Raw genomic sequence first — 143391 nt, forward strand, 5'->3', positions numbered from 1 at the left:
TGTTTACAAAAATGCCTCAACAGGGCTCCTCTGTACAGTCGTCATCGTATTAAACCTGCCCTATATTAGCTTGTGACTGGCTCGACACGGATCAGGTCAGCTGGGAACCAGTTTAAATGGGAAGGGGACCAGACCCATCTGTAGGTGCAAATAAAACATGGTTCACCGGCCACTGGACCTCCCCACCTCTAAACAGACTTTACCGTGTACAATGAGTTTATCTTCATCAGTAGAAGTATTTAGCCATAGTTTCAGTATCAGCTTAAGAGGAAAAAGGTGGGGAATTTCAGGTCCAGTCATGTAATTGTGAAAAAAAACCAGCATGGTCAGTAATTACAAGTATTTATCTGTCACCTTTATCTTAGGTGTTACTGTTCCCTGCATGCCTGTGTGAGTGAGAAGTTGTTTGATGAAAAGGTGAGGCTCTTACAAATTTGCAGTACCAGTCTGTGCAGAAGAGTCACCCAACCAGCCAGAGGTGTCACCTCGCAGGAATGTTGCTGTGAGAGGTGGCAGTCGATTGGCTGATCCTACTCCTGCAGAGTGAGTTACCCTGCGACTGACACCACACCTTACAAACCGGAGTGTGAAGACTGTCCGCAGCAGCACAGGTGAGGGTGGGGGTGTTGGGTGTTTAAACATGAGGACCTATTTAACCACCGTAAATACTTTATTTCTCTTGTTCTTTTCCTTCTACAGTGAATTTCCAGCCAAGTAAACATGTCTTTCTTAAAGAAATTCTTTAAGGATGTTATCCATGACAGAGACCCTGACGATGGCACTGTCACAGTGAGTATCAGATCACCTTGGACCAACTCGTCATGAGGAGAATACAACTGTTTTGTTTGCTATCTGCAGTTTCATTTACGTATATTTTTTTTAAGCCAGTTTTAAGTTTTGCACTTTTGCACTGATTGTTGTCACCTCATCCTCCTCTCCCCCTTTGTCCCTGTCAGTCTCATCTGAAATTAGTGAAAAAATGATGAAATTTAGGATGATTTGTAGCTTTGCAATTAGCTGGCCAAACCGTGGTCAATAAAACATCTGTTTTTCTGCTGATTGCTCTAGGTGAAGGGTAAGGAGAAGCCCAAGTATTATGGAACAGTCACCCCTTATCCAAACTTCAGTGCCAGCAGTGATGCTTCAGTTCTTCAGGCTGCCATTGAAAGTAAAGGTGTGTGCACTCACTTAGGTTATCTTAAGAATGACCTCATGCCTGTGAGGTTGGGTTGTGTCCGAATTTGAATGTACTCAGGAGATTTTTTTGAAGTCTTCTGTCAATCACCCTCCTGACCCAGAGGCTGTGCTGTAATGCTTAAAAGAAAATAAAGTACAACGTGTCTCTCACAGAAGTGGACAAGGATGTGATTGTCGCAGTCCTGGTGAAGAGAAGCAATGAGCAAAGACAGAAGATCAAAGTAGTTTATGAAGCGTCCAGCGGGGAGGTGAGTGAGTCATTTCTCATGCAGACAGTTTCAAGTATGGTCAGACAACAATAGATCAGCAACAAGCTGAACACAAGCCAAAACAGCCAGTTTGGAAAAATATTGAAACATGAAATGTCCAGCAAACCTCTGGCCTTAATGCTGTGTTCTGAGCTTTTAGAGATTTGCAACACAAATGAGATCAGATGTTACGATGGCAACAAGTCATTCAATCCAGTTCCACTGTATTAGCATTAAAGCTGCTACTGCAATTCCCTCACATCAACTCACTGTGTTTGCATTATATAAGCTGTTTATTTAAGTTATTTAAGTGTGACTTTATTTTACACTCAATACACTTAATGGTCACTTGGTCTGGTATGACCACTATTATGGCCACATCTAGGTGTGCAACTGACATTACTAGTCTGTGTTTGTGCCACTGTTAAACTATTTTTCATATGTCATAGGCATACATTTCACTGTTTTGAATGAAGTCTAAAACAAAGACATTTAACCGGTTAAACATGTAACTGGTTGCCTGTGTAAAATTTCTCACTGTGGCTGATGTTACAATGAAATGTGTCGTTGCAGAGGCTGGATAAGGCCCTGAAGTCGGCTCTCAGGTCAGATTTAGAGGACGTCTCTCTGGCTCTGCTCATGACGCCCGCTGAGTTTGATGCCTGCATGCTTAGGAAGGCCACAAAGGTAAACAGCAGTATAAGTTATCAGAGGAGTTTATTTCCAAATGTCAGTCTCCATGTTACCCTTCATTTCACCTTTGCTTGTCCTGCCAGCAGGGAATCCCTGTCTGATTTGGCCTGTTCAAGGGTTCTTTTAGGATTCTTGAGCATTTTTTACATGCAGAGATTTTTGCTGCTGGGTCTTCTTTTGGTAAAGAATGAGACCAAGTAAAAAACTGTTGAACTACTGCACACAGTCCCAGCCCGAAGCTGAATTTAGACCCGACAGTAAGCTGGAGCTTACCATTATTTATCAATAGCAGTCACACATATTTAGACATGGAAGCTGCTTTTCCTGGCACAGTTTGATCTGTTGGCCACTGAGCAGCTGCACTATAGCAGACAGTGGTGGCAGTGTCTTGCTCACCTTAACGGCAATAATGACAAAGAGGCAAATGGTACAAATAGATTTTAGGTCTATACTAATATTTTTAATTCCTGTATAACACTTAAAGTTTGCATGTATGTATCAAGAACCCTATAAAACTTTCACCCTTAAATGACATAACGTTCAGCCCCTGTTACAATAGCATTTGTCCTATTCCAACAGGGTCTGGGCACAAATGAAGAAGTCCTGGTGGAGATTTTGGCAACAAGATCAAACCGAGAGATTGAAGAGATCAAGAGGGTCTTTAAAGAAGGTTTGGCCTGATTCAGTGTACTCTTCTGTTGGTGTACACGCTGAGCTCTGAGTTCCTGAAAGGTTTCCACATTATATGTGACATTTTAGGCATTTAGCTGACATTCTTTAGTGTCTCCAGTGCACACAGCAGTAGAATAACATTGAATTCCTAGACAGTGCAGCACTGTAATCACCCAGCCATGATGACTGCAAGCTTCTAAATAACAGTTATAACAGTTATGTTATTGTAAAGACATCTTTGCGCTGAAATGCTTTTCATTCCTCAGAGTACGGAACAGAGCTGGAGGACATTATCAAGGATGACACCAGCGGTGACTTCACCACGGCCCTCCTGGCCATGTTGAAAGCTAACAAAGATGAGAGCACTGATGTTGACATTGATCTGGCCCGAAGGGATGCAGAGGTAAAATCAAGAGAACTAGCATTTGAAGAATAATATTTTTCAAATTGATATAAAAAAAAATATAAAACTAAAAATATTTTTTTGCCCAAAGCATTTGTTCCTAAAGAAAACTCAAATCTGCAGAGTTTCAGTTTAACTAAATGCCTTCCTAAAACACTGGCCACTGTAGTTCTTAGCAAATGTTTCTCAGACAAGAATAAACAATGAATTTGCAAGGGACTACTTCCTGAGGTGGATTAATACACATCTGCAAATGAGTATTTCCAGCAGCAGGGCGGTAAGGAAGGGCAGGAAGATGTCACCCACTGTAACAGTGTGGCTCTTTGATGTGGTTTTAATAGCTTTTTGGACAGCAACAGTGCGACACTGAAGAGGATGTATCTGGCTTTGGATACACAGACAGTACTTGCTAGTAGGATCAATTATTGACAACAATAAAAACATAGAATATCACCAGGCTTATCCTTGAATGTAAAAGTCTTAAAGAGAACAAAACTAAATGGTCCCGGTCTGTTGCTGTTTTGAACTTCCAGACTCTGTTTGAGGCAGGCGAGAACACCGCAGGGATCAATGTTTCTGCCTTCATCGACATCCTGACCACCCGGAGCGGGCCGCAGCTCTCTAAGAGTGAGTGCTTGAAGTGTGTGAATGCTTCAGCTGTTAGGTTTGGCTCTTCAGTGGCTCCAAAACAATCATTACAAAGTGAAGACACACACACACACCTGGACAAACAGGTGGAACCACAGTCTTCCAGGTAACAGGTGAAACACACCCAGTAGTGTGTGAACAAATCAGAACAAAGTCAGCCTGATTTGTCGGATAATTTAGTCAACATCACCCATGTAGTTCGTTATAGCTCATTTTAAGGAGAATGAAAAACAGATGTACCCTGGATGAGGTAATAGATTCTTTTCAGATGTCTTTAGATTTATGAAGTGAAGGCTTATTCAAGCACACACACTCTTTCAGCATGGCAATGCTCCATTAACAAGATTATTTCTTTATGCCACCTTGTTAACATGAAAAGTGGAACGAAGCAAAAGCAATCTATATAAATGAAACGTCGAACAAGAAGCCCCGGTTTATGCTTTAGTCAGGTGCACATGTTTTCTGTTTAGAGGCCTCTAACTGCCAGATTGTTATCAGTCATTTCTTTGGAGTTCAGCTCAGTGTTTATTTGATCACTTGGTGCACTAACTTCTTCAACTTTCTGCTCTCTGTCCAATAAGTAGCCCATTCACCCATAAATACTGAGTTGTTTGTCTGTTCAGCATTCCAGCAATACGCCTGCGTCAGTGACGTCACATTACCTAAAGCCCTGGACATGGAGCTCAGGGGAGATATTGAAGACTGTCTCATTGGCATTGGTAAGGAGGATTTCATCTTTTTTTGCAGTTTAATCAGATTTTGTGAGCAATTGGGTCTTACATGAGTTTAGGTTATTGCGCATGAGAGATTTCTGTATTTTGCTTTTCTCACTGGTTTTTAAGTGGCCAGGGTGATTTCATACATCACCAGTCAGGATTTAGCTATACATAATATATTTAACAGTTGTAGGTTGTAGGTTGTTTATATCTGGTTTAACAAAAAGGATCTTACAGGTCTATCTCTGTAGGGATCCTTCCCACAATGTTGTCTGACTCTTGGAACAGCAATTTGAACCTGTCAGTGGCAAAAACAAGTACTTTCACTTAACATACTTCGCTCAGGCGCAGTTGCCCCAAAGGACTACGTTGCAGCTCATCTTGCAACTGCTGGCTAAAGGCGATCTACTGGACCAATTCCAAAACTCTGTGTGCTTACCAATCATAATTTTAAACCTACATTTTTGGGAATTGTATACCTTCAGTGTTACTGTTTTTGTGTCTCTTTTATGTTTAGTGAAATGTGCTTGGAACACACCAGCTTTCTTCGCTGAGAAGCTCCATCTGGCTATGAAGGTGTGTAATTTAACCTTAACTTAGGCCTTAATGTTTTTTAGGTAATTACGTCATTTTACCTACTCAGTGACCTGGTCATGGATGTCTTAATAACTGTATTTAGGTGTTTCTTTCAAATGCCTGCTTGGGAATTATTTTGAAATGGTGCAAATCAGTTGCCATAATGTGCTGCATTCACATGCAAATAATATGTGAAAATGGCCTTTACTAATCAGAAATTAGCTTGTAAATGAACCCTGTTTTGCAGCTGACTCTCAAATGCCAACCATACACAGATGTAGTGAGCAATGGTGCATACATTTACTGATATCATACACATACTGACGTGTGTAGTAAACCTGCAGAGTGAGGCGATTTGCATGCATTCAGTGCTCGGGCCTCTGCTCCGTTGTCACAGGGCCACGGCACATGTGAGGACACGTTGATCAGGGTGCTGGTGAGCCGCTCTGAGGTGGACCTGAAGAGGATCATGGAGGAATACAGGGCCATGTATGATGTTAGCCTACAGGAGGACATACTGGTAAAAACCGTATCATGTATTTGAATTTCCCTTAATGAATGCCTTCATGTTCTGTTCTTCACTCAGCCAGTAGAGAAACAAATGACACTGTAGTATCAGAGTATTTCAGCTGACCACATCTTTGTCTGCTTCACAGAGAGACACAAAGGGGCATTATGAGGCGGTCCTGCTTGGACTGTGTGGACCTTGCTGAAACTGAGGCCAATTTGTTCACTGGCTGCCACTGAAAATCTCACATCCTTCAAAATAATTACAAATGAGGTCAATCTGTCTTATTGGGTTGATGTTAACCCACCAACAATAGCATCATCATCTCGAGTCCTCTTTTTGATATTTTTTAAGACATTGCTAGAGGTAATAAAGGCGTTTTCATGTTGTCTGTATCACTTAATTTCCTTTTGGGAGTAAATTTTAGTCAGATGTTTATATATGAGAAACAAATGAACACTCATCCTGTGATGTGCTGTATGTATTGAGTTCATGTTGGTGCGGTCATGTTTCTTCACTTTGTCTGTATTAAAGATTTAATATAATACACATACATAAAATCAGAGTGATAAAAGACCTCCTGTAAAACTATGTGAGAAATAAAAACATATTGAGCAATCTTGAAATGTGCTGTGACTTTGATGTTAGATTTCCATGGCTACGAGGCTACTTTTATTTCTGTTGTTGGATGTTTTTCTTGTTGCTTTCACAAGAAGGGATTTTATTGTTTTATTCAAACAATAGATACTTTGGAAGCCCATTTCCACCATATGAGAATGATGGGAGTGATAAAAATTGCAATACTTGTAAGTCAGAGACACTAAGTCAAAATTTTGACCTATGAAGACACAATGATGGGACACTAAATCTAAATTTATATTTTTAAAAATTATTTATCTATCTATATTAGTCAAAAATACTAGAAGAAATATTAGAAACTAGGATGGAATTTTGACAAAATTATCAGACAGCAAGTCAAAATTTATGGGATACTGAAGCAAAAAACATCTGTTGTTTGTGTCATTCCTAACATGTGATAATTTTTTCTGGTAGAAACTGGGTTCAGTTTCAAAGATTCAAAGTATTTATTGTCATATGTACATTAGGGAAACATGTTTCCATGCACAATGAAATTCTTTTATTGCTGTCTGCAATGAATGCCTAACAATTCAAGTATAGATAGTAAAAAAAAAAAAAAGACAAAATAAATAAAAGGCAATAAGGGCCATTTAGAATGAAAACTGTGCAAAATAGTGCAAAAAGTGTGCAATTACAAATGTGCAACTTAGGGATGTGTAACATCTGAGGTAGTCCGTGGTTTGGTTCTAGACTCCTGTTATCTGTTATCTGTTGTCTCATGTCTTATATAAGCATATGGACAGAAAACTTTTCAGAAACTTTTCAGAAAATACACAAGTGCAGCTGGTTCAGGGAGGAGGCTGTCTGTGTTCAGACTGTAGTGAAACTCACATGACGCAGTAAAACACGTAGCCTGGTCACGTCATCGTCGTCATCACAGCGCTGAACTGCGCAGGAGCGACCCTCGTGAATACACACACACGTGACGTGGACTGTTTACCGTGTCCGGAAGTGCTGTGGCTTTTTGGCCAGCTTGAATGTTTTATCCTCTAATTACGGACTCTAGCTGTTATTGTGGGCAACTCATCTTAAAAGGCGTTAATTATCTCGCTGTAACCAAGCGGCTTTATGCGCTTGTTTGCGGTGCACTGCACACAGAGGACGTGTCGCTGCTGGAAACTGGATAAAATCTAAATTAACCGGCATGCCAGATGGCTAGCTAGATAGCTAGCTAACAGGCTAAGAGTGCTTATTGTAGGTCTATGTACTGTGTGTTTTACAGATTCTGTTTATAAAGTCTAAATGGAAGAATGAGTAAGAGGCAGAAGACGCTTTATCACATACTTCACCGGTAACTGGGCGCCGGGTTAATGTCACTGTTGAAGTAACAGTAATGTTAAGGGTATTGGGGACATGACCTGGTCGAGTTCGGTTGCTTGAAAATGGAAGAAAAATACAGCAGCAACGTACTTTCTGGGGGGAAACTGGGCATGGTCGAAGTGCCCAATTCAAGGTATGTGTCTGTTATTTAATTTCATGCAACTGCTGTGAGTTATTGCCTGTATTTTCTTGCCATTAAGTCCGTTAAGTCAGATCGCTATAGCTGTAGTCCATACGTGACAGTTTGTTCATTTAGGTCCACAGCATCACCTGAAACGATAGATAGATAGATAGATAGATAGATATTAAGACATTCTGGTGTAACAATAGTAAAGAAGTAAAAGTGACCACCACCATGAAAACAAACAAATGAATAAGCAGAATAAAAATACAAAGTGTAATATACACCATAAACAGTACTTGCAAACCAAATGTAATGTGCAACTACTGATGCATCTGCTGATTGTTCGTAGCACTCTATGATTGGATCAGTTTCTCACTCAAAGTGTCCATCACAATCATCCAGTGTGCAAGCAGACGTCTTTAAGTTGCTTGTTGTGTTCAAAAGAAGCAAATTCTCACATTTGAGAAGCTGGAATCAGTGAATGTTGATGAATGATTTTAATGGTTAAAATCTTGTATGACATATTTTTCTGTGTCCTTTTCCTCTTCAGGTTAACCAGATACATTGTTTTACTGGTTGTCACGAAGATTCTCAAGGCTCTTGGGATCTTTGAATCATATGATATTCTAAAAGTTGTTCACATTGTCCAGTTCATCTTCATACTAAAATTAGGGTAAGTATGTCATCCGTTTTATTGATTTATTGTTATTTCCGTATATGTTATTGGACTTATGGATGGTGAAACCACGCTGACAGCGATCCCTCTGCTTTTCCAGGAGTGCTGTTATCCTGCTTCTCTTTCAAAAGCCTTTCTCCTCCGGAAAAGTCATTTCAAAAAGACAGGTTTGTTGGATTTCTTCCTCTTCAACTTCAAACCTAACATTACATACCATCAGGCACACATCCTGTAAATGCTTATGTCTTTTTCCCACCTGCAAATGCTGTTCTGTTGTTTGTAGTTTTTGAATAGAGTAAAAGACGAGTTCCCATGAAGGACGTTACATTAATGCACCTTTAAAGCCACACTGTTGACATGTCATGATGATTGATCTGTTTTCTTTGTAGTGGATAAAGTTATTGAAGCATGCTGTGTTCAGCTGTGTTATCTCCCTCCTGGGCTTCTTCGGCCTCACTCTCTGTGGACCTCTGAGGTAAAATACCACCATAAATGGGTGTTGTGTTTATCATAGATATTAACATTAATACTGTATACGTGTGCATGTGAGCATTTTGTGTGGTTCCAACTGTGTGTCTTTGTGTGTGCACACGTAGTCTTGCAGTACTAGCAGTGTTGCATTCAGGGTGTGATTAAAATCTGACATGTGTCTTTTCCAGGACATTGTTGCTTTTTGAGCACAGCGACGTGGTGGTCATTGCTCTCCTCGGAGTCCTGTTCACAAGCTCAGGAGGGGGGCCGTCCAAGGTAGCAGGCAGCAAATTCACTGATTTTAAATCAGAAAAAGAAATGTATATATACCCATATATTTGCCACTACCTTACTTGCTGGTTTATTGGAGTATCAGCTAGGTTGTAGTTCAATTTAAAGGAACAGTTCACCCAAAAACATTAGAAACATTGGAAAACAAAACATCAGAAAAGTTGTGTCATTTGCTGTCATTTGGACCTGTTGGTAAAAGTATATTCAATAATGATCAAAGTCACCAATTATTACATGAGAAAACCTGCCACCAGTGTCTGTTTTTATCTGTTATGACATTCACAATAACCTGATGACTTTACACATTTTACTTATGGCGTTTTCATTAAATTGCACCCACTGGCCATTTTTCTGTAGGTGACCACTTGCTCATTCAGCAATGTTCACTAGATAATCCCAGTTTGGTGCAGCACATGCCTTGTTTTTACTGTTTTGACAGTTATTCCTACATCATTAATACTAACATTGTTGTTATCAAGGTAATTAATGAGATCTGGAGACACGATGGCATTGCTTAAAAGAAGTCAAACTGCCAAAGTAAAATAGGAGTGAAAGAACTAAATAAAGTGGAAATTATTACCTGAACTGTCTGTCATTCTACATACATTCATCTTAATAGCAGGCAAAGACTCCTAATGTTGAAAAATGCACGACACAAGATTATTGTGACCCTTTTTAAATAAGTTGACTGTGTATTATGCCTCAAATTAATATCTTATTGTTGTGGAAGCATGCAATATGAATGTTGGCTTGTCTTTGACTTTGCGCAGACCAGAGGAGCTGCTTTATTCATCATCGCTGTGATCTGCCTCCTCCTCTTTGACAACGATGATCTCATGGCAAAGATGGCGGAGCACCGTATCCTTTGCGCCTCATGAAGGGCAGCAGTCACGGCTGTGTCTTCGCTGTTATAGACCTGATGTGTTTGTATTGTGTTTGCCTTGACTTGTCTTCTAATCAGCTGAGGGACATCATGACAGTGCGCTTACCCATTTCCTCTACACTGCCATTGCATTTTTAGGGGTAGCAGATCACAAAGTAAGCAACGCCTGTGTCAAACATTAAATTGTATGCTTACTGCTGCCCACAGAGGCCTGGTTAAGTACTGGTTTAGCTTGCTAAATAAATGTCTTCCCTCTGCCTTACTGTTCTTCTCATCAGGGTGGCGTAGTGCTGCTGGTGGCCTCCCTGTGCCTGAAGGTGGGGTTCCACACGGCCTCCAGAAAACTGTCAGTGGAAATTGGTGGTGCAAAACGCCTCTATGCCCTTGACAACCTAGTTTCTGCCATGGTGCTGTTGCCCTGGGTCATTGTGCTCTCAGCAACCACAGATGTAAGTGCACGGGACCATGTGGCAAAATGAGATTTCCTAACATGCATGTAGCACTTTTTGTCCATTTGGAGAACTGGGTGGCATCATGAAGCTCACACAGGTCTGGAGAAATGCAAGTTAGAAAACTACAAAGACATATAAGTTAGCCAGAAAAAAAACAAAACAAAACAAATGATGATGATCTGATTTCATTGCCCCATACTGTGGACATTCCTCACTAGAGGCTGATTTGTCATGAGTTTTATAACCTGGAGACCAACTCTCTCTTAATGCAGAAGAAATAGAGGGAGATTAGTCATCAAATTTTCTGAGCATATTTATGCTCCCCAGAGCCTGAAGCACCTCAATCTGTGAGCTTCTAATGATCTTCTCTATCCCCTTTTTTCAAGCCTTCAAACCTTAATTTGATCTCATTTTTGAGGTTGTCGTTGGTGCGGTTACTGGATTGCATTGTAGTCTGTTCTTTAGAGTTTGTTCACCACCTCATTCAAACATAAGATTTCCTAAATCACTTGCACTGTACTGTATGTATAGCCATATACACAACATGTATGTGTATGCATCTTCTTTAGTTCCGTACCTTCACACTGTGAATTAATTGAAACTATGTCAGTTTACATTCAGAAGTTGAGAAAGTCGTAATTTTCGTCTTCATCTGTCACTCAGATCATTTATTTGACCTCCTCACTAACAGTTTTTTATCACTGTGTCTCCACACCAGAGTAAAGTAGAATCATGGTCATCCCTCATCCTGCCGTTCGGGATGATTATCTTCTCAGTAATGATCCTGGAGTTCTACGTTGAGGCCATCTGCAGCGCTAAGATGGAGACACCGAGGTGCGCCCGCTATGGCGCCATCTCCCTCTTCCTCAGCGCCCTGCTGCTGGCCAACTTCTGGACTCACCCACTGACCGACCAGCTGCGCTCCATGAGCAAACCGCCCCAGCAGGTCAGCACAGAGCACGTGCTCTCTGGAGGAGTGCTCGTCAGCGCCATCTTCTTCATCATGTGTAAGTGTCAGCTGTGGGATTGAGCAGGAGTTTTGCAACTGAGTCGAAATTCGATAAATTCACAAGTGTCGAAATTTTGTGGCAGCATTTCATGCTTAGACCATGATTTGCGATGACACTTTCCCCTCCTCTCATCTTCCCCTGCAGCGTCCAGTATTCTTTCATCCCCGTCAAAGAAAGGTCAGAAGGGGACCTTAGTGGGCTATTCACCTGAAGGGACCCCACTGTACAACTTCATGGGTGATGCCCTGCAGCACACATCGCAGTCCCTCCCTCGGTTCATCAAAGATTCCCTAAAACAGATCCTGGAGGAAAACGACTCCAGACAGATCTTCTACTTCCTGTGTCTCAACCTGGTATGTGCAGTGTAAGAAAGAGAAGAAGTCCCCAAGACTGTTAGGTGGAAGATCAAGGATATAATGGGATGCTAAAATAATTGAGCTTTCTAAATAAACAACAAAAAAATTAACAGAGCTCTGCTATTTATATTTGGTTGTTTCTGACAACAAATATGAGACGTTTCAGAAAAGCTCTCTGGCAGTACGGAGCTGTGACATGGGGACGTCAAATATATAATAAATATAACAGGAGGAGGTGTGAATATAAAAACAACTTTGCTTTCAGAAAACATTAATGACTCGGACGTTTTCAGACCTTTGACTTTAAATGTTGCTAGTTTGAGTTCACGTAAGGGATGTTGCTCTGCATGTTTCAGGCTTTCACCTTCGTTGAGCTGTTTTATGGCGTTTGGACCAACAGTCTCGGACTGATCTCCGACGGCTTCCACATGCTGTTTGACTGCTCAGCTTTAGTCCTCGGCCTGTTTGCCGCCCTCATGACTCGCTGGAAGGCAACCAGAATCTTTTCCTACGGGTAACATTCATCAAGATCAGGGCTGTGCTCTGAGATACTGGAAACATTAAAAAGCATTTCAAAGTCAACTGGATTTTTAAAAACTGTTTTTTGCAGGTATGGTCGTGTTGAAATACTTTCTGGATTCATCAACGGCCTGTTCCTGATGGTCATCGCTTTCTTTGTCTTTGTTGAGTCAGTCACCCGTGTGTTGGATCCTCCTAATATAAACACAGACATGCTGACTGTGAGTAAACTTCATCTGACAATAATGGAAAGGCTTGTTACTGAATATGCGTTTGCTCTAACCTGTTGATGTGCTTTAGTTTTAAGTTTATTTGTTATGTGCTCATCATGTTTTTGTTTTTGCCATTTACTATTAAGAATGTGCCAATATACACCCCTCACCAGATATTTGTATTTTCCTACCTACCCACCCACATTTCGCCTTAACGTACAGGTTTTGTTGAAAGTAATTTGTTCCTTAAACCTGAGAAAACACTGGTAGAGTTGACATTGTTTAGCTGTTATTTTGTCACTCAGTAAACAAGGAAGCGGAAAATGTGTGTTCACAGTTGACAGCTGATGAGTTTGTGGTAAAAGAGTGGAATATAATGGTGATCAATTAAAGCATGATCATGCAATAGTTAGCTTTCAAACAGATTTTTCAGAACTGTGTGTCGTCCTCGTCTCCTGCAGCCGGTGTCTGTCGGAGGCTTGCTGGTCAACCTGGTGGGTATCTGCGCTTTCAGTCACGCTCACTCCCATGGCGGCAAAAGCTGCTCATCACACGACCACGGTCACTCGCACCACGGCCACTCCCACAGCGAGCACAGCCACGGGGGTCACGGCCACTCTCATGGAGGGCACGGACACAGCGGACATGGACACGGTGGACACGGGCACTCCCATGGCTCAGGGGGCGGGGGCGGGGGCATGAACGCCAACATGAGAGGTCTGTATTTAGCTCAGTGTACTAAAAGAACTGTGTGGAAAGGAAGTTGCAGCCAGATAAATTCCTCATGTATTTTTTTTTCCTCCAGGTGTTTTCCTCCACGTCCTGGCCGACACGTTGGGCAGCGTCGGCGTGATCATCTCCACCATCCTCATCCGTCAGTTCGGATGGTTGATCGCTGACCCTATCTGCTCGCTCTTCATCGCCTCACTCATTTTTCTCAGCGTCATCCCTCTGATGAAGGACTCCTGCGAGGTTCTTCTTCTACGAACTCCCCCAGAAAATGAGAAGGACCTGAACAGTGCGCTGGAAAAGGTGAGGCGACACATTTAAAGCAGTTTATTTGAACTAATTATGGTTTTGCTGCCCATCAAACTAACTATAATAAGGGAGTATGTAGACGTTTTGGCACATCTGTTTTCACATCTGGAGGTATATGTTCTTTGAGTATTATTGAGAATTTTTACATTTGTCTATATGCTGTAAATTTCCCATATTCTTGAAAAAAAATCTCTTTCTTAAGCATTATCATTTGCCCTGGCAACAGGACAAAGGTTAAATGGTTTTCCTGCTATCCTGAACAGTTATCCTAATTTCCCGAGTGCTGTTTCAGATCGAGAAGATTGAAGGAGTTTTGTCGTACAGAGACCCCCATTTCTGGAGGCATTCAGCCAGCATGATCGCAGGGACCATCCACCTCCAGATCATGTCAGATGTGGTGGAGCAGAGGATCATACAGCAGGTAGAATCGGGTGTTACTGATGTGTCACTGCCGACTGCTCATCTCGGGGCTTTACTTGCTGGATGAGGGATTGCCATGAAATTGTGAGCTGCCGTTATTGACAGTTCTGAATTGGTCCATGATCGCGATGTTCCCCTGATTCATAGGTGACGGCCATTTTGAAAGACGCTGGGGTGAATAATCTGTCGGTCCAGGTGGAGAAGGAGGCTTACTTCCAGCACATGTCTGGACTCAGCACCGGATTTCAGGAAGTCCTGGCAATGACGCAGCAGATGGAGTCCATGAAATATCTGAAAGACGGGACTTGTATCATGTAACCACCATCTGTGGGACCAAATTAAACTTTATAGAATCAGTCTCTTTTTCATTGAAATGTACAGTATACAGTATGTATGTGGTTCAAATAAATCTGAATATATTGGTTTTATCTTCTTGTCAGCTGCATTTTGTTTGCTCTGAAATGTTCGGGCTCTAAACAGCATTCAAGTGACTATTAATGGCATTTGTCATTTTCAAGAAAAGGCATTTTTATAGCAATACCTAAAAACTAAAATCTCCTTACACAGACAGACATGTAAATGTTTGAGGAGTTTCTTTATATAGATATACTTCGTTCATACGAGCTTCTCTGCACTGGGTCCAGACAAAATCCAGAATCGAATTTAAAATCCTCCTCACTTACAAAGCCCTCAATCGGGAGGCACCCTCTCTACATTTAAGAGCAGGCTTAAAACCTTCCTTTTTGATAGAGCCTCCAGTTATGGCTGGCTTTGGCCTTGGACCTAGTTATGATGCCTTAGGCTTACACTGCTGAGGGACTTCCTATGATGCACTGAGCTCCTCCTCTCACTGTCCATCTTTATGCTTCATGTCCCTTTAATGCATGTTACTAACTTGGTCCCTTCCCCAGAGCCTTTTGTGCTTTCTTGTCTCTCAGGATCTTGTGTATCGTGGTCACGGTTTGCCTGGCAGCGGTTCTCTGGCTTCCATGGATTGCTGATGCATATCGCCCACTACTGAGGGCTTGTGAGACTCACTGCTACTGTTACTGTTATTAGTCATCATCCATTATTAGTCTGTTACTATTATTCATATGTAATCATGATTTTCATACTATCCATTAGTTTTCGTATTCCTAGTATCATTAACATAGCTACTATTAGCTGTTGCTAGCTTGCCTTTGCCTTTTGGGGATTCTTGAATCCTTAATTTTTCTTGAATAATTGGGTCTCTCTTACTTAAAGAGTGAGGTCTAGATCTGCTCTTTATTAACCGATTGATTGCTTGCTTGATTGATATTGGCCACCAAAAGGCAGCATTGTCACACTGAATGTCTGTTTGTGTAATAGTTCAGAAGTGTTTGTATTTGTATTTCTCAGGTATAACCACAACTGTCGGGGATTGTAGTTCTCACCCCGTATCCCCAACAATGCCTGGATACAATAACTGAAGATTACTGGTGAGTTCTCAGTAAATGTAGTTTTTTATTTTTCTTTAAAATCACTGTCATTATATGTTCTGGGCCATTGTCATTGTTGCTACTCTGCTCTAACTAAGACAAAAATGAAATCAGTCCTTTCTAAATCTGGTAAATCATGCAAAGTTACTGTATTTTCTCTCTAAGTAACATTGAAATCCGTCAGCAGTTCGAATGAAAAGAAAAACAAAAATAATGTTGAATAACCTTCTCGCTTTATTAGAGCAGTGAGCATTAATCTAATGCATATAAATGTGAGGAAAAACACAGTTTAACACATACATTGCAGAGAAGTGCTGACCATGACACAAGTGATATGTGCTGCTCCATGAAAACAGAACTACAAGAAAAGTTTCCTTTTACCTACAACCTACTCATTCAGATTGACACGTACAGTAGGAGTCAGGAGTCTGAAATGTGCAAAAAACAGAGTTCACGCCTACTACACAGCTGCTGTCCTCTCGCCCTCTACTCGATCTCATTGGAGGATCCCACGGTGGACGTGATCTCCATTTCTACAAGGCAATCAAAAAGACATCAGGACACTGCTACAGACCAAGGAGTATTTTTTTACATGCTCAGTAAATATCTCAAATAGATTGTTAACCTGAGCAAGGTCCACCTTCCAAGATAATGTCATCTATGGCGATGTCACTCCTAACTGACGAACCTCTGGTCGCTTCAAACACAATCTGCAGCAGTGACACAAAGAGAGACACAGTTACTTGAAGGTCTTGAAAATATATTTTCACATTATCAGCTTCTTACTGTGAGCGACAGGCAGTGATGGAGGAAGTTCTTTCTTTTACTTGACTGAGTGTATCAATACAACTGTGTCAAAATATGCCATTACACATAAGCATTTTACTCTTGCAGCTCCTCAACGTGGAGCTTTTTAAACTATTTTATATACAACTAGCTAGTTTGGTTCAGTTGTTCCCAAACTGGGGGTCAAGCCCTTCCAAAGGGTCACAAGATAAGCCCGTGGGGTCATGACATGATTAATGAGAAATGAAAGAAGATAAAAACAGTCTGCGCAAATCTGCATTCATATTTTGCACTTTTCTCTAATCTTTGCTTTTTGGGGACAGCATTGGATGATTTGAACGCTTAAAGAAGCGACCTAAAATACACACAAACTTTTCGGAATGGGTCACAAGCCTAAAAGGTTGTGAACCACAGGTTTAATCTTTAATAATGCAATGCATTTTATAAGCTTGTTGTGTGCTTGCTTTTATATGTCAGGTAAATGTAGTGGATTATTAAGTACAATATTTCTCTCAGAAATGCTGTGGGGTAGATGTTTAACAGAGTACAAGGTACAAGTAGTCCGGCTCACAATTCTACTTAAGTACTGCATTAAGTAATTGTACTTTCCACCACTGGCAACATGAGCACAACTCTTTTTGAGATTCTTTTGAGAGGTTATGGAGTATAAATAGATGCGTGTGTAACACATTGTAAAGTAACTGATTAGCCAATTAACGAAAAAAGAATCAATAATCATTCAATAATTAATCAGTTAAGTCATCTAAAAATATTCTGTTTCCAGTTTCATTAAAACAAATCTTTGCTGCTTTTTGTTTGTTTTATATAATTCTATTATATAAAACTTCTCGAAAATTTTCTAACATTTTATGGACCAAAGACAATCAAAAATCACACATAGACCAATCAGTAGGGAGAGTAATGATTAGTTGCAGCCCAACATGAGTTATTCCTTAAAAAGTGTAAAATGTATAAACCAGTTGTCATGATTGTCTTCAACATGACCCCCATAAAACAGCTGGGGGACATTTCCTTGGACTCTTGCCTGATGCTGGCTGTCACTCTGGTATTCCACTGTGGCCCTCAGCCAGGCGATGCTCTGCTCGCCACTCCGTTGCCACAGCAACACGTCCTCTCCATCCTTGCCGAGGTGAACGCTGAGCTGGCCCGTGCCTGACCCGTACATGTGGTAGTAGAAGCGCAGACACTGGGGCCCCCTGGAGCCCCTCAGGGGGCGGGAAAGCAGCCGGACACTCTGACCGGGCATCATGGGCGACGCCTCCATGTGCAGGTAGTATCCTGTCAATCACAAGTCAGCAGTTTGTCTGATTACATATGTTTGCTCATGCTGGGCACTGTGATCTCCTTTTCAGCACTGTGGACAATTCTCTCCTTGACGGAGGAAGGAGAGTTGAAGCAGGGAGTCCTCACCGAGTCCCGTGGTGTGGTCTCCCCTTGGGCCGGTGTACGAGGTCGGGGTGGGCCCTCTTCTCCTCTCCCAGTCGGCACCATCGCTCTGCTTGTCCTGAGTGTAACTGCACAGGCCTGCTTCGAAGTCACAGTGTCCTGGGAGAGACGAGGACAACTCACCTGCAACAGGAGAATGTAAGACACTTAATGTTTGGTGACACCTAACTGTGACAGTACATTTGACCACGTGGTGTCCGTCTGAACGAAACATTTGAAACAACTCCTGTTTTTAAAACAACTTTTTTAAAGTTAGATGAAGTGGAGGTTCATATGAGTGCTTTTTAGATTTACATCAAAATAACAACTTTAAGTCTAACAAATCAGTTGAACAAGTCTTTACCTGCTGTCAGCTCACAGTCTCCGAGGCTCAAACTGATGTCATCCAAAGCCACAGAGCCGCAGTCCCAGAAGCTCCTGCAGGTGCTGACGAAGACCACCTGAACAGCAAAAGTACACAGGCAGCATAGGGGTCCTCATCAGCTTCACCATCCCAGAGGAAGGAGGAATTAATCATTCTGAGTAGAACCAAAAGGCCAAACACTTTGCTGTGGCTGTTGTTCACTTTCTGCTCGTGAGGAAGAAACAAAATCATTATTCAAATGCTGAGTGCTTTTAAATGACTGAGTATGTGAAGTGAGGAACAAAAGGCCAGTGTGAGGAAAGCCTGCGAGCACTTTGGCGTCCAGATGACTTTTAATTCCCGTCACGCAGAACACACGATGATGACACCGTGTCCTCTAACAGCCACTGGTTAGTGAATGAAAGAAATCAGAATCAGAAGTGAAGCTAAACTATTTGTCATGTGTCTCTTCATTTGTTATTTCATCTGTTTTCTGTACTGCATTCTTTTCATTTCCTGCTTCCTTCCATCTTCTTTTTACTGTCGATCCATCCCTGTGGTTATTAAGGTTTTTACTCGCTTGCTCATTCTTTAAATACTTTAAAGTCTCTTCTAAAATATTTCCTCCCCTTTGGCTCCCTCCCTTTTTCTTTCCTTCTCTCACCAATTACTTCCTTCCTTTCCTTCCTTCCACTCTTTTCCCTCCTTCCCACTGTTTCTCCTTCCCGCTCCATTTATTTATCCCCATGTTTATTTTTTCACATATCTTATAGTTCTCTAAAATGATGTCTGATGTGGTATTTCCACTTCCTCTCCTCTTGCCTTGGCAGGCTGTGATGTCTGGAAGGTGACGTCCGTTGAGATCCAGATTCCTCTGGACTTCTCCCCCTGAGTCCAGATCTTCTCCTGACTGCTGCTCTGCTGCTGCTGCAGATACACTTCCAGAGCCTGGTCCGTCTGGTTGAAACCTGCAGTTGCCAGAGTTATTTCTGCTTGGTGAGTCAGTGCAATAAATCACAGCACAGGATTCCCACATAGATACCACCACACGTGCTGGGAGTTTTTGGGTGCCACTCACCCCTCAAAGAGAAGTAAAATCTCAGGCAGTACTTCATGTTGCCAGGCAGGGTTGGACCAGTCAGGCGGCTAACATAACCAGAACGAGGGCTCAGCAGGGAGTGAGCCAACAGGAAGGATCCTGGAAGGAGAACACAGCCTTTATTTTCTTGCGAAAATCTCTTGTGAATCTGCTTGTTATGAATGTTGGCATCTCCGCCTGATCTTGATTTCAACATTCAGCTGTTTTTCAGCCTCAAACCCTGCTTTGTTTTTATCACATCCTCATCCGTCGGTTTCACTGTTTTTCAAGCTGCGTCAATTTTCGGCCTCAAGGGATCCAAAGAAATCAGAACAAGCTGACAGATTTGGAGTTTTGACCAAATCACTTGTTTATAAAGTAGTAATATGTTAGCAAAAGCTGAACACATCAACAGAGCAACATTATTTTTTGTTTTAGGGTTTGTTTGCTGAACCAGAGAGTAAATGTGCCATACAACCAAAACAATAAGCTAAAGTAGACTTAAAAGCTCTGCAGAGCTACAAAAATGTCAAATAGTTTCCCCCTTTTTAAATACAAGAAATGTTCAAAGATCCATTGTCAGCTGTTTTATCCCACCTGTCCCTGTGGTGTGGTCTCCGTTCCTAAATATGTTGGGCTTCACAGATACTCTCTTCCATGCGCCCATCTCCTGTTTCTGGGTGTAGAGGCAAAAACCTGACTCAAAGTCACAGTTGGCGACGGTGGGGTCAAAGGTCAGCTCTGTGGGACAAACAAATGGAATCAGCATGATGTTGTTAATGAAAACTTTAGAGGTTCTGGTTGCAGTACTTCAGATTTATCGGAGAGATCCACATGACATTTCCTCCGAGGATGAATCCTACACTTTTAGCCACCCTCCTGGTTTTTTGGCCTCCTCATTCACCCATTCACACATCATTCATTCAGGAGGAATCTCAGTTGGAGGAGACTATTCTTTCACACGCTGAAGCTGCTTCAGGCAGACACTTCGACATGTTGACTCATAGCTGGGATCAAACCACAGACCTTCCGATTGACAGATGACCCACTCTACCTCTGAGCCACAGCCGCCCAGGTGGTGCAAACTCCGAATATATTTCTATAGCAACTACATGTAAACCTCCAAGGTTTGATCGGTCAAAGATCTCATAGCTATTGCAGCCTATGTAGACTGCTAATACTTAGAAGGCAGAATAAAAGCATTATATCATAAATATGACTGGTTTTAATGTTGGCATTAAACAGAGCCTGTTTAGAATTAGCAGGCAGTGACTGTGGCTGCAGCTCACCAGTGTCTGTGCTGCAAAACTCTGGAGAAAAGGAAATGTCATCAACTGCAACACGCCCGCCTCTAGGACTGTTAAAGGCCACTTCAAAGACCACCTGAAGAGGCAGACAGACACATGGAGACACTCGTAAGCATAGCTGCATGCTGTCATGTGTGCAGAGAATGCATACCTTCACACTGAAGTCAAATGTATGCACAACATTAAGTACAGTTTTGTGGTATGCGAAGTACAACAGTGAAAAAAAATTCAAACTTAAAGTGATATTTGATTTTAAAAAGCAGCCACGGTGGCCACAAGAGGCAATTATGGGATGAATTCCCTACATTACCCAAGATTCTCTTGAGTTTTAAAGCTTTAAAGATGTCATCATTAGGTGTAAATTAGTTACAATGTGGTGCAACAGTAGCACGAGCAGAGAGACAGAGTTAATATTGGCATTAGTCACTATTAGTGTGTGTGTATGAAGCTCATATGTTGGTACTGACCTCTACAGAGTATGGTGCCTTCAGGTCCACCTGTACAGGTATCCATTCTCCAAGCATCCTGCTCCAGTCACTCTGGTTTTCTGTCCCAGCCCTCCACAGCTCCTGATACTGACCCAGTCTGTCCCTGGTGAAAACAGAGAACAGGTTCCCTCTCTCCTCGCTCCGCTGGTACTGAAAACTCAGGCAGCCGGACATCGGCACCATCGTCATGGGAGACACCAGCTTGGCCACTTCTTTGAACGTCTTGGCATAGACGGAGTCCACGTACATCAAATGACCTGAGAGTTTAGATATGAATCAGGTTAGGAAATATGGTGTACCCTCAGCGAACTTGAGGCTTGAGAGTTTCAGAATTCACTCATACCCAGGTTCTAATTGCACGTTTGAATTTTAACGATACTAACATAATAATCAAATTTAAAAATCCACAGTGACCTTAGCTATTGAATAAAAACACCTTTTTGTGCTATGGAATTCCCACTCACCTGTCTTGTTGTTGTATGTGTGGTCATTTGGCATATTGTTGTGAAGGCCCCCGCCTCCTCCCACATACCAGTTTACATTGGCGTTCCATTGATTACTGTATCCACAAAGGTGAGACTCCTCAAAATCACAGTCTAGACACAGAAAAAGGAGAAATCAGCATCAGGCCTGCCATTATGTTGTATGTGTGGGTGCAAAAGGCCTTTAACTAAACCAAATATGTTCGTGTGTGTCTATGTGTGAGTTGAATAAGCCTTGCGCAGATGGTCTCTATCTAGAAATGCACATGTGAATTATTTTTCTCTTTTTGCTTTAAAAAAAGACGTGACAGTGATACATGTGTGAAGTAACTGACCCAGGCAGTATCCCGGGCTGATGTGGATCTCAAATATGGCCAAGCTGCTCCCAGTGCTCAGTCCAGGTTTACCTTCGATGACAACCTAATCAACAACACATGTTCATGCTGCAATCAGTGATATGGAGTGACACAGGAATGACATCATAGAAGGCGAGTGAATGTATGGAAGGTCAGACAGAGAGCGCGCATGAAAATGATATTACTTTCAAAGCCCAGCTGAGCAGCAGGTTTGTTGTAAAAGGACTTACAAAAGAAAGGAAGGAAGACGGACTTGTTAAAACATGAGGTCAGGGCTTGTGCATGTGTGTGTTGGGAGGGGCGTAGATACAGAGTGACATTAGCATACATTTAGAGTTGTGCTTGTGTTCACCAGATGAATGTACGGCCAATAGTCACTCATTTGAGCTCCTGAGGGATGTGTCTGGCTCTTTAGCTGCTTGATGTTCCACTTTCTTCTCCTGCTTACGTTAGTTGCTAGCTTTGACTGTTGTTTGGTCCCAGGCAAGTAAAATACAGGCTTATCTGAGCTTTTTTGCTGAAAAAAAGCTGCCGACTGCTGTTGAGCTGATGAGAGCTCTGAAACTGAACTGTACAGTAAATGTGACATAAAAGATAAATCTTTGAGTTAAAGGAGGCCTGCAGTGCCACAGCTTTGTTAATAATTCTCTGTGGGTTTGTTTGTTTTAAAATGTATTGTCAAGGACCATGTTCAAAAACCACACAGCAGCTGCTTTGTACCAGATTTTGCTGCAGCTAGCCTACTTTCCATCCAGTAGATTTTCATTGTTAAAGAAATAGTTCAGTATTTTGGGAAATATACTAATTTGCTCAAATATAATCAATCACAAATGAAAAATGTTTTGATAAGTACTGTATTTCTTTGGAGATATGAGCCGGAGATATGTTGTCACTAATTCTGCTGTACTAGATATTTGATACATTTGATAGATCTATCTTTTCACAACCCTACTTTGTAAACTGTAAGAACTGCCAATCCAAACCTCTAGCTTAAATATCTGACATAACAAATTTCTTAACATAGATCATCTAGATGCAGAGTAGTTACTAGTTAGGTGTACTAGAACTACAACTTTGATGCTGATTTGTGTCAAACTGCATAGTGCAGCTCTAGGGAATTGTAGTTTTTGAAGTTTGTGACGAGAGCTCTTTATAACAGTTGGCCTCATGTGTGTAACTCCTTATGATGCTGAATTATAAGCCTTCAAACATGCACTGGTCAAGGTTCAAAGGTCAGTATTACATAGCAGGAGCCATGTAGAGTCTTCATACTGGTCTATGCTACTCTCCAGCCCGACACCTTTGTAACGATGTATTTGGTTTAGCTCATGCGCACAAGGCATCCCAGGTCTAATTTCAAAGAGCACTTTATGGAATTAAATAAATGAAGTAGCCCAGTATAAGAATTAAATTGAAAATTTCTAATTTATTTGCAGCGTGGAATAATAGGCTAATAGTTATAAAATGAAAAACCTGAAATGAATTATTGATGGTACAAAGGAAATATGGAGAGTACTATGGATAAACAAAAGAGGTGCAGAAATATGAAATATATGAAGGTGACAAAAGCAAAAATTAAAAAATTACTAAATTGTGTAACAGTGGAGGTTTGGACGCAATTCACAGTCTAAAGTCCAGTTTGATGAAATCTATGAAAGTGACAAGTGCAAGGATTAAACGAGAGATGCGATGTGTAGAATCCAGCTTCACAACACCATTTTATGAGATAATGAGCCGGCTAGCTGTTTCCCTCACTTCCAGTCCTAATGCTACGCTAAGCTAACTGCATCCTGCTCAGATTTCAGATAGGTACTGATCTTCTTTTCTAACTCTTGGAATATAACTCTGATATAGTTTTTTTCACCAAGGTCTGAGCTGAAATACGCTTCTCCGCTGAGGGGCCCACACATGGCACAGACCCGACTCACCATCATGCAGGTCACGACCCTGTCAGAGTCAGCTCTGCCTCTGCATAATATAATATAAACATGTGGTGTGCTATTCCCACACAGTGTTTAGATAATGTGTGTGGGTGTCAGTGTGTATGTTTCTCTGCGTGCTATATATTGGCCTCACTTTGGGCCAGTATGGTTAGCATCAACCCATATCTGTCTTCCTTTCAACAATAGCATGAAATGGTTTCTGCACGTCCAGGTGTTTTTTTCTCTTTTTAATTTAAGAGGGTTGAAAAGTCAGCTATTATAAGAACTAAGTGCAACACTGGGCACTTGTAATCTTTGATTGCATTTTAGAAATAGTACATATACTATTAATAGTACGTACAATTGTTTTTTGCTGTATCTTGAACTTCTTTTAGAAAAGCGAGAATTGCAGTTTTGACCAATCAGGAGAATTAGTTATTCATTTCAAATTACTTTGGACGTCTTTATCCTCATAAAGGGGTCTGTGTGCTGAGGACATGATGGTTTGGAGACCACCACAAAAGCTCAGGTTTCTTGTAAAATGATAACCTTATTCTCAAAACATGTTTTTGTTGGCCACCTGAACTTTTCTTTTGCACCATCATCAAGCAAATTTGCAATTGTACAGGATAGACATCGAAATCTAATGGGCAGTTAGCCGTGAAATTGAATTAGCACATGCAAAGCTTCTCAGTGGATGAACATTGTTTATTTTCTATTTGTGTGTCATGTATTTGTGCATCATGTATCTGGCTTTTGATTTTGTATGGCCGCTACCTTGGCCAGGCCGCCCTTGTAAAAGAGATTTCTGATCTCAATGGGACTTCCTGGTTAAATAAAGGTAAAATAAAAACACAGACACTGAATGACCTCCCTTCTAGTGCTTCCATCAGGAAAAACTTCACACTTGTAAATCCCCAAAGAAGATAAAATAAACATAAACAAACTCCAGGAAACATTAGAGGAACCTTTGACTTTACTTTGTCTTTGTTTTTTAACTCAAGGAAGTCTCCTTTTCCAAACAACATCAGACGGTATTTTACCCGGTAAGGCTCAGTGTTGTTCTGCAGGTCCATGCTTGAGATGACCCAGCTGTCAGAGGGCGCCTGGCTGCTCCACAGCGGCCTGTCAAAGCTCTTTCCCTCCATGCGCTGCAGGACCTCCAGGCTTCCTGACCCAGTGATCTGATAGACGAGCCTCAGGCAGCTCCATTCGTCCTGCTCCAGAGTCGGGCTCAGCAGGACCCCCGTGATCTCTCTCTGTGGTCCAGCATCTGCACCGATCTCATCATCCTGGTTAATGGCTGCATCCACTGCAACAAAACGGCCTGAAACAAAAAGGTATGAAAGATTTAGGAAAAAACGTTATAAACATTGCTGATGTGAAGAAAAACACAGTGATTTGAAGGACTATTCTGCAGGAACAAAATGTGGTCAGCATGTGAGATGTTTGATGCAGATGCTGCAGATGATGCATGTTTCAGCCCATTTCCTACAAATAATAAATACTGGTACACCAAAGCTTTTAGTTTCCAGTCATTTTCACTGACATTTAGTAGTATACATGTAACATATTCGCCAATAGAGTCTCATCTTTTCTGTCATTGTGGTAATTTTGTAAAAGAAGAAAATAATTGAGGTTTACTGCACAGCAAAGAGTAGAACTGAAGCCATCCAAATATCATTTTTTCCAATTACGTTTAAAGCAATCTGGCTGTCCAATAAAACAATAAACCTTCTAAACATTTCCAGCACAAATCAAGGTGGAAAATGTTTTTTTTTTCCGTCAGTGTCTGCATTGTTATAGAGTGTTGACATCATTTAACAGTAGGTTATTAACTATTTGCAGCTGCACGGTGGTGCAGTGGTTAGCACTAAAGGTTCAAATCTGCCGGCAGTTTGAACTTGGAGTTTGAAACTTGTTTGCAATGGTTCCCTCTGGGTACTCCAAAGACATGCATGCTAGGTTAACTGGTGACTCTCCATAACTGTGTGTTCGAGCGTGAAACTGTCTGAAACTGTGTCTGTCTCTGTGTGTCAGCCCTGTGGTTGGCTGGCGACCAGTCCAGCGTGTACCCTGCCTCTTGCCCAATGTCAGCTGGGATTGTCTCCAGTCCGCTGTGATCCTTAAGGATTTATTAGCTATTAATGAGATCAGGCAGTCAGCAAAGAAAAATGAAAATCATTTACCAGACCTAAGATGAGGTGCAAAGAAATTAGACAGCATAAACTAAACCAGGCTGCACCTAGTAGCCACAGGCTGAAACTAAAGTCTCCGTGGATATTTAAGCTGATCATTACATCTTTCTCTTGCCATTGCATTGGATGCAATTGAATTGCTTTGTGATGTGGCAGGTGATGCAAGAAAGACCCGTAACAAAAGAATGGAGAGGTGAAAGATTGGAAATTTAATGGAAATTTCTCCATCTTAGCAGTGATCTTTTCTTCACCTGGATCCTGAGCTAAGATATGAAGCACTGTTGTGAAATGTTCAGTGGAAAACACTTATTTTCTAACCTGAAATAAAATACACAACGCTAAAATTCAAGTAATCAGGTATTATTCATCAGGAATTCAGCTCCCACCATAACAGTAAACCATGGCTTCTTTTCAGCTCCATAACCTGCCAAACACACATGTACCCAAATGCAAACGCTTGCACTTGGGCTGAGCTCATTTCACCTTCAATTCACTCAATTAAAGATATTTGCCAATAACCTGCAATTGTTTGCACATGTTTATATCTACACTTTGAACTCAATGGATGAAAATGTTGGCACACACTCCAACTGACATGTTTTCTTGATTTAAGCAGTGTCAGTGCTGTCTTTAGATTCAGAAAAGAAAGCACATAAAAAGTACCTCATGTATTTGACATTACTTCACTTCTCTTACAGCCTCAGACCACAGAAAGGGAAAAGACGACTGAGAGAGGAGGAGGAGAATAAATGAGCAAAAACTGAGCACACCATTAACGCACCAACTACACTGACCTTTTTAGCAAGCCGTCGGCAATAGCAACAGGGATGGAAACAGGAAAAGAGAAAGTAGTTGACGTATCCCCAGAGGGAAGACTGACAGTAAGACAGGCTGCAACAACAGAGCAATTTTTGGACAAGTAGGAGCAAGGATCCTGGTGGAAAAAAAGTCTCAATAAGGAGTTTTTCAACCAAGGTCTGGCTGCAGATACAGTAGCTACTGCAGCAGCAGGACACTGTCACACTAGGAGGGAGTCTGTCTCACCAATCAAATGATGGGAGATTATTAGGTTATCAGTACACAAACACACAATTTCCAGCAGTTTCTGCAATTTCTGCTGACAACCTCCCTTGGCCAGCTGTTAAGAAATGATTCCTTATAAAACACGAATTGTTTGTTTTACATTTCTGTTTTTTTTTAATTTTGAGTAAGGGTAGTTGAACCTCTTTTACAGGCAGAAATGGGGAATGCATATACATACTAAGTTATAGTCGACTCCTTTTGTTACCACTACACCAATAGCTATAAAGTTAAAGGTAGTTATGATTTTGGTATTACTTTACAGTTTATATGTAAGTTCTGGCTTTTGCCCAGATATGGCTGCTTGATTGGACCAGGATTTGGAGATTTGGAATTGTAAATGTGGGCCGATTTATGCTGAGAATCAAGTCCAGTTAGTGTTCAACCGATTTTGGTCCATCATTCAATATGAGTGTGGCAGAACAGGGCAAATTAAGGTGTCTTAAGTGGGAAATGGTGGACAAGATCAGGTCAAAGGCTAAAGACGCATCGTGACGCTCATCTCTTAAAGCAGGCCCCACTTCATGTCACAATTAATGTGACAGGATCCTGCTGCTAGTGCAACATCCGGGATCAGTCTCTGCATGCATTTGATGTGCATGGACTTTGATCTCCACAAAGAGTCTTCATCGGTATAAATGGTCAGCATACAGCAAATGAGAATGGTAAAAGTTAGCAACAGTTGTGTTATTTCTAAAACAGGGCAATCACATAGAAATGATCTCTGCATTCGCCTGTTGGCTTTGATCACTTTACATAAATAGAGATTAAGAACTCAGATATGGTTGTGTACAGCACTCATCTGTATCAGCTGCAGTACCAACCCAGTCGAGAATGCCTAAATCTGTTATTTCACTAACTCCAGATGTTTAGAGATGGTGGAATCAATGCAGACCAGATGGGCTTCTTTTCACCAGTGTGCTCTGGTGGTAGGGCCAAAACCAGCACCAAAACAACAGCTAAACCTGAAACTGCTACTAAAGGAGCTATGACTAAGTCTATACAAGTACTTCCAAAATAAACATGTTTCTGAAGGACTGAAGTTGCTCTGTGTTATCTATGAAAGTGTCCCAGTACCATCTTTGTGCAGAGTCCAGCTCGTAAAGTCTGCATCTGACGTGTATCCGCAGGTGTCGGACTCAAAGTTGCAGGAGCCAGGCAACAGCTGGCTGTGGGCTCGGATGGTGGCTTTGGGCACATAGAGGGAGAAAAAGAGAGAACGCAGAGAGAGCGAATGGTAAGTATGAATCACTGCAACTGGCATTAACAGAAACATGCCCTCATGCACCAACACAGCCATGACCGTTAAGACCTACTCACCAACAAAAGTCAAGAGGTAGAGTGGAAGCATTGCGGCTTTCTGTGGAAAATGAATCGATCCTCAGAGGAAATAAGGAAAGCAAACGCAGGTCTTGTGTTTGCAGCAACAGTCAGTTAAAAATAGTAGAAGTTGCAACAAAAGTTTGTTTCTGAAGTTTTCTCTTGTCTGTGTCGTCTGAGTGTCTCTCCAGCTCACAGACTGGCAGCACACTGCACGCTCTGAGGGAAGTGTTTGTGTCTGGACAGCAGAGCAGAGCAGGGAGGAGGAGGAGGAGGAAGAGAGAGGTCTGAGAGGGAGAAGGAGGGAGGAGGAGAAAGTAGGTGAATGATGAGCTGGTGGGAGGCCAGTGAAGGAACAGGGGAAAGAGGCGAAAAGGGAAGGTGGGGGAAAGAAGGAGAGGAGGGATGGGTGGTGAGAAAATGTAGGTGATAGATGTGAGGAATGGGAGGACGAAATGAGATGAGGAGGTGGTTATGGAAGAAAAGGGAAGCCTCTCAGAATCAAAGGTGGACATAATGAATAATGTTGTTAAAGTCACAAAATGGTCTCTTACCAACAGTAAATCTTTTAACAATGAGTATAACCTTTTTCTAACCATAACCAAGTAGTTTAGGTTGCCTGAACTTTACCAAACCACGACAAATCAGAAAACAGTCATGTTAGCCATTGTTGTAGTGAACACATTCGCCATTTTGAAAGGCACTGACATAACAAATACTGTCATTTAGGTTTACGAATCTGTTCTAAATGCACCAAATCAATGCCAAAACAGACTCTCTCAAACTTTAACATCATATGGCCCAAAATATTTTGGCCAGGCCTATAAGTTCCAATGATGGAAAATCTTCCTACATCATACAATGACATCTTAGACAATAATGTGCTTTCAACAGTTTGGGGAAGATCCGTTCTTGTTTCAGCATCTTAATACCAACCATGCGCAAATCCAGGTCCATGAAGAACTGGTTTTCTCTGTTTGGTCTGAAGAACTTGACTGACCTGCACAGAGTCCTGTCCTAAGCCCCATCCGACACCTATGGCATGAACTGTTTCAGAATCTGATGGAAAGTCTTTCCTGAGGAGTGGAAGCTGTTATAGCAGCATGTCAATGGTTTGTTCAGCTTGTCTCATGGTTTGCTTGTCAAATGTTGACATACTTTGGATATATATTGTGTATTCTCAACATGTTTTGTGTAATGTAAGCTAAAATTCCACGAAAACATGCTTTTAAGGTCCTATCTGGACGTCATATGGTGCTGCTTCACTGTTTTAGGAGAGGCCTGAATACACAAATGATCTAAACTGTCTAACACATTTACGTTGTCTTCAGCCTTGAACAGCTTGCAGGCATTCTGTACTGGTTGAATATGAATGCTGTCTTAATCTTACATGTGCACCTATCAAAGTATGTGGGTTATTAGAATGCTCCCACAACAAAGACAGACTAACAATTTAAAAAATGTGACTCAAGTTTGGGAACAGGGCTGATTCACTCACTCAGTCCATCCCAAGTACAAAAAAATCTGACTTTTTGATGGAACTTTCCCCTCAGTCTCATTGCAGAGGGAAGGGAAGGAGGGAAGAAAAGACACAGGAGATTAGACTTGGTTGTAACAGAGGGAACACTTTCATCCACATTTGTGATCCATCTGTCAGACCTGGTTTCTCTGCCTCTGTACTTTCTGCAGTTCACTTGTGCATGGTCAGTTCTCTGCCTTTCTCTCGCCTTTATCAGCGTTTTAATGAGGTGCCATGAGATCTCTCAGACCAGATGGTGAGGTGGATTCTCTCCTGATTATATCCAGATAGCATGACCACAGCAAGTATTCTTTCTTCTGGAGACACTCAGGATCTGAATCACCATCTCTAATGGCCTTTTGGAGAACATGACTATAATTCTCAAGTGTAGATGCAAACAATACAAATTGTTTGGTGATGAGCAGCGAACAAGGGGAAGACTGGATTTCTGCACTTATTCAGTTCTAAAGGCTGCGTCTGTGTAAACAACAAGACCTTAATAAATAACTGAAGGGTGCCAGAATGTGTCATGTGCAGTGCGTGCACAAATCAATGCTTGCATGATGATACGGTTATGACATGCTTTCCCCAGTATGTGATTTGCTGCCAGAGGGCTCAGCAGGTTACATCCCCTCTGGCCCCCCAACCTTCCTCTGGGAATACTCCAGACCACCGCCTCAGCCCGAAAACCAAGAACGCACAACTTCGAATAACAATTATGGCAAGATCTTCCACATGAAAATGAAAGTGATTTTTTTTATATGAAAGAGAAAATGTGCATAAAGCTTGATTAGTCATTAAACTGGACCTGCTCTGCTCTCAGGGGTGGGACGCAAACATGGATGGATGTTTATGCAGAACAAACCTGTCTCAGACACTGTGCTTTTGCTCCATCTGCTGGGAGCATTAGAAACAATTACAATAATGATTACTTATAAATCATTAAGCACACCTTCCATATTTAATAAATAAGTAAAAGACTTGAAGCAATATTTATTCAAATAAATACAATCAAAATATCTAATGCAACCATGGAATTGTGAATGAATCCAATTCATTTGTAAAACTCGTTAGTATGACGTGTTTTCATTATACTTCTTTAAATGTTTTTATTTTATAACTCTATGATTATCTGTGCCAAAATTAACAGAGCTCCGCCTAATAGCTATCATTCATCAAAAGCAAAAAATAATAACCTCATGTTGGCACAAGAGGATGTCAGAGCATTGCCAAAGTTGATTCACCCTCGGGGGACCATGAATGTCTGTACAAAATTTGCTGGTAATCCTTCAAATAGACATTGAGATATGATGATTTATTAATGATTTACAAAAGATCATACCGATAAATAATTTTAACAAATGTAACAAATGATGCTTATGAAACTTAATTGATTGTTTGAAAGTAAAAGTCAGCTTGTGACCAGCAGGACAAATCTGGGTGCATAAAGTGAAAGAGCAGCACTTGCCCCCGTTTCATCACCACCACTGATGTGCCCACGAGCAAGGCCATTAACCCCCAACTGGTCCAGTAGACAAGATCAGGGGCTAAAAGATAAGAATATTGTTGGATTGTGGCTTCCAGGTGTGATTGTGGGTGTCAACACCATCCTGCCACCATCCTGCTGAAAAGCTCCAGCAGCAGACTGGCTAAAAGCACAGGCCCTGGGCAGGTGGACATGGAGTCTGACTGTCTCGTGAACATTCAGAATTGAGGCCATGGGTTTTCTGCGTGATACGAGTAGCATGAAACATTTATGTGTGTTAATTCCAGTAATGGGTTCAGTCACTGCCAACTGCATGCTATATAACGGAAGAACATGTAGAGTATACCATCATCCATGTATGCAGAGAGAAAGGGCCACAAATTATTAATGTCTACTCTGGAAATAGAACAGTAATGAATTGGATTCATGGGCATGAAATATAGCCTGCGTGACGTGACTTAATGCAGGCAGCAGAGTAATAACGTTACCTCATATATACTCTGATGACCTGATTTTGCATGTTGCTCTCTATATTTTGCAGCTTTTTGATTGGCCAAGTACATGTGTCATACACACCTCCACAATCAGTCCAAAAGTTCACAAAATGTATTTTACACAATCATACAGGCTGTTTGTGTGGGATCAGAGGCATGTGTCTGCAAAGATGGCAATAACAGATTGGATGCCATGGTTACCACTCCACTCAATCACCATCCTCCGTCACATATTGTTGTCACGGTAACGGCTGCCCTGGTGGAAGGGTGCACGTGATTTAGGTGAGAATGTGTTACAACGGCTCAACATTGTGTAGACACACGCCCTGTTGATCTGCTCTACCAGGCTTTGAGTGACACCAAGACGTGCCCGGATTATCGTGCCAGGAGCCCCACAACCCCCCCCCCTGCTTCACACTCCACTCTGTCAGTGAATAGTTATTGCATTTGCTTTCACACATATCTGCCTAACAACAAGAACATTAGGCCTGGGATGAAAAGGCAAGTACTGTATTCATTACCATAATACCATGACCATGACTTTTTCACCTGTGAATTGAGGTACTCTAATGTGACAACTATTAGCAGGTGAAAATTTAACAAGATGGGCATGCAAACACTTCACTCACTCAAACAAAAATATATGTAGGAATGTGGCATCATTGCAAAAGCTGTTTGACATTTGGCACATTTACAAGAGCTTAAATAATGTGTCACTTTCTGTCCTTAAACTTAAAGTGTGCTTAAACATGCATGAAGTATCATCTTAAGGTTATAACTATCTAGACAACTCAAGCACACTGAGAACTGGCAGAAAAATAATCCTAATCTTACTGACAGGTAAAGCAGGTAAAGTACAGGCGTTACTAATAAAATTAATAATGTCAGGTATTCCAATAAGCTAAAATGGCTCTCTGAAAAATACATATTTAATATTTAGGGCCTGAGCACCAAGCGGTGCGAGGACCCTATTGAAATGTAAGGAAATGCATCCGAAATAACTTGCAAGTTTGAGGGCCTAAACATACACAAAAACTCATGAGACTTTGCACACGCATCAGTCATGGTGAAAAATTACATATTGCAAATGGGTCTTGCAAATGGGCGTGGCAAAATGGCTCCATAGCGCCCCCTAATTTATAGCCCCGGAACTGTGTTTTATGTACATGTACAAAATTTGGTGGGTTCATGTATCTCTTCAAGACGTACAAAAGAGTCTCTTGGAGCGATGACCTAAACCCAACAGGAAGTCGGCCATATTGGATTTTCCGTAAATTTTTGGCGATTTATAGGGGTCATAAATGAGCGAACTAGTCCGAGGGGGTTGAAACGATCGACCTCAAACTTGGTCAGCTGGTAGAAAAGACATTAACAATGAAAAGTTCTTAAAAGTCTCTACAAAACTGTAACGGTGTGGGCGTAGTGAGCTGTCAAACTTCAGTGTCTCGCCATGAAACAGGAAGTTGTTAATAAATAGACTCTACATGATCCAATCAGCACCAAATGTGACATGTTTGATAAGAGTGAAGACGTCTACATGTCAATATTCATTCACAGTCATAGCGCCACCTGGTGGCGACAGGAAATGCTATGTTTTATGCTATAATGTCTCAAGCCAGCCAGTTGACCAGATCCACTTCAAATTTGGTCAGGAAAGCCTCAAGACGTTGATGTTGGTCCATAGTGAAAACTGTGAGTTTTCGTCAAAAGGTGTCGCCTTGGCGAATTTCGATAGAAAATGTTCTTTCACATGAGCATTAAAAGTGCAGTAACTCCACTCTACAAGGTCTTATCTTCACCACATTTATACTGCTTGATGACTGTCCGGCTCTGAAGACATGTACATGCCAATTTTGAACCATAGTCATAGCGCCACCTAGTGGCAGGAGGAAGTGCATGTTTTATTCTCAGACGTCTCTCTCTCAGCAGGTTAACCACAGCCACCTCAAATTCGGCCCAAACATTCCCAAGACGTGGATGATACAAAGTTATGAAGCTCTTGAGGTTTCGCCAAACGCTGTCACCGTGGCGACGCTGTGTTCACCATGAAACAGGAAATTGTTGTATCTTCAGTGTACTTTATCCAATCTGTTCCAAACTAGTCATGATTAATAAGACTCCCGGCCTGAACACATCTACATGACAGTTAGTGACCACAGTCATTGCGCCACCTAGTGACAGCAGGAAGTAAGACTTTTCACGGTGTAGTCAACACTTCATATGCTGAAATATTGGATGCAATTAGTGACTGTTCTCTAACGCCACATAGGGGACACAGGAAGTGACATGTAACTCCTTGATGCACCGAAATACATGAAAACAGGATGGATTACGGTGATGCTGTTTCATGGACATTTAGGATGTTTTAATCGCACAGAGGGTTATATGTTGTTAGTAATGTTCTCAAACCGTGTGACTAAAGGACCTTTGCTTTAAAACTTGTTTACATTTTTACTTAAAGGGGGAAAAAGAAAATGTCGACTGTTAGCTAACGTTAGCTTAGCATGGCTAAAATGTGGCTAGCTGTTAACGGAGCTAACTGACAGGTGTGTGAAAACGATGATTGTGCACAAAATATGGCTACTGTTTCTACGTGCCCAGGCCTCACAGGTGTTTCAGTGATTCGGGAGCATTGTATACCAGAAAGATGAACAGGCAGATAACAGCGACACCACCGACGGACCGTGGGAACAGCTCACCGTGTTGCAGGCAGAGCCACAGCCGCACTTTGCGGGCTGCTGCTGATGGAGTAGGTGGGACGAGGCTCCACTCACGGCCCTACCGACCGGTTTGTGTCTGCACCATTAGCATCAGCAGTGTTGTAAAGGCGCTTTGTGCATCGCTAATCCGCTCTGATGTCACGGTGCAGAAGGAGGGGCTGAGCTCTCCGCTTTAATCCGAGCAAGTTGTCTGGAGGGACAAGCCGAGCCGAGCCGAGCCAAGCCAAGCGAGCAGGCACGGGAGCAGGGGCGATGTGTACTGCAGCGGCCGGACCCGGGCCTCTCCTCCTCTGACATGCAGGTAAATCAGTAAATGTCATGTCCATCAGTCGGTGACGGGAGCCGGGTATATCGTGGGGCAGGAAGGCGGAGTGAAAATGTGTTCAGGTCGATTTCGTTGATGGCGGATCCGACACCTGCGGAGATTTAATCTGGACCCTCAGGAGGGAAGGAGGGACGCGTTTACACAGGTGAAAGTGCTGCACTTCTTTTTTTTTTTACTAATAGATGTCAGGCGTTTTAGGCTCTGGGATACAGCGGAAGACTGTATGTGATTCCCAGGATATGCGTGCATCATATCCAGAATCACATTATGATCTTTTGTGAACTGTATCCTATAAGCGCATTTCAAAAAGGCGGAGTGGAGAACTCATCGCTAATAGATCATGAGCACCAGTCCCAAAAGGGAGGCTTTTGCCCCTTTCAACATAATACAATCGTTCAAGGCCATGGGAAGGGATTAAAAAAGCCATTGAGCCTTCAAAATAAAAGCACTTGCCAGTTTGAAACTTGCTCCTGGATTAATCTTCCAATGGTGTAATCTACATGTAAACACAATGCAAGTAATATGACAAGTGATGCAACCCACCACGGATCATATGGTTGCCGAGTGAGTGTGTCACTGTTTGGTTTGTGTTAGAGTGTGTGTGTGTGAGAGAGGATGAATCATGCTCTCAAGAATAGAAAGATGAGGAGAAGTGAGAACAATTGGATCTGATGGCTGTTTTCATTATCGACCAATCTGCCACTGATTTCTTTAATTAACTGCATGGCCCTTTTATATGTCAGAAGATCGAAAAATGCCCTTCACAGTTTCCCAGAGCCCATGGAGAAGTCCTCAGTTTGCTTGTTTGTTTGACCAAAGATCCAAAACCCAAAGATCAGTTTACATCTATTGTGATATATAATTTAGAGAAAACCAGCAAATCTTTATAATTGACAAGCTAGGACTACGAGAGCAGATAATGTTTGCCATTTTTACATGAAATACATTCACCGATTTTCAAAATTGTTGTTTCATTTACTGTTGATTTACTAATAAATTAGTTGACCAATGAACTAATGATTTTATGACAGAATAAAAGCCGAATTTTAAGATTAGGAGCCTGGGCCTAATGCTATATAGGCCCACCACCTACATAATGTATTTGGCCGCTGATTCCATCGATGTACCCTTCTGATGTTGTCTTTTCCTGATCACTGCACCACCCACTACCTCAGTCTGTTAACACCATCATTTAAAAATATGAAATGATGGTTCAAAATGACACAAGCCTTGCTGTGTTTACTGGGACTCCAGATGCAAAATTGCTTAAAGTTTTCCCAAGTGCAGTTGCTTGATTTTACATAATCCTTCATAGATAAGCAGTAAAACTTCAAAAGCTTCAGCCTGTTCACACAGCTGATGCTTGTTTCTGGCAACTGACATTTGTGTAAATACCCTCATACCCAAAATAACATAGCAGTATTGATATTGCCTACAGTTCTGGGACATTGTGAAGGTAATTTTTCACACCTCAATAGATCAAATTGTCCATCTGCTAATTAGTAAAAAATGTACAGTAATTTGCTTTTCGTCATCATCAAGGTCTAATTTTAGGCATGTCGAGGAGATAAAGGCTAGTGACTAGTTGTAATCGGTTAAGGTCAAGTGCGTATAGCCTACGTGTGTTGTTGTTGGTGTGTGTCTGTCTGTCGGTAAAAGATTGGTCAAGTTAATGGGCTTGTAAATCCCCACCCCATAGCTTTCACTTCAGCCCGACAGATGGATGTGCAGCTCTCGGCTCATGCAGGCCTGAACGTTTCAATGCCGTGCTGCCACAGCCATCTGTGACCGGGGCAACCCTTGCTCCCTGACCCACCCCCTCCGAGTCACCCAGCCATTGCCATACAGCCCTAAACTCTGGGCAGAGAGGGACATTAACCACCCAGGGAGTCTGCCCTTGCTCCTGCTGTGTCCCTCTGTGTTCCCTCCTTAGCAGTAGTGGTTTGTGCTCAGATTACAGGATCAACATTAACCTTTGCCCTCTGTGTCCTCTGCCTGTCCATGTGCCTGATTTTCAATGTCCAGAACTTGTATATCTACACATATATGATGACAACCACATTAGTAAAGCATCTGCTGCCTCTTAATCCAATATGAAAAGTGTTGAATCAACAGGAGCTGCAGTAATTGATGGTTATCATTAGTTTACCAATAAAGATGAAGAATTAAAATTCAAAAGGATCCAGTATTTGCCTGTTTGATTGCACAACTGTTCTTTAAATTACGGGAGACACGTATAAGGTTAACACATAATTTTGCTCCTCAGCCCTGTTTGGCCAGACATTTGTAATAAGATAACATGAAACAGAAAAACAAAAAAACAGTAATAGTTTGGAGTCCAGTCAAAGCTGCTTTACAGACTACGGTAGTTGAACTGTTAAGCACCCATTAAGAACAGAGCTAAATTAAGGAGCAGAAAAACGTCTCATGCATAAAGCGACACATTTATGGATTTTTCTGATCATTAAGGTCAGATGCATAACTTATGAGACCAGCTGCAGTTTATTATTCCTGAAACATCTAGGATTATATCCTGGTGTCCTTTCTCAGCCTGTTGACCACAGACATGGGGAAGCCTGTGATAAGAGATAACTGATGGATACTTTGAAAGCCTCGTCATATTCGATAAATATCAACACTGGAATTCTCACTCGCAGAGGGCATTTATTATTTAGATAGTTGCCCTGTTCATCTCTCTCTGTCACGTCTTATCTGATATCCCTCCTTGTCCTGCTGCCCTGCCTCCTCCTCCTCCTCCTCATCCCTCTCTCTTCCCGTCCTGTGCCATCTGCCAGCTGCTGGACGGATGAACGTGGTGCAGATTAAAGTGCACCGCACACCCAGATGAATCTCAGAGGATTTAGGTATTTGCCATTAGCAATATAGGGACAGGGAGTCCCCGCCATCATACACAGCATCACTGTAATATTGCATTTTTATGTGTATGTGTCATGTTAGAGTGGGGAGGGGGGCAATTATCCATAATGGCATGTAAACTTTCAAAATGAAGAAAATGCAAACTTGATGGAAGCACTGTGAGTTAAACTCTATGTCACTGATAAATTAGACTAAATATGTTTATTTTACTGCTGCAATAAAGATTCATAATTAAGATGTTTATTGCTATTATTCTCTGGTGATGATGCTCGTCAGCGAGTGAGGCAGATTAAGACGATCAATCAGTCTAGTGGGAGACTGGCTGCAGATGGACGTGGGTGGCCTCCAGTTGGTTGTACGATGTGTCATCCAACCACGTCTAAACGAATAAGGCGTTTACTCCTGTTGTCAATGGCCACGCTCAGTGGGTAGGAGGGAAAGCCTGCCATCCTAGGCTCCTCCTGGCTGCATCCCAAATTTGAGTCTGATTTGAAAAAGTATTTTGTTTATTATCTAGCTTCAAGACAGAAACGTAAACCTCTTCTTGGACCTCTTGTGTATATTTGAATTTTTCTGTTTATCTCCTTTCTTTGTCTCTCCCAGGCTGTGCTATGAGTGGGGTTTTCTTGGAGCCTAGACAAGCATGTTCTGAATGTTGGAGCCAGATCACACCCCAGCCATGAGCCACAAGTATCAGGGAGAGGCATCCGGGGAAGCAGGTGAGGAGCACAGGGTGCCTCGGAGGAGCAGGCAGCCCAATGGGACGTCACCAGGGGAACCTCCTGTACGTCGGTCCTGGAGGCCATGTCAGATGGGCAACCAGGATGGGGAACTGAATCCCCATCATCATCATCATCATCATCACCATCACCCTCCTCACCACCACCCGCCCACAGGTCGTGGACCCCCTCGGCATCGCCGGCGGCCTCCATCAGGGCAGGGGCAGAGCCAAAGCCAGGCTCAGAGTCCCGGTCTGGTCCCAGCGGAAGCTCCTTCTAGGCCGGACGGGGGCGAGAGTCGAGATCCGGATCTTCGTTCCATTCAGCAACCCCGCCCTGCTGTCACGCGTTACCGTCGTCATGGCGATCCTAACCCGAGGCTCAGAGGTCACAGACAGAGGCAACCAATCAGAGAGATGCAGGACTCTTCACCAGGTGCAGATGAGAGACAGGGTCCAGCAGAGGTGAAGGCACAGCTACAGCAGTGCTCAACGGATGAACCTGTCACGGACCAGTCACAGGACAGGGGATCTCCTCACCAGACTCCTGTTGCTGTTGTCGCCCCAACCCACCTCTCATCTAGTCCTGCAACCCATAATATGCAACCTCACCCCCAACAAACTCCTCCTGCTGAGGCAGAGGAGGACCATCAGGAGTGTAAAGTGGAGTGTGAAGAGGAATCAGAGGAAGTTGAGGAGAAGGACGAAGAACAAGAACAGGCAGAGGAAGATGGAAACCACAACTTAACCACTGGTCACTCCAGCTGCAGCCGTGACGACATGCAGACAGTCAATGACGGAGCACAGGATCTTGAAGAGAGGGTGGAGGAGGATCAGGAAGAAGTGATGGATGATGTAGTGGAGGACATCGCAGCTCAGGGAAGCGAAATCACTGATCTCTGCTCTGACACAGAGAGTGCTGCCTCGCTCAGTATGGATGGACCTCTCCACAGCCCACCACCACTCCAGTCACCAACTCCTCCTTCGTCCCCAGACGTTCCACCTTTCCCCCAGCTGGACCACTTCAGTGAGGACACCAGTATGAGCCCTCTGCCTGACTGTGACATGCTACCAGAAGAGGTAGAAGAAGACGAGGAAGATGATGAGGAGGATTGCTCTGAATCATGCTCGCTGTCTCACTGCTCTGAATCTTATCCAAAAACCTATGCAGACTTTTATTCAGAGTCCCACCAAAAATCATACACAGAGCCTGTCTACAAGTCGTGCTCAGAGCCAAAATCCCATCCTAAGTCTTTTCCTGAGCCTCTTAAGACCTCCTACCCCGAGTTACACAGAGAACCTCGCAGGCAGCCCGGTTGGAGGACTGAGCCTTCTGAGGCGAAGCAGGAGTCTCGCCAAGAGCCCTTTAACAGCCATAGACAGGAGAATGTACAAAAAGGGCCTCCATCCTCCCCCACTAAGGGCTCCCGTTACACCCCAAGGCCGAGCAGAGACCGTGGTTCACATCACTCCCCTCTGGACCGCTCCGTTGGCTGCCGACTGCATCACTATGATGGACAGTCTGATGGCGAGGGGGACAGTGCTGATCAAAGTCCTGTTCCCAAAAGTCAAAGGCAGATGCCCATTCAAGCAGAAACCCAGGCCAAGAGCCCCTCGTCTGGGCAGAACAGCTCAGGCGAGGCTGAGGAGGAGCGGAACGAGGCGGGTCTCCAAGGGGAGGAAGGTGTAAAGGGCTCAGGAGATGCCATCAGCCTGGCGATAAAAGACATCAAGGAGGCGATTGAGGAGGTGAAGACTAAGACGGTACGCTCCCCGTACACACCTGACCAGCCTGTGGAACCGATTTGGGTGATGAGGCAGGAGCTCAGTCCCACAGAGGATGTATATCCACTGCAGACTACAGCTGGCCATGTAAGCACGACTTCACTCATCATTAATACTGGTTACTGTTGTTTTTTTTTGAAACCCCAAATTGGGTCACTTGAACACCTCTGATCCCTCTTAGTAATTAAAATAGGTAAAACTAAACGAATTTGTGCTGTTAAGGATTTAATTTTAAAATCTGATTTTCAGCACTTTTGATATTCCGGATAAGTTCTCATAAATTTCTGTGTTGTTAAAAAGAGCTGTATCTTAATTTACGGTGGCACTGCTGATTGCCAGTGCTTGAGGCAGGAATTAATGGAAAACAGTTTGGGAAACACGATTATTTGCTTTTTTTCCCCCCAAGACTGACATGAGGAGATAAATATGAGTTGTGTCTCTGCATTTAGCTTAGCTTAGTTTAGCTTAGCTTAAAGAGGGGGAAACAGCTTGCCTGGCTCAGTCCAAAGTGAAAAGGTATGCATACAAACAGCTCTAAAGCTGCCTTGTATCTTGTGAGTTTATATAACACATGAATAGAAATCATTTTTCGTGTCCATACGATGTATGACACTAAAAATTCTTGATACTTCTATTTATTTACCAAAATGATGAACTATACCATTAAGGTTTAGTGACATTACCCAAAGACTTTGCACTACAGTGTTGCAATAATCAAATTGCATTTCATTGCTTTCAGGAAGCTAACAAACTAAAGATTTACATCCCTGGCTCGCATTTCATTTAGTGTTACTTGGATTTATGCCCGAATCCTGAATCATGTATCATTGGCAGTGTCAGCTGAGTTGGCGTAGATGCACTGCATTTTGTATATCTATATACATATATTACACTTTCTTCCTTCTCTTTTCTCTCGCTTTCCTTCTCTCAGTCTTCTCCTCACTCCCCCTCACAGTCAGTGTCTGAGTCTCCAACCCGCTATGCCTCAGGCCCAGCTCGGGAGCCAGCCAGTCCGCTGAGGGCCGAGTCAGCCAGACCACTTCACACTCAACATTATCACCAACAGCAGCCCCAACACAACCATCACCATCACCACCAAGGCCACCACTCCCATCAGAGGGACACCACAAGGCCGCCTCAGTGTTACACACAGCTGCAACCATACGCAAACATGCCACCTAATCAGCATCAGCAACGTCAACATCAGCATCAACAACAGATTCCACCTCAACAACCACGTCAGCAGCTTCCTGCTCAGCAGCCACGATCACACGTTCAGCCACAGTCGCCTCCACAGCAGCCGTCTGTCCAGGAGGTGAGAGCTCGCAAATAAACCTCCATAAATACGTAGAATATAGAAAAACGATTCTCCCTATAACTTCAGAACGTACCAAAGATCCATCCAAGTATTCCTCAGTATTCAAGTAATCTATTACGGTCGTCTGCATATCTATAGACGCATTGCAAACAGGAACTTCTAATAACCAATTCAGCATACGGTTAATGCTGCCAAATTTATTCCACCAATTTTTCCACCAACATTTCCAGGAACTTTTATTACCAGGAATTTATTTACCTGGGTAAAAGAATTCCTTTCCACCGCAGCTCACAGTTCCGGTACATTTATTCAAATCAGGCTAATGACGTATGGGGGACGTATAGTACTGCTACTGTTGTGGTCTTTCATCTTCTTAAAATCTTGCATACGTTTCTTCAACTTTTCACGAATTTGTTTCGGCGTGTGCCCTACATTTAGCTCCGCCAGCTTTGCAAGTTTGCAGCCACACTGGATCGGAAGTGTGGAACGCTGCAAGTGTGTTCCACCAATCAGGGTTCTTCAGCACACAGCCCCGCCCCTCAAGACTCCCGGGTAATCTGAAAAGTTCCACCTCGCTACTAGGAACTTTTCGGTGGAAAGGTTGGGGTTGAGAGAAAGTTTTTTTTTTCCCTGGATTTTGGTGGAAACGTGCTGAGGTTTTTCAAAATCCCGGGTAAATGAGAAAAGTTCCTGTGGTGGAAAAGGGGCTAATGTTAACAAATACGAGCTGAAGCAAATTAGAAGTTGTAAACCACAGCGTCACAGGCAGAAACCATGTCAACATGAATGATAAATCCTACAAAGACAGGCTGGCGTCTTTTACATGGTGCTCATTTCCCAGTAGCTAAATGGCTGTCAGCAGTAAAAGTCTTGGAGAATTTAAATGAGGTAGGAGAGACCTGCAGTACGTGAGTAGAAATATAAAAGATGTTGATGTACATTTCCTTTTTTGTGCCTTTTCAGATTCGCAGATCTCTCCCTCAGTTTCCAACATTTGTGGATGGTGAGTGGGCTCACATGAAAATCATAGCATCTCCTGAACATATTAGATTTTACCTTTTTTTTTTCTCTATTTCATGTTAATGGCTGCATTTAAAAAAAAATAAATAAATAAATGTACAGATATTGTAGATGTTGGGTATAGTTTTACCAGATTGTTGCCATATCTTCACTTTTTAATCTGTTTGTAGCATGTTTGCCTAACGAGTGCATTTGGTTCACGCAGTCCCGGGACCATGTGACCCTGAAGACCTCATTGACGGCATCATCTTTGCAGCGACCTATCTGGGCTGCACCCATCTGCTTTCAGAGCGGACGCCCACAAAGAGCGCCCGCATGCAGCAGGCACAGGAGGCCATGAGCAGAGTCCGGGTGAGAGCAAACTACAGCTTATCTGATTTCATTTTACGTTCATATCATGAGTCTGAAGTCACTCCTTCGTTCAATCACCCACTATTCCCTATGTAATAGACACTCACAGGTTTACTCTGTGGTGAGCTGTGACCTAAGATTTGGGGCCATCATCAATCATGGTAGTAGAAAACGCCTTACGTTACTTATTTCATTGTTGAATTTAGACACTCAAAGTACATGGCAGAGGGTAACTATAGTGCACTATGCAGTACTGATTTTGGACGCAGCCTCAATTTTTGACAAATTTGTGAAAAATCTCAAAGAACCCTATTTCTAGTTTTTCATTTCAACAAACTTTGCCAAGTCATAGAGTATGTGACTATAACTATATGATATTGATTTATACCTTTTTATATTGTGATGTTTTTTCATATTTCTTATGCCAGCCCAAAAATTACCAAATATATCAGGCTGAATTTGGGGAAATATGTCTGGAATGATGCCCAAGACATCTTGCAATATTTCAATTTGATGGAGAGGTGCAGCCAAAAAAAGGAATTGCTTTAGCATTTCACTAATTCTCAACATCATAAAGCTTCAGTGTGGAGTGGGAACATCATACTGGGGACATCATACTGTCAGACATAAGATAATTTTCACAACCTCAAAGCTTGTTAAAATATGTATTTAATAGTGTTTACAACAGACTCTAAGGAGCTCTAAGATCAAATCCACAGCTCCATGGTTTGGAGATTTTCTAGCACACTTTGACACGTCATCAGTAATGTAACTGAGGCTCGCTTCATATCTAGGTCTTTTAAAGTCAGAAACCCTCAGCAGGCTAAACAGCCTGCGGGCTAAAGTCCCTGGGTTTCTGCACAATGCATCATGCACACATCACTGCTCCTGATCCGCAGCCACACAGGCTTTTCTCCTCAGCTCCTCTGGAGGTTATATAAACTCCTGAGACTACAGACCCCGCTTTCTGTCCCAGTCACAGTGCATGATGTCAAACACGCATGACAAAGAAAAAAAACACTTGGGACTTTGATCACAGGGATTGAACTACATCACTATATATAATTAGTAGAGCGATGTACTATAAATGTGGCATGTATCCAATATGGTTTCATGGAGGTAGTTTCTGTTAACATGAAAGGAAATATCCGCCGATTCATCTGTAAAAAAAAAAAAATCTGATTTGTGCGCCCTGTGTGAATGTAGCTGGAGTCAGTTGAGGGCAGGTGATGTCAGGGAGTGTGTGGGAAAGATGGCTTACAGTGACAGCGTGGCATTCAAACATGAAACTTTGTGAGTGTGCGAGATCACCACTAAGATGATGCCATTTTGGAGAGATGAGCGCAAGAAGTCAGAGGCCCAAAGAGGACAGGGAGCGAAGTCTGCTTTCTGGACGTTTGACTGACAGTTCCAGGACATCGCCTCCGCTAAGGTCTGAGAAACCTACTGGGAAGGAGAACGTTAGAGACACTATAGTAATGAGGGAGATATATAAGTCACTTTATTGTTTTAGAGTGAAAAAGACAGTGGAAGCTCGCTGTCTGACAGGCTGGGTGGCGGTGACCGATACAGAGTACTGATCTGTTACTGGTGCTCTTTTTTTCCCCTAATTACAATGTGTATACTACATATAGTATAGTATAGTATAGTATATGTGGAGCTGAGTAATATTGGTCTTCTATGGATGACTTAATGTGAGGCTACACATCAGTTCTCAACTAGTTCACACCGACATCCTTTTTATGCTTGTGCAAATTATAATGAAATTATATATATAATGGCTTTTTATATCTTTATGTGTCAAGCAGCCCAGAACAGAAAATAGTATTTAATGTACAGTCCCAATTTTTTACCTGTTTAATAAGGTCAGTTTCAGGGTGAACACAGTGGACTACATTCATGAGCATGCTTTGTTTCCTATCGAATGAATCATTTGTCTAATTGTCGCATGTCAGTGTTTCTAATAATTTCAAAACTTCCAGTGTTGTGAATGTATATTTTCTCACAATTAAGATCTTAAAATTTGACTTGCTTTTTTTTCCTTATTTAAAATCCTGATGAACCATTTCTCACGGGACGCTAAGAGTTTAAAAGAAGGCCTATCAATTCACATTTACATATAAAATACATAGACATTGCCATACACATGTATTTTCTAAGCTCAAAAACACAAGGGTAATTACATAAATAGTTGCGTGCATTAAAAAGGTAAAAAGAAATCAAAAAGTATGTCAAAAATATCACTTTTGAAGGAGAACTGACTTCTCAGCAGTCTAAGCTCCTCAGGCGGGACAGTCCAGGATGGCATAGAAAGACGGGCGCGGGTTATTGTACGAGATGTCTGCTTAATATAAAATGAAATGAAACACTGGAGGTGACGTGACTGCCCTTAACAGAGTGATATACGCTGACTTCCACCACAGGTCAGGAGTCACACTAGTGCTCATGATGATGATGTGACGTGCAGCCTACTAGCGCGGTTGAAATGAGAAGCGCTGACGTGTTTGCTCCAGGCTCAGAGAGTTTTTACAAAAAAAGCATGTTTCTGACACCAGTAAATAGATATGAGTTAGCAGTATGTGTCAGCTTTAATAGAGTCTGATTATCACAATTTATATAAGTGAGATTATTTATAGATGGAACATGAGGCGGCTTTCACAACAAACAGGAACTACTCAGTCGCAAGAACTTCAAAATTATTGTTTGCTCATGAAATGTGAAAGATAGCTCAGCGTGTGATTCACTGAAGGATTAGGAACTTAATGTTCTCTTTCTGAGCCTTTATCATGGTGTTTTTTTTCTTAATGCTTATCTGCATTAATCACACTGCTGCCAGTGTCATAACTGTTCAAGGTTACAACAGAACAACCTCTATGCATGAAAGCAATTTTAATAAATAATACTAAAATTGTGAGAGAAAATAAATGTGGGTGTCCACAAACCTGATTAAATGGAAGTGTACAACACATTAGCTGTAGTTTGAATGCAGGTAAAAGCTATGATCCTTTGACTTGACAGATTATATCCCCTTTAATCACATCTCTACTGATGAGGGCAGATTTTAACCCCTGAAACAACACACATGCAGTTTAGAGCAAATGGTGGCAGAAGCCAATGTTTGGAAACACGAACCCTGAGCTGTGGCGAGGCGTCTGCCAGAAACACGTGGGGTCGCTCGTCTTTCTTCAGGGTCGTTTGTGTCACATCGATGAAGAGGAAACTTTTGATAATGTTTCCTGCAAAGGCCCCTGGCAGCCTGCTGTTGTCAGATGTGATAGACGGCAGCATCACTGTCCTCCCACACACACACACACACACACACACACACACACACACACACACACACATGCACACACGTTTAAGGTCCTTTTGTCCCTTAATTTGGCATTTGGAATGGAGACAGTCTACAGTATATGAGGCGATTGGGTTTTTGTGGATCCTCCAAAAACAGCTGTTTTTGCGTACTGATGTCGTGTTTCGTCTCTGTCTGAGTCTCTGCTCTGCTTTCTGACCACCACAGGCTGCTCAAAAGCAGGCAAAGAACAGGAAAAAGGTACGTTTTCTTTTGTGACTGTAGAAGTTTCATGTAAAAGATGACTTACATGTGCAGATATTTGAGATCAAATGCTAATGTTAGAAAAGGAGAACATCTGTGCAGACATGTACAAGTTGCTAATGAATGAATTTAGATTTTTACATACGTCTGCTCTTCATTTCCTTTGTGCACTGCCTGCAGATTGCATGAGACCCGGTTGCTTTGCCTTCATTAGAGTCCTATTTGTAGCCCTCAGATTTGACGGCTCTCGACAGTTGTGACACTGAAGGAGGAGGGCAGAGCTGCTCTCCTTCGCTGCTGTTCCTCAACCTGTTGCATCTTCTGCTCACTGCTCTTGTCGTTTGTCTCTGACCATTCAGAGCCCTGACGGGGAGGCTCCGTCCACTGCTGAAGTTGATCTGTTCATGTCCACGCAGAGGATCAAAGTCCTTAATGCAGACACTCAGGTACAAAAATGATAATATGCTTTCCTTTCTTCAGCAATGAATACCTTAAATCCTTGAGTATGGGAGGGACAATGTAAACACTCAAAGAGAGACAACAGGTTAGATATCTTCAATGTTGTGTCCTTCAAAAAGATCCTTGAGCAACAAATTATCACTGCCATACCCTCCAAACTCTATTCAGCAGGTATGAACAGGAACCCACAGAGAACTGATTGATTCTGAGTAACTGATGTCTTGTGTGGATCACCAGGAGTCTTTAATGGACCTGCCTCTGAGGACAATCTCCTACATAGCTGACATTGGTAACATGGTGGTGCTGATGGCCCGGGGGAAGATGGTGCGGTCTCGCAGCGCACAGGACAACCTGGACCACACAGCTGAGCAGACCACCATGAGCCACGATGACAGACGGCTGTACAGGATGATCTGCCACGTCTTCGAGTCAGAAGATGTGAGTTATTGATCAGTAATCTGTTGTTGTTGTATTATTTTAATCTATTAGCATACATTTGGGTTTACTGCTCACCACTGTGTCGGGTGGAAGAATCTAAAGCCTGTGACATTTAAAGCAACACTCACTGACCTGACATTTGTGGGAGATACCCTGGTCTGTTGTCTTCTAGGAGTTAAATGAAAAGAGTTTCATCTCATCTGTGTGTTCCACTGTTTGTCCTTAACTAGGCTCAGCGCAGAGCTATTCTATCGTTCTGTAGATATAGATTGTTGTCATAACTACTGAAAGAAAGAAAACAAGTGTGTCTTTATGCCCCACTGTACCACTCAGAGGTACCTTTGGAGAAGGAAAGGTGTTGAGACTTTTTGACTAGATTTCAATGCAGTTCTCCTGGAGCACCATCTTGTGGCCATTAGAGGAACTGAGGAACAGATCATGTTGGTGTTTTACAAGCAGGCTCTTATTTTTGTATATATTTTTTATTAAGAGTTTAGCACTCAGAACTGTGTGAGTGTGTTCTGCCAGTATAAGTAAAATAGCTCTCCAACTGTCATCAGATTCTGATTGTTATATTGCTAAATCCTGATAAATGAAATGAAAGTGACATCACCTTTTTTGGTGTCACAGTTGAACCTCACCCACTTAAGAATCAATATGAAGAGCACAGACAGAAAACTGGTCTCACGTTGTAAACCAGCCTTTAAAGATGAAGTCTGTGTAGACAAAGCTACCTTCATTCACGAGCCCCCTTCCTCATCCTCCTCTCCCTCTCAGGCCCAGCTGATAGCTCAGTCGATCGGTCAGTCTTTCAGCGTTGCCTACCAGGAGTTCCTCAGGGCCAACGGCATCGACCCCGAGGACCTGAGCCAGAGGGAGTACAGCGACCTGCTCAACACTCAGGACATGTACAATGACGACCTCATCCACTTCTCCAAGTCAGAGAACTGCAGAGATGTAAGTGAACCAGCAGGTGGCAGCACTGTCACAGGGGTTTTTCATTTACCCCTAGTACCTCCAGTGGATGTGTATTATTACACCAAAGTACTAAACTTCTGATGGGATTTCACTGAAGTTTCCACTTCACATCAGTTCAGGTCATGTTGCTAATTTTGAACATAAGTCAGGCAAGTGTCATTTTTCTGCTCAACTTGCTCTGTCAGTTTGCCTTCCAGTGGTTCAGAGCAGCTGTTTTTTTTTTTTTTTTTTTTAGTCACAGCTGTGCGACATTTTTCCTGAAAAATGTCATGTAAAAGTAAAAACACTGGCTCCAGTACGAAGGTGAATTTGAGACGTCCAACCTGGTCTGCCTCTCTCAGTTTCGCATCAGTGCGGAGTGGCTGCAGCATCACTCTTACTGTTGTATGGACGATCGTGTTACTTCACCAGGGGAGGTTTGATGATTTGAATTTGAGGACAATAATGAAGCCGGACGCGTTCCCTCACAGGTTTACATTGAGAAGCAGAAAGGAGAGATCCTGGGTGTGGTGATAGTGGAGTCAGGCTGGGGGTCCATCCTCCCCACCGTCATCATCGCCAGCATGATGCATGCTGGTCCGGCTGAGAAGTCCGGTCGACTCAACATCGGAGACCAGATCATGACCGTAAACGGGACCAGCCTGGTGGGTTTACCGCTCAGCACCTGCCAGAGCATCATTAAGGTACGCTGCTGCTCTCAGCTCTGTTTTTAGTTAGATTTTACTCATTCATACATAAATGTCCTGACTTTCTGTCATTTTTGTGACTTGTCCAACTGAATCTGAGTTGGTTCTTAGTTGGGAGTGTTGCTTTACCTATTAGTGCCATTAGTGCATGCTTCAACAAAATGTTGAAAATTAACTGCATAATGAGAAAGAAGACAATATTTACGTGTTTTTAGGCCCCATATTTGGTACCAGTAACAATCTCTCTTCATTGTATGATGTGTGTTTTATGTGTCTGTCAGCGGAGGACCAAGGCATTATGTTTCAGGGCGGCCATTCATCCCTTTCTTGAGGACATTTCTTAAAATTTGGAAAAAACGTCCACTCGGACTTGAGGATGACCTGATTACCTAACAACACAACACACTACTGGGCTTAACTCAAGACTTCATACCCTAATCATGACAACATTTCACACAAAGACCTGGATGTAAACTGGAACTTGACTGGTTTGGTGGAGGTGTCTGTCTGATGTCTGTCTCTGTCTCTTTCCTCCTGTAGGGTCTCAAGTCTCAGTCCAGGATCAAGATGAACATCGTCAGGTGTCCTCCTGTCACTATGGTGCTCATCCGCAGGCCGGACCTCAGATACCAGCTGGGCTTCAGCGTCCAGAATGGCATTGTGAGTATCAGGACTGATTTGTTGCTGCTGCCCTCTTTTTAATGATCAAAGAAGAGCTTTTATTTTGTTAAGTGCTCAATAACTCTGAGGAACAGTTGCAGTTTTTACAGTGTCAGAGTTACTGTCAGCGGCACATCCGACGTTATCCTCTTGTGCCACTGCCTTTGAGCCCACTCCCCCTGAGTTTTTAACTTTGTGCGTGCACAGATCTGCAGCCTGATGAGGGGAGGCATTGCAGAGAGAGGAGGCGTCCGCGTAGGTCACCGCATCATCGAGATCAACAGCCAGAGTGTCGTGGCGACGCCTCACGAGAAGATTGTTCAGATTCTGTCTAACGCCATGGGAGAGGTAGGAGGGACTCTGAATGTCTCTTTGAAATCAAGATAATGAATTCCTGGAATAAACATAAAACATGACTGATTTAGAGCTGTAGGAGAGTACGTTTTACAGCACAGTTAATTTTAACTGGTCCGTAATCTGTGACTGGCTTTTATTTGTCCGTGCTGGCCACTCCTCTGCTATTTAATTACTTTCTTTTATGATAATTAACAGTATTAATGGTCCCCAGGAGATGATTTAAAATGAGTTTGGACCCTGGACCAACATCTAGGTTCATGACCTCAGCCTAAAAATTCCCCAGAGGATGAATCCTAATTGTTTTACAGACTATGATCTCTCCTGTAGCGCCATCATTCAACTCAAATTTTTACACATAACATAATATCTGCAGGACGCGTCACTTTCCTGCTCCCTTTAGATGTCCCGACCACATCAACCTTCTCTATCATCACACTCAGGACAACCTTCTAAAATTAACTAAATCACCAGTATGTTTGTTCGGCTTTTAATTCTGGTCGTTTGGTTTCTTTCTGCTCCAGATCCACATGAAGACGATGCCTGCAGCCATGTACCGTCTGCTGACAGCACAGGAGCAACCTGTCTACATCTGAACACACTCTTCTCACCACATCACTCAGTCTATCTTTACTACTGTCCAGCCACTTTCAGTTGTTTTAAATACCTTTCTCCTCTCTGTATCCGGTTTGATATCACTTGACTTGCCTTGCCTTAATCTGTACAGTACACTGTCATGTTAACATGTACATCTACAGTTTGACAGCAGAGGACAGATTATCTCACTAGGCCGAGTGTTGATGTAAAATGTTATGTTTGACCAAAGAGGAATCTTGGATTTTATTGTGCATATTTAGGTGGCAAACAGAGTAAATATTACCTTTGGTTAAATAGCTGTAATATCTGAATGTAATCATGTTGGACCTATACATTGTCAGGGCGACACGGATGATAAAAACCTTTTGAAGTGAGGTGGTCAAGTTAAAGGGGAATGCATGTACAATTCTGCTGAATAAACTCAAGAAAAGGCAGTGGTCAGTAAATTGGTTTGTTTTATTCAACAGGATTTGAACTGAATGAAGTTGGCTGTTAATTCAGAAAATGAATGAGGCTCCAGTTCAAGAGCAACAAGAGATGACTGCACTGAGGTACGCCAGAAACATTTCAAACCCAGCTGTCCCCTTTCACACTTCTTTTCAGTCTATTTGTTTACTCTCTACCTGTATACCCGGCCTTAAATCTCTGAGGACAGAAGTACAACCTGGTGCACCGTGGGGAAAAAAGACAATGTAAAAAAGAGATTTATTTATTTGAATTTCCATGTCTGTTCTGTAACACTTAAGAGATAGCAAACTTAAAAAAAAAAAAAAAAAAAAATCAGACAATTCAAAGAAACTGATCAGCCAACATGATTGCCGTCACCTTGTTCCAGATGCTCCCGTGTATGAAGACTTGACTGTGTTCAGCGTGTATTCAGTATAAAAGCATATATGCAATAACAGTATGATTGTCTGTGGATGCGAGCAGCTCATAAAGACAAACGTAGAAACTGTTTTCTGTGCTGCACCTCTTAAATCATTCCTCACAGTGAAATCTGTCACATTTATCTGGTCCGTCTCTCCCAGCTGACATAAATTCAGGCACCTGCACGACCTCCCTAATTTACAGAAGGGAACTGCATTCACAGATTGATTCATTGTCTTGTGACTTCCACATGTCCATTCATTAGTATGAGGTTCCTGTCTTTTAGTCAGAAGATCCTTCTGTATCTCCTAATTACGATTCAGCATCTCAATAGTTTTTCTTTGGTGAAGTCAGAGTGCTTCTGTATCAATAAGTTGATTCCATCTGTCTAGACAATTATGAACAATGTACTGAACATATCTGTTGTTCGGTCCATTGTTTGCACTCAGTGTTAGAAAGCTGGTCGGTCATAACATCAAAGCTACGAGGCACTTAAATATGCTGCTTCCCAGGATGCACACATATTACACAGTGGAATGTATATAATGGTATGGAGGGCTACAACACTGGTCTGGATTCTGGACACAGTCTACAGAACTGTATGCATGGTTTGGTTTGGAGTGATGCTCTGCCGTACCAGTAAATTCAGAAACCGAGATAAACGTCTGTTTTTCTGAAGAACATATTCCTGCGGATCTTTGAGAAACTCAAACTCACCAATGATCTAAAAGGATGCTCAAAGGCTCTTCGAACCTCTGCACTTTTTTACCTGTTTCCCCAAACCTAAACAAAGATGGAAGCTGGAATGGCTGACTGTGCTGTATGCCACTGCTCAGTTTGTATGAGAGATTTTATATTTGTCTGTACATCTACTTTGTTTTCTGATTTATTCACCCCATTTTAGATTTTCTTCTTTCTACAAAATGAGCAAGGAAATACTGCACCTCTCAATAAATAATTTTTATCGTGCACAAGACGAAATATTTTTTCTTCCAAGTGTTTTAAAGGCTAAAAGCCACCAGGGGCGCCTGTGTCGAGGCTGCCTGAGCTGATCGCGCCCACTCTAGTTAAAGCTTTAAAACCCACTAGAAACGCTGCAGCACGTCCCAGAAGCAGTGTGGCACTCTGCTCTGCTTAAGATATACGCAAGGTCTATTTTTCATGGAAGCCGCAACCCGATTACATCAAGCAGCACAAATCAGATGAGGCGGGCAAGAAGTCAGGCAAACAAACGGCAAACAGAATCCGGTCAATTTTCAGAATAAAAGGCCCCATGCAGACTTTCAATTGTACATTTCACCACCACAGCACTATTGTTTTATAATTGGTGGCAACAGGCCAGACATTAACTGGCCAGAGGGGTTTTAACACTGTGGACGATGAGGTTTATCTTGGATGTGGAAAATACTTTTACTTTCACTTCAAACCGCTGTCTCTAGGCTTCAGCACAACAAAGTAGTAAATACATTTAAACCACACAAAATAAGAAATGTAGCCTGTTGCTCATGTTAGAAGCACGAAAATCACAGGACAATGACCAAATCCACAAAAGGTGAGCAAGTTAGTTAATCAGCCGGCAAAAAGCTCCGTGTCTGAAATGCTTCTGAAACGGTGGGATTTTAAGCTGCTCTGAGGAGCAAAACCAGAACACAACTGGAACGTGACGCAGATGTGACCAGTGGGTTTTCGGGTAAGACTCTTTGTTAACCAAACTTATTTTGTACTTTTGAAGGTATATCCAGAATCAACAACCTCATGGGCATTTCAAACATCGCAGGATATTATGTCTCAGAAAACATGTTTAGCTCTGTGACTCAAATGTAATGGTAGAGCATGGAGTACATGGACAGACAAGAATTGGGGCTAAGTGTTCATGTAATGGGGAATAATAAAACCTGACTTGTAACAAAAACCTTTACAGACACAAAAAGAATATTTACACTGAAATATCAGCTCTGTGAAAATGTGTCAAAAGAAAAATTAGCCTTTTTTTTTTCCGGACATGTGATGGTGAGCGTCTGTGTGTCAGAACAGAAGTGAAAAGTGTCCCTTTCCAGGAATCTGACTACAAACGAAACGTTCTGAGAGTTTACATCAAGGTAAAGTTGTGTGAGCTGTTACCAAGGCAACAAATGCCATCTGCTTGTAGAAATGATGAGGAAGGGATCCAGCCTTGTGCAGGGGATGATGTCACTTCCTGGTTTCCCAGCCTACAGCTCAGTGTCTTTGTATTTCTGAGGATTGTAGTATCCTCTCTTGGTCTGGTCGACCAGCTGTCTGCGGTACTCGTCCTCGTCGTCCTCGTGTCCTCTGGTCTCCGAGTACGGTGGCCTGAAGGGAGTCTGCTGCTCGGGATTGGAGCTGGAACTGAAACACACACACACACACACCAATTCTCCAGCAATTTAGCTTCATTTTTGATAAGACCAAAGCTTGGTCACCTGCAACATCTTAATAAAGAGTCAGCTGATGCTCTCACCCTATTGGCTGAGGACGGTTGAGGTTGGGTTTTGGCATTTTTACTGGGACGGCGTAGATATCTGGATGCTTCTGGGCGATTTCCAACTGTGCAGTGAGCAGAGAGTAGACCCAGATATGTCAGAACTAATACACAATTTAAAAAACACCACAAGTCGTGCCAGCTCTGCTCCACAATCACCCCAAGAGGATAGACGTGTGTGCAGCTTACTGCAGCTCTCTTTACTCAAAGGAGAAGTTGACATTGGTTGGAGTCTACCTTAACAATACCACCCTGCCCATATGTACACTGACACAGTTAACTGCTGCTGAAAGCATTGCTGCTCTCCATGCTGGTCAGTACGAACCTCTTCCTATAGACATGCAAGTCCTAAATTAAAGAGCACCTTGCAGGTTGGAGACCCCGTCCAATCAATGTGTAGGAAAATGATCCAGGAACTACATTTTCATTAAAGATATATTCATATTCCCTACTGTAACTTCTGGAGTCGTTCTTGTGAGAAGACCAGAAGAGATGTAAAAAGCACTTATAAAGCACATTAAATCTTGCATTACCCTTAAAATGAGTCATTTTCACACAAGCTTCAATATAAATGTCTAAAAAAATGAAAACTTGCAGGTTGCTCTTTAAAAAATGTGAACCTACTTTATCCCTTGAGTTCTTAAATGCCTCAAACTGTTTGTGAGGTAGGAAAACACCTCAGCATTACAGGGCTGATTTTTCATGAATGTACATGTCAAAATCTAGATGTCTGAAAGGGATTTTATTTGCAATTCTCTACTAATCCTACGGGTCTGTTCTGTTGCCACAGTCACCACGATAGATCAGGGCAGGGCTACACAACAATGGCCCCTAAGCTGACCCCCCCCCGTACACCACTTCAGGCCCAAATATGCATAAAAACAGCACTGACTCGAGCACTTTCTGCCTCCTGCAGCTCCAGGATCCTCTGAGCTCGGGCCAGGTGGTCCATCTTCTCAAACGCTTTAATCTAGGAGAAAATAAATAAATGTTGATCAATGTTCAACTTTTGATGATGAAGTATAAATAAATATTTCACATCCACATGACATGATTCATATAACAGTGACTGAAACACTTGAGTGTGAACATTTAGTTAAATGAAGGTGGCAGAACGCTGTTATGACAGATGAGTAATTACAGAAAAGGGGGGGGCAAGACAAATGCAGATACATTCAGTTACCTGGTCACCCATTTTCTGTTTCATATTAGAAGCAATAAGGAGGAAGAAAATGAAACGTATTATTTAATAACTGAGTCAAAGCCTCTGCGATATTTTTCTGGCATATCCAACTTTTAGATTTCTTATGTTAAAGACAGTATTTCATAAAGGGTAAAAGTGAGATTTAGAAAGACATAATAGGGATCCGTTGGTCCAAAAATGCAAATAAAGAAATAATGATGCTACTAACCTTGCCCAGGAAGGATTTGTTGGCGGGGTCCTCCTCCCTCCCCGGGCTCTGCTCCTCGGACGGCTGGTTCAGACGGGTGACGCTGGGCTTCAGGGCCACAGGAGGGGGAGCCGGCTTGTTTCCGCCCACGGCGTCGCTGCTTATGGTGCTGCTGGAGTGAGAGTCATAGCTCCGCGATGAGTCAGTCCGAGTCTGAACCCGCACCTGTCACAGGAGAGAGCTGCTCATGACGTTTCGGGCCACCTGAAACCTTTATTCAGAAGCCAGACGGGATTTTTTTTGTTCATTAAAATGATTGTTCAGTCCTGCTGCTTCAGCACTTCTAGATGCATTTTAATGGCCAGCCGAGGGATTCAAACTGGCGACTTATAGCCATGTTCAGAAAAACTATGTGGAGTGTAACAGGAAGTAGAAATGTCCTTACTGGTAAAGGACATTGTAGGACGTGGCTGCTTGTGTTTAGGCAACATTTAACATGTTTATATTCCTCAAAGACAGGAAGTGAAAAAAAGGTAACTTTGCCTTCAGTACAGCGACTCAGCAACTACATTGCTTTGTTATTGAGTCTGTTAATCAGAGGAAATGTATGCAGTAAGTAGTGCCTTCTGAATCGTATTTGTTATCTTCATTATTAATATGACTAGATTTATTATTATTATACATCCTCAATTCATATACATTTTACATATTTTATCCTAGTTTTTCTATGTTGACAATGTGTTGAGTCGTGTTTTTTTTTTTTTAAACATGTTCTTCATCAGGAATCAAAAGATCGTACTGGCACTAGTAATCACAAGTCCATACTTTGAGGAAGTTGACATACTTAGAGCACTTACAGCGGGGGTGATGTTATGGAGAGATTTTGGGAAGAAGGAGGGGGTGGATAGGTGGGTGGGGGTCTCACCTTTGGGGGTTCAGGGACAAAAGAAGGGGGAGGGCTGGGCTCTCTGTTCAGCATCTCTCTGCTCCCTGACCTCCTCATACGAGCCCGGGGTTCAGGGTGAGGTTTCTACACACACACACACACAAATGTTAAAACAGACAGTAAGTAAGTGGCGGTGAGTGTTAGAGAGGTGACTGTTAGAGGGGTGACTGTTAGAGGGGGACGTCTCCTACAGTATTTACACTACAGTTGTAGTTTCATACAGTACCAGCAGGCACTCTCACCTCATCTGGCAGCACAGGCTCTGATGAACGACTGATGGCCGACACCGGCTGGGGCTCGTCTAATGTTTCGTCCAGCTCATTGTCAGTGTAAGCCCCGCCCTCATCTGCTGTGTCTTCGTAGTCGCTGGTCAGACGGCTGTCCATGCTCAGGTAATCTGCACTCATGGCAGATAGGTAGGACATGCGGTCATCATGGAGATCCAGGTCCTCCTCTGTACCGTCCAACTGGGGAGAGGAAGAAACAATTCAAACTCAATACTGGATGTGCCATTACTCATACCACTCAAGATCATAGTTCTTGTAGCCCATTAAACTTTTTACATTAAACCCACGTAATACTCACCTTGCCCTCACACACCCACACAGCTCTGTCCTGCTGCTGCTGAATGGAATCTTTCACGCTGCCATACCACGCGTCATTGGCCGAGTTCAGGTCGATAGTTGCTAATCATGCAAAATAACAAACAAAATAACAGAAGTTGCTGTCAGTGCACCAGTGTGACTCTTTAAGGCCAGTTGTAGGCGCCTGGGAGAAAAAGATGATAAAGTGCTTAGAGTGGTCGAAAAGACTAGAAAGGTGCTATACAAGTAAAGTCCATTTAACAATACATTGACATTCACACACTGATGGTAAGGCTGCCATGCAAGGTGCACACCAGCTCATCAGTTAGAAAATTGCATGGAATAAAAAAAGATGATCTCTGGTTCCGCTTCATCACCTGCTCATTTGCACACTCACATACTGATAGTAACAAGGTAGCACAGTGTGCTGGCCTGACAGGAACCGTTTGGGGTTCAATGCCCAAGGACACTTTGACATGTGGAAAGGAGGTCCACTTCTACCCCCTGAGCAACAGCTTCCCTGTCCATCAGAGTCTGACAGAGGTAAAGGATGACTTTCTTGGTAGAACCTACCAGTGAAAAGGTGTGAGCAGGTCTTCCTCAGCTTGACGGCCTGCTCATACAATTTGCGTGAGCTGCGGCTGGATCCAGGTACGAGGCGGTTCCTCATGGTCTTGACACCTTGCTTGCTGTCGGGGTTCAGGAAGATGACGATGGGATACCACTGGGTGTAGTTCAGAGTGTCGACAGCTTTAGGAGTCACATCCAACAGAGCATGGAGGTCCTGAGGATACATGTGGGTGAATGTTAAATGACGATACAGTATTTTCAGAAAGCGGCATCATTGTCTAATAAACCATACCTGTTCAATAATTTGTCTAATGGTGTTTAGTCTCACCACCCCAGAGGATTTCTCACTTCCTGCATCCTTGGGCTCTGTTTCTGAGAGAGGAAAGAAATTATTTATAGTGCAGAATGAGGAACATATGAAAGGACCTTTCATCCTAAAATACTTGAAATATTCACCATAGCTGTAATATGACAATGTGAAATACAGTGCTGCAGTACAATTATAACAAACCTCAATGAAGAGGTCATGATGTAAGCACTTACTAGCAATGAGAAACTTGTCTGGCATGTCAGTGGCCAATTTTTCATTCACTGTATCAGAAATGGGCCCAAATATCACCACAGGTCTCCTGAAGCCAGCTGAATGAAACATTCAATAGGAAACAAATTCAGTCACAAGTAGTCAGGAAAAACCACAGGACAGCCAAAATATATTTTGTGTGAAACTGCACAGAGGACTGTGAATAACTTTTGGGTACCTTCACGTAACACCACTCTCTCATAGGCAGGGAATCGTGTGGTGATTGGAGCTGTGCTCAGGTCCTCTCTGCTCTTGCGCAAGTCTTTCTTTTTCGCTGCCCTTTGACCTCTCAGCCGCCAGAAGTCTCCTCTGTCGTTGCCTGATGCTGCCCGAGCAGCATTCTGGACATTGGCCATTTGTTCTGCTCTGTGAAGGAAAACAGAAACAAGCTTTGATCAGCATCATGTCTAACAACCAATTCTGGATTACAGATGCACAAATACCAATTAATTTAGCAAATAATCACCACAAACATGACCCTTGCACACACCTGCTCTTGTTGGGGATGATTCCTTTCTCCAGCAGCTGGTTGTCTTTGTCAGAGCGGATTGCAAGCCAGTTGCCCAGTTTGCCATCATAAAGTGTGTCTGTCACTTTGAAGATCTCTCCTCTGGTGAAAGGCAAGCTCTGAGGAGCCTCCTTCTCATACTCAAAATGAGTTCTGATGAAGAAAGAGTCGCCTCTGCCCGATGCTAAAATGTCCTTGTACACTGAAACAGAGAACAAAATAAAAACTCTTGTCATTCTAGGCCTATCCACTCTCAGTGTAAGAAGATAATATCCTCGTACAAGAAAATAAAACTAAATAAAATATTTATAAATCTAAATAAATGACACAATAGTATAGTAAAGTGGATTAGGTGTACCACAAGGCTCAATTCTTGGTTTGCTGCTGCTCTCGAACTACATGGTTTATCTGTAAATTAATTCAGAAACCTAGCATACATTTTTATTGCTGTACAGATGACATCCAACTTGACAATGCAGTCTCTCCCGTTTTCATTAAGTTAGTATATAAACATGCATATGTCAACTTTAGCGTGCAGTAGAAATGGTTTAACAAAGCAGCAGTTTTTCTGTATTTATCTTTCTTTACCATTTTGTCATTAACGGCGATACCTATTTTTATTTGTTTTATTAGCACCTATTATCTATATATTATAGTACCTTCAGGTTTGCTTTGAGCAAGAATGGTTACATCTTCTCCTTTGGGAATCTCCAGGAGGTAGAGCACAGCATCCTCACGCACCATGCCTCTGAAGTCCATGTTGTTCACCTGAACAGACAAGAAACACTTTTAGAACGGGTGGTACAGTATAAAATAAACTTACTTTTTTTTTTTTATGTGGATTTAAACAAGTTTACCTTCATGATCTGATCTCCTGTGCGGAGACCCTCCTGCTCAGCTGCACTGTCCTCCTGAACACCAGCAATGAAGATACCAACATCATTTCCCCCTGCCAGCCTCAGACCGACGCTGTCACTTTTCTGGAACTGCACCATCACGGTGTTCGGCCTGGATGATGAAAGGAATATTTCATGTTAAATGCAAAAAAGGAAGGAAAAATGAAAGACATTCATATTCAGTTATAACTATGGATCTCTGTCTTATGAACTTAGAGAGCACCGATCAAATGCGTGGTCTAGACAGCGTCACTCTGACTAACTTTGTGATCTACTGACCCATATACTTCCTGGTCCTCTATGCTTGGCTTTAGTGGCACCTTTGGAGGAGCATGAACCTTTGGGGCTACAGTGACAGCTGGTACAGAAACAGAAAAGAAACATGTTTGTGTTTTCAAGTTAAAACATTTACCTTTACATCACTCCAAAACCTGTGAATGACCAAAGCTTTACATATTCAGTCGGAGAGGCGTGTTTACCTGGAGGAGTTTCTGGACGTGGCTCCTCCCTCTCTGCCTGCAAAGGGGGCATGTCCTCTACAGCTCTGTCAGGAGGTCTGAATGGTGTTGGCATGGCACCCATTTTTGCCAGCCTATTGGGCGGGTCCTCTCTGATAATATCACAAACTCAATATATCAAAATGTGTTTAATCTCTAATAGGGTCAGCTTGGTACCTTTGTGGCACGTCATCCCTCAACATCTCCCCCAACAAACAAAAAAAAAACCTGAGACCCAAAAGTTCCTGTCTATTCATCAAGAGAGACAAAATGGCTGACGAAAAATAAATATATGGACCTGTAAAATGTTCAATGCATAGAAAATTCCTCCTCAACTTAATGTGATGGATTGGGTAAGCTTAATGAAGCATACATCAACATAATCCTGCATTATCCTGATTTTTCTGTTGTATTTAACAAAGAGATAATAATAATGGAATCATTGGTTTTGCTCATTTAAAGATGACATTTCTGTAGCTGCTGACCACAATACAACTCTAAATCAATTCCATCTTGCAGCTCAAGATTTAATGACATCTTACCTGGGCTTTTCTCTAAGCCTCTCATTGGAGGAGTGGGAGGAGAGGTCAGAGTGGTGGCCCCGCCTGTCATCCTGTGGAGAGTAGGAGCGGTACGACTCAATCTCAGAGATATCTGCAACACACAACAACAAACAGGTTGAAAAATACCACAACCTTTCAGAGCTAAGTGAAGATCTGAGAGTCTATGATGCCTTTGAGTTCCGGATTGTTTTCATGTTCAGGAAATGAGGAATAAAAACATGTCTGAAAGAGCAAAATGTTTCATTTCTCCTTGATGCGTCTGGGTTTTTTAAACTGCATAAAGTGGCTTTTACATGATTCAAATGGCCCACAGGCCATAGAGGCAGAAAAGGACACACCCACACCCACACCCACACACACACACACACAAAGGTGCTAAACAAGTGAAGGTCACATCACTACACAGTGGAGCATGCAAGTAATTATATGTACCAGCTCCAAATATCTTGATTGTGACACAGGTGACTCAACAGCACATTTAAACTTTGAAGTCTAGGTTGCATTTCCATGTATTTTAGCATGGCAGGATTGATGAAGCATAGCAATATCAAAAATTGAGTAGATGTACTTCAGGTGATTTGAACCTTGCAGAGCTGAAAATCCTCACTCACACAATCAGTCCCTATTGTTCTCAGAGGTCTTAACAGAGAGAAACCAGGGGGACGCTGCGGTGCTAACTTTAACATAATGAAATTCTGTCATATCCAATTGCAGGATTATGACGAGGAATTAGATCACCCTGCCTGAGGCGAGTGAGCACTTTCACACATGCAGACACACTCTCTCTTGCACTCACACACACACGTATGCAAAATCCCAAAACCAGACAAAAGTGGGTCACAAGTCTTCCGGCTACCCCCTCCCTCCCTGCAAACATTTGGTCAGCGAACAATCCACTCACACCACTTAGCTAGATTGGTCCCGACCAATCACAGCACGCCATCTGGTCATGTGACATTAAAAACAGGTATAAAAGAGCGAGCAATCATTGGTGGAGGAATAATGGTGATAGTTTGGTGAATCTGTGGTTATCTCATTGTGTCAGTGCTGCTTTGTAAAATATATTGCACACATTAAATACTTAAATAATACTATAAACTGATGTGTGAGTAAAACTTTTATTTTATGAAGTGAAGACAGGTTTGGTCGGCATTTACAACAACAACAAAAACAAGGATGACGATGGTTCCACGGTTGATTCATGTAAAGTTCATATGCAGTGGGTTTATATATGACGATGGCAGCCACTCGCCAGGTTTGCCTTTACACTGGGTAGGACCTGCTGCTTTTCAGTTTCGAGTGTCTCTCACCATCGAGCTCTGAGTCGCTGTCGACCATCGGGGGGACTCGGATCAGCACCTGCCGCCGGTCTCTCTGCACGACAAGCTGCAGCTTCCCGCGGGACTTCTCAATAAGCTTCCCCGCATCGCTGAGAGACAGGTTCTCTGTCACTGTACCGTTAATCTGACAGAGAGAGACAGGAGATTATGAAACACTGTATTAACTAAGACACAATGCAACAGTATGAGCTGTGTTTTCAAACACTATTGTCATAGAGACAGTGAGTGGTATGATACAATGCTGTGAGAGAGTTTTGATGCTTCCAGAAAATAAAAAAAACATGAAGAAATCTTCCCCTCTTTTTATTTACTCTTCAAACGCAGCATCCTAACTGAGCAGACTCCTTCCAACACCAGTTATGTTTTGGACTGTTGGTCAAAATCTCTAATAACGTCCCTTTGACATTAGTGGACTAAAATATTTAAATCTGTAATCAAAATAAACATTATTTGCAATTCCATTCTGCCATGAAGCTTGTTCGTGATCTGCACTCCTACCTTTAATATAATGTCTCCTTCCTGCAGGTTCCCATCTCTGCTGGCGAGTCCTGTGCTGGTCATCTCTTTAATGAAGAGCTGACTGCCGAGACGAAGGCCATACTCTGGAAGAGAGGGTCACAAGTAATTTATCAGCACATTATCAGGCTATACAACCTACATCTATCATGTCTGACTTAAGTTGGTTTATTGTTACACTCAGTCTCACTTCCACACTCTAAATAATTTCTATCAAAAGGTCTATCGAAGTAAACTATTTTGTTAGCTCAGAAATTTGCTCATCACCCCTTCATGAGAATTAGTTCTAACTTGTTTTTATGCTCTTGTTAGTGGTACCTTTTTCTAAATGGTAGCTGTGGAATAATTCTTCCAAAGAGTTAAATGTGGAAACGGTTTCCCAGATGTCCAGCAAAATGGCATCATATCTACGTGTCTGACTTGTTAAATGCAACTGTTTTGTAGTTTTGGCATCAGTAATGAAACATTTAACAAATTTCAAGAAAGATATCCAGCCCTACTTGTTGGTAAAAAAATGAATTACAGGTTTTAAAGTACCAACTGCATGTGTTGTTGGTAGTCCAACGGCCTAACAGAAGCAACTAGCAAGAAGGTTTGTGAATTTCTCACCTTCGTTGGGCCGGTGCTTCAGCAGCAGCACATTCAGAGGTTTCTCCAGCGGCTCCATGTCCCGGGCTGGGCGGGGCAGAGGGATGGGCATGGCAGCAGGTGACGGTGAGCTGTCCAGACGGTCTCTGCTCCCACTCCTCTTCATTGGTTCTTCATACTTCCTTGGGTCACTGGGGATGCGTTCACGTCCTCGTTCGAAGCTGTGGTCGCGTCCGTGGCCTCGCGCCGGGCTGTCTCGTCTGTGGTGCAGGTCTGGGCTGTTGGTGCGGTCCAGGGTTCGCTCGCTGCGGTAACGTCTGTCTGGGCTATACTCCCGGTCAAGGGCTCGCTCGCTGCGGTAGCGCCGATCGGGAGTGTGGTCTCGGTCTAATGCGCGCTCACTGCGGTATCTTCTGTCTGGGCTGTAATCGCGCTCCAGCATGTGGTCGCTCCTGTAGCGGCGATCTGGGCTGCGCTCTCTATCCAAAGTGCGGCCTCTGCTTCCGTCTCTCTTGTACTGCCGGTCCGGACTCAGGTCTCTCTCGGTGCTCCTACCACGTTCCCGTCGGTCATAGTCCCTGTCATAGTCACGCTCACGTGTCTGGTAGCCAGAATCCATGTAGCTTCCACCACCTCGCTCCCTCTCCAGGCTGTGGTCCCGCCCCCCGCCACTCCGCCCGCTGTACACACTGCGACGGTCCTGCTCGTAGTTGTAATCATCATTGTAGTCATTGTTGAAGACTCTGTCATCAGGTGACGGGGGACGGTTCAGCATATTGACGGGAACCTTCCTGGGCCTCTTGACGGTCTGTTGATGAGCAGACACAAATGGACCCTCAGCATCATAATCACATTGCATCTCAAGTGAACACGACTTCAATATTTACTTGATAACAAAACAAGACTAGGTTTCCAACAGCAAAACAAAAGCTTTACTTACAATTTTTGCTACTTTGCCACATTTCCTGAGGGTCTGGACAGCGAAGGAGTGCATGGCCCCCTCCATGGGGATGGCGTTCACCTGCATCACTCGGTCATTCTCACTAGACATAAACACACGTTGATGTGAGCGAAACATGCTCAACTTAACAACAGCCTGGTTATTTTAGGGGTTCACAGGCTGCTTAATGCGAATGTTCATTCTAACTATAAAGACATATCTTTTATGGATACATTTAATTTAAACAAATGATCTTAACTACACACATTTTATATTTTCATATGAACCTAAAGTGACAGCAGGAACACTAATGTCTTTGTCTCTGTTCAGAGGTTTGCTTGGAACCTTCCCAATGAGGGATATAATGTGACTGCTGCAAGTAGGGGAATAAATCCTTTGAGCCATGAAAATATGCTCAACAGCTTTGAAGTTTGGTTTTTTAAAAGCAAAGTTTTTTGCTAAAAATAATCTAAGGGGTTTATATATGTATGTATTTTTAGGGACTTACTAGCCTAGCACTAATCCCCGTCAGCTGTCACATAAAAGCAGATAATAATGTTATACTGATTGATTAAATGAGTCACGGGGTTAGTGGGTTAGTGTGGATAAAGCCCTCTATCATGGACATTGCAGTATATCGTAAAAGAGGACCTCTGACTGAATGAATAAATTGACCGTACGGGAACGTCTGTTTTTGGCAAATCCCTTGATTGAATTGACTAATAAATGTGCTTCCTCACATAGATGCAAACAGGCTGTAAATCCAATATTCATATAAACTGCTTAACATTTGTCTTGCCCACCATGGTCCAACACATACAGTATGTATGTTAAAAGTATACATGTGTAAATGTATGGTTAAGTACTTACTTTTGACAGTATAGCAACATGTAACTGTGTTTTACTGAGTTTACTGGATTTTTACTAAATTATGACCAAGAACAGTACGCACAACAACAAGCCGTCAGCAGGTCCTCCCTGCAGGACGTCGGACACCACAATGGACATCTCGCCACTTTCCTCGTTTGGGTTGTCCCGCCCCCCTGACACTGCGATGCCAAAGCCCATTTTCGGATCCTGAGAACAAAAAGAAAAAAAAATGAAAACATGCAAATGTTTCTGTCACAATGGGTTTCTGTGTGTGTGTGTGTGTGTGTGTGTGAGAGGTCCTGTAATCCCTGTGGTGTGTCAGCTCACACTGTATTATGATGGTTGTATGTGTATTGCACGTGGCGATTACGGGGATTTTGACTCTGACTGTGATTACAGTTGTGCATACTAGAGTCATGTATGACTGTGCAGCTGCTCAGCATCTACATGTCCATCTGTAGATTTCTGTATGCTAATCCTTCACTAGCTTCATCATTTTCTCAAGTGTCATGTGCGCATGTTAGCGTACACTGGTGTGATTTTCATTTACAAAGGGACTCTGTTTTTAAGGGCGTCTTGCATCTTTGGAAGCATGTTCCGGCTTTTACTGATTCTACCTGCCACTGCTCCAGTTTGTCCAGATGAGATTAGGTCAGAGATTTGATAACCCCGTCTCTTTATCCCCTCCCTTCCATCTGTACTTAAAAAAAAACACCCCCATACAATCCACCACGTCCCTCTGTCTCTAGCAGATGGCCGCAGAGGCAGAGGGAGGGAGAAAGTGCAAGCAGAGAAACAAACAGGCAAAAATGGAACGCAGGAGAACAAGACATGACCAACCTCTTTCGCTCCGATATAATAATCTTATCATCATCTTATTATACTATAACATATATATACTATAATAATTATTAATTCCAGTTATTAAGATATGAAGAAAGCAAATCTTATAGTTGGAGAAAACTGGAAAATGAATTGCTGCTGTCAGGTATCTTCAGAATTGAGTCTTTTCATGATCTGAGCTTTGCTTTTTATTTGACAAAGCATGTTTGACATGATCTGAGGTTTGAAAAGGTTTTGTGAGCCCAGGAGGCCAAAGCGTATTTTCTAAGCAATAAAAAAAAAAAAAAAAAAGACTGCCGTTCACTTTTTCAACTAAGGTGAAACCAGGAAAATCTCCACACTGGTATAAAAGGGTTTTTAAAAAATGACAGCAAAGACTTTAGAGACAAGGAAGCCTGTCTCTGTGCCACATTACTGTAAACAAGGTGAGCATTGAATTGATTGTACTTGTATGGCCCCTTTCTAGTCTTTTTGACCACTACTTTCACATTCATTGTTCATGCAACAGAGACTGTTCACTCACACACATTCATGACATGTTTTGTGATTTGTTTTATCTTTTTATTCTATGCTCGCAGATGCCACCAAGTAAAAACAATTCAGCTTAATTGGAGTTAGAGTCTTAATTGAAGAGTTTGGTCTAGACCTGCTCTTTATAGAAAGCGTCTTGAGATAACATTTGTTATGAGTTGGTGCCATATAAATAAAGATTGATTGGTTGATGAACGCTGTATCCACATATTGCTTATACTATCCAATAGTTAACAAACATTATTTATCATATCAAGTTCTGCTTTGCCATATAAACAATGAAATTGAAAACAGTGGCAGGATTCACACTATGCCTCTTAAATCTCTGCCTGTTGGTTTATAACCTCCATGTTTGTCTTTACTTTGCCTCTAATAATCTGACCATACAGTGCACACATTTATTAACCAAGCAAGTTTAACCCTAATTTTTTTTTTTTTATTATTACCTATTCGAACACAGTTGAACTGATCTACGGTCAAACAGAAAACACATTAAACCCCAGTTCACCTTGAGTACAATAACATCTGTTGCTGCTACATGAGATATTTAATAGCTTGTCTTGTGTGTTTGGTGTTATGCACATGGTGTAATTGCTTATTACTGCTTTATTAGCACATTCAGTTATTCCTTGTGATGTTTAGTCTTGTCTATTGTTGTACATTTATGATAACCATATCTGCCTTGACATTTCATCTATCATGTTTTTTCAAATGGTATATTTTTGTTTCTTTTGTATCCTGTATTTAGTTTCTTTTTACAATCAGCCTGCTGATGAAAAGTTTCCACTTGGCTGAATGTGGCGCATTTACATCATGATGAAATCAATGAATGTGCATTGTCCCTAATAAATTAAGTATTCCTTGTAGAGGCCAACCAATTAATTTGCTGCAATGGGACCTTTTACAGCCTGTCGTTATTGTCGGAAGTTGACTCCAGGAGACCTTTGATGGCGCAGCCTCCACTGATGAAGCGTGGAAGTACTTCACCTTTGTGAGGAATGATATGAGCTGATTAATCAGCTTTTCTCTGCTCCAAACTATCATTATTTCATTTTAAAAATCCATTATCGGTTGACAGCATCTTGTAAAATTGGCCAAAGAGCAGGTGAAGATTATAATACGTTATGTTTTGTAATGAACATTGCTGTGATTGTTAAGTTTTAAGTTAGTACAAGCCTCATGGGGCTTTTTCCTTGAACAAGGTCAGAACATTTTGGGGGACACAAACAGGCAGCAATAGTGGCAACGTATTTAGAAATACGACTCAGTTAGCAAATGGGAGAAGAGCATAAAAAGTAGATGTATAAAGCAGAATGTGACAGCTGGCTGTGGTGGGGTCGAGATCCGGGGGTCACAAGCCTGAAGCGGAGGACCTTTTTGCACTAAATCTGTTTTTCTGGCTTCAGTGAACTGCAGCACGAGACAATGAGCTCATCATGATGATTACCTAAGCTCAACTGGTTTTCTGAGCTCACGTAGTTGTACACGTGTTTAACATTAACAACAGTGTAGACCCTGGTGGCAAGAGTATTAAAGATGTAACGTGGCTGATAGTAGTGACTTTCTACTGACGACTAGAATGTGCAGTAGCACAAAGTCTTGAAATTGCTGAATACAGAAAGCTGGAACTGAATGTCTGGTCAGCTTCGTGATCTTGGTTACTTATTTAATCAAGTTGTTCATGATTTAAATCCTAAGTGTTGCGATTTAGATTTTCTTTAGACAGAGGCCTTGTGTAGGAGCTTAAGTGCCGATAGCGTGAGAGAACTTTGGCTTCTTTGTTTAAAAAAGAAAAGAGTATTGTAGAGAAACGTGTTTGCATTTCTCAAGGTACGATGCAGAAAAAAAACGTTTCTTTTATATGGATTCATGTTCATGACACAGTTTCAAATACAAGTTACCAGATACCAAACGTTTACCTTATTCAACAATTTCTCTCTTAGTCTGAAGAAAAAAGGTACCAAAAACTACAATAATCTGAAAGCAACCATTTGTATTTTTACTTGATAGTTGACTAGAATCAACCATCACAAATTTTATTTCACAAGTTTTCTGTCAACTGACTAATTGATTAACCCTTTCAGGGCCATCACGGCCACATTGAACAGAGGGTTGTAGCACACACTTTAGACACACTGCAGTCATGCGTCCAATTCCATTTATCTATGGATTTGTGTCTCATTAAGGGATTCTTGCCTCCTTGGGGGTGACACAACAAGCTGTAAAAACTGCATTAACATTTTGCTACCCTGGAAAGTTGATATGGCAAACAGTGCCATTTATTTGCTCATTTAGCAAATATGGAGCAACATTATAATTGTTCAAAATTATTTTTTTCTCCCGATTGCATAAATTGCGTTGCATCTGTTACATCAGTAATTGGGCACTACTTGCTCTCTAAATGGTTTACCGATGTCAACGTGTCAAACTAAACACTAGCTTTAACAGCCTGGGTTGATGGCTAAACGGTAAAAACTGTGAATGAGGTCTAGAGTGTTTCGGTGCAGATGGACTCACCCTCTGCAGGGTCACTGTGTACTGCTCCCATACGGTCTCCTCCATAACCGGGTTCTGTGGAGAGGAAGGAAAGATTACCATGGGTAGTTTCATTTCACTGAACAGATTAATAATGTATTCTGTGATGTAACGACAAAGCCAGTTCATTAGCCTGTGCTGTCGTTACACAACCAGGAGCTCCCAGAAGAACAATGGCAGGACTCTGCTAGGCTGCTTAAAGCAAGTCAGACTAACTTTTGACTGCAGATGATCAAATATTCATGAGAACACTTGAACATGAGTTAGCTATAATTAACACTTAAAAATAATCCATGACGGCAGTGCTTCCTCTAACAGACCAACAGGTTAAATAAATCCACAAAAGACACGCAAGTCACTTAACAACCAAACAGCTGACAGCTCACGAGAGGCTAGGGCTGCAAGTAACAGTTTAATTAGCAATCAATCTAAAAATCATTTCTGATTAATTGTCAAGAATAACAAGAAATACTAAAGTTGAAAGTGATGCTGTGAAATTGAATTGAATTTGTTGTCCGACAGTAAAAAATCAAAACATAGAAACCCAACCAAACTTTGCATTTGAGTAGTTGAAAGTATTATTATTATTTTTGACTTTACATAATCAAATAGTTATCTTAGTTTCTTATTAAGTGACTGATCAATAGTCCAAATCTGTCCTTGCATCAGTACTACTGAAGTAGCCTACAGAATAACTTTTCTCAAAAATATTAGTTGATTTCCAAAAAAGAACACAAACCATACTTGCAAAAATGTTCCATTAAGTTAATTTTGACTCTGACTTACATCGGCTGTTATACTTTGAAAATGCCATCATTTATTTTGATTTCAAAATGATCATTTTCTAAAAGTTGTTGCCACTTTTCTGCAATTCTGGATCCCTCATTTCAACTCAACTCATTTGTGAAAGACTTTATAAAAACAACAAAACATCCATTACAGAACCAGTCAGGTCCAACTGCCTGGTTGAGCCACTTTCTCTGATCACACATCTGATCAAATCTGAGCCATGGTAGCAGAATCAAACTCACGAGTCCCTGAAGGATACGTATGGTCTTGACCGCATGGGCCCATTTCCTGTGCAGGCTGAGGACGGTCTTCATCGCTGGCGCACTCCGTCTCTTCCTATCTGCGTCTCTCCCTGCTCACCGCCAGTGGTTCTCTGGCAGACTGATGTGCGCCACAGCCTCCTCCATGGTCACAGCTGCACAACCACCAGCAGCTCTCTTCCTGCATCTGCCCGCCTGCCTGCCTTTGACGTAAGAGGGATTCTGCTGGCCTACATTCAGCACAAATCCCACCGTCTGCAGACAGTGTAAACATACAGGCACACCAACTCCTGCACTAGCACGCGGTGACTAAACGCACGATTGTTCAACCACAAACACAACAAATCACACCACGCATTTTGGGTTTGATGTCTGCTCAGTCCCTTGTGTTTATCAGACACTCTTCAAAACTTTTAGAGAGGATTCACACATCAGCAAAGACAAACTAACGCCACACGGGTGTAGAGTGCAAATCAGAGTTAGTGACAGCACAATGGTCAGGATTCTAAGTTGCTGGGGTTTTAAAGTGGACAGTGAAATCTATGTGCCGCTGACATCTCATGCCCAGGCTTAGTGAAATGGGGGCACGACTCGGCTAGCAGCTCACCCTTCATAACCCACTTTTTTGATCTTCTGGCCTACAAGAGGAAACCAGATGACCAGCAGCAGCATCAGGGAGGCTGCAGAAAGCCAATAGGACTTTGTGAGTGAAAACAGGACAAACACTACCTCCACACCAGAGAAAATACTGAAAGGCTCTGTGTTTTGGCACAGTCTTTTGAATTCCATCAGGAATGATATCTTAAACTGAACTGAACTCTAATCAAACCAGAGTGCGTCTGAAAACTGTTCAAGTGTAAAGATTATTGGTGTCAAATTACAGAAGAATAGAATTTTAAAAAAAAGAACAAAGCAGCACTACTGCAACTGTCTGCCTCGCCAGTACTCTGGGCTGCTGCACTGAACGCACTGCAGGACAGCAACAAAATGTTACTTTCGTCGACTGATTGACTATGCATGTACAATAATACACCTTATAAAGTCTACTTTTATTGTGTTGCACAATGCTGAATAAACATCAAACATTGATGCAGTATAATCTTTTTAGGTAAATCAAAGTGTATTGCTGTGTAAAAACTGTGTGCTAGTTTAAGTGTAATTTATTTTCATATTGTTTATTTGGTCAAAGAAAATGGGGCTGTTTGTGTGTGTGTGTGTGTGTGTGAGTGTGTCTGTCTCTTTATGTGCGTCTTCCTACAAGGTGTGGCCATGTTACATGAATCCTTTTAGAAGTTACGTGCAATTTGTATTATAGAAAACGGCCATTGATCTCCACAAAATCCAGTGCAAGTTTGCAAATCTGGGAGGGAGCTGATAGCATAAACACAAACACACACCGTTACACATACACTTGACCTCCGTGGCAAATTTCAGCCACCTAGGGACAAACAGTGTGGCCAACAAAGTATAGGAAAAAAACAGATCAAGCTATAGAGCTGTTTGTTACCAAAATGTGTTGTATCAACAAAGAAGAGAAGGACTACGCTTCTTCCCTTTGCACCAGAAAGGTCAATAACACCGCAGCAGAAGAGAATGCTACTGTGTCTGGACAGAAGAAACATACGTCAGATAAATGACTGAGAGGCAGCCGATGAGATGCTTGGGGGAAGGTCAAACCAGTCTTAGTCCGACCGTCTTCTTGTACTATGTGATATGATTGTGATGGCTGCTTGCAGGCAGGCCTGCTGGATAAGTCATATCCTCCTGAGTGTTGGCCATTACATAACAAAACACAAACACATTTCCACTAATGAGGAGGGAGGCTGAAATACTGGGTCACCCTCGCAGGATGTGGCGTAGAAAACAAATTATTTAGAGAAGCAGTCGACTCTTTCCAAAAATACGTCCAAAGTGACGGTAAGCAGACTGCACTAGTATTGCGACTTTAAAGTCTCCCGTGCACTCGCTCATACACACATTAATACGTGGACGGCATGAGCTTCCATGTGAGGGGCTCATTAGGAGGAGCCAATCATGAACACACACAGACACACACACACGCAGCGAGGGCACAGCGTTCAGTACGTTGCCCAGGGACTCTTTGACATGCAGGGAGCTGCTCTATCCCCATATGATGTCTTATTTCATCTGACCAACAGTTCAAAACAAAACAAAGACAAGCAACAAATCATCACATACAAGATGCTGGAACCAGAGAGTGATTTCTTATTGATTAGTGATTCTTTTAGTTCCAGAGCACTTTGGGGCAGGCATTTAACCAAATATTTTATTTGCTCCATGTCTTTTAAACTCAAAACCACCCAACAATATTCCATCAGACGGTCTCAAAGTTTCTGTTTCTGTACATTTCTATGTGTTAACAGAAGAGTTGAACGGGTCTGCCCCCTACTGGGGACACAGCTGTGTTACACCGTGAGGCACAAGACAGAACAACACGGATAACTTACAAAAAATAAGGCCATTACAAGAACTTTGGACATTTGTACGCTTTAGTTCGTGATGCCCTGCAGGTCACACCACTGTTAACTATTGCTCCATGAAAAAGAGGTTATTTAAGGAGAAAAAAAGGCAGAAAAATTTAGTTTTGACCACTAATGGACAAAGCGCACCGTAGCTCGGGCGATCTAACACCATAAAAGTCTATAGCTATATGAATAAAAGCAACAAGGTCAAAACAACATTTAAAACTGAATTTAATACCTTTAAATCAGTTTCTAACTCAACTAACTGCTGAATGATATTTAGTTAGCCGACACCATCACAACAGGTGCAGCAGGATGCAACAGGCTTCAACTGGGATCCGTGGAAACTCCAGAACAAGCAAAAACAGACAAACAAAAGGCTTTAGCAGGAGCATATCGCTATAATCTGTCCTCTTTTGTATGCATGACTTCTTTGAGTGCAGCTCTGAAGTACTTACGGTGAAATACTGGGTCGCATATCTGCTGAGAGAGAGCAGCCCCCCTCCGTTCACAGGCATCACGCACTTTGAACTGTCCCGAACTGGTACTAAAGATTTAGACAAAACTACCACTGCCGAAATGTTTCTGGTCAGCTGTGGGCCAAAGTTTTAAAGAAACCCAGAGTTTCAAAGTGTAAAAGTGTCGTCTTCTTTTCTCTATGGGTGTCACTTTAGCCAACTTACAACAAAGCTAAGATTAAACATTCAGGGCAAAAATTAGCGCCGACGACTCCTAGCTTGTTTGGGATTATACCAAGTGAGGGTGGAGGGACGGGTGCGGGGTGGTCACATTTAAAAATAACTGTAATAAATAACAAACTAGAGCAACGTTTACAATCTCAATTTTGCTCAATGTAAAAAACAAACTGGTTGTTTCGTTATCAATAACAGCTGAGCGACGACAAAACTATAGACACATGTATGGAGGAGCTTGCACCTGTAATACCGCTGAGATGGATCGGTCCAAAATTCCCATTGATTTTTAGGGGTCCTACTGTGAGGCTCCCACACCCAGACAGACAGACAGCACGAAAACACATGCAGTACAGCACACTGCCCCATTCTGAGAGAGGCGTACAGTTTAAAACGACCCCTGCGCAGATAAACTGATGCATTCATTTAAAATGTATTTTAGAGTATAAAAACATATTCTGGATGCAGCAACTGACCCCAAAATTGGAGAAAAAAAAGCACTGTTGAGTGTATAAAAACATTTAAAATTAAAGACAGCATCCCCCCAAAAAGATAACATCCATACTCCACACTACTTTTGTTATTTATCTCCTTCTTAATTTCCCATTTCTGCAGTCAATGTTTTATGGATGCATTTCAGAGTAGAAAATATACTACATTGCAAAAAAGTACACAAGTATGTGAGCACCTGAATATTAAAGCCATATGGTATGATTGTTTACTGTGTCATTCCAAAACCAGTGGCATCATCTTGCTAAGACTCAGCCTGTACCTCTTCAGTTGCAGGCTTTCCACCAGATTTGTGAACCTGGTTGTTCCCATCCAGACACTAGAGCATCAGTGTGGTCAACACTGACGTTGTGTGATCTGACCTGGCTCACAATCAGCATACCAGTTTATCCAAAAAAAACATTAAATGGGGTGGAGGTCAGGGCTTTGTGCTGTTGGAAGCATACTATTAAATAAATAATTAAATAAAAAATGCAAAATTATCACTGTATGCTAGAGCGTCAAGAGTTTGGTTCGCTGGAGCTACAGGGCCCAAACTAGGTAAAACAGCTCCAGACCAAAAGAACTCAAATGCATAAGGACGTACAGTGATGGGGTTTAGCTATGTAAAAAATGTCAGACTCTCATACACAAGCAGCTGAAGCAAAGGTCTGGAAAAACAAGATAACCATGTCCAGCTGTCTCACAATAACCTATTGTTGTTTGTGTGTGTGGTGTGTGTGTGCATGCGTGTGGTAAAATAGTATTCATTCAAGCCAACCCTTAATTAGCACGAGACACATCACAGGTAAGAACATCAGTTGACCACAAAGAAATATCCAAAAACCCTAATATCTGATCAAATGTAACAGTTTCCTTGGAAAATGCACCATTTTAACAAATGATATGGGCTTTTCTGTTTGTAAAAGGGCCAACACTTAATCAAAAATGCATAACATTTTGGAGCAATTTAGGTCAATCAAGACAAATCACCACATTTCACATGAAATCAACTATGTGAAAGGGGCCTTAAAATAGGTCATCCTAATGCAAAACAGCTTCACTGGCCTGAATAATTTGTGCAACCAAGTCATTAAAACAATGACGCTTCCGGGATGTGACATGTCTCTCTGGTTAATCATCATCCTGGATGCAGGAGGGGACACCAAGGCGCAGTTGTATCCAAATAAAGACAGAGGAAAGAAGTCTGGGAAACACTGACTCACTACCCCTCATATCTCCAAATCATCAACATTTCAGGAGAAAAGCAGCCTTGTTTGCAGATTACCAACTATTTTTGGGTAAAATAAAAAAAAAAATAAAACAGAAATGCATGCATGAATTTCTCAGCCTATCAAATGATGGGATTATGAAAGAGTTTTATAAGATTAAAATTCATGAAATTTTCCAACAAGAGTGAAACACACATTAATCTAAGTGATGTTAAAGGATCAAAGCTAAATGGACCTGCAAGGTTTCAGCTGACACCAGTGTCATACAACCAATAACACAGAGACACAGAGAGAAGTAGAAATATAGAACTAGTCTCAGACTTCACTGAAAAAAAAAAAAAAGTCATCGACTTGTGCATGTGCAACCAGATATCATGAAGCTGTCTCATGCTCCCATGCCACAGGATTCAAAACTAAAAAGCTTACAGCATAATAAATGCTAATGATGATGTGTCTTAATTGGACACTCAAAACTGGTGAAGTAGGGACATGTTGAGTTTAAGCCCTAAAACACACAGTTGGAGGTCTGCAGGACCATTCATGCATTGTGCGTCAACAATAAAGATCATGTAAACAACGTACCATCATAATAGCCGAGTAGCTGCGTGAAGAGAGGCGGCGAAGATACAAGTACTGGGCTTCTCTCGACCAGCAGAACTTGCGGCCGGACTTGAGCAGGTCAGTGCTGGTCTGGTCAGAGCCAGGCTGGTCCCTATGCACACAGAGGAGAACGCACGTTTTATTGTCAGCTCTTTACTTCAAGTGTGTTAGACAAAAAACTAATTTTTAAAACTTTTAAAACTAATAACATTCACTCTGTAGCCGTTTTTCAAGATGTGAGAAATTAACCCTGATGATTTCAAAGTGATGTCATCAGGGTTATCTCAGCTTGAACTTTAAGACTACAACAGTTTGAGAGAAACCAATGTTACAAACATAGATTGCATAAGGAAGTGGACAGAGGTACTGCAACGTCATCCACTGGTTTGTGGACCGCTGTTTTGAAGCCTCATGTTTAGGTTTACGGACGTCACCATCTTGGTTTTTTGGAGCCAGAAGTGACGTCTGTTCCGCGAAGCCCACCTCTGATTGGTTAGTCATAACCTAGTCCTGCTCTAAAGCATGATCGTCTGTTTTACTCTAAATGTGAGCATAATTTACTAAATGAACATTGTGCTGTGTTGAAGAGGACTTGAAACTAGCGACTGAGACCATAAACTCATTAGGAAAGTGTTTACTGATGTCAAGTCAAAAGAGAAGTACATTCATTTACTCATAAACTTCCATTCTGGCTTCTTTTTGCAACCAGCAGAGAGGGTCTTACGAAAGGCACAGTCCACTTGCATTATGGGTAGTGTAGGATGTAGTGTTTTCAGATCTTAACACCATTAGGGACTAAAAGTCTGTATGTCTCAACTTCTGCTCCACCTGATTTGTAAATATTGTAAATATTTACGTCAAACCATCCATTGCGCCTCTAACGAAACTATAAATGTCAAAAAAAATATATGCTTCCATCTTCTCAAATGTGCTTTTCTGTGTTATAAGTAACTGTAAAGGATCAAATTGGCCTTTGGACTACAGCCATCTCCTTTTCTGCAAAAGTTGAATGACAACTAAAACCTTCATTGTTGAGGAAATATAAACCAAAAACCAAAGGATCAGAAGAGAAAAACTAGAGCTATGAATGGTGACGGAAATGCCACACATTTCCCAGAGCTAAGCCACCCCTGTACGGCTGTGAGTAAAGCCAGAGGAGAAAAGACTCACACTGATACTACTGCCTATAATACTATAATCTGCAGTCTCACTTCAAGAGCAGTATCTCTGACCTGATCATTAACATGTCCAAACATGGCGTTCTCCACCGAGATAAAACTTTTTTTCTCAGCTTCATGGCCGTGAGTCAGAAACAAGGTTTCTGATGCATTCGGATGGTCTAACTGGATACAGTCACACACTACTGTGATACTGTGCTGGGAGTGAAGAAAGCAGATTCCCTCTGCATGACTAAACCTGCTGCCCCTTACACATTATGCACAGACGTGTGAAAGGTTGAATGAAAACACGAGGAAGAGTTTGGTTTCTCCTTGAACAACTGAAGTAATCCGATACATAACTCACCTCACTCCAAGACACAGAGGAAATATTTAGACCTATGCTGGGACCCTATTGTCTTATTACTGAATGCCCTCCGTGCAATGTCTGTGTGTATGTGCCCTGTCATCTCCATGTTCCCATTGAAGGGGTGCTCAAGCAGTTAACTACTGTAATTGCACAAAGCTGGGTGACATGCAAGAGACTAAAAAAAAGATTAGCAAATGGATCCAAGCAAGATACAAGATCCAAGCACCAAGAGACATGACTTGACTCAGGACTTTTAGTCTAGAGTCTCGGCCAAGCTTTAAAAACTCCCACGTGCTAAAACTTTATAGCATTAGCATTTCATTAGACTCTCCCTTCCTGGTAAATCTTTCAGAGACAAGCACAAGCTTTCTGCTATAAACACAATGTGTCAAGCCTGATCTGAGATAACTGGCATCACATTGGTACTGGTATTGAAAAAATTCAACACCCATCTGTATTTAGACGAAACCTCAGTTCGGTCACCTGTAATGAAACAACTCCAACACACTGATGTATAATAGATTACATTTTACATGCCTTACAGGTGATGCAAACTTTAACATCACTTAAGTACCCGTTTGACTCAGAGTTGGCCGAAAGTTCAATAATAATGTTTGGCAAAAATCTGTGGAATCACATCATGATGATATTAAGATTTTGCATGAAGTAGGGCACAATTCTAGCACACAACCACTATAAAAAGTCATGGACATCAGATTGATTAATTAAACATCTGGTTCTAGTTTAGATTAGGTTCAACTTAATTGTCATTGCACGCAGTAAGTAACACTGCAATGGAAGGCAGTTTAACATCAAGTTAGATGGTTCTCAGTAGCAAAGTGCATGTACATGTAAATGAAGGTGAATAGATGTAAAGAATGTATATATGTAAAAACTCAATATGCAAAATGTAGCTACGATATGCACAGTACAGATAAGTAACCAATAAATAGTATATACAGTAAAATGAGTCTAGCTATGACATATACAGTATAAACAGGAAAGTGTGCGATACTTACTGAACTGTGTAAAAAGGCGCTTCATATGCCAAGTTCACATTTGAGTAACAAATGTCATAATAATACAAAGCTGGTTTGAGGTAAAAGACAGACACTGGTTCTTGTTTTACAGGACATTCAAGATCAAACAATCACAAAACAAAAGGACAGATGATAAGAACAGTATTATTAAATCTTCTCAATCTAATCAAATAGACAAAAGGGCAGGTGGATGAGTGAAATGACATACTTCCATACTTCCAGTTTTCCGCTTTAAAACAGAAAACAGCTCATCTGTGCATTTGCAAATGGAAGTTTAAAAGATATAACATTGCTTCATTTGTGAACTATTGCAAGACTATTCAATAAATTGTGGCAAGTAAAACAGACCAAACTTCTGACAAGTGCTAAACAATTACTTTAAAAAAAAGAGAGACTGCTGCTACGCAACACCCACCAGACACCAACACTATGTTGAACTTCCACCGACTGCTACATCAGTATGAGCATATGATATACTGTATGTTCTAATAGACTTGTCTTTTAGTGCCTTGTGATCATTTTCAAAAATTAAGCCCCATCACAAATATAATCCAGGTATTTTGCACAGTGGAGTAAACAAATGAAACCTAAAAAATATGGTGTCTCCTTACATTTGAAAACACCAGTCAATTTCAATGCCAATCCATTCACCTTCACTGTATTGGAGTGGAGACAGAACACTCCACAAAACCTGGGCAAAACTTTCTACACAACCACTAGAAGCAAGCACAGGTTTTAGTTTCAGTGTATTGAGCCTTTAAAGGGACATGTTACAGGTCACTCATAAAGTTTTGCATTTTGCCAAACTCCAACTGTTGCTTCCCATTGCTCTGCACTCGAAAGGTATCCGTATTTCTGAAACGTTATCAGGGTTTAGAAATATACCTGTTAGAAATAAACTGCTGCACAAGCTCTCTATGCATGTTAAAGTTGATGACACACAGAAACGCAGTGATCTAACTCACCCAGGGGGTCTCCACAGTTTCCTGCCAGGTGGCAGAAGCTCCCGTTTGTTCAGGGGTACAATCCCCATGGCTGCCTGCATGATTGTGATAAACTTCTTAAACTTCATCTTCTAATGCTCCTCAAACAGCGACGGCATCACACACACACGCCACACTACTCTGTCTGCAGCTGCACGTCCATCACTCATCTTCTAACAAAGTGCAAGACAGATTCAACATCTCCACTCATCTCTTTCTGCATCGTCAAGACTCTAAACTTGTCCTCTTTTGCCGCCTCAGTGCACCAGTTTCTCCATGACAACGAGCCACAGCTTCAGCATCCGGAGTGGCGAGGTCCCTGCGGCTACTACGAGTCCCGTCTCCGACCGCCGACTCTGACAGATGTCCTTTTGGCTTTTCTGAGCGAGGGAGGATAACAGGAAAACAAACGGCCACGTTCCTGCCAGGCGGTGGGCCGGCCGATGGGGGATGACAGCACGTCACTCTTACATAATTCTGGAGCTTCTCTGGACATTACACTAATGAAAACGCAGCCTCTGCCACCACCACTGCTGCTGCTGCAGCCGCTGGGATAATTGTGGTACTAAGCCTTGACAGATCATGCATGCTCCCCGCCCCCTTCTCCCATAATCCCCCATCCAGGCTTAGTCTTCTCGCCATTTACACCCGGACAGACCCATCTACTTCACCCTCACATCCTCGCTCACTTCTCCACCAGGGCTAACCCCTTACGGAGGTTTATCAATGACAAAACTACAACTATACAAATTTAAGCTATTATCAGTCTTCAAGAACTGAGTGTGCACAGGGACAGAATTGTGAGTACAAAACATGTTTTCAGAGCACGGTCCTGATTTTATGCGTGCTTCGTTTGAAATCTGCTCTCAGTACTCTCTCCGGCTGCTTTGGCATATTCTGAGTGAGGAATTCGTCTAACAGTCTCATTTAAAGTCCAACACTATATATTTTTCTTATTGTCTAAAGAAATCCATGAAAATATAAATGTTGGTATTACAGACCCTCCCATAATGCCATGACTGATTAAATACAAAAACAAAATTGTCTCTCGATACAATACAAAACAGCTGGGCATGAGGAAATTGTGCATTTGGAACTATTTTCAGCTGCAGATGAATAGATATTTAGTGCTCATGTACATATGACCCAGTGCAACAGTGTAGTTACTTGATGTATTCTTAATAGTTTTTGAACAACAGTGCAGCTCTACGACACAGAGGAATAAGATACATCATGCTTTGGATAAACATAATGATTATCCCGAGCAGTTCAGGGTTTATTTTGGTCTTTTCATGTGATCTGTTGACAATAAGAAAAGTATGGAATATCCCCAGACTTATCCAGTACAAATTCAACCAATCCACATTTGTTAGAGCCTGCAAATCATTCCTGCAATTTTTAAGCAAAGAAATGGTCATACTGAAGGAATGTTTAACAATTTTACCTCCAGTTTCTCACGTACAAGTGATCAAATTCCGAACGAGTGTAGTAAAGAAATCAAGTCTCAGTCTCATCCTTGTAACAGACACAGCTGGCAGTGTATCACTTACACCAAGCTTGTCTAGTTATCCTTTCAAAAACTAGGTGAAACTGAAGCATTTGTGCACGTCCTTTTACATACTGCATTATTTATTCTTACTTAATAAGTAACTTCTTTAGAATGTAGCTTTTTAAAAATTTTTATCTATTTATTTATTTTTACAGATGATATTCTTAAATAACACCTCAATTTATCACACACCAATATAAAACAGGTGACAAAATTTAGCAGTTTTGGGGGAAAAAGTGGCTGCAAATTCATTAATTTTGGGGCACAGGAGATTGAGAGAATACTGCCACATGCAAAAATCTAACTAAGGCCATCACAAAAATAGCCCTGTGTGAAAAATGTCTTTCCTGTATTCAACTCCAGTTAGTTATCTAAATAGAATGGTTACTTAAATTATCTGATAAAAGGCATAGACCATAAACCGCAGCTACCTAATTATTTGCAGTCGAGGTGACGCAGCAGAGGTTTGGATGCTGAGGGCTCCAGCATAAACATGTGTTGAACCTGGCTCAGCGATGCAATGCATTTTTGATGCAGCTTCCAGTCAGAATTCCCAGCATAGGACAAATGAAAATGTATGTCTTTAAGACAAATACATGAATAAATGGAAAAGAAGGTTGTTATAAAAGGACGTGGTCTTAGAATCAGATCTCACTTGCACACTGTCAAACCTTGATTTGTTGGCTGGTAACTATTTAACATATGTTTTGCACTCTTTCAATAAACTTCCAAAATGCATCCCCAACTCCCTCCACCTGATAAGGAGTGCACTTCTTCTTCACTCCTACACATGTGCAAATCCCCAGCATGCATGGCACGCTGCTGCACTGATTAAATGTCTGTATCTTGTCGTCCCTGAGTCACTGGCTGACAGCAGGCCGCCGTGTCCTGAGAGGTTTGAAATAAATAAATAATCTCTGTGGCCTCTTGATGAGCTGCCAGCCAATGCAAAGTCCGGACGGGATTTATATTCCAGCAGCTTGGACGTCTGGATTACGGCTCTGGATGGTCGTGCCATGAGAGCTGTTGCAGATTTCACTGAGCGGCAGAAATCCCTCAGTACTCCAAGGGGTAGTGAAAATACCAGGAGCACAGCAGGGGAGACACAAAAATAACAAGTGTCTATTTTTGAAAATGTTGGGTAACAACAGCACAAAGGAAACGAAGGAGAGGGTTTTTTAAATTCATCCTGTGTGTCGTCTTTGTCAGAAGGAGCCTAGATTAAGAGCCTGGTCTGGGCTGAAAGCACAGAGGAGACATAACTATTAAACTGTGGAAAATTCACACAGCAGTATGACATTCACAGATGGTTTTATCATAATCCAACACTTTACGGTAATCTCGCAGAGAACACTCATCCAACCCAAACTGCATCCGGACAAAGGAGTGTGTGTCTGTGTGTGTGTTCGGTGGGAGATACATACATTGCACAGATGAACATGTGCACAAACACACAATCACACCTGTGCACACCAAGTACTGGAGCCTGATGGGCGATGGTGTCAGCAATCCAAAGGCATAACAGGGGATTAACGTTTGTTGAAGGGCACTAAAAGACATAAATATTGAACTAACAACTTATTTGATCATTTTCTGAAAAGCAAAGAAAAAAAGACTAACAAAAAACATCCTTATCTCTGAGGCACACTGTACTGTTAAGAAAGGATCTGTTCCAAAGCTGGATTTTTAGGTCTAAGTGTAGTTACAAATGTCAATGGGATTTTGAATTATGAATAACCCACAGGTTCCTGTTGTGGCTCTGTGTAGTCCAACATACAAGCCCTCATAATATAGGTATGATACTGATACTGTTAACTTCAAAAGAGCCAGGCCCAGTGTTCCTAACCTTTGTGCTACGCTAAGCTATGTTTGTTTTTTCCAAAGCCTGCACATAGAGATCCAGACCCAGTTGTTACAGTAGCAGGAAGACGAACATATAGTGCCTGAGTTTCAATATTTGGGCTTAATATTAGATTCACAACTCATATTCACAGCACAAGCCAAAAGATTTGTGAAGTCAAATTCAATTCAACAAATTTTAGACACATTAGGAGCAATTTACATCAGTGCCATGATTCTCTCAAACATGAATGGACACAGGCAGGTAGGAGCGCATAACAATATGTAGAAACACCAGATAAATATGATTTCTTAAACTGGGAAAACATGATCAAATTTGCTGATATTTTGCTTGAGTAAAACATTTTTCGTGGCCTGGTGCCCCTTTCCCTCAAATAATTAATTCAACAAAAACAAAACTCATCCAGCAGAGCTACTAACAGAGGGTATTGAAGCATGTACCTGGAAAACTATACCCAGAGAATTAAGTACCATCACATCTCTCAGCTCTTTATCCAGATCTATAACACAGTGGTTACTGGACAATCAAAGATGCTGTCATCATCTGGAGTAGTGATGATGTATGATTATTATGTGTGATTATTACTATTTATCTGTACATTTGTATGTTTTTCTTTTTCATGCTTTTTATATGACCTCAACCTGCCAGTACTCATGCTAATTAATGTGCATTGCCCCTTCTTAAATAAAGAAATCTTCTTTTTAATCTTGCTGCGTGCTGTCATGCACAAACACGAACATTCACATCTTCTACGGCAGTGCCATCCATGTGGTTGAGCACAGATGGCTGCACGGTGGTGACATGTAGTCATTTCCTATCCAATATTTGAACATGTCAACATGTTAAGCTTCTTGGCTTTTTTTGGGCTCTGCTGCTGCAGCATTTTCATAACCACAACATGAACCACTTTAATCTTTGCAGTGATATCCATTTATCCCCATGCACTCTCCCACCAAGGCAATGGCATGCTCATCTGGAGTAATTTGTGTAATATTATGGTGCAAAACATAAGCATATCTATCTATATATATACATATATATATATATATAAAAATGATATTTTGGGCAGTGTTTATTTGAATCTACTCAAACTTAGGAATGTGAACTGCACTACTAGACCTGCATATCTGGAATTTCACTTTTTAAAAAAGCTTTTAAATTCTGAAAGGAGGAGGAGAGAGCTTAATTCCTCCAGCTCATTCCTTTGTCACTACATGTTTTCACAATTTAATTAACTATGAAAAGACCTTCTGTTTTTTCCACAGGCTGAGCAAATGTAGCCGTAGCTGTTTGGTCGTCTTAATGCTTTTACATAAGCAGTTTGTTTCTCTGCCCCTTGTCACTTCCCCACGTGTTGGAGTACCGCTGTAGTGCTGCATTACTAAGGCCCAAGACCATTATGCAATGTCCATATGCAATGCGCGTGCAAGCCAGATGGAGGGACACATGCCACTCACAAATCTCTGATGAGAGCGTAGAAAGAGGGAAAGAGATTGACAGACAGAGAAAAGAGAGGCAGTGTGTGCACGTGCCCTCCATAGGTATAATCTGGATCATCAGGGGACATGAGGTGACCAGGAGTGGCCAACTAGAAACTAGAAAACAATGAGATATTACAGTTTTGCATGAAGCGAAAGCCTGTTCTCTCTGCTGTAGGGTTTTCCTTTCAAGATGTGGTAAAGTGAATGAATACAACCTGAGGAAAGAGAGTGCAGTCCAGTTTAGATACTGATTGCAACCCTGTTCCTCCCTGCTGAATTTGAGGTTCTTGCTCAAAGTCACTTTGATGTGTGAATAGAGCCACAGCCTACACCAGTTCATACTCTGCTATGGGCCTTTTTTTGTCAGAGGAATAATAATATCATTGACGGCTGAATTCCATACAGCTGCTTCATTGTCAGGATCCTGGTGTTGTGCATGTTGGCTCGCTGTCACGCTGTCATAACTTATAGTGAACTAGATCAGACAATAATGTCATTAGTAACACCTGGACAAAATGTCTGCTGTGAAAAAGGCTAATAGACTTCAAGGCAGCATTTACAATATTCAGACCATCACATTTAGAGATAAGCATAACATATAACACAACAGTAACATGAAGACATAAAAGGTGAAAAAACAATACATTCATAAATACACTTTTGACTTTTGGTGTCAAGTCAAAAATGTCTTTGAAGGGATGAGGTTGCTGTGGCGGAATTCATCATCTTAGTATTTGCGAAATCTGACTATGACCCCAACAACAACAACTACAAGTGTGATTCAGGCAAACATGACACACAGATGTCAGAAATCAATTCACTGATCAAAAAAATGGAGAGAGGAAAAAAACTGCTGAACATTTATTTATTATTAGGTTATTATTATTCTACTTTCTTGAAAGTTTTAATGTTCAGGTTTTGTTGAAACTGGTGCTGATTTAACTTTAGAGGATTAGATTGCATCAGTTTTAGCTAAACATACCTAATTACCTGGCACCCGAGTGCAGATCAGGGTAGGGTCGACTGAATATGAGCACCGTGAACTGCTGCCAAAACAGTCGTGAGTTGATTTATAATTGATGTCACCAAAAACTGAACATTACAGCCTTTATGATGCTGGTGTTGGGCTGCTGTTTAGTGTACCTAATAAACCGGCAACTAAGCGTATAATTCCTACTGTGAGGCACATGTAGTGGAGTAACATAGTGTATTACACTATGAAATATAGTGAAGCAAAGGTCAAAACTAAGTCTAACACATTTTCAGTGACATCCTATTCGCTTCAAGTAAGTTATTTTACAACTCAGGAATCTAAATTTGGCTGCTAAACACTAAATACACGCATGTACATGATATCTTAACAATAGTACAATGGTACAATGGCAGCCCAGCCCCACTCAGTGCCTCTGGCGTATTTACACTGAGGCTAGTTTAAGAGCATGAAGACAGGGCAGACACACCAACACAGGCCTGAACACACATTTAGAGAACAGCTACCTCTGAAATAACTGAGTAACAGGTTGCTGCTTTTGAGAGAAGAAGACAAAAATTGGTGCTTGCTACTAAAACCGCCGAAATAAAACCACATGACTCGTGAGTTGTGCCCTAATATGGCAGTGAGCTCCACGAAACTCGGTGAAAACATGTCGACACTCTGGGCGAACAATACACGGTGTACCCACCTGGAGAAACTCCGTCTGTTTCCTGTTTCTGTGTGACCGGAGCAGATTGATACGACCCGTGTAAGTGGACGTGAAGGCTGCAGATGAGGATGAGGATGAAGGCTTCGACCGGACGAAGTTTAGCAGAGTATTTTTTATCTGGTCAGGTCCAAATAACGTAGTGAAAAAAAAAAAAGACTTCCTGGTTCTCGCAGGTACGTGGGCGTGGCTTAGGGGCTGCAGGTGTGTTGTGTGCAGGGCTGCAGTTTCACATGCAAGACCGTTAGGGTGCGGCAGGTGGGGTCATTCACCTGAGTCACCTACATGTGACACGATGACTCAGTTTATTACTGACATAAAAGACATTAAATAACATTATAATATAACAATAATAATAAATTAATAAATAAACATTGATATCTTAGTCCCCCATCAGGTATTAACCAAACTTGGAATGAAATTAGGTAAAGCAACAACAACCTCTAAGTGAAATACAATAAAACTACAATTTCCTGTTTAAATTTCTAATAAATTACTAGATAAAAAGCTGGTTAGTGTCCTCATCACAACAGGTATTACAACTTACAACGTGAACTTCATATTTTCACATGAGAAATGTGTTTCACAGATGGAGGACCAAAGGTGTTGTGGAAATTATTCTACAAACTGATCTCTAATAGGGAAAATGACATAGGTTATATTTACAAATATTACAAATGTATAAAGTAATAAATCAATGAATGTATTAAATTAGGCCTACAAGTAATTTCATTTATTGAATTGTAAATGTGATAAAAATTGTAAAGGTGTTTATCGCAAAAATGACATAAAACAATCAGTCGTAAACATGATAAATGATAATGAAGGGTGTCAGTGATTAATGAGAAACATTATCACATGTGCAGATACCATGTGAATTTATCACATTAAACACTGATAGCCACAGTCGCTTTATGAGAATTTATCACAAGGTCTTCTAAAAAGCCTTGTTGTCAAGCTTTCAACTGCATGTCATGGTTTTCCTCTTAGATGGTGCTTGCACAGTTGTCATGACGATAAGCAAACCTTTGCGCTGTAAGGGTGTCTACCAAAAGCAATACAAAAACCCCAAACAAACAGATGAAAAATAATGAGACATCGCATTATTCGGTGAATTTCCTGCCTTTCAGATTACAGGCTCCTGGATAGACTAATAAAGTGAGGATCATAAGGGCCAATGTGCATTCGCAGACTAATGCAAACACTCAGTGATAGTGACAGCAATATTCATTAACCAAACAGTGCCACTTTTGTTCTATAGTTTGCTATTGCTCGTGTAGTATGCATGTATTTTGTACATAAGCAACAGCAGTGTGTCATTTGTTGTCTGGTCAGGTTAAGACTCTCACATGTCTGATGGTCATGTCATCTGAGGAAGTGAAACAAATACATATGAAATGCCTGAACATATTCTTCAGTAATAAAGGCAAACATATGCTATTTGCTTACAGTAATATTACAAAATAAAAAATAAAAAAGTAAATGTGTAGCTCAATGTGAGCTACTTCAAAAATCACACTTTAAAATAGAGAATAAGTACATGTAGGCCCTACTTTGTTCATTTCCACCTCTGGCAGATGTTTTCATCCAAGTCAGATTAACGTAAATCCTCTAAACCTGCAGCGCTGGCTTCACACTCTGCTCTCTAAAACCATCAGTGGGTGAAGGGAGACGCATGACATTACAGCACATTAAAAAGTAAATGGGCCCAGTCAGACAGATTCACATTCAACAAACATGGCTGCATAAAACATATGTATCTTTACTGTAAAACCAGACACACTCACTTACTCACTATATAACAGTATATAGTGGTGGACAGGGCACACATGGTAAATACAAAGCTCACCATCACCATCCATCCTCTTTGTACAGTCTATGGTTGTATCATTACTGCCCCCCTCCTGTCTAAATATAATGTGACAGCTGATGTGAGGGAGACTTTTTTGTCACCTACTCAACTTTATAGGATTAAACTGTCATTTGCTGGTAATACCAGGGCAATGAGTGTGCAATTTATGTTTTGGAGCCCTCTGCTTAAACACACACAAACATATTCAGCATATTTTTTACTTCTCACTTCACTTCTCTTCTGCCTTATTGGTGCTGGAAGATCCTTTTCTATAATCTACATTACCTCTATACCACTACCGTTGATGAGTGGATTACTGCAGTTAATTTCTTAATGGTCCCAATGGCAGGACCCAATATGGCCCTCTTTTTATTCTATAACATTTACTTGTCCTATTTATTTAATGATGAAATGGCATGCTCCATTCTCTCTCTCTCTATCTCTCTCTCTCTCTCTCTCTCTCTCTCTCTCTCTCTCTCTCTCTCTCTCTCTCATGTTGTATGCAGTGGTAAAAGAAAAGCCTAGATAGAAACTTTACCTTAGCAAAACTAAAAAAAACCCTGGTGTAAAAAATATTTACTTGCAAGTAAATGTCCTGAATTCAAAATGCACTTTAAACAGAATGTGCTTAAGGTATCAAAGGTGAAGATACACATTGTGCAGAACAGCTCCGTTCACAGCATTATAATATTATACAATATTGTATTATTCTGTTTTTATCACTGTTGTAATGTCAGAGTTTGTCATTGTGGAGCCAGTTTTAGATCTACTGGGTAGATTAGAAGTAAAGTACTGCATTATATCATTATGTAAAAAGTATTTTCCAAAAAAGTGGAGTAACAAGTGCAATATTTCCTTCTATAAATATTAATTTATTTGACAGATACAAGTTCAAAGTATTGCTATAATACAGTCGTAGTCCTATAAATCTCATCAAAGCGCAGAGGGCATGTGGACAAAAAGAAGATATTATGTATAGTATAGTCATTGGTTACCTGCATGTTTCAAAACAGTTCATAACAAGCATTAGTTAGGATTAATCCCAGGAAAGATGAAATGTACGGTAAGGATGAGAAACATGTCATTAAAACGTGTTATGACAAAGATAAAGAATGAATTAATTGTTGCAAAAGCAGTTCTACCTAATGTTTATTGGGGTATAACACACTGCACCACTCGTGCATATTTGTCTCAGTCATTTTTCATTCAGATCCCTGAAACCAGAATGATCTGAGCACTACGTAAAACTCTACGTAATCATATGATTTGAAAATGGCAACAGGCATTTGTCCTGTAGATAATGAAGCTACGAGACAATCTATCTCCTCAGGGATCCAGCCACTGAGAGATTTGAACATTTGCACAGCAAATCTGGCATCCAAAATGAGAGGTCAAACTGAAACTCATGTCTTTTTGTTAGCACTGTTGTTAAATTAGCAGCAAAGTGTGCATTAACAGAAGAAGAAAAACAGCTTCATAGTGTTTCACATGAATATTTACATGAACGCAGGCTGCATCCCCATCTCTTCATAAGGGGATTTCTACAAAAGAACCAGTGATTTGGCACATTCACAGAGCCACGGTGATGCTCACAGTGGAGAAACATGAGAGGACATGTGACTGCTTGTAGTCTGTGTCACATTTACACTGATGTCTTGAAGTCACCACGGCGCTGGGTGGTCAAAGGTCAGAGCCACAGGGGCCATCGCTCACTTCTCCTCACTAGAAAACAAAAAACATATTTTTTTCCATTCGTCATTTAGATTATTAAAGGCAACATGTGGTGTTAAGAGTCGAGGTTTGTTTTTTTTTCCTCTCGACTTCCATTTGACTTTCAATCCTCTGTGTCATATGTTCCAAGTAGATATATGATGCCCACTGGGAAGAGCCTGAGGGACATGAAAGTGTGGGGCATCTGCTTAGCATTTTAATGGTCAGCAGTAGATAAAAATAAATCAAATATATAGCTTTGGGTCTAAGATCATTTCTGGTCTTAAATTTGAGATTTGTACTAAACGCCGAATGTTGGATGGCCCTGATGGAGGCCACAAGCTGAAACACATCGGTTTCACAATAAAGCAGAAGTGTTGCTGGAGTTTTGAATTCTGCAGGCCAGGATAAAGTGTTAGCTCCCCAAAGCTTAAAGTTTTATCCATCTACATATTTGTAATCCATGAATAATATGATAATGTAGCCTGTTTTTTTCTTTACCCAATTTGATGAGTTGTCTCCCTCTAGTGTCAAACATTGAACATGTTTTTTGTCACTGCACATTTCTAAAAATGTGTTTTATACCTGTTCACCTTGAATAGGGTCTAACTTATTTTCAGACAATTACTGTGTTTTTATTTCTTCAGCATGTGGACAACCTCATTATTTCCTTTATTCCTGATTTCTGTGACATTACTGCTGACCAGTTTCCAACACATCCAGCAGTGTTTTATACTACCTTCAGGCAGCAAATGGTTTCCACAGATGATTAGGTTGACTATTAAATTTGGAATCATTTTTGTCAATGCTGAGCTACTTCTGTGAGCACAGATTGACTTTGAAAAAAAACCTGCCCTGCATTACCACACACAACACACACATTAACGCTCAAACAAGTTTCATGTATCTCCATGTTGATTTTCATACCTTACTGTAATGACTGAAAACCAGTGGCTGTCTGAAAGGAAGAAAACAGATATTCCACTGTTTAAAATACTGAGACAGCTTTGGCAGTGATGTAAGGTGCAGAAACACTGTTATTATCCTTTAAATAAATACTTTCAGTAACTGAGTCCTTGTAATCTAGACTGGACTTTCTATTTTCATCCCTGAGCAACCAGTTAAAAACCTGAGGCAAGAAGACAAATGGCTGTCAGATAGTTTCAGCCCAAGACTTCCCTTCACTGTAGTTTTTGAATCCCACTGTCTTCTGTCAGAAGCTTTGAGATTAGATTAACTCAGACGTCTGCAGGCTTCCCACAGAGCCGTAGTGGAACTACTTAATGTGAGCCGAAGAACAGCTTCATATAAGCCTGAATGAGGATTTGGTGGTTATGTAAGAGAAGTACTGCAGAAAAGGGGATTCATGAAAGTTTCTCAGGCCAACGCAGAGGGCCTCAGTAAGGACTGAGGGGGGCAGTTGCTCAGTGCAGGGGAGAGGACTGAGTCACACGGTACAGACGTGAAAAGGATGCCAGAGAGGACCTCTGGGACCCAAGAGCTACCACCACCAAGAAAGAAGGTTCCAGGAAGATGAAAGAAACTGCATGCTGGGATAGCAGCAAATGATAGACAGGAAGCTGTAAGCATGTCATGGATGGTAAGGTTATTTAGATTATTAGGTGTCTTCTGCTGAAGCACAACTGAGCCATCATAAGGACCCCTGCATCTTTTGTTGATGTAGCTGATATCACCTGCAGCGTCTTGTCCAAAAGAGAAAGTCAAGAATAGAATCTGTGGAACAGTCTTTGGCTGACATCTGCTGCTTACAGTTTAAGGATGCTGGGACACAAACGACTGATCAACTCCAGCTGGGTCGCCTGGGTGACACTGTGTGATGCTGAAAATGCAGAGACACCAAGTAACCCCTGGATTCATTGTGAAGGATGTTCCCATTTACACTGGCACAACGAAGCATCGGGCCCACTGTAGTATAATGTAGCTGTACTATTATTGGGATATTGTTGTAATGTCACACATAATGTTTTGTAGTCCCTGAGGTGGAGTGAGGAATGAGCTTATGACTTTTTTCCTCAAAATATTACCATTTTGCTCTCAGAATCTCAGATTTTTCCCCCACATTTTGGCTTCAATACTTGAATTTGTGCACCAGGAGTCTTATATTATTTATTCGAATGAAATCCCAAACCGTGTTGATTGAGCAAGCAGCATTTAACCACTGTTGAATGTTAAAGCAAAGGTTGGAGCCAATCCCAGCTGACTTTTGGGTCACCAGGCATCAGTACTAACCACAGCACCACTGTGCAGCACCCTTAAAAATCAGTGTGGAAGTATTTGAATATGCAGTTCCTCCAGTGGTCCTCAAAATATCTTAATTTCTCTCTTGAAATACAAGTCAAAACATTTGCTCACAAGACTTTATGATTCGATTTATGCACGGCTTAATGGGAGGGATGTTTGGGCAAAGTATTGAACTGACAGGATTTTCTGCTGCGTGCTCATCTGTCCTCAACTCTACTAAAACGTCAACCAAATTTGGGTTTTTCTGGCTGCAGTAACCGGCAAAATGGCAGCAAGCACAAACCCAAAATCGGGTTTTGGAGCTTTCCCTCAGAATCCCATCAGTGATTTCATCTATATTACATCTATATCTTAATTTGATATTATCATAATCTTGAAAAACATGATTCATTTGATTGGATTAAAGTCTAAATTCAGATTTGCCTGCTCCACAACTACATTTAAGATGATTGATTTGATCACAAGCCTTATCCTTAAACACCTTGTCAATGAAAAATTTTTTTTCAGGCAGTTTGTATAAAATGAAATGTCTCATACCAAATAGACGTCCAGCTCAGAGTCTGATTGGCTCCTACTGAGAGACGGCAGAGGATCATCCAGAGCGATTGTTGAACTGGAGGCTCGGCGGTCTTCGCTGCAATGTAGAAATACAAATAAGCATAGTGTGGAGATCCATATGAGCACGCTACATTTCAGCTTTCTGCTTGTAGCCCCCCCTCTGATGACATTGTGCTTGTCAGGAAAATATAAACTCAGGTCATATTAAGTTTGTGTGGTGAGTCTGAACTTTAGTGGTCCTCAAACTGAAAATGAACCTGAATTTCAAAATAAGGGTTAACAACAAAGAGAAAAATTCAGCCCTCGCACATACACTTTGTTCATTTTCTATATATTCTACCAACACAGGCCTTTTCCAAGGAAAATAAAAAAAAACTCCATTGCATGAGTGTGAAGTAATCAAACAATCCAAGCGTTTCTAAATTCTCGAAAGCCAACATGTTAAAATACAGATGTTAGCAGTACCTGTTTTCAAGGTCTTCCTCATCATTTCTTGCAGACTCAAAGGAAACAGCAGATCTCAGCAGAAGATCTGGTTGCTTGGAGGAATTGTGAACTGTTGCAAAAAGCAGATCTCAAATCAGAGATATGAAGTGATGAAAGACCTCTTCTTAAATGACAAAAATGCTGCTGTCTGTGTCATGTGAAATGTTCTTTTAAGCGTACAGTTTCCATCCAGGTTGTCCATGCTTTGGGCCTTCTTCTCCTCCTTCTTTTCCTCCTTCTGTGGGGACAGAAACTCCTGAGAGGCTGACTTTAGAGCGTAGAAGGAACTCCTCTTCCTCTTTGAAGACGCTCCTCTTATTGCTAAGAGACACAATAAGTTATTTAATAAGAAAAATGTCACTAATCTCAGTGTAAATGCAGGAAACAGGAGATATGTTAGGACTTACGGTGAATCTTTTTAAATACCGTCGAGCTCATGAATTTCAGAAATCTGTCTGCATAAAAACTGGGCCTGTGAACTGACACCGTGTCCTGAAAAGCAAAGAACACACAAATCCATACACTTGTGAAGATGCATATGCCTGTGGTTTGACTTATAAGCCTGCAAGTAAGGAGGAAGCAGTGAAGGCACATACCCCATCATGCACAAGAGCTTTCCAGGAGTGCTCCACCTTCTTGATGAACCTGAGAACAACAATTAAAAATACCCTGATCACTTAACTGATCATGAATGAAAACAGTAAATACTAAAGCAAGCGACAAATCAAGTAAACAGAAAATAAAAAGTAGAAATTATCAATCAAATTCACTTTGTGAATCAATTTTAAAATGTTATCATTTATTTATGTATAGGTTTGATACTGTGAGCTCACCTGTAGGACTGAAGGATGTCGATGAGTCCTAAAAAGATGAGAAGGTTCTCATCTCGGTGTTTGGCAGGAATTCCACCCAATCTGAAAAAACACAAATGTTTTAATCAATTTTACAGTTTTTAGTAGAACAGAGTGATGAACCTAATAATTCCATCAGTTGTTTGTATGTTTTGGTGAATTAGTTGGAGCACATACAGGATGGCAGATTTCACATGAATTTCTAAGTTTTAAACTGTTTGTCCTTATAACTGAATGTACGTCATTTGGACCAGACCAGATTATTGTGTAAAATTTCACAACAGTGAGTTTGTGTTCACGGGAAAGCATTTTGTGTAAGAGGACAGCAGAAAAAGCAGAAGATGAGACTTTAAAACTAAAAAAGAGCAAAGTACAGAGACCTGGAGGGGTCATACAGAGGGAGGGAGAGAGGGAGAAAAAATATACTCCTCATTTTAATACATTGAGCAAACACAATAGCATTTTATGCCATGTTTTGATTAATTTATGCACGAGATACAATTCATGGCCAGTGTAGTTTGTGTGCATGAGATAAGTGTTTTACAGAGAGCCAGTAACAGACCGTTCTCCCCAAAATACAGTCTGTCCTCAGCAGCAGCTGTCACACAGACGTCCTGCACACTGTGTAAGCCGGACTGGTAGCATATCGTGCGTACACACTCTCTGGAGCCTTCTGCCCAGTTCTTTTGGGCCGAACTTCAAAAAGCCCTGGAGAGAGCTCCAACACATGCAATGGCGGCTCTGGCTCAGCTCGTCTATGGTGGTGTAGCCTACGAGCCATACATACATACTTGACAAATCCTGGTGAGCAGTTATCGGGCCCTCCATAGGGGGCCCGGCCCAAAGGCACTGAGGAGAATCCTCCGGAGAGCGCTTTATGCACAAGCTTGCTGCCGGATGCTGTTGGTCTGCCTCACACAGTGTGGAGTGTGTCTGTGTGACAGCTGCCACCGAGGACACACTGTATTTCCTGACAAATAGGTTTTTTGTTCTGGTTCTCTGTATCATCAAAACAAATCAAAACATGGTCCCAATTTAATCAGAACATGCATAAGAATTCTATTTTCTAATCTTTTTTCTCTCCATGGCCACTCCGGGGCTCCATAGTCTTAAGCAAGATGGAGAGATAAAGGAAATCCACACAGACCTTTACTTTACTTTCTTTAACGGTAAAATGCTTTGAGATTTTTAGCATATGAAATCACATCACCCTCTTTGAATTTGTTTGGTACTGTTTGATTTGTCTGTAAGTGTGCAAAGCAGACTGTTACTTAAAGATTTACCATCTTCACATTCAGTTTTGTAATGCTTTTGCACACTGCATAAAAACGTCTCTGGCAAGGACCTGCTGTTATGTAGCTTCAAAAAGGAATTCTAGTGTAAAACCCAGATGTCAAATGTGATGTTAAAAACTGTATTTTTCCTCATTATGTGCCCTACAAAGCAAAAACAGCAGGAAACAAGGAAAACAAGGACAAAAATTCAAAAGGTTATCTAACGTGTCATCATCAGCCACTGGTTCGGGGTCCTTCACGCTCCCCTGGATGGACTCGAGGGCGGTGGAGTAGAGGACTTTCTGTCCTTTTCTGCTGTCACATCGGTTTCCTCTGCTCAGCGTCTTCCGGTCCAAAACATGAACCCCCAGCAGGAGACTGTAGTCCATGATCTTAAAGCTCTCCAGGACCTGACAAGAGATGGAAAATGACTGTAATTGGCTCCATTTTAAGATTCAGTTAAACAAAAAGATAAATGAAAAAATGTACAGCTGTAAGTAACATACAAGAGGACGACGACGTTCGTGGTCCTTAGAGGGTGAATCCTTCTGACTTTTCATCTTGCACTACCACCAGGTTTTACGTGAATTGCCTTGTCATCTATTAGATGGATTTCTATGACATTTGGTGCAGACATTCATGCTCCCCTCTGGATGAATTATAATATATCTGGTGATCCCCTAGCATGTCCTCTAAAACCATCATAAGGTAAAAAATGTACTTTGCCAACTACTTTGGTTAACAACCAAATACTTGCTAAACTAATGACATTCCACACATAAATGTACTTTTTTTCCAGCTACCCACAATAAACCCTCCTCAAACAAGCTGTAAGTTGACCTCTCCAACACACCTCTCCAAGTGGGTCCGAGTTAAAGGGGCTAAACCTGGATCTGCGAACCAAAAGTACAAGAAATAATAAGCCTTGATCCCTCTGACTAAACACTGATGTCATGAAGGAACTACTGTAAACAAAGAAGCCCTTACATTCCACTGTGTTATCTAATACACTAACTGAGGCCGTGCAAAGAGGTCCATAATAAGAGCACGTTACACCCAGAAGGGCCAGTTTGTGCTCCAGAGTCCAGCTGCTCAGCCTGATCATATGAGTCAGGTGCTTTGCTCTGCTGGGCGTTAATCCTCCATCAAGTGGCCACTGTTGTTTCACACTAATGAAATAACAGACAGGCGCTTATGAGGTCATCATAACAGCTCGAGACTGAGCGAGGGCAGGGTGCCTCATGTCAGTGCGAGAGGTGGGCTGTCATGGTTGCATAATGTTATTGAAGTTGGCGTGCTGATCACTGGCTCAATTCAGTTCAGACTGTGTTGATGAAATATTTAAACCCACTGTGAGCGGCTATGGTGCCAGTTAATAAACTGATTTGACAACTAAGTGAAAAATAATCTACAGCAATTTAGATCATCAATTTATTGCTTAAGCGATTCATATAGAACATTGTAAAAGCATCACCTGATTTCTTGAATCAAACACCTTGATACTGTCTCTAAACTCAGTATGCAAACTGATATGCAATATTGCTAATTTGCAGATATTTCCTGATAGTATCAAGCCTAAGGTTGGTGATGTCAGTTGACCAGCCTGTATTTTCCACATTGTAATCCAATGGTAGTTATATTGTGGGATCTTACTGCATCAGGATGGACAGAAACCACAAAGCTTTCCTGTTATGTACCGCTCGTGTCTATGTTCTGTGTACAAATTAAAAAACACCCATACTTAGATGTTAATTTCAACAGCGACGGCCAACCCAATGAGCATGCTCGACTTTGACTCCATCACTAAATGGACATCAACCACAAATCAGCTTCCCTAGCCAGCAGTTTAAACAGTGGGAGAGTGATTACAAGTAGCCAAACAAGTGCTGCTGAATAGTTGGTGTTTTAATGGTCCCCAGAGGGGAAACTCTATGATCTTTCCTTCAGAGCCACCTTCAAGTCACAATGCCAACTCTGACGCAAGATATCTAATAACGAAACAGGTGGATTTCCATGATTTTTTTTGGATCAGACTCCTGCTCCTTAAAGGATAAACACTTTTGGTGTTAATGACTGTGTGACCATACCTCTAACACCACTCCCAGGATGAATTTCAAATTTTTAGGTACTCGTAACACTCTAAGAAATTAGACCATCAGCTGTTATATGTTATAGTATAATCAACATCTTAGTCTTTGGACTTTTAAACACATTTTAGCAACATATGAAATCTAATTATGTAAGGTATTGATCACAGAAAGAAGAAAGAATCTTGAAACATGCTTCTACATGATATTTTGAAGATGTTCTATTACCCAGATTCCCAAGATCATGAGCTGATATATTTGTGTGAACATACCCGACAGTCCCTCTGCAGGGTCTTCATCAGAGCATTGTAAGTGTCCGCATCAAAGTACAGGCCCTCGTGCATCTCCTGGAAGTCCAGGTCTTTGAACGTGGGCGAGGACTTGACACGCTCTTTGCGTGAGGCACGGCGCTTGTATGAGGAACCCTTCAGGTCATACTTGTAGTGCATCTTCATGGCACGCGGCAGCACATTGTTCATTACCACCACCCGGACGGTAACACCGCTGCACTGGATGCAGTAAAGGCCATAGAACTTGGGCAGCAATGTCCTTGGGTTCTGATTCAGATTCTAGAATAACAAAGACAAGGCAGATTTTTATTTTCAGGATAAAATGTTGAATAAAGGAAGTATAAGTGTGAGAGAAAAGTGAATTCTTGGCCATACATGCTTAAAGGACTTATTAACGTGGATTTAAGATGTGTGTTGGTCCATTAAAAAGATTGAAGACAAAAAAAAAAGAATCCGAGGCCTGACAAAAACAGAAACTGCAATTTAAATAAATACGAAAACTGCGTCATAACACAGCTGAACAGTTGGTCATTTCTAAAATGAACACATGCACACACAGAAAAAGCTGTGTGCTGTCTCAGTGCAGAATCTGTCCAAAAATAAGGTGGTGGTTAGACAGGAAATATGAATACCAACCAGCTGAATGTAAATGCAAGCGTTAGGGTTGACAGGTTACTGCAGCATATCCAAATGTGTTCTCAGATATATTCCTACATTCATAGTTTTCTCAGTAACCTGTGCCTGATTTATAGGACATACACCGATTACATGATCAGTCACATGTAGCAGGAATAGCAGGAATCAGACAACCAACTTCTGCCCCACTGATTATGATAAAGGTGAAACTTTTGACTTCTTGGAGGGAAGAAGACGAATGGAGGCAGGCTCACAGGGATGTGAGCCATGCAGTGATTTAAAATATTAAAAAAATCAGCTTCCCAAATATTCAATGAGGAGGGAAATGCATTCAACACCTGAAAGATTTGCTTCGACTGATTACTTGAAAACTCCACAGGACACCTTTATGTCTATAACTTCAGTTTTAGTACTTTGATAAATATGTGCGCTGGTGTGCATGAAAATGTAGTTTATAGAATTGTTTTTGATGAAGAAGCACACCATGTAGTAACCAGGAAGCAGCTTCTGCAGGAACTCAGCCTCTTTATGCTGCACCGTCTTAATGATGAACTCATCGTCACTGGTGAGGTAGAACCAGGAACTGCTGGCGCCGGGGTTGGACAGTTCGATCAGAGGCTCATTACAGATGGAATACTGAAATGCAGAGTGATGAAACATAACTTAGCAAGACCAAGTGTTGCAACTGAATCCGTTGAAACTTCCTCCACATTGTGCTGAATAAGACTGATGAAGTGAATTTTCACACTAACCAGATAGTCGTCTGGTTTGATGCCAAACAGCTCCCTGAAGTAGCGAAAGGCCAGGGGGGCGTACGTTTTCAGACGGAAATCTGGGTAGTGATGTGCTGGAGTTAGGTTGCTGCCCTCACTGGAGAACATAGAAAATATTCATATAAATCAGATCATATAAATCTGTGTGTGTGTGCTGTGAAAAAGGACTATTGTTGAAATATGTGGTTACACAAAAGTAACTTTTCTGTTTACATCTGTATGCTGCCACATTTGCTATGTTAAATATTGGATAATACTTTACTTTTTGGGTGCCAGAGTTTCTTTGTAATTTGCTGGGACGAATGCTGTTGCATTACTTTTGTTAAGGTTAACACAGGTTAAGGTTGTGGGAAATGCCCAGTGTGAGCCTATGTTGCCCACTCCTACACATATATCAGATAATATGCATATGAATGTATGATTTGCCCTTTGAGAGGCTTGAAAAGGGCTGAAGTGGAAATCAGTATAAAGACAGAGCTGTCACACTTTGACAACCAAGTAGGCTTACTTGTATGGTATTGTATTGTATCTTTTGGATATACTGTGTTGACCAAGGGCTTGGATCACTGAACAGGATGCGTGATGTATTGTGGCAGATTTATGATTTAAAAGGGTCACCTCATACAAATAGCAAAAAAACATTCTACATTATCCAGGGAAATGTTTTTAAAGATGTTGCTGTTGAGCTTTTCAAAAGTAGTTTTCCAATTACTTCAGCAGTATAAGCAAAATGACACTCACTGACATTTTATTGGGATGGAAACACCAAGTCACTACATAACTTCCCATAACCACCAGAGGTAGGTGAAAAATGGTACATCTTTGTGCAATTTTGGTTAACTGACCCTGTAAGATTATCAATCTGAAACTGTGGTTTCTGAATATGTGAAACAATAGTGTGTGACCAATAGTGCAGAAGTGAGAGTATACCTGGGCAGGAAAACACTCTCCACCACAGAGAAGTCCTGCATGAGAACATCCCTGTCTGGTTTAGAGCTGAGGTTTCCCACAGCGTAACCGATGCCCAGCTGGATGGCTCCTTTCAGGGCAGCCGCTGTGGGCTAACAGACATAACAGGACTGAGGACCATGATATCTGTTCAAAACTTCATGGTAATCCATCCAATAGTTGTTGAGATGTTTCAGTCTGGACCAACACTGATATCCGTTGAACCAAGTGTGTCTTATACATTTGTGATTATTTCATTTATCAATAGTCAGAGAATCATTAAAAGCACCTGATAACTAGTTCAGTGTGGAGACATTTTGACTAAGACATGAGGTACCTAATGTATTCTAAACAGAAAAAAGATCTTTCAATAAAAACACTACATTTTTCACTGCCTTCCACCGCTCTGTGCCATCCATTACCAAAAAACATTTAATTATGGTGTTATTCTGCTTTTCCATAAACTGAAAGCTGAGGATGTGTGAGATTTTTTAATCCTTGAAAAGAATTTCATGATAGATAATGACGTCTGCTTACCTTTTTATGATCCTTTGACCCTTTAGAGGTTCTGGTTCCTCTTCCTACACTGTCGGTTGACATCTTTTGGACAGAGAGAACTTGACCAGAGGGAAGTTTGGATGTTCTTCCTTCAACTCTGAGGCCGACTGAGTTCCTTTTTTCCCCTCAATGATGGGCGGTCAGACGCAGTGATTTACCTTGAATGGGCTTTATCGAAACTGGATTTTCCGGGTACACCGCTGCTGTAGACGAGGTAGAGAGAAGAGGTTAGTGGCATTTGCATGAAAGTCAGTGCAAAGCACATTTCACCTGGTGAAAAACTGCATGGCTGTGACTGATTACTCAAGTTGCGTTAGCACCTTTCTGTCCAGGATAGTGCTGAGTTCTGAGGGACCACCAGTGTTTGTTTCAGTCTTTAACTCCAGAATCCTTCACAACAGCCCTTGATCCTAATTAAGCAGGATTAGAAAAATTCCCCTGTTTTATAACACCACGCAAAAGGGACACAGTGCTCTCTTGCTTACATGTGACCGTCATCTTCATAAACATGCTGAAGTGATGACCAGAAGTGAGAGAGACAAACACATTTACTGCAACATTACTTATTTAGTAGCAGGGGGTGACTGCTGTTGCTGTTTAATCACAGTAACTATAAATTCTCAATATTTTTGTATTCTAAGCTTTCCGATGAATGGAAGCAGCTCCAGAAAGCTTTATATAACTAATACAACATATTCAAAACATGATTCTTTCACAAAAAATGTATATGAAAGGAATAACTGTTTATGATGTACACTCCTAGTTCTTAAAGTACATAACGTCACATTGGACTGAATGATGTAGAAATGACCATGGTACACTTAATTTCTGCCAAGTAGGGATTTATGGATTACAAAACAAACAGGGCTACAATGATGGGCTGTAATTAGAAGCATTTGTCTGATACAAAAGTTTGGTAAGCAGCTTCGATAATACAAAGGCTCTACAGACGCCGGATCAGTGGCCTCTCTCATTTCTAACATGTGTCAGATACTTTCAGTGAGTGTTTGGTTTGTGATCTTATACACAAAGTTGGTTGTTTTAAAATCTACCAAGTCTCTACATTTCAGAGACTGAAAAATAGTTTTGTTTGTATTTAATTTGTATTTGTTTTATGTGTGGTTCTCCACACTTCCACTTTGTAATGTATGGTATAAGTGAACAATGCAAAGTGTATAATGAAGCTGGATTATAAAGTCCTTAACTTATCGCAATAAATCTTTACATTTTTATATGTAATTTCCAGTTTAATTCAATGTCGATAATCACACCCATGAAAATAATCTAACCAACTCTATCAAAAAGTTTCAAAACATTAACAGAGCAGATTAAGTGTGAATTATCTGCAAATAAATCCACACCATCAACATAACAGAAGTCAAAATTCTGCATCCTAGACCACCAAACCACACTACCACTACATGAGAAGTGCATTGATAATATAAACATTGAGACTTCACCACTAACCTTCAGTAATTTTTAATTGATATTATTTATCTGAACATACCAATATCTATAAAACCCTGTGCAATCCCTCTAATGCCCTATGTATATAGCTTGGCTACCTGAGTATGTAGTAAATAAAGTAGCTTGAAATACTTAAGCACCAAAGGTCTTTTCAAAATATAATTGAGTCTTGACTGAACTTGCAAAATTCTGCACAGATCCAAACAGACAAGAGTGTTTATTTTAAGATATGCCTCAGGATGTGGTATTGTGGTCTGACTTAAGAATGAAACTGTCTCATGAGTGCCATGATGAGAAGGCTCGTTTCTCAAGGATCTGCCTTGCAGTTCTCCAGGTTGTTTGCACATTTGAAGAGGAGGTTGAAAGACGTAAAGAAACCTGCTAAAGATTGTTTCTTTTCATAAACAGACATTATGATGATAAGATACAGTAGTGAATCAATATTTGACAGTTCATTTCAGCTTTCCTCTGTACTTGACATATTGAAACAATATGCACATAACAGCACAACATTGGTGAAAACATGCTGGATTAAGAATTTCTAAGTGCGTTAGTTTGCCGTCATAGTTGGAAAGATTAGAGACAGGGCTCCCATTCAAAATGATGAATAAAAAAAATAAATTCATTGTGTGCCTAATTAGTAATTAGTGCAATAATGAGCCAGACTACTGACAACAAGTGTATCTGAAGACATGGATTTAACCTGAGCAGCACACACAAACTGAAGGGATGTCAGCATGTGTTCACAGGCATTAACTTCAGGCCATACATGCAGTATCCTACCTAAAACACTAGTTTTCATGTGTCTCATGAAACATGATGACCTGATTCTATAACCTATAACAGTTATACACATTTTGGTTTACATCAGACCTGTAGGAGCACAAGGTTATTACAGACACAATGAAGTTAAGTACATTGAGGCAGGCATGAATTTGTGTAGGCAGGCATGCTTGTACAAAGGTTGCTGTCAGTCCATCTAGCAGATGTTAGGATCTTTTACAGGATTTGCTGGTGGTACCAGGAGAAAGGTCAAAGGATCACCAAATTTATCCGCCCTCATCCTCTGGGTACCATGACTATCTATACCAAATTCCATGGCATTCCCATGGATATTTGTTAAAATAGTATCAAAATTCTTAATATGTTCATTATCAAAGATGTTTTGATAGTGATACTCATGCTGGTGCTACAGGAAAACCCAGGGGATTGCCAAAATCAATAGGAGTCATCCTCTGGGGACCACGAGTGTGGGTACAAAATTTCATGGCAATAAACCATGAAATAGTAGAAAGAGGTGAACTAACCAACAGGCCGACTTTGCTACCCATGGAGCCAGCACGGCTGATAAGGCTCATCATGGCCAGCATATGTCATGTGGTTTATTTAGTTATTAAATATAGAGTGACCTGTAGCAGTTACTAAAAATTTCAATGGAATTACCATGCCATAAAAATAACTGACTTGATCATATACTAACCATAAATACTTATTAAGTAGTGCATTGCATTGTACTCGTAATCCTTCCTGAGTGGATACTACTGTCGACACATATATATTTTACAGTAATCATCATGTAATATAGACTAAATATTAGATACATCTCTTAACAAACCCTGGACATTATAACCGTCATGAAGGAAGGATCTTGTGCAGCAGTAACACATTAGCCAGCATTCTGTTTATCCTGTAGAGTTCACTGTATGTAACTTGGGAGGCCCAAGTGAACCCAGGTGAATATTTAACACTGTCACACAACATACGCACTGCACCTGTTTTGCATTCATGTAAACGATGACAACCTCGTCCAGTTTACAGCTGACATTTTACTCAAACTGAAGGGAAGTGTAGCTGATTTCCTCTTGATACCATCATCAACTCATCTTCCCCCTGAGCCACACACAGACGGCTTGTATGGCCCGTGTCACACTATCATCATCATCATTATCAATGATAAAAGTAACTATTATTCATAACAGATAGAGACATGAACAACTTCAAACCTACAGCTGAGTGTAATTCATACAGAAATAGAAGTAAAACTTAGACGAGTGGCTCCATCCTCACATTACAGCAAAGTTGACAAGAAATGAACGTCATCTGACCTCTTACCTGAACAGTCATGGTCCTGCGGGGAAGCTGGTGAAGTTAGTGAAACACCGATGATACACTGTTGTGTGATGTATCTCTGTGGCAGAGTGACTGAGTGGAGCAAAGTGCTGCAGCGGCTGTAGAGCATCCTCACCACTTCCCCTCCCTCTCTCTCTTTCTTTCTCTTTCTCTCTCTCTCTCCACCTACCTGTTGTAATGTACACCAGAACTTAAATGAGTCACATTGAGTTGCAGTTGTTAGTATTGCATGTGGGTGTCTGTGGGAAAAACACGAAAATAGGACCAGAGCCTTTATAACTGTTCCTATCCTTTCTTACTGGCCACTTTTCATACTTATTATAGAGTTATATGCATTGAATTGTAACATTTACATTTAATTTTGTTTTTTCATTTGGTAATGAACACAGATTTGTTAGTTTCCTGTGCCTGACCTAAACGTTTGGCTGGCTCATAATAGAATATAATAAGGTGTAGGCTGCAATATTTAATGATGAATGTTATGATCAATAATTCCTCCACCTCTTCTCCTCATCTTCATCTGTTTGCCCGGTTCTCTCTCTCTCTCTCTCTCTCTCTGTCAGTCTCCCACTGCACGTCTCTCTGAGAATCGTGTCTCTTCCTCTGCATTTGTCTTTCGCTCTCTCTCAGTTTACGATGATTTTCATTCAAATGAGCTTCATTAGAATATTGCACATTGGATGCATGCTGCATATTGTGAAAGCACAAAGGTGTGGACTGGAACAAGAGTGAGACCCATACTCACTGTGGTGGCGGTCAGAGACACATCAAATGAACATATTGTGGCAAAGCAAAAACATATAGTAGGAGTGCTCAGGCTGGGGGCAGTGGTCACAGTGGGGTGGCACCATCATGTCGCAGGCCAGATATTCACTATTTCTATAGCACCCTCTCTTTCATTCAGTGCTACCCTGTGATGGGTTTTAATTTTCATACAGCCTTTATTAGACTGCATAATGATACTGCTATTAATGTCTCAGTCAGCACTGGTTATAGGGTGTCTGCTTCTTGACAAAATGTGTGTATATTACCTAAATTGAGCTCACATTAGTATTGTAGAAGAGAAAAAAAACATACAATATGATGACACAAAAGTGCAGGACTGTGTCATAGCCCCAGAACAGGCCAAACAGCAGCTGGCACCGAGGTGTTTGTTCTGAGCTCCAGACAAAGTGACCTCAGAGCTGAGAAGGGGAAGTAAGGAGCTTAAGGAGTCCAGAGAATTCTTGGAATAGACATAGGCAGGCACGGTGGGCAGCAGCCTGGTATAAAAATGACATTTCAGATGATTTTAAGAGCCAAGATGTCAGTGTTTCCTTCTGACCTCTAGGGGGCGCTGCAGCTCTGGCACACCTGTTCCTGTTAATCATGTGTGACTTCACATATTTACATTTTCCTTCTCCCACTTTGTTTGCTTAGTTGTTTTAGTTTCTTCCTCATTCTTTGCACTTTCTTTTGTATCATTATTTACCCCTGAGAGCGATTCTCTTCTTCTCACCCTCGCTTACTGTCTCTCTTCCTCTTTTTTTTCTCCAGCCTGGCTCTTTGTTGTTCTTCCACTAAGTGGGACAGAGTTCAAGTTGTTTGGGAACACCAGAGGGGCCATGCTGCCTATGAGTCTGCCGTCAAGACAGCGGCTGGAGGCCAGCAGATATCAGCTCAGTCCTCCCAAGATTCAACACACGACCTTTGTCACGGTTGGCTGCAAGACAGCTGTGAGGGTGCAGAGCCGGTGGTTTTGGGTTTGATACTATAAGATTAGCTGTTTCACCTAAGCACTGGTCATTACGTAAAGCCATGACATGTCAATTTTGTGATGTTTTCTGTTTTATTTGAACTCCTTTAATGCATGTCTTTGCAAAGCTTTGGGATTTATGTTTGAATTGTACTCCAAAATTAGTTGAGCAAGTTAACAATGTCGTTGATAGCTTGGTTTAAAAAGGGATAAATATCAGTTCCATGCATTTTTCTTCCTTGTTAAAATCTGGTGCCTACGTTACCTGTAGCAGCTCGACTGTGGACGGTTCACTGTGTAAAATCAGTTTCTTTATATGTGTGTATATCGGTATGTGTAATAAATGTGCCAATGGAGTGAAATGATGTCACTTGGTTTCAGGACACATCAGCTTGCTTTAGGAATTATGTGCATTGAAAGGTAATTTCTTAAAATCTTAAGCTCCTGCGAGAACAGGTGGATGTCTATCTATCATGTTTTCTGAAATATATCATTCAAAAGGTGATTGTAAGACCAAATGACTTGCCAAACAACATTATCTAATAACTCCACAGAGGGCCTGGGCACTGAGGATCAGAGCTACTAACCTATAGGGATATGCATATATGCATGTCCAAAAAATGTGAGGTTATATAATGGTTATGTCATTTTATGTCATGTCACAGTATGTAGACTAAAACATGAACCACTTGTATAATAGAGACATGACATATTTTTACCCACTAAAAAAAATGTCACTGTCTTTACTGGACATCACTGAACATGGTGCACATGACCTTAGTGTACATCCTCTAAAGCTGAATTAATGACACCAAAAATTCTCTATTTTTATGCCATGAAAGTCTCAGCTGTATGTGTTGTTAGTCTGAAGGTTTCTCTGACTTCAGTGTGTGTCCGTTTTGTTCAAACTATCAGAACAAGGAATTTCATCAGCATCATAAACCACAATATCGTGGAAGTCAGAGTCAGATGACTCAGGAACAGGAAAGTTTTATTTCTTAAACGGTTTTAAACGGCACACACTGACGACAGCTTTTTTGTTGTAATCGTCAGAACTGACATAATCAGAATTAGTCATACATCTGTTGGCAGTGACACATCTTTTAGTGGGTTTCAGAGCAGTTCATTTTGTCAGCTTTACAAAGCCACTCTCAGTGATTGGCTCAGAGCCGCTGTGTTGATGCAGCTGTTCGTCAGACACAGTCGGAGTCAGAATCTGCCCTCGGTGCTGCCGGGAGGATCTCAGACACCTAAAACAAACACACAGGGGTTGGCTGCAAAAAAAGTCATGCATTATGGTTTAACCATAGAAAACTCTGAGGCTAATGTACAACATGGCCACAACAACAATATTCATTTTTTTGCATCTGTCTTTCTATGTATATTGTCTGTCTTATATGAAGCACATTGTATTGGATCATTTTAGATACAATATGCAACATAAATTGAACTGCATTATTATTATTATTATAACATCACATGACGTAGCTCCTCTGTGACAAAAGTGATCATTTTAACAACAGCACAAGTCCATAATAATTTTAATAAACACTCTTGGCAGACTAGCCTTTGGAATGAAAGAGATACTACTAAAATTAATCCATTTCCATTTATTTCCTCTCAGGTCATGCTTCACTTAAAAACAGCCTCCCTGGCAGGAGTGCATTAAAAATAACATTTTTAGATTGAACACCACGATTACATGCCTAAAGTCAGGTGACATACCCGTTTCTCCAGGTGGGCGATGTGCTGCAGGCGTCTGTCAATCATTCTGTCTCTGGCTGAAACCTCTTTGGTCAGACGGGTGAGTCGTCGGGCCTGTTTCTCCACGATAACCTGCAGCACAACAAAGATCAGACGGCTAGAACAGTCAAATCTGTCATGTCCGCTGACATCTATTTACTACAACTCAGAAACACAAAAAATACACTGAAACGCCAAAAGGATGTGGACATCTCTGTGTACTTTTGGCTGTTTTTCCTGGGTAGGCCCCTTCCAAAAAAGGGAAATCTCTTCATTCACATCATGCAATCATATTTAGACAAGGGTTGGGTTCCAATTTGACAGTGAATTGAATACAGCTGAGGATCAGAAGTCTCCGTATGCCTTTGTGTTGTGACACACTTACAGTACTGGGTAAGTTCTCGGTTTTTGCTCACCTTCACAGAGCTGACGTCGAGCTGAGTTTTACCTCCCGAGCTCGGCTCGCTGAGGCTCTTCATTCTCTGGAGGATGCGGTTCATCCTTTGCTGCACTGCTCCCTGTTCTGTGTCCAGATCCTCCAGCACCTTCTGCAGATCTCTGACGGCCCTCCACAGCCTGTCCCCCTTGGCACTCAGTATCTGCAGGTCCTTCCTTGCCTGAGGACAGATCATATATACAGCTCAGCTATCATAGTACTCACAGTAATAATATTTTTCATGATATCACGGTTTGTACCTGAGACAGTATTCTCTCTGATGATGTGAATGACTTTGATTGACTTTTATTCTTGTTCCCAGTATACCACTGAAACAACTATAAAAGAAACCAGGGCAATGTCTAAATGGATTTCTTCGTTTGTCCCTCACCTGCCTGTGAGTCCGCCCTGTCTGCAGACTTTGCTTACGAAGAGTCTCCAGACTCTTTGTGGTCCCATCCAGTTCGGCTGCCACCTGCTCTCCCCGCTTCTCCAGCTGCTCTGCGTTTTCCTCCACCCCCTGCAGCAGGTAAGCCAGTCCCAGAGACAGCATCCTCAGCTGGGACACGGGGACCTCACCTGCCCCCTGTGATGCGGAGGGATCATCTGGTGGAGGGGCAGGTTGGGCCTGACAGAATCCCACCAACAAAACGGACAGCTGCAGCACTTGGTTCACCCTCATAGTCCAGGATTTCATCAGGTGGAGGCTCTAAGTCCCTTTCTGCAGGCCTATGTATCTAGATCCTGAATTGCTGGTGGCCAGAACCTGATCTGATCAACATACCAGTCTTGTGGCTTCAGACAGTGCAGTTTAAAAGCCTTGGAGTCGTGTCCACATGAAATCACATCTGCTGTGACTCCAGTGTCCTGATGTGCCTCAGATGTTCCCTGAGGGGATCCTTAGCTCAAGTGTGGTGGAGAGAGGGATGAGGAGAGGGAGGAGAGTCAGATAGGGAGATGAGGGGGGAGTTCCCAGAATGACGCATGGACTATAAAATAGGAAAATGTAACCAGAGCGCTGAATAATCTTTTTAAAATCAATCAATCATATTTGATGTGAAGGTTTATGGCAGTCAACACCTTGCTGAACTTTTCTCCTTGTGCAACTAAACCTGAGTTAGATTTGTTGGATTAATACATGAAAGTAAAGCAAGTGAGACACCTGCTGACTGTTTGAGGAGTTGCAATGACGAGCTTCATTCTCTCTCGCTCGTCCTGTTTTGGTTGGGATTTGTGGTATAGATCATAAAATTAATTCAAATTAATTAAATCAGAACATGCTCATTCATAATTCTACCCCTGGCCTTCCACCAGGTGATCTCTCCGTTCATTCATAATTCTTTGACGTCAGACACGACATTCAGCCCAAAGGAGCTTTATTGTTTCTGTCAGCTCATTTAGCGGACATACACGTTTAGTGACTAGCTTATATATTGAACTTTTATTCATCTGGTGGACGAAAACTTCACTCCATGATGATAATTATGTTGATCTGTGTCTAAAATACTAAAAACAGCTGAAAAAAGGAACACTATTGCACATCCGCGCCCACAGGCTCTTCAGACTATTCAGTAACTTTGCTGTAAAGCCATACCTCTAAATTAAACAAGGGAAAAATCTCTGTACAGCAGCAGAGGTGGTGATAATTCTCTGATGGTTCAGATCTTTTTTCACAGAGCTATTTCATAAACTGCTAGTATAAAAAACAATAATAAAAGAAATACTGCAGATTGTCTGCCTACAGTCAGATCCTGTTTTGGGAACATTTTCTGATAATTTGCTGAATTTTACTTTCTGCATGTTGGGACTAAGCTTATTCAAGCTTCCCTTGGCAGGAGACTATACAACTGTCATGCCAATAAAGCTTTGTTGAAGCTGAATTGGACTGAGAGAACTGGGGTACAAAACATGACTTCCTACACTCAGGCTCAGGCTGAAAGAGCTGCTTTATGCCAACGAGGGACAGACCAACAAACTGTTCTTTGAATTGTTCTGGAGTCAGGGCCGGCCTAATGCACAAACGACACTATGTCAACTCATAAAGCCTGATTTATAAAGGAGAGAAAGGCGTCAGTCTCAGCCCACTCCTTCCTCCTGGCATTCAGGATACACAGAAAGCTGCAGAGAGGCAGTGTCACTGGGCCACTGCACGAGTGAGACTACGGACTACAGTGTACAGTAAGTAGACATGCTTTTATCACTTTAAGAGGCATCTGAATCATTTCAGACAAGGGAAGGAAAGGATTTTAAATAAAAGACATGCAATAGCAGCGTTTTAAATATATTACAATCTCTGTATTTTGATGAAAATCCCATATCACCAAAATACCACCTCTTCAAAAACTAAGACTGACCACCTCCTATAAAGCTTACTGACTCCTTTGCACTGTTATGTGTGCATCCACTCCATGTTGTAGTTGTTTAAGGTAGAAAAATAAATGTCTTTTCTAGAGCTGCTCATAATCTTACAATGTGATTCAAATCTAAGACTAAACCAAAGACTATTCAAGACTAAGACTAAGTCTAAGACTACTCTGTGATGAAAAATAATGAACAGAAACACCAAAGATTTAAGTGGTAAGTCTTAATGTGCACGAAAGAAACAAATGCTGGTATTTTTAAAGAAAGAAAAACATTGAAAATCTCTAAAATAATCTTGATCTTGTAAAGAAATTAATCCTGGAGGTTATGATAAAAAGCTTTTAGTAGCATGGCTTATTCACAAGACAATTCAATCTTGCTGTCATCCTCACAAAAATCTTAATTTTCAACATTTTAAGGAAATGTACTTATTACTTATGAATTATTACTTATTTGCTTTCTTTCCAAGATGATACAGCAGGCCTGCAGGAGATTAGTCTAGCTTAGCATAAAGACTGGAAGCAGCTAGAAAACAGCTCTGTGCCATGGGAGAGCATCTACCAGCACCTCTAAAGCTCACATACCATGTTGCATCCACCCAGAAACAGAAATGTCAAAATGTCATATGTGGATTTAGGGAAATAGGGAAATATGCTGTAGCTGTTTCTTGGTGCCAGGCGAACTCTTTTGCATGCTTTCAGTCTTTACGGCAAGCTAGGCCAGTTGACTCCCTCTGTCTGTGCTTCAGCTCTGCACAGACTTCAAGGATTGGCAGGGAGACTCCTGGAAATTGACTTTGTTCTCCTGGAATAAGATTTAATCCAGGAGAGTTACTCTACTGTAAAAACGTTTTGAGGTAAAAGGCACCTGCTTGATCTGTGAGGCTGCAGGTTTGCTAGACTGAGACCTAATTCCAGAATCTGAAACTGCAAATATATATATATATATATATATATATCACATAGTAGAGTCTATTTATTCGCACCTGATGATGCTGTTTTGTTTCTGGTAGTCTTCAGAGTCATTGAGCTTTAGAAACTGAAGAACAGGAAGTGCGGTAATTGAGTGAGTTTGGAGATGACGCTTGATTTGTGATCTATTTTCTAGAAGTATGGAGACAACTTGAGCTTATGAATATCTTGGGTGTTCATGCATAAAGGCCTGCATGCATGTGTACATCCTGGTGTCGAATATATACTGAGCATATCCATGTGTGTGTGTGTGTGTGTGTGTGTTAACTGTGAGAGAGCACAGAGGCACGCAGTCATGTAGGTGCTGATCAAAGCGCTGTCACATGATCACATGGCGCCCACAGTGGTCGCTGATGCCTGTGGGGCTGCTGGTGTCCTCCTTCAGGTTGGAGAAGAGGTGTGTTGTGTTTAAACATGGGTGTTTGAAAAAAAAAAAAAACCCAACAACTCTGATCATAATCACTTAAATTCATGTATATGATTATTAGATAATTAGATGTGTACTCACATTCAGTTCATACGAGTCCTGGGACACATAAATGGAGTTTGTTAAACTCTGGTGCACTCATGGCTGTGTGTATGTGCTCATAAACTGTGATTGTCTGCAGTAACAAAGGAACCATATATTAATCTGTCTGTTGTTCTGTATGGTTTACATCAGTCTAGCCCACCCAATGGTAACCTGAGCATGCAATGACCTCTATCACTGTCCTTACAGACAGTAGTCATCCTGAATGAGCGGCCAAGTTCTCCCACACCCTTTCTCAAACTGGCAGAACATTGGAGAGCCCTGTGGCTTATCACTGCCGTAAATTTAAAGTGAGTGTGCGTCGCTTGCCTGGCTCTATCCAAAGATATGGGAAAAAAAAGTTGAACTATTCCTTTAATGGTTTAAAAGTGCTGTATATCTGTTCTATAACACGATCTTCAGCAGCAGGTAGAGTTTCGAGTTCAAGTGACCTTTGAACTGTAACACACACATTAACATTTACTGTAAGTCAGTAAAAGGACAGTAAACATCAGTAAAAATACCTAATACAAAAATTTTGCAATGGATGGACATTTTTTGTGCTTACTGTGCAAGTTGTCTCATATTTTCATACATTATAACTGTCGGGATGCAGGAATATCTGTTCTGTTTATTGTAACACTACCATTGCACTTGGTGGCCTGTGCTGTGGCAATCCAGGAATGTAAACTTGTTTTTCCACCCAGTTGCTCTAATGCTTCTAATACAACCCCTCATACCCCGGGTCTCCACCTCTCATAAAGGCCCCATCAAGTCAAGCATGATCTGACTTTGACTCCCAGGGGTTCGGAGGTCAGAGTTAGGGTGGCTGAACAGCTGGCAGGGGGTCACATGCCATGATCACGCCTGGTATGTCATGCTTCTGTGGATCAAACATGTAAAAACTGAAACCCCTGCAAGCAGGACCGAACGTGTTGTTGTAGTGTGATTCCCATTAAGTAAGCGCCAGCAGTCACACAGTCACTGCTAACGCTGAGCACACAGGAGGATCGTGTTATAGTTTAGCATGAGCCTGAGCATGTTGCGTTCACTTTTAGCTTGAGCACGCTCACTCTGAACGCTATGTCTCACAGGGATTGAGCAAGAACTTCGAAAGATTTATTATGACAATTATTTATGAGAAACTGGGATGAGTGACGGGTTTAAGAGGCAGCTGCGGACCATGAACCATAAATCATCACTAATTGGCTGAAGACATCATTTATTCACTGCTGGCACCGTATTGCAAAAGGCTTTAAATCCAAGATCCAAATCTAAATGATAGCCTGCTGATTATGTAAAATGATATTTAGCTTTAGACTCAAACTGATAATATAATTACAGCCTGAGAGTTCACTGTCAGCCCTGTAGGATCAAGTCAGCCAACACCAAGTATGTGGTTCTATGTATAAGTCTATGTTGAAGGTGGATGAGTTTGGTGCATTGGTACAATTTAGATGTGGATCAGAATGACAAATAATTAGAATCTGCAGTCTGCAGTCCCTCTCAGCTCTACAGAGGATTTCAGCTCATTGTTCTGGTGCCAGTGCTGTCCTCAGCCTTGTTTTCAGATACAGGAGGAGAGTAAACATTGGACTAATATTCATCAGGTGGACACACACATGACTTCAAATGAATGATAATGTTGCTCTGTAGAATTATTGAGCCTCAAAACTTGGGACAAATGGGACAACTAGCGGTCCAGCAAAGCATCAGCAGGGCAGCATCGTCTTTTTGAGCATCTTATCGTGCTATGTTAGCATTTAGCTCAAAGCACTGCCGTGCCTGCAGGTGTCATGGAGCTGCAAGCACGGCTGTAGCCTCATGTTAACAGACTAATAATTACTTATTCCCTCATGTACAGAGAAGTTCTAGCAACAGCCACAATTGGCTAAAAAACAGGTGGCTAACTAGTGTTTTGTGTTTGTTCTCCGACAGGTCGGATCTTTATGTTTTGTAGATTTTAACTTTTAACAGAAGCCACGATGTGAAGTTTTACCAGCCTTTGCTGGTGCTGGTTCTTTGATGTTGCTGTCACATCTTTACAGTAACTTCACATAGGGTTTACTTTTTGACTATAGTAGTGGTTGTTGGTGAAAAACCAAATCAAACTGGAATATCATCAGTCATCAGTTTAAAAATAAAGCAGATTACTTTCTGGCAACAATTCTCAGGTAGTATGTATGAAACCTGGACGGTTGACTGTTCCACCTCATCAATTTCTTCTTCTCTTACACTCAGAGCTAAGCCTGGAGTGAGTGCCATGAGCAAACCTTTGCTTCTCATTAGTGGTGTATTGTAGGTGGTGCTCACTTGCACTGAGTCCCCCGTGAGGACCAGTAAAAAGCTGTGATGGGAGCCAGGGCCGCGCTGACAGGTCACGCTGCCTCTCTACTCACAGGGGAACGCAGCAGGAGAAAGACAGCCAGGCGTAGATGGATGTGACTCGATGATGAAACAATGGAAGAATTGCTGGTATGTGGCAGAAGTTTCATCTGGCACAACAGTGCACCTTGTTCTGTTTGTCATTACCTGAACAGTTTAGCTCAGTGGCGAGGTCAGGGTTCTATATTTACTACATTTTCAATCTTAATGTGAGAAGAACACTATGGCACATAGGCCACCTTTGCTCTATTTCTAAGGTCAATGATACAAAATATAGATTTTCAATTAGCTATTTATTTATTTAAAGTTTCCAATTAGGTTTCAATTGCACACATTGACACATGACTGTGGATCCAAGAAGAAATCCACAGGAAAAAGGTAAGAGTAAAGACAACAAAGAGACAGCAGATGAGGGCAGAATGGGTTTCATTCATTTTGTCCAATCACTGACTGTTAAAGCTCGTGTCCCAGAATGCCCTCACACCTGCCGTGAGACTTGCCCACCCGGTAGAGTGAGGGGGTGATTATCATGAGTTAATATCAGAGGAGCACGCTGTCATTTTGTTTCAGAGCCAGACTTCCTCAGCCTTTCTGGAGTTCCTGATATAGGCGTAGCAGTTAATGAGGGAAATACCCAAAGTTAAACCGAGCATGGGAGCCTGAGAGGGGAGAGTGGGGGGAGGGAGGACCGGAGAGGCTGGAACGTGAGAGAAAAAGTAGCAGGGGTAAGGAGAGAGATGACGAGAGGAGGGCAGAGTAGTGACTTTTCCTGGAGGACGGGGACTGATGTCTTTGCTGTGGCTGTGTGGGTCTCTGGCATGATGATTTGGGACAGAAAATGAAAAATCACATTGCCAGGGATTACTACACTGCCATGGTGTCCGCCACCGCTGCTCCTGGAGCTGGAGGAGGATACACACATACCTGCTTTTTTTTTTTTTTTTTTTTTTTTACACACAAGAGAGGAGCTCTTCATGCTGTCGGACTGTGGATCGCAATGAAAGAGCAACCTTTTTGAGGCAAGATCAGTGGATTAGTGCGTGTGCGTTATGTTGTGTGTATCTGCTGTTTCTGATCAGGTGCAGAGCTTAGTCGACTGCTGAACAGGGAGTCTTAGCAATTTGTTCACAGTGGCTAAGTTCTTCACTTGTACAGAGATGATGGGGCTGTATGATTTAAAAAAAAACTGTTTCTTACCGAAGCTTGGCAAAAAAAAAAAGACACACTATATTTAGTACGATTCTGTACTCAAACTCTTTAGCATACAGAATTCTAAAACCAATTTGTAAATCTAACCTTTGCTTAATTTGATGACGAGAGTTTAGGTTAAATCTTGAGCTTCAGCAGGATCTTAGTTAAGGATATAGCTACTGTCTAAAACTGCATGTCTTTAACAAAGAATCAAGGCACCTAATGAGAGAACACAGCTTTTTAGGTTCTGTATATAGAATTATAAAAAACCTATGCTATGTAGAAGTCCTTTTTGTGAGACGGTATGATGAAAATAAAAAAATATATATTTATCAACCATTGCTGCGATGAGCAACTTGCTACAAAGTCTTTATACTGATATGCATCCAAATAAGCAAAAACCAATTAACTACCAGCTGTGACACAGATTCAAAGACCAAGAGCTGGTATAGACAATTCCAGGATCAATATCGCTTGTGTAAAAATTTAATTGCATTGTATCAGTACTGTGTTGAATAACATCCAATTTGCCAGTTATTGGAATGAAGACATGTGGAGGAACATAATGGGTTGGGGTGCAACACATTTGTGTTCTCACAATGAGGACCTCTGGATAACCTTTGGGATTGTCATTAGCAACGAACACGATCCACGTCTCAGCCATGAAAGGCTTTTCTTTCCTCCGTCGGCCACGCGTGCAGCATTATTTCTCTTGGAGAAGGAGAGAAACTGCGTCTATGTGTTTATCAGATGTTTATCTGAGGTTTTGTAACTTCTCTTCCTTTGTTGTGCAAAGGAAGAATGATTATTGCAATGTTGTGAGCTGAAATCGTGCCTGAGAAATTTAGTTTCCCATAACAGCTAGATTATATTCAAGGGCTAAATTATTTTTTACTAAGGGCTGATGCTAACAGATAAGATAATATCATAATATGAAATATAAAGTTCACTGGAAACATCAGGACTCTTTGATGTTTAGTCGCATGCAAGTACAATAAAGGAAATGTGCTTTGCATGAAAATTAAATTCCTGCCGTGTTTTGTTTAATGTGCAGACTATGACACTTCTCTCATCGGCTTTGAATGGAACCACCAGAGGGCCACATGTGGAGTCTCTTGACCACGGTTTTGACATTAGTGCGAGGAAACATCTGGCCTCCCTCTTGTGCCTTCTGAGCTGACAGCAGTTCGATCTAACACACTGGCTCAGTTCAGCAGGAACAGGAGTCTAGTCAACATGCAACATTGTGCCATGAACACAAAGCTAATGATGTGTGGTGACACCTCGAGGAGGAAAAGCACAGCGAACATGTGGCATGCCTGTTTGAGTGGCTGAGGCTGATACTGCCATTGTACCGGCTGAGGAAAGATTGAGAATAAGACTGTGAGCCTGCAGTTTTTTAGCAGTATACATACAATGGTGACAGAAGAACCCAAGCAGAATGAAGCCGGAGCTGTTGATGAATAAGTGTACTCAGAATCATGAGTGTTCGTTACCATCTAGTGGTTCAAGTGAGGAACTACAACAGCACAATGAGATTTACATTTTTTGTCTTTGATTTACAGAAATGATTAAGTCTCCACGATTCATATAAATGTGCTGCCATAAATGTGGTGCTGTGTGTTGAAAACACTGAAAAATGGCCCTGAATAGAAAAGACAAAGTACATTCTGAAGGAACTACACAGGATTTTAATCAAGAAAATATTCCCAAACTGCTTTTTAAATCATCATACAGCTTGGCTGGTCATTTTTTCTAAACTAAATGGGGGAGAATCCCATTTTAAGGTGCATAAAACCATAACTAAACGTGGTGATGCGGTACCACTGTATCTCCTCTAGAGGGCAGATGTCTTCCTAAAGTGCAACTAGTCTGCTGTAAAATCACGCGAGGAAGAAGAAGAACGCGGAACAACAACAAGGCAGTTTGACAACTTGCTCGGCGCAAAAAGAAACATTTCCAGTCGTACCGGTACAATGAAAAACTGAAATTACTCACAAACATGTTCAGCCTGGAGACCTTTGAGAGTCAGATATCTGCCGTGATGGAGACGCTGGTGGAAGCGGCGGTGACGGAGCTCAGCAGACTCCTGGAAAAGTGCTCTGCGGACGCGATGGCCGCTGAGCAGCGCTCAGCTCCGGGTCTGAAGGACGAGGAGGAGGAGAGCGAAGTGACTCCACCGGAGGAGAGGCAGCAGTTTAATAAAGCTGTAACGGTAACAAATACACGTACACACAGTTGTCTAATGTTACGGAGGAATGGGCAGGTAACGTTAGGCTAGCTATAGCTATATAGCTAGCGTCATCAGGTTTATATCATGGGCTTTGGATTTGAATATTTCAATTAAGGATCAGAGAAGTGGAACCGCTCTAAAAACTACACAACCCATGAGCCTTATCAGTTGTTGCCATGGAGAAAACGCCAGCCCGAATGAGAAAATTGAGACAGAATCTAAAAGTAAATAATTCATTGTGTTTAACACATAAAGGTTGTGTAAATCTGTTATCCCACACCATGAGTGAATGTTGCCTTTTCAGCCCCTGTGCAGAAACTCTACTGTTCTACTCTACTATGTGCCCCTGAAGGCCTCTCATTAGCTTCACACACACACACACGAGTCACAGCTGTTTCTTTGAGGATTTCCGGGGCTGTTTCAAAACATTAGATGTGAATTGTTATCAAGATTTTTAAATGAATGTGTATATGTATGTATGAATATATGAATTTGAATTCCATTTAAAAACCTTGGTTAAAGGTTATAAAATGCAACAATGCAACACGAGTAACTTTTGTACTGAAAACATGTCACCAACTTTTCTGATTTTACAGGAGTAAAGGGGTTTGGACTTATTGTTAGGATTAATTGAATCGTCAAGTCTATAAATTGTCTGACAATTATGATAACAAGTTCCCAAGAGTCCAACGAGACGATGATACAAAACCCAGTCCTGCTCACATTTGAGAAACCTTATTTGGGATTTTTCCTTGATAAATTCTCTATTAATTTCTTATTGTACTTGTAGATTAATTGACTAATTAGCTGCCTAAGCACCATGCATAACCAACCATTCATTTGTTTCTTTACAGATCCATTTTGCATCCCTCATGGAAACATGGGCCAAAGGTGCAGTAGGGAAACTACTGACGGTGTTGAAAGTGTCCATGTGTGAAGCTGAGGATGGTCCTGCTGCAGAGCAGAGGGCTGAGCTGAACGACGAGATAAACCATACAAGCATGAAGCTGAAAGCAGGACGAGTGGCTGGGCCCAAAAAGCGTTAGTCAGTTAGCTACTTGACTGGCTGTGGAGGCTTTTCATGTTCATACACTGGCTTTTTTGTGTATTAAACAAGCTTTATGTTCTTGTTGTTAAATTACAGAATCAACATCCAGAGGCTCTCGTCAGAAGAGAAAGAAAACGGAGGGCAGACTTGAACCAGCAATAAGAAAGGAGGATGATCATGTGTATTACAGAGGTATTCAACCAGCTGCTACATGATATGATTTCCTTATAGAAATCCATATGAAATACCAACCAAGTAGCAAAGGATGCATTACAACACACTTCTCCTTTTGTCCAGCTGCACTATGAGAACTGTTGCACACTATAACAGTCACTATAGTTCTGTAAATTAGTCAATAAGCAGCATTCATGTTTCATTAGTTCAGTTATGTTAAACGATGACTTAGATTAGATTAATTTCTCTATAAATTCATTTGTGTTTGCAGTAGTTTTAGGAGATTGTTTCGCTGCATTAAATAGTTCTCACAAAAGTTCTCTCAAAACACTCTTGCTGTTTGAACAGAATGTAATAAGTAAATTAAATGATTGTTTGATTTGCTGATTAATTTTCTGTCAATTAACTAATCGATTGGTCGACTAATCATTCCTGCTCCGATGTAGATTCATCCACTACATCGTGACCGTGCTTTATGCTTTATAGGTTTTCAAAGTATGACACTGTGGGCCGCACCTCCGAGAAAACTGAAACAATTATAACCCTGAAAACCCACCGGGGGCGTCTGTGTTGTGGCTGCAGCCTGGTTTCGCTCCGTCCTCAGTGCGGTTGATCATCTCAGAGGCATTTCAGGCTCTGAGCATTTTTCCACATTTTGTTAATTTGATCATTTTCCTGTGACTTTCGTGCCACTAACGTGTCCAAACAAGCAATGTTTTGTAATTAGTTAGTTTTAAATGTGTTTCACGAGTGTTTTACTGCTTTGTTGTGCTGTAGCCTACAGACAGCAGCTACAGTGAAAGTAAAAGTGTTTTTTCCACATCCAAGATGAACCTCTTGTCAGACATGGTGTTAAAAACCCTCTGGCCGGTTATCATCTGGCCTGATGCTACCGATTACTAATGATATTGATGTGCTGGTGGAATATACCATTGAGTCTGCATGGGGCTTTTATTCTGAAAACAGACCGGATTCTCTTTGCTGTTTATTTATCTGACTTCCTGCCTGCCTCATTTGCTCTGGGCTGGTTGGTCTGTCAAAATTAGAACAGGCTTGTATCTTTAGCGGAGCAGGTGGGTTTTATAGCATTGACTAGAGTGGGCACGACCAGCTCTGGCAGCTGGAACGCGACACAGACGCGCTCAGTGGGTTTTAGCCTTAAGACATGATATCTTAATGAGGAATTTACTGAATCTAACTTGATGTTTTGTGTTTTCAGAGGAGCAAAGGACTGAAGAACCAACAACAGCAGCTGACTCACAGCCAGCCATCAAACCGGGTAAATGCTGCTTCTTTACAAACCAGCAGAATAGAAGCTTCCACTTTTGTGAATTATAACACGTCCAGAGTCCTTGGAGCAAAAATGCAGACGTACAGAGGTCAGAACACACACGGGTGATAAGAAGTTATATTTACTGAGGTTTGTCCACTTAACATATATACTGTACAGTGATGAGTTTATCACCCAGTCTTTAAAATATAGATGAATGGCAGACGGTGTCACACCTACACAGTAGTTGGTCACAGTATACTGGGATTGTTTTTGACATTTGTTGTTGTTGCTGCTCTCTTTAAAGTCATACTGGCATGAAAAAATGCCTTTATAGTTTTACCTCCTGAAAAAGAAAATCTTTACTTGGTTACTTCATTGCAGTCATGTCAGAAACATTAAGTATAAATCAAATGTAAGTCAGTGAAGAGGTTATAATTGATTGCAAAGGTTTCTTGCTCTTTTAACGGGATAAAACATGTTTCTTTTTCTTCACGAGCAAAAATGTTTACATTTATATGTTAATTTGTTGAGTGGTTGTGTTTGTATGTGTTAGTTGTGTACTTCCCACTTCATTTCAAGTCTCCCATTGAAGTTTTTCTTTTCTTCCAGCTGGTGCAGGCACACGTGAGAGTTGCTCTGGAACGCCGTGTGAACCAGACGCTGTGTTAACAGGGCCGGCCTCCGATGTCAGCGAGGAGGATGCCGTCCAGGAGGATACAGCCTCTTCAGCCACATCCAAGATCAAAAAGAAGACCACAGGGCCATTCAAATGTTCTTCTTGTGACAAATCATTCGCTCTGAAGTGTTTGTTGGACAGACACTACCTGACTCACTCCAAACCTCACCTTTGTTCCGAGTGTGGCAAACGTTTTGCTGGACTGCGGGGGCTCATCGCACATTCAAGGCGTCACACCGGAGAGAAGCTTTACAAATGCGTAGACTGTGGGACAGAGTTTGCTTACAAGTACACTTTTGATAGACACATGCGTCAGCACAGCCTGAGGAAACCGAGCACCCACACGTGCATGCTGTGCGAGAGTCAGTTCTCCGGGGTGTCTGCGCTTCAGCGGCACAGATGTTGTGCCTTGAAAAAGACGTTTGTCTGCTCGCTTTGCCCAGAGACCTTTGAGTGCAGACAGAGTTTGGCTGATCATGAGAATCTACATTCAGGAGACAGAGATTTTATCTGCGAAATGTGCGGTGAGAGCTTCTTCTCGTCTTCGTCCTTGGCTACTCACCGGGTTACTCACATGCAAAAGGAGAACTGCTGCGACGTGCTCGGCCTTGGATGCAGCGACTTGAGCGTTCTCAGAAATCACCTGAGCAAACACACCGGAGAAAAACTTTTCTCCTGCGAGGTTTGCGGTAAAGGTTGTAGTCACCGGAGCGCTCTGAAGCACCACATGCTGACCCACACGGGAGAGAGGCCGTACGTCTGCGAGACCTGCGGCAAGCGCTGCGGCCATGCCAGCGCGCTTCAGAACCACATGAGGATTCACACAGGGAGAAAACCGGGGCAGCAGCCAGTCTGCAACGTGTGCGGCAAAAAATTCCGCTGCATGGTCAATCTCAAATATCACATGAGCATCCACACGGGGGAGAAGCCTTACGCCTGCGATCAGTGTGAGAAAAAGTTCACCAACCCTAGCAATCTCAAGTTACACATGGTGATTCACTCAGGGGAGAAGATGTACGGCTGCAACATCTGCGGCAGGAGGTTCACTCAGTCCAGCAGCCTCAAGCTGCACAGACGAATCCACACAGGAGAGAGGCCGTATCACTGTGTGGTCTGTGGGAAAGGATTCATACACAGCGGTGACTTCAAGAAACATCAAAGAGGTCACATGCCAGATGAGCCAGAAGGTGGAAAGGATGAAAAGAATGCAGTGAAAATCTAAAACATGTCAGTGCTGTACGGTTACATACTGTGCATTGGCGATTGTCAATTCTCTTCATACAGAGTTGTCAATCCCTTTTAATATCTATATGAATAGACTATTGCGGGCTAGATTGACTGAAAACAATACAAACGTTGCACATCTGGTTATATAGTTCGTTTCTCAATTGAATTTCCAGAAAATATTCTATATCATGACATAAAATTATATCCACTACACAGCCAAAATCCTTTAGAGACAACCACATGTGGTCGTTGAACAAACCATGAACAGTAAGTGGGATTTGCTCCCATTCAGACACAAGTGCCTCAGTGAGGTCACAGTCCAACCCTGATGTTGGGTGATGAGGTCAGGCTCACAGTTGGTGTTACAGTTCATCCCAAAGGTGTTGGATGAGGTTGAGGTGCTTGGTTACAGTGTCATGAAGGCGGATGCTCACTTTTGTCAATAATATCATTTTGTACTGTAGCATTAAGATTTCCTCTTGTTGGAAGTATAGGCCAAAAGTACACTTATACTTCTGTGGTCTTGAGTGTCCACATACTTTTGGCAATATAATGTATACCATGTTAAAAGATTGTATTCATATCGCCCATTCCTTACTGGAGACTTATAGATTAAAACTTTTCTGTTACAGAAATTAGACATGTTGGTACCTGTTTAATATTTTGTGGATTAACTAAAAAGGTAATGTGACTGCCTACAAAATATTAATAAAGTAGCCACTGGGTTCAGATGGATTCCTCAAAAGTTAAACATGTCTTCAATGTCTTCAGTAGTAGCTGGTGACTTGACTGCTCTCTTTCTTAAATAAGGGCTCGCTCTCTTTTGTTTTTTTCCACTTGATTGGTTTTACTGGAATCACGTAAATTACTTACACGTGGGTAATTTCCTTTGTCATTAAACACAGGAAGGGTAGGGAGGGGGTAAATGAGGTCAATAAAGGAAGCAGATAAGCTAGGCTAATTAGCACTTTATCATGCTTGAGACATTTTATCAAAGTGCTGGGCGGACATGGTGACTTAGAACAATGATGCCAAAAGCTGCAGTCACAAATATGAAGTCTTGTGAGCACTAGGTACTGGACGTATATCCTAGGGTGTAAATGATCGTATTAAGGTGCAACACAAAGCTGTATGTAACTCTCACCGTATTGAACTGAGATACAAGGGAAACCAGTCAAATAATTTTAAATGAATTGTAAAGGATAGTTTACGCCATCACTGCACTGCACAGTAGTACCGCTGAAGTACATGATAGATGATGACAGTCAGTAGTTTGAGTATTTATAGCATTGATTCTTCTGACATGGTTCAGATTCACTTAATCCTTTCATTGACAAAGTCAGTTTCATTATAAACACAAAGCTCAGAGTGATCACATCCATTCTGTTGCGCCCCATTGTCTTTCGCCCCCCCCCCCTAAACAATAGCCCACCATTGACCCATAATATTACTCAGACACCACCTTAAAAAACTAAACAAGCCAAAGCATTTTAAATAACATAAAACAATTGGGACACTGGAATCAACCACAACAGTCGAAAGACAAAGTCACTAAGTAAAAATCCCACAAAGGCAGCAGGACCAGCAGACCTCAGCAGCCTTTATCCTCCTCTCTTTACAGGCCAGATTTCACCACCAGAGGAGAAGGGACAGAGCACAGGGAACACATACAGCCATAACACTTCTCAGGAAAGATTCAGAGGAGAACATCTCATTACACAGGGCATCACTGAAGTGATAAAGTGACGTGTTGTGTTGTCCCAATCTACCAGGATAATTAAAATGAGTAAGAAAACCCTCCAGGGAGGCTCTGGAGCTGCTCAGCAGACATCAGTTACCAAGAATCCTCATTAAAACATCAAATCTGAATTTTCTCGTGGCCTGGTGGTGTGACCTCCAATCAGAAATTGTTAATTCAATGTGCATCCAACCTAAACTACAGTGCAGTCATCCACTAGATGGAGGTAGAGGATCAGCATAGTCAGCTCAACGCCTATTGGTGCAACAGGACGATACCTCGGAGATGGACACTATCAACAGATCTGCATACTGACAGCCGTCCTTCAGTTTTACTTGATTTCCACAAAAAAATTCTTTTGAGAAAAAATGCTTACTGCTGCAGACTTCTGGTGCAGACTTAACTTTTCATGTTAGTTAGACTTCAGTGAGAGACTTTATTCCCTGTTTTGATCAGCAGGTTATGGGAGATGAATGGGATAATTTTTGTTTGAGTTATCTGAATTATGGCTATTTATCACATCTATTATTTATTATTCATTTATTTGTTTATTATTCATTTATCCAGCTAACTTCTACACTCAGACAGACACGTGGAATAAATCCCTCTTTTGTCAGCTTTTCAAGTTGAAAGAGAAGGAAATGAAGATAGATAAAGAAAATCACATCTCGACAAAACCAAAACAAGACAAAGACAGGCAATTATGAAATCAATAAAGAATGATTACTTGAAAAATAGCAATTTGAAAGAACCTTCGAAACTGGATTAGATGTGACAAAACAGTTAGTGAGAAAACTGAAATGCAACCGTTGTCCTCACATCAAACTCCAACTGCACAAACTGCTTCCCTGTGGGACTCCATCTCAGGCCACACTAAGCAGGTCACACGCTTCTAATACCAGTTTATTGAATTTAGTATAACCTTTGGGTAAGCTGTGCTTAATGCTGCTAAGAATTCAGTGTTTTTATGGAGATTAAAGTCCCACTGACACGGACCTGAAGTTCTCTTTTGCAGGAAGATTGTTTGGATTCCTCATTTAGCTTAATGTTAAAATAGTTAAAAATAATCATGTAAAGGCAAAATGAATTTACAGGAGAGTTTACACTAGAGACTGTAGTGCTTACATACGAGTGCTATTTATTGGAGAATTTGGAAGACTTCACAGAAATAGTCTATGATGCCCTTCAAACTTCTTTCCTTTGGCGACAGGTGAGTTTGGAACTGAAAGCTGGCATTGAATGTCTGGTCAGATTTGTAGTCCTGTTTATGTATTATTTAATTTGATATTTACAGATTCTGGTGTATGACTGCTTGTGTTAAAGGTGCTATAATCAGTTTTCTTAGAGTTACAACGAATTAAATGACGTGTGTGAGTGGGCTCACTCGTGGTGAGGAACCGGCAGATAATTATCACGACTTCTCCTTCACTCTACTCAGCTTTATAGCATCTGCTCATTGTTTTGGTCTTCTTGCCAGTAATGTCTTTGCTTTGTACCATCCCTCCTCTCTTCTAGGAAGGTTTTAATTTGAAGCAGGAAGCTATTTTCAGCAAAGCTCCAGAAACCCACTGTACACTGCCTGCTTAGCACCAAATGACAGTCAGACAGTTAGCAGCTACCTGGTGAGCACACTGGAGCTGTCAGATTGCTGGTGGAGACCAAAGACAGAGCTAAAAGGAGAGTGATTATTGTTTTATTGGACCTAATGGATAAAATGCTGATATAACAAAATGTAGTTTCAAAGTGTTTGTGAGTAGAATCTATTATGATTACTGTATTTTATATAAAAAATGTATTCATCATTTAACTGCTGCTCCTTTTATAATCATCATGTGTCATCAAGGACTTCTTGCTGCCATTGCTGCTAAAATCACTTCACGGCCCAGTGCTGCTCCTGGGGCCTTGAGCCCTATAATCGATCACACCACACCATTAGCCTATTTGCATACAGACAGTTAGTTATTGCATCACTTCATTGCAGAAATGGCTGTGGCATTGATACCTTCAGTCGAATGCTGCCTACCAGACTGACTTCCAGCAACTTTCATTTCTAGTCCATTGCGGCTCCCTGTGTCTTGTCTAACTGATTAATGGAGGACAGTTTCAGAGGTCGCTATCCTGATGGTCAGCTGGAGCCGTGTGGTGACAGTGTCACTGACCGCAGAGTGATGAACTGTAGGGGCAGAGAACAGGCAATCAGCATGGATAGGTGCTTCTCATCCCGATCGTTCGATCCAAGGTCCAGATGTAGTCACTCAGGTAATCATACGTTCACCGTCACGGCCCCTGGACTCTGGAGGGGCCTGTCTATAGAGATCAGGGAAGAAAATACTGTTTAATCTTTTAAGCCTCTTTTAAATGCTCACTTTACAAATCAGTGCATCCCAAGGTGTATTTATGACTCTTATTACCGCTTCAGTATTCATTTCTGTATTTCTATATTTATTTTACCATTTAAATTTTTTTTTTCATATGTTTCTGCACTGTACAGAACTTTGTAACTGTGTGCTATTAATTAATTAATTCAATTTAGAATGTATAATAACTTAATTGACAATATACAGTAAGTATAGATAAAATTTACTGTATATGATTGGATGGATGGGTGATTGAATGGATTGAAGTATGGACGAATGGATGAAAGGATGGATGGATTGTGGGTGAATAGATTGAGGCTCAAATAGATGAATTAATGTATTAATGAATGGTAGAATGGGTGAGAGGATAGATGATTGATTACTCAGTGGGTGGATGAACGATAGATCAATGGGTGGATGGATGAATGGTAGAATGGATACAAAAATGGATGGATAAACTGATGGTTGGATGGAGAAATGAAGGAGTAGGTTAAAGGATGGATGGGTGATAGTAGGATAAGTAAAATAATGGATGGGTGGTTTGGTGGATGAATGTTAGGATGAGTAAAAGGATGGTTGGATGGATAAACGGTAAGATGGGCAAAAGGATGCATGATGGATGATGAATGGTAGAATGGGTAAAAGAATGGATGGAAGGATGATAGGATGGTGGTTTGGTGGATGAATGGTAGGATGAGTAAAATAATGCATGCATGTACTGTTTATATGTATGACTAGATCAATACATGCATGGAAGGATGACAGACGGATAATGAATGAATGGATTGATAAAGAGTGGACGGATGAATTGATTGATGGCTGCCTGAATCTCGTATCTGGAGTGTTGTCACAGGGCGCAGAACCAGATCGATGTGTGTCACCTGACTGGACATGTGACTGTGTAAGTGTGAGAGCAGAATGTGATCAATCAATTCTGGAGCCACAGCTCACTGACATGATGACTCTGACCTTGGATAGACACCATTAATTAGAACTCTGTCACGCTCTTTATCACTCTCTGCTCCCCTGCATGTGGACGGCTCATCAGTCAGAGGCAGCAGCAGCTGGGTGTCAACAGTGAGCAGGATAATCCAAGTGTTAAGAGTGCTTATATCACTGCATTATGTAACATTATCAAACATATGTGGGTCAAATTGTAAACAGCAGGCTGAGCTGAGAGCTGAACTGGTGTCAGTGACGGTGTGGACTCACAGCTCACACGCATTAAATCAATGCTGAGTCTGCAGGAAGTGAGAAAAATCCTCCAAATGTGGTGCTGCTGTAGGAAAACCTGGATGTTTTTCCACACATGCCTTTCAGTTCAAGCACAAAATAACATCTGGACTTTGCATAAGCCTAAAAATATTAAGCAGCCTACACAATATAGGACACTAAATATTATAGAAAAGAAAAAGCTTTGATATATTGTCTTGTTGAGGTTTCCTTCAACATGCTTTCCTTTTAATGAAAATTTGAATGTAGCCTTATATGCACTAGAGCTTTATTTTGCTGGGAAAATAAACAAAAACATAATGAAAATAAACATTGGATCAGACAGATCAGATTGGATCAGACATTGGATCGAACTATATCCAATATTAAAGGGCTTGGATTAAGATCAAGAGCAAAACAAAACAACAACCTACTTTTAACTGAGCCCTGTGACTTTCCGAAGAGCAATGCTCGTATGTTTCTCTGGCTGAGGGGCCCCCAACCCCCCCTGGGCCCCTGGGTATGGTAAGCCCATGCAATCCATTCATGCATATAAGTAAATAAGCATTATCTGTAAGGCTTTGATTAAATATCAAATGTAAAAGTACTAAGAGTGAAGAAGAGCAGACTTTGGGGGATTTTTGTGTGTGTTATAATAGGGATATGGATAAATAGGGAATGGAATATAATATATAATAAATAGGGAATGGAAGTAAAAAGAAATAACGAATATAACAGAAAAAAAGGAGGAAAGAAAGAATGTAGGAACAAAGGAAGAAAGACGCCGTGTCTATGGGCTGAGACAGAGGATGTTTTTGTCCTGTTCTTGGACTTACTTACTTAACCACTAACTTCATCTGTCAGATACATTATGTAGTGGGCAAAAATGACAATAATTCTCTCTTAAATGTAGTGAAGGGAAAGTAGAAAGACTCATAATTATTATAAATATTTCAGTAAAGTACTAACGTGTCAAAAATGTACTTACCACTGGTGAAATCACACATTACACATCATCACAATCCATCCGTCAACTGTGAATGGCCATTTTTGTTAAACAAAACATGCATATATTTGCTTTCCTGTCACGAACCCAATGCAAAAATTAGATATGGAAAAATGCCAGTGGAATCTGACAATATTTAACAATCACTGAACTTGTCCTCTTCTTAAATGCCAAATGTATTTTCATACACCGCAGTAAAACCAATAACAAAAGAATTTCAGTGATGGAGTCGCCGAGAATCGATGGTTTTATACCAAATGTGCAGCAGGAAATATGCATTAATTTTTCCTGTGGGCTCTGTTGATGAAAGGAGGGTTCATTTTATTGACTGACAAGAAAAGGTCAGAGTGGGGGAACACCACTCCCGGGCCTCTAAAGATGGAGTGATATTTCGTGTGGAGAAATCTAAACACGGCCTCTAAGTGGAGCCAATGGGGAAGGGAGACCCAGGTGCACTATTGATAGGCAAGAAGAAAAAAAAAAAATGAAGGAGCTCACTCGGAAACGAGAGGCACAGAGGGATCAGGTCTGACATTCTGACTGTCATTTAGCTGATTTCCCTCTTGGTTTACGTTTCCTCCTACCTGTGGAAGACATTTCATCTGTCATGCAAGCAAATACAAAAACACTATTAGTGGTTGAAGGATCATTACAGATAGAAATCGTGCTGTGACATTTTCACTGTTTTCATATATTTTCACAACTGGGATCATGAAATAAAGAGGATGAGGAAGTGGCTACAGTATAGTTATCATGAATGAATATACTGTAGACATATTACATAGGAAACAACATGTACAAAAACACTGAATAACATAACATACGGACATGGCCCATACAATGATCTGACTGCTGGTGTGCAACGTTGCAAATGTGGCTTTTGTATTTAGCATTTTATCAAGTCATATTTATTTATTATTTATTTATGAACTCCTGCCATCATTTTTTTTTCTTTTACTATCAGTCACCATTTTTTTCAAGGACTAAGGACAGCTTTATGATGTCCACATGTTTCATTGGTTTTGAGGGCCAAGGACAATGTATTGTTTGACCCATTAAAGTATTTCAGTAAAAGCATGAAAATCATCCTTGGAGTTACAGTACCCCACTGTAACCCACTGACATGTAGTCGTCATCTTTGATGTTGATCTTTGATGTGATGGCCTGTTTCATTCATACATACTACAGTAAATCTGTACACCCACATGAATCACAAGTCATTTTTCAAAATAGACAGAAAATGAAAGCAGGTTTGGCTTTTCATCCTCAGTGAACCTGCTCTTAGGAAGCACTCACAGAACCACTATCATCTTCTAAATGACTTCCTTAGACTTGCCTGCATTTATTTAATTGTGTTTCTATCTCCACTGTTGTTAATAAAGTTCCTCCTCCTCTCGATTCTTCCTGTTGTCATTTGTTTCCTCTGCCGCTACCCCAGACTAGGTTAAGAAAAATCTTGTTTCTTAACCATTCTAGTCTTTCACATTCACCCATTTCACACTACATAAACCATGTTAGGACATTCAGACAGTCAAGACTTTCTCTGGAATTCCTCTAAGCTCAAATTTTACATTTTCTTTTCTTTTCCTCTGACTGCATTCACAACATGAACGTGTGACTCAGTGCAAGCGCATGTGAGTGTGCCCGCATAGGTGACTAATCTACCTGCTCTAATGGCACCATTAGGCTTTTTCATTGGGGCCCAAATAGGCTGAAGCTTGCTCTTAATGGAGCCTGTGCGGCTTTAAACCGAAAGCACAGTCCGGTGGCTGAGAAGGACATTTCGCTCCAGCGATAATAAGGCATAACAAGATCTGCAAAGTGTTCAAATGGTAAAATCAATACTAAACTGAAATGTTGCCATGGACACGTGGAAGCTGGCGGAGGAGAGTGGAGAGGCGCCAGGGATCTGGAATATTGGGGATTATTGAGGCTGAGTGTTGCATGATTTTATCTTTTAGAGAATTTAGAAATAGCTGGCCTCCTCAGAAGAAAAAGACCAGAGATACTTAATGAAATTCTAGGATTAAATTGAATCTTTTACCATGTTCTAAGCAATTGTGACACTGTAATTTCAAACATTTTCATGTACTCAATGACAGCCTGGACTTCTCTTACCACCAACCAGTAGTTATATTTGAATTTGAAGTTTATCCAATCTTCTTCAAATTTAGAACCTATTTGGATGAACAAATCATAGTTTTCTCCACTGTTTTCCTACAAAGATTCTTTTTTCAATTTGAATCCAACTATTTCCAACTTTCACTATGCAAATGAATGATGTTCCGTGTCTCCTGCAATGCAAGCTCATCATTCAGCTGGTCGAAGAGCCCCTGTAAGTGGTTCCCACTGGAATCGTGGGTGAAGCAGAGTTAACTTAAACTGCGTAGTGCAATTGAAAACAAATTTAGCCAACCAGTTCCCAGATCATCTCTGTAGTCCTCATGGGGTCTCTCAGTTCAGAGTAAGTGAGGCTCTGGACCTGAGTTGGGCCAGGTCCAGATTATATTGAGTCCACCTGGGTTAAGGCAGGGCACTGCTCCAGGGTTTGTATGTCAATATGTCTAATACCTTGACGACCTGCGTGGATCATTAGATGTGGAGTCGCCCACATCTAATGATGTGAAGAGATCTCGAAATGCTTTGTGGTTCTACATAATAAACGTATAGAGATTAGGGGAAGTGTGTGTTTTGAGCTTTGGACTGATCTTAGATTATTAAAACGAACATACTGTGCTATACAACACGTGATCTGGTGATGAATCATACAAATAGAGATAATGGTGTACACTTTTGGACAGTCTCTCTTTAAGACACTGCGCTGCACCATATGGTAAATACAAAGAGTGATGGATTTAGTTGTGTTAAGGATAAACAAAGGGGGCTTGGGAGCAGTTTGAGCCCTGACCGCTTTCACACCACTGAGCACCTGGAAGTGGGTGTGATTGCTGTATTCTCTGTTACAAAAATGAACAAAAATTGCCAGTAGCAGCCCTTCCTGTTTCTGCTGTTTGAAAAGGGGGGTTTCAGATGCTCTTAGACCCCCTGGTAAGCACTTCAGTGGAAGCACACTGAGGACTTTACATAACCAGTGTCATGTAACAGTTGTGATTGAGTTTTTATGGCTATAGAAATGTAAGCTGACGGTCTACATGTCTTACCTAATGGGTGAAATGTACAGGTGCTGCAGCTGAGAATTACATCTGTATTCTTTTGTCAGTGGGTTACATGCAGCGTCAACAGGCGCACATGGGGTGGCTGAAGAAGTCTGCGTCCACACAGCCCTTAGACACAAATAAGACCCAAATTGCTGTGGAGAGATTAATTGTGTTGACTCAGTCGACGCACAAAGAATTACAAAAGGATAATGAAGAAGCAGTTTCAGTCTGTCAGCCTGGCCGTTGACCAGTTTTAGAGGTGAACGAGAGTCACTGGAGAATGTTGTTTTCTTTTTTCCATGCTTAGAGTGTCAGGTAGTGCGTTAATGAGAAAAGCGTGGATGTCAGAGCCTGAACTCTTAGGCAGTTTCTGACCGTCTCCAAGGAAACAATTAAGACTCTCTCTTCATGGGCAACCATAACCCTCTCTTTCAGCATGCAGGTAATCTAACTGTTTCTCCTCTGTCTATATATCATCTATCAGGCATGTTTCTGAGAATCAGAATACATTGGGCAAAGGACAGTTAATGAGCTCAATACAAGCTTTTGCTTTGCATTTAAGCAACCAGTACAGCAAAATAGAGAAATGAGAAGTGTTGCGTCTGGCTACCAGTGTTCTGGGAGCAGATTCCTGTTCATTTTCTTATAGATGATATGTTAGGTGACTGAGAGGTGAAGCACTTTGAGGCTTTACAGTAAATAACATGGCACTCTCGTGGGCACCCACAGTATAGGAGGCTGACAACTGTGTTCGAAAATATCTGGTTCTTTAATAAAAGTCAGGGGATAAGTTTGTGTAAATAAAAGCTTCAGGAGAGAAGTTAACCATGACTTACAGGGGCAAGTCAGCAGAGCACATCCAATCACAGAGCTTATAATTCTGTTGTGTGCACCACTAATGACCTGCAGCTGACTATTATACTTTGCAGAAACCATCACTTTACGATCACAGTCTGGGTCAACGTCTGATGAATTCAGTGATGGCGACTGGCTTCTGAGATTTCCAAAAAATCTGAAAAACAAAATTGAAATAATTAAAACAAAACAAAATCTTACTGTGTCCCATCTGTGGGTTTATGACATTCCCATCAGCATGCAAACCAGTAGTATCATTATGGGCAGCTTTTACAGACCTGGCTGAAGCAGCCAGTGACTTAATGATGACTTGCACACAGAGCTGCTTTCACTTTGCAGCACCTCAACAACACTACTCAAAAAAATTAAGGGAACACTTAAATCATACATCGGATCTTGATGAAAACTAAATATGCAAGATCAAAATCTTAACTGTACATTGCGTAATTTGTTGAGAACTAACAACGGTCAATGGAAACCAAAATCACCAACCAACTGAGGGCTGGATTCAACATCACAGTGAAAATGAAGGTAAAAAATTTAAACAGGCTGATCCAACTTGAATGAATGTCATCACGGCAACACATAATGTGACTAGTATGTATGCCCTCCATGTGCCTGTATGCACTCCCAACAATGTAATTTGAAAGCATTAATGTGAACATGCTATGAATAATTAATCACTTCGAGAGCATGCCTGATTTGTTTGTACACAAACATTATTTTCTTATTTACAGCACTTTTCTGGTTCTTATTTTTTTAATTGCTGGACCATTATGACATACATTTGGTAAGCCTGTAGACACAATTATGCACACTGTTTTAATTCATAATTCTGACTGTACAGGGAATGATAAAGAAAGTAGGACTCAGCCAAGTTTGCCTTTTTTCTGGAAAAATCCCAGCCCCTGTGTGACTGACATTGGGTTAGTCACTAAGCTTACAGCTAAGCTTAATACTTCTGGACCTTTTTTTGCTACATGTAGTTTTATTTTAGGACTTCAGCCAATCACCTACAGCAAATCCAAGACTGACCACAGCTGAACCAGAGTTAAACCATATGTCAGATTTACTCAAGACTAGTGAGGGACACGACCAACAAAAATGAAAAATTATTGTATAAAAATTTTATGTAGATGCAGTTTTGATAACTGATCATGTTCTGCATCCCCAGTGACAAACACATTGCATTTCCTGTGGCTTCTTCATAAGATATCCCATGTTTTGCCACTTGAACACTTTAAATATGAAGCAGCAGCAGCAAGAAATGTTTTTATCACAGTGTAAAGAAAAGGAACGGTAACCATCGAAGCTGTTGTCAATGAAACTAAAATAGGGCTGAATTGTTTTGTTGTGAATCATCCGCATTCAGGCAGACAATCTCAGTCTAGCGCGGGAACGGCGGTCTTTGCAGCTATCAATAAAAACTACTATGTAGAGTAAATAACTGAATGTAAATACGTTGAGAAAAATACAGTATGAAAACTGTTTTTTCAGGGTTTTATCTTTAAGTACTTGCTCATTATTGATCATTTGTGCATTGTTAAATTCCACCACATTTGTGCTGAGATGCTCTCTTGTGATTAGTGTGTCCAATTTTGAGTGTTTGTTTCGTGATTAATTGCTGTTTTAACATAGTACCTCTAACTCCGTGTCTACAGATAATATGAGATGTAAAAGTTCATTTTCTTTTTCTTTTAAACTTGCACCCTAGGTGGCAAAGCCCAGTATTTGTGCTAGACCTTAGTAACAATAAAAAAGAAATATCAATGAAAAACATGGTGAATATATACAGTACATACATGCATACATAATGTAAAGTGAACTGTTCCACATACATCATCCCTGTTGTCCACCTATTTTTCCGTACATTAGCAAGACAACAGATGTTCTGCTTGGTACCTACTGTCACCTTCGTCTAGATAATGTGACTGTTTCACCTATTCTTAAACAAATCTGCCAACATCTGAGTCACTGCAGCAGCACAGGAATAGCGATCAGCACACAGATTGCTGTCTGGATTTATTTAATGTAATCTGTGCTGTTTCTTTGGGAAACCCGTTTGCCAAGATGAAGTGCTGGACCAGAGCTTTTCAAATTTCCCCTAATACATTTCTGAGAGAAGTCTAGAAACATTTTTATAAATTAATTCTTCACCACAAACTTCGTCCCTGAAATACTTAGACAATGTTGCATTATTATATGTTACATTATATTTTTCTCTCTATAATTTTCTTTAATGTAAACCAATTTGTAACACTTTTAATGATGTAGACTATAAATAATTAATAAATAACTATAGTAACCACCACCAGTGACTAATAGTTGATTGAAGATTGGTAACTGCAACTCTAATTAAGTGATAAAGAAATGATATATGGTTTATATAAACAAACTGGTTTATTACTGTGATTTTACCCCTTGAATGAAGTCACAACAACTCACTCTGTTGATGAAGCAGTATGAGCTAATAATAAGTGGTTAAATTAATCTATTGCACTACATTGTCACGCATCAATTATATTCACTCGTTGGCAACAAAATGTTGAATATTGCTATGAATATTGATTCTAAGGTTAGAAGAAAAGTGTTAAATGGCCTTTATTTTGTTGAGCCAATTGCTGGTTTAACTTTGACCCACTGTATTTACTGGACTCGTGCACTGCACAAATTAATCAAGTTTAATAATATGCTTATTGTTTCGGCTCAGTTATCAGGTAAAAGTGCTACATAACTGCTTCCTGCTTCTAAAAACAAGTTTTTCTGCATAGAGCTGTCAAATTCAATCTCTGTAGCTTTTTGTCTTTGGACTTTGGATTTCCTGACATATCAAGACCTAATTCAAATCAGCACAGATGACAAATATAAAGAAAATAAGACCAGTGTTGTAGAAAAATATATTTTTCTTTTTATTTCACTGCTACTGAGATAGAATAATTTCAGTGAAGCCTCTTTGAAGACAACTCAATTATTCATCCCTATTGGCAAAACTTCATGGAGACTGTTTTTTATTTTTACACAAAGACCATCATGTGATGAGTGGATACATGAAAATGTGCTGCTGACTGTCAAGATTGCTTTTGCTATTCCACACATCACAGTGGGACATGAATACGGCTGCTAGCATCAGGAGAGGCAAAGACAGTCTCCCACCGGCACTGAAATGAAAGATGCAAAGTGACGTTGTCTCAAAATTAAAAGACAAATTGTTAGATTAGTTAGATAAGCCTGTTTAGACAAACCAACGGCGGCACCACGCGCCCGTGATGATGAGCTGTGCGGATAACAACTGAGTGAGCAGACATGACGTCTATCACAGCTGCTGTCATGACTTGAGAGCTTTCTGAGATCTGCCACATTATTTTAATGTGTTGTGTATGTGTGTGTGTGTGCTGATATACGGTTTTATCTAAATGTATGTGCATGCGTGTGTGAGGAGTCTGTGACAGGACTTGCAGAGAGAAAACAGGCCTTCAGTTAATTTTTGGTAATTAATTTTAATTACCAAGCAGGCTGGTGTAGCTCTGATAGCAGATTGAGGATTCATGATTCACTCCAGTGACTCGTCTGTCTCCTCTGCTTCCTCCCTCAACACCTCCTCCTCCTCCTCCTCCTCCTCTCTCCTCTCAACCTGTGGGGTCACGGGGTCGTGGTCGTAGATGAGCACGAAACGTTAGACGGCGCCGTTATACTCCTCTATGATGTGAAGATGTAATCAACCCCTGACAGCTGCTCAGAAAAAGACAAACAGTAGGTTCTTAAATCTTCATTAGTCAACAGTAAATGAGGTTTGTTTTACACTGCAACACACACACACACACACACACACACACACACACACACACACACACACACACACACACACACACACACACACACACACACACACACACACACACACACACACACACACACACACACACACACACACACACACACACACACACACACACACACACACACACACACACACACACAGTGGCTGTGTACCTATCCATTACGCCTCAACTGAGAACCATGGTAATGGTGTCTATTGATTTCCTTTCTCTCCTCGACTAGTCAAGCATGTAGAGTTTGGATGCTGGGTAATGAAATTACCTTCACTATGGAGGATGTCAGGAAAATGTTGCAGCTGCAGAGAGGCCCCTCAGCGAGCGCGCGAGGTACACAGCACCTGTTTGCATCGCCTTAATTCACAGCCCAACGGCACAGCTTCCTGTCTCAATCAACTCTTTTTTCCCTGCTCCCATCAGGGCAGTAATTCATTTATTATTCATCTCATCAGTAGCACTAAATGATGTAAATGACCTTCTCTGAACTGTATGGGAGTCCATTTGGACACTGTCAAACACCATTAGACATTCGGTGCCCGGCTGCTCGAGAGGGTCAACTCTCTTAGCTCAACACTGACAGATAACGCGTGACTGGGCTTTGTGCTCATGAATGGATCAGGGAGCCCATGGCCACGCAGGTAGATTTGTGTGTGTGTGTGTGTGTGTGTGTGTGTGTGTGCGCACACTCACACTCGCCTGCCTCATAAGTGCTTTTAAACATTATCGAAGGTTTTGGATGCAATGTTTAATGGAAAGACGGGGCCAGAAATGACAGAATGGTGTGAGTCAGAACTGAACCCATGACATACAACTTCAGCATGCGCCTGGGACATTTGAGTCAACAGGAAATGTGTGTGTGTGTGTGTATGTATGTGTGTTTGCTCCCCCCTGAGCTCACCGCTCTGAGTCAGTAAACACAATGCCGCCTTTAATTAGCTCTGCGGTTCTAATTGATTAAAATTCCCTGCAGCGCAATTATGCGATTTTCATAGACATGCTTTCCTTTTTCTTTTTCTCTGTCTTTCAACTTTCTGCCTCACTGCATTTGCTTTTTTCCCGCCACCTCTCTGTCTGATTTCAGCATCATTCATACCCTGACAGATTGGATGGACAGGGACGAAACATGTTACTCCTCTGCTGGCCATGGTCCTTGTGCTTCTGCAGCATAACAAAGGTGAAAGGTCAACGGTTGGTCTGTTTGTAGTTGACAGAGAAGCGGATCTCAGTTGGGCTTTCACACACGTATAAAGAAAAATTAAAGGCCAAAACAGCTTTAGTGTTATTTTCAAACATCACACGTAAAAACAGATTTATTAAGAGAAGAGAATAGTCTGGCCAGCTTAATGTCCCCTTGGTCTTCCAATTTTGTATATATGGCATGAATACAGCATAACACAGGATTGTTGTTTATGGATCAGATTATCCATAAACATTTAGCATTCCTGCTCTCTATCACAGCATGTTTTAAACAATATGTTGCTAACAAGGTGAATGTTAACCATTTGTTACATGTGATCCATTCATTTTTATTTGAGGAGCAAACACAAGCAGCTCAAGCACAGCAGAACAAAAAAATCAACAACAACTGAAGTAGTGATTTGAGAAGTTTCCATGAATGTTTTGACGGGGCATGTACTGTATTTTGGCTGGATTGTTCCTTTACAGGCAGCAGCTGGGATAAAGTTAAATTGTACAACTAGACTGTTATTCCCTTTGGAATCGCAACCAAAAGTAAGAAACATAAACCAAAAGAGAGGTAATACAGTCACGCTGAAGCTGTGATTGCAAATTGGATGTAGATCAAATCTTTGCATTTCCCATTGTAGCTATTTGTCATATTTTGGAATGATAATAAGTTTAGGTTGTAACTAATATTGGATGGTTTGCAATCCCATGATTTTATTAACAGACAAAAATGTATTCCATATGCTTATAATTATTCCTTGTTATGACAGATTAGCTGAGAAGAAACAGTCTCAAAGTTCTCACTGGAGTGTGAGTTCGATTTTTGTATTTCTCTTTAAAAACCTTTATCTTCTCCTGAAACCTGCGCTAACATGTTTTTTTTTTTTTTATAGCAGATAAAAACAATACATTCCGATTGAATCACCGCAATCAGGGGATTTGCTGGAAGGTGCAACGTAAATCTGTGCAAATTTTCCTGTTGGATTCAACTTTGGTGAACTTGGTGAGCCAGTGAGTATACCCAGCAAGCCATCTCGTCTGTCTCGTTGCCAAAAATGAGTTAAAAATGGAGGAAATCATTGTAGCTTATTGTCAGTGCTGCACTGTTTGCTTTTATTGAATCTCTTGTGTTGCAGTATAAACTATTCCATAACAGAGATTATTTTGCAGACAGTTATGAGACACAAGTTGAAAGAACTGTGTGATCGTATTGTCCCATTAGAGACCGAACTAACATGCTTGTTAACTGACACTCTGTTGTGGCCGTGTATCGACTGCAGGCTGCCAGCGCAGATATAACACGTCAACAAGGCACTCTGGCTTCAGCACGGATGAAGCCCGTATGAACCCTTTGTGTGTGTGTAATCATATGTGTCAAAGAGCCACCTCATCATGATTCTGTGAGGTATATGCATGTGCCCAGCAGCGTGGCCCCTCGCCGGCCTGGCATTATTGGGAGGAAAAAAGGCCCATGATGAGAAACCATTTTACTCCATTGAAATAACACTCAGGAAAATTACTCTTTGAACTTGACTACAGGCTTAAGAGCCTCATCATAGAGTCATTGCAGCCAGAATGGCAGAGTAGCAATAAAAAATCCTCACACATGTCGAGACAGCTCATGAATAACAATGAGGAGCAGGACACAATCAGGGTGACAGAGTCTTAAACAATGGGGAGAGGAAGGAAGTCTTTATGTGACTCCTTCATTTGTCTTTTCTGTCCCTCATACATGTACACAGCTCCCTCTTGGCTCAACGTAAAGGTCAAGAGGTGAGGATTAGTGCTGCACCTTGTGGGATTGCAACATCTTAGATCTGGTTTCTTTTAAATTTCAAAATAATAAAACCAGATGAATAAATACAATAAAACTTTAAAAATAACATGCATTAATAATAGGGCTAATACAGTATGCAGGGCAAATAGAACACTATATCAGTATTTCATGACGCTGATCTCTGCAAGACCAGGTTTAGCATTTTTAGACATGCTCCTTCATTGCCCCCTCAATGATTTCAATTTCAATTGACAAAAACAGTGATTTTCCCTTGCAGAGCATAAGAGCTGCTGCGGCCTATATATTGTTTGTTTGTGTTATTGCGTGTCACACAAGTATCATGTTGAATCTGAACTGACCCTTTTAAAACCCAAAGTCACACGATACCGCAAATAAACGAACAGATCTAGACAGCAGAGGGTCAGAAACCAATGTTTAAAATGACTGTTTTTGTCGAGTCAGGTGGCTTTGAACCGAGAGATATAACGGTTTCTGTTCAAACAAAAAGGATCTTAGAGGTCTATCTCTGTGGGGATCCTTTCTGTAATTTTGTCAGACACTTCGCATAACAATCGGAACCTATCAGTGGCAAACTGAAGCACTTTTTGTAGACGTACGTGATTAATGTTGACATGAATGTCTTTATGAGACATTTCACTTAGTAGAAAAAGGGATCACCAAAGTACTACATTTCTATTCTATTCTATATTATTTGAGATATTTTAGCTGGGACCAAAGTTGTGGACAACTGACTGACGGGCTGACATTTAAATTAATATGCAATCCCATGCATATGCAGTCCATTAATTTATTCTATTTGTAATGTCAAATACATAAATACCCAGTTCCAAAGGTCCAAAGTCACAGGCACACTCTCAGCATCACATCATCTGCCATGTGTGATATAAGTGACAGATGAGATTAGTGAGGTATAACCCAGACAATTACCAAATTCTTCTGCAAATGTCTTTGATGATTAATGAGAAGCTATGAAGGGCAGCACCGCACAATTGTCCAGCAATGACATAGAGGAAATTAAAATGGTCTTTGACAACTGAGCTCCCTGACCACTCCCCTCTGAAGCCCTTTTAACAGACTTTTGGATCTGCTTCAACAAAAAGCAGCCCTTTCATACACCGGTTCTAAAACATTTCGATAAAATCTTGTGATTTGCTAATCTAAATAATGTTTTTGTCTGTGTTCGTTCCAAGGGAGTAATTCTAAACACTTAGCTACTATTATGGAAAAAGCCCCATGCTTTCTCTCCATGATCAGTGAAGGATGTTAAGAGATGTTTGGGAGAAGACATGCAGATGCTAACGACAGGTGTTTATGTACAGTATCTGCCCTGGATGAACTTGTTTTAGGTCAGATTTAGGGGGTGGCTAATCTCTGTATCAATCTGCATACAGAAACAAAGCTGGGCCAGCCGTATCCTAGCATGCCTAAGTTCATATTTTTCTGGCCAAAACTAACTGATTCTGCACGTAGTCAGGAATAACTCAGGCACAGCTTGACATTTGGCATAGGGAGAAAAGATATTGGATTTATAATTGAATTAGTGTGAGGAGGGAAAAAAAAAGTTTTAAGGAACTATTTTCTTGTAACATAATGATTTAGTGCAGCTTTTGCCCCATTTTCATTTGAGATTAAAAAAAAAAAATCACTTCAGTACTTTATTAAGAATCGCCTCTAGACGTCTTTGTGGTTTCACATGACCAAAATGTAATGTTATCAAATCAAAGGTCAGATTATGTTTAACACTTGTTTATTGTTCATTCTTGACTTTTTACCCCATATGTTTCACATTTGGGCTATTATGATATTTTAATCTATTTAGATTTTATTTATTACATGGCCAAAAGAAAGTGGACACCTCAACATTAACTGCTTATGTTCTCCTTCTGGGATTTTGGAGACTGGCTGCAGGGATTTGGTCCTGTTTAGCCCGTTTGGGGAGAAAGTTTGATGAGGAGGGAATTGACATTGTGCAGAGTGGTATGCACACATATATAGCCACGTTGAATATAAGCTTTATAAACTTTTTGTAAAGATATTTTTTAAACATCCCATTCAGTCAAGATTTCAGGCATGTAAAATGCTCTGCTTTCAATAATAATTTGTCTGATGTGATTTTTGTACAAAAAAAGTTTTACCTTTTTGAAGAGTTTAAATGGCTTCATACAAAAACCCATGATCAATGAGTGTGCAATTATTCATTTCAAATGCTGGACGCAAGCTGAAAAATTGAGTGAAGCAGGCGAAATCTTTTGTGCTCTGCAGTTTCCACATCTTAGTTGTATAAATTTCATACTGGGCCACTATTGGCTGGTTGTGATGTCACAAATCCTGCTAGGTGGCTTTAAAGCAAAGAACAAATTAGTTTAAGAACAAAGAACAAAAAAGGGGCTATAAATACTTTACCCCCTAGTTAAAGGTTAATGGGCTGCAAAGTCCAACTTCTCTTAAAAAGTATTAAAGTACTTTTTTTTTTCTTGTCTTGGTATTTCATGTGTCAGCAGATGGCGAGCCCCGAGGGAGCACAGTGTGCTCCTCTGAACGACCTGTAGCATTTCCTAACAGCTTCATTTAGTTCCAGGCATGGTGTCTGGCTGGGTGCCTTAACCTGGCTGGGCCCTTTAGGGCTGCCAAGACCCACAGCACCAGCCTTATTATTCCCCTCTTGCTCCGACTGTGTAATTTGATCAAGTTATTCATAACATTTCAGCTGACGCCTCTCCCTAGAGTTAGCGTGACATTGCTATTTGCAGAGGATAAATGCATTATAAGATGGCCCACTGCTAGGAAATTGAGCATTAATATTTGCTCTTGATGTGATGTATATAAACAGACAGATTTGCAGGCTCTTGGCTCCTCTATTGACAACCCACGGGGGAAGGTGGCTGAAAATTTGGGGCCGATTTGAGAGACGGGAGATAGGATAATAATAATAACAATTCATGTTTGTGTTTTTATCTGCTGGGAAGCCTGCTGCTTCCCGTCTCGGCAGTTTGCTTCTAGGTGAGGTGGTTGGCAGCTATCAGCGGGGTCCCAGTGGCACATCAGTCGTCACATTGGGCTAATTTCACTCAGAAAGCATGCAGATGCAGCCAGAGAGGGAAAATGCAGATGAAAGCAGTGGTAGAAGAACGGACCACTGGGACCGTCCCTGGAATTCAGTCGGCCTGGTTTAATCGATGCAGCCATTTCCCTCAGAACACCAAAACCTGCGAGGCGCTTAAAGCATTTTTTCTCTGAGGGGAGAATCCCTCTTTCAAGGCTTCCAATCTCTCTGTGAATCCATTCAAATACAACAATAAAAGCCATAATACGTCCCACATACATAACAGCCCTCCCACAGGCCTATGAGGAATAGAAATGGTTCAGTCCTTGGGGCCTACACACCAGTGTTGCTTGCTGCAATCTACATTTTCCATTTAACACCGCCTCCTGCAATGGGGTTTGTCAAAAGGTCACTGTGTTCGGTTGGCCTTGCAGTGTAAATAACACTGTTTGACACTGGGGTCTATGCTGGAGGGATGCAGACTAAAGTGTGTAGCTCCAAGGTGAAAACCAGCCTGAACTAACTTTCCATCTCTAAACATGAAGAGTGGAAAGAATTTGTTTGGATTAGTTTTATTATTGTGCTGTCAATAAGGAATTTAACTCTGTTGATTTGTGCCTTTCCGGAATTCAAATTTGACAAGTTCATCTTGAATTTGTGGCCCAGAAACGCAAGTAGAGTCAAATTAAAAGAAAATAAACTACTTGATAATAGTCATTTTAAGCAAAAATGCTAAACATACGTTGGTTAAAGCTTCTCAAATGTGAGGATTTGCTGATTTTCTTTTTTATATATGATGACAAACTGAATATTGTTGAGTTTTTGACTGTTGGTCAAATAAAACTAATACTATTATTATTATTATACTCACTATTTGCTGACGTTTTATAGACAAATTGATGAATCCAGACAATAATCAGCAGGTCAATCAATCATGAAATGAATGCTAACGTAATGAATGAATAAAGTTAAGTCCAAAAAAAGTAATTTGCATTTTCTATATTGTTTCTCAGAGGTTGAAAGCCACATATCTGCCGTGATCAGGCCAGCTGGATTTTTGTCCTCTGAAGAAGGAGGCCACTAACGCTTCATATCCTGTGCAGATCTTCACCTGCTGTGCTGACATTCATACTTGTTCATGCTGCATGTCTTTTCACTGGCCTTGGTTTAACCTTGTGTTTATTTCTTTTTAAGTATATGAAGATCTATTATATGTCCTCAGATACGTGCCATGTAAACTCCCACCAAACCCTTAGGGACTGAACAAAAATAATCATGGCAAGGTGAGGAGGTCAGAAATGAGTGTCTTGGACTTTTTCTTTTGGCTTAGGATGCTTCTAATCAGTGGTGGAAAATGACTAAGTACAACTGTTAGGTACTTTTTTTTTTACTTGAGTATGTCCATTTTACTATTATACTGTACTCTTTACTATTTACTAAATTTATTTGATATCTTTGGTTACTTAGTAGAGAATCAACAAAAAAAAGAGGATGTAGTAAGTTAAGATAAGCAGTTTGTCACTAGATGCTCAGTAGTTTAGTAGTTTCTTCTTTACCAGCTGCAACATTAACTACATATCAAAGCATCGATAATTATGATACAATAAAGTAATATTCATTACTCTGAAAAGGGCCATTCTGAATGTATGTTTTGATCCTGATTTGTACTTTTACTTTAATGTCAAATACGAGGCTTTTATTTGTATTCTCAGTATTTCCTTACGGTGGTATTTCTACTTTTACAGAAAAGTTCAGAGTACTTTTCCACTACTGTTTCTCATTCTACTTTTCTTGGCAGAGCTTCCACTTATGCCACAGTTCATAAAGGTGCACCACTTGTGTTTCTGTATCAGAGTTTTACTAATATGTACATGGGTGGTGCATATAAGAAGATCCTTTGAGATATTATTGT

The 143391-nt window shown here is 41.2% G+C and overlaps 8 protein-coding genes across 10 annotated transcripts; 4 read left to right on the top strand and 4 right to left on the bottom strand.

The window, feature by feature from the left end:
- Positions 1–586: 586 nt before the first annotated feature.
- LOC139218882 (annexin A1-like) lies at positions 587–6269 on the top strand. 2 transcript variants are annotated; one of them, XM_070850610.1, is made up of 12 exons: positions 587–611; positions 700–789; positions 1069–1174; positions 1351–1445; positions 2019–2132; positions 2718–2808; positions 3077–3213; positions 3747–3840; positions 4485–4580; positions 5095–5153; positions 5551–5673; positions 5810–6269. In XM_070850610.1, the coding sequence occupies exons 2-12, from the start codon at positions 721–723 to the stop codon at positions 5864–5866; spliced, it is 1041 nt and encodes a 346-aa protein (XP_070706711.1). In that variant the 5' UTR covers positions 587–611; positions 700–720; the 3' UTR covers positions 5867–6269. The 2 variants fall into 2 exon arrangements, with proteins under 2 accessions (XP_070706711.1, XP_070706712.1); XM_070850611.1 differs by having other exon boundaries at positions 1354–1445.
- A 980-nt stretch (positions 6270–7249) lies between these two features.
- On the top strand, positions 7250–14500 carry slc30a5 (solute carrier family 30 member 5). Its single transcript, XM_070850922.1, has 16 exons — positions 7250–7753; positions 8295–8417; positions 8521–8587; positions 8810–8895; positions 9080–9167; positions 9953–10040; positions 10144–10220; positions 10344–10514; positions 11236–11524; positions 11672–11880; positions 12240–12397; positions 12494–12623; positions 13076–13331; positions 13420–13646; positions 13945–14073; positions 14220–14500. Exons 1-16 carry the CDS (start codon positions 7683–7685, stop codon positions 14388–14390), a joined length of 2340 nt encoding a protein of 779 aa, XP_070707023.1. The 5' UTR covers positions 7250–7682; the 3' UTR covers positions 14391–14500.
- A 1274-nt stretch (positions 14501–15774) lies between these two features.
- On the bottom strand, positions 15775–28561 carry LOC139218846 (MAM domain-containing protein 2-like). The gene is made up of 15 exons (XM_070850563.1): positions 28360–28561; positions 28117–28227; positions 24805–25088; positions 21819–21903; positions 21466–21597; positions 20981–21258; positions 20496–20589; positions 19804–19947; positions 19207–19326; positions 18951–19096; positions 18129–18225; positions 17750–17908; positions 17364–17617; positions 16158–16242; positions 15775–16065 (listed from the first exon to the last, which is right to left on the bottom strand). The coding sequence occupies exons 1-15, from the start codon at positions 28388–28390 to the stop codon at positions 16019–16021; spliced, it is 2067 nt and encodes a 688-aa protein (XP_070706664.1). The 5' UTR covers positions 28391–28561; the 3' UTR covers positions 15775–16018.
- A 9898-nt stretch (positions 28562–38459) lies between these two features.
- LOC139218954 (amyloid-beta A4 precursor protein-binding family A member 1-like) lies at positions 38460–50712 on the top strand. The gene is made up of 12 exons (XM_070850708.1): positions 38460–40370; positions 41215–41598; positions 42565–42604; positions 42827–42972; positions 46493–46525; positions 46888–46974; positions 47225–47425; positions 48203–48382; positions 48874–49086; positions 49630–49749; positions 49957–50097; positions 50628–50712. Exons 1-12 carry the CDS (start codon positions 38460–38462, stop codon positions 50697–50699), a joined length of 3528 nt encoding a protein of 1175 aa, XP_070706809.1. The 3' UTR covers positions 50700–50712.
- A 435-nt stretch (positions 50713–51147) lies between these two features.
- Positions 51148–85545, bottom strand: tjp2a (tight junction protein 2a (zona occludens 2)). The gene is made up of 25 exons (XM_070850086.1): positions 85434–85545; positions 75293–75422; positions 68748–68801; positions 64939–65063; positions 63987–64089; positions 63068–63854; positions 62441–62544; positions 61913–62066; positions 60582–60693; positions 60022–60152; positions 59822–59900; positions 59504–59654; positions 59306–59414; positions 58629–58848; positions 58317–58504; positions 58102–58197; positions 57851–57930; positions 57562–57772; positions 56990–57090; positions 56647–56871; positions 56384–56488; positions 55480–55683; positions 54960–55037; positions 54047–54132; positions 51148–53934 (listed from the first exon to the last, which is right to left on the bottom strand). The coding sequence occupies exons 2-25, from the start codon at positions 75296–75298 to the stop codon at positions 53778–53780; spliced, it is 3666 nt and encodes a 1221-aa protein (XP_070706187.1). The 5' UTR covers positions 75299–75422; positions 85434–85545; the 3' UTR covers positions 51148–53777.
- A 2618-nt stretch (positions 85546–88163) lies between these two features.
- pip5k1ba (phosphatidylinositol-4-phosphate 5-kinase, type I, beta a) lies at positions 88164–103380 on the bottom strand. Of its 2 annotated transcripts, XM_070850301.1 has the most exons (15): positions 103316–103380; positions 99716–99939; positions 99161–99291; positions 98210–98327; positions 97941–98093; positions 96804–97100; positions 94670–94854; positions 93153–93233; positions 92916–92964; positions 92727–92811; positions 92500–92640; positions 92299–92389; positions 91813–91909; positions 89941–89971; positions 88164–89025 (listed from the first exon to the last, which is right to left on the bottom strand). In XM_070850301.1, the coding sequence occupies exons 2-14, from the start codon at positions 99776–99778 to the stop codon at positions 89942–89944; spliced, it is 1521 nt and encodes a 506-aa protein (XP_070706402.1). In that variant the 5' UTR covers positions 99779–99939; positions 103316–103380; the 3' UTR covers positions 88164–89025; position 89941. The 2 variants fall into 2 exon arrangements, with proteins under 2 accessions (XP_070706402.1, XP_070706403.1); XM_070850302.1 differs by lacking the exon at positions 89941–89971 and having other exon boundaries at positions 99716–99936.
- A 2716-nt stretch (positions 103381–106096) lies between these two features.
- LOC139219330 (angiopoietin-related protein 3-like) lies at positions 106097–107979 on the bottom strand. Its single transcript, XM_070851156.1, has 4 exons — positions 107639–107979; positions 107228–107428; positions 106794–106904; positions 106097–106318 (listed from the first exon to the last, which is right to left on the bottom strand). Exons 1-4 carry the CDS (start codon positions 107942–107944, stop codon positions 106262–106264), a joined length of 675 nt encoding a protein of 224 aa, XP_070707257.1. The 5' UTR covers positions 107945–107979; the 3' UTR covers positions 106097–106261.
- An 8394-nt stretch (positions 107980–116373) lies between these two features.
- Positions 116374–121984, top strand: LOC139219333 (zinc finger protein 354A-like). The gene is made up of 5 exons (XM_070851158.1): positions 116374–116878; positions 117751–117937; positions 118041–118136; positions 119338–119397; positions 120001–121984. The coding sequence occupies exons 1-5, from the start codon at positions 116666–116668 to the stop codon at positions 121287–121289; spliced, it is 1845 nt and encodes a 614-aa protein (XP_070707259.1). The 5' UTR covers positions 116374–116665; the 3' UTR covers positions 121290–121984.
- Positions 121985–143391: the final 21407 nt, after the last annotated feature.

This window comes from Pempheris klunzingeri, chromosome 19 (genome assembly GCF_042242105.1).
Source record: "Pempheris klunzingeri isolate RE-2024b chromosome 19, fPemKlu1.hap1, whole genome shotgun sequence".
NCBI classification, from domain to species: domain Eukaryota; kingdom Metazoa; phylum Chordata; class Actinopteri; order Acropomatiformes; family Pempheridae; genus Pempheris; species Pempheris klunzingeri.

Excerpts from the sequence above, each read along its gene's own strand:
- LOC139218954 (XM_070850708.1), top strand. The coding sequence starts at position 38,460 with ATGAGCCACAAGTATCAGGGAGAGGCATCCGGGGAAGCAGGTGAGGAG. Across the intron at positions 48,383-48,873 it reads AGTCAGAGAACTGCAGAGAT|GTTTACATTGAGAAGCAGAA; the intron begins GTAAGTGAACCA and ends GTTCCCTCACAG. Across the intron at positions 49,750-49,956 it reads TCAGCGTCCAGAATGGCATT|ATCTGCAGCCTGATGAGGGG; the intron begins GTGAGTATCAGG and ends GTGCGTGCACAG.
- tjp2a (XM_070850086.1), bottom strand. Across the intron at positions 58,505-58,628 it reads ATCATCCCCAACAAGAGCAG|AGCAGAACAAATGGCCAATG; the intron begins GTGTGTGCAAGG and ends TTTCCTTCACAG. Across the intron at positions 55,684-56,383 it reads TTGTCCCTGAACCCCCAAAG|GTGCGGGTTCAGACTCGGAC; the intron begins GTGAGACCCCCA and ends CTCCTGTGACAG.
- LOC139218882 (XM_070850610.1), top strand. The coding sequence starts at position 721 with ATGTCTTTCTTAAAGAAATTCTTTAAGGATGTTATCCATGACAGAGAC. Across the intron at positions 3,841-4,484 it reads CGGGCCGCAGCTCTCTAAGA|CATTCCAGCAATACGCCTGC; the intron begins GTGAGTGCTTGA and ends TTGTCTGTTCAG. Across the intron at positions 5,674-5,809 it reads GCCTACAGGAGGACATACTG|AGAGACACAAAGGGGCATTA; the intron begins GTAAAAACCGTA and ends TCTGCTTCACAG.
- slc30a5 (XM_070850922.1), top strand. The coding sequence starts at position 7,683 with ATGGAAGAAAAATACAGCAGCAACGTACTTTCTGGGGGGAAACTGGGC. Across the intron at positions 11,525-11,671 it reads CGCCATCTTCTTCATCATGT|CGTCCAGTATTCTTTCATCC; the intron begins GTAAGTGTCAGC and ends CTTCCCCTGCAG. Across the intron at positions 11,881-12,239 it reads ACTTCCTGTGTCTCAACCTG|GCTTTCACCTTCGTTGAGCT; the intron begins GTATGTGCAGTG and ends TGCATGTTTCAG.
- LOC139218846 (XM_070850563.1), bottom strand. The coding sequence starts at position 28,390 with ATGCTTCCACTCTACCTCTTGACTTTTGTTG. Across the intron at positions 21,259-21,465 it reads CACATACAACAACAAGACAG|GTCATTTGATGTACGTGGAC; the intron begins GTGAGTGGGAAT and ends CTAAACTCTCAG. Across the intron at positions 19,097-19,206 it reads ATTTTACTTCTCTTTGAGGG|GTTTCAACCAGACGGACCAG; the intron begins GTGAGTGGCACC and ends TGGCAACTGCAG.
- LOC139219330 (XM_070851156.1), bottom strand. The coding sequence starts at position 107,944 with ATGAAATCCTGGACTATGAGGGTGAACCAAGTGCTGCAGCTGTCCGTT. Across the intron at positions 107,429-107,638 it reads CAGGGCGGACTCACAGGCAG|GCAAGGAAGGACCTGCAGAT; the intron begins GTGAGGGACAAA and ends ATCTGTCCTCAG. Across the intron at positions 106,319-106,793 it reads TCGCCCACCTGGAGAAACGG|GTGTCTGAGATCCTCCCGGC; the intron begins GTATGTCACCTG and ends TGTTTGTTTTAG.
- pip5k1ba (XM_070850301.1), bottom strand. The coding sequence starts at position 99,778 with ATGTCAACCGACAGTGTAGGAAGAGGAACCAGAACCTCTAAAGGGTCA. Across the intron at positions 99,292-99,715 it reads GGTCAAAGGATCATAAAAAG|CCCACAGCGGCTGCCCTGAA; the intron begins GTAAGCAGACGT and ends TATGTCTGTTAG. Across the intron at positions 93,234-94,669 it reads CCAGTGGCTGATGATGACAC|ATTGGGTGGAATTCCTGCCA; the intron begins GTTAGATAACCT and ends GTGTTTTTTCAG.
- LOC139219333 (XM_070851158.1), top strand. The coding sequence starts at position 116,666 with ATGTTCAGCCTGGAGACCTTTGAGAGTCAGATATCTGCCGTGATGGAG. Across the intron at positions 116,879-117,750 it reads AGTTTAATAAAGCTGTAACG|ATCCATTTTGCATCCCTCAT; the intron begins GTAACAAATACA and ends GTTTCTTTACAG. Across the intron at positions 118,137-119,337 it reads TGATCATGTGTATTACAGAG|AGGAGCAAAGGACTGAAGAA; the intron begins GTATTCAACCAG and ends TTGTGTTTTCAG.